General features: G+C 42.8%; 3 protein-coding genes and 1 long non-coding RNA gene across 7 annotated transcripts; all 4 read right to left on the bottom strand.

Annotated features, from left to right (window-relative positions):
- Positions 1-211: 211 nt before the first annotated feature.
- On the bottom strand, positions 212-6926 carry LOC109898310 (26S proteasome non-ATPase regulatory subunit 3-like). 2 transcript variants are annotated; one of them, XM_020493244.2, is made up of 12 exons: positions 6446-6926; positions 6174-6338; positions 5332-5522; positions 4989-5126; positions 4641-4777; positions 4285-4475; positions 3797-3900; positions 3135-3249; positions 2934-3053; positions 2688-2791; positions 1064-1270; positions 212-466 (listed from the first exon to the last, which is right to left on the bottom strand). In XM_020493244.2, the coding sequence occupies exons 2-12, from the start codon at positions 6331-6333 to the stop codon at positions 389-391; spliced, it is 1545 nt and encodes a 514-aa protein (XP_020348833.1). In that variant the 5' UTR covers positions 6334-6338; positions 6446-6926; the 3' UTR covers positions 212-388. The 2 variants fall into 2 exon arrangements, with proteins under 2 accessions (XP_020348833.1, XP_020348834.1); XM_020493245.2 differs by having other exon boundaries at positions 6174-6334; positions 6446-6550.
- A 15924-nt stretch (positions 6927-22850) lies between these two features.
- Positions 22851-28352, bottom strand: LOC109898311 (leucine-rich repeat-containing protein 3B-like). 3 transcript variants are annotated; one of them, XM_020493246.2, is made up of 3 exons: positions 28228-28352; positions 27893-28105; positions 22851-24087 (listed from the first exon to the last, which is right to left on the bottom strand). In XM_020493246.2, exon 3 carries the CDS (start codon positions 24038-24040, stop codon positions 23186-23188), a length of 855 nt encoding a protein of 284 aa, XP_020348835.1. In that variant the 5' UTR covers positions 24041-24087; positions 27893-28105; positions 28228-28352; the 3' UTR covers positions 22851-23185. The 3 variants fall into 3 exon arrangements, with proteins under 3 accessions (XP_020348835.1, XP_031689742.1, XP_031689741.1); XM_031833882.1 differs by having other exon boundaries at positions 27893-28086; positions 28228-28343; XM_031833881.1 differs by having other exon boundaries at positions 27893-28343.
- Positions 28353-42086: 13734 nt separating this feature from the next.
- Positions 42087-43766, bottom strand: LOC116375847 (uncharacterized). The gene is made up of 3 exons (XR_004211260.1): positions 43361-43766; positions 43055-43189; positions 42087-42800 (listed from the first exon to the last, which is right to left on the bottom strand). It is a non-coding gene; the product is annotated as an uncharacterized LOC116375847 (long non-coding RNA).
- Positions 43767-47345: 3579 nt separating this feature from the next.
- On the bottom strand, positions 47346-62731 carry LOC109898308 (uncharacterized). Its single transcript, XM_020493241.2, has 8 exons — positions 62484-62731; positions 53649-53678; positions 51664-51984; positions 51209-51523; positions 49081-49377; positions 48585-48905; positions 48236-48373; positions 47346-48032 (listed from the first exon to the last, which is right to left on the bottom strand). Exons 1-8 carry the CDS (start codon positions 62512-62514, stop codon positions 47698-47700), a joined length of 1788 nt encoding a protein of 595 aa, XP_020348830.1. The 5' UTR covers positions 62515-62731; the 3' UTR covers positions 47346-47697.
- Between the last annotated feature and the right edge of the window lie 59165 nt (positions 62732-121896).

Here is a 121896-nt window from a genome sequence, read left to right as displayed (position 1 = left end):
ACAGAAAAACTTACAAGCTGCTCTGTGCCAAAAGGCTCTTAGTTTGCTAGACATTCACTGTACAAGTAAGTGTTCCCCAAATTAGATTAAATTGACAAAGACTGAGGCCAGCACGCAAAACCAAACTCAATACATAACACACAAAATGCCTCTCCCAGCAAGTTGACAGTGACACGCAAAGCCTAAAAGCAGGGACAACGAGGACCAGTGGTAGGGTTGAAGAGGTGTTCTTATTGTATGTTACAATGCTAACATACATATGTTATAAATGGCCTTGTGCCTGCAGAGAAATAAACAAAACAACTATTACAAGAGGGAGGAGGAAGAAGAGGGGGGAGAGAAAGGGGAAAAACAATAAGGCATCCTTGTACTCGTTCCTCTCAGAGGATCATGGGAAACTGTCATCGTCATCTTCCGCCATCTCCTTGGCGAACTCCAGGTCCTGCTGCTCCCGCTCTCTGCGCTCCTGAAATGCAAACACACACACTAAAGCTGCAGTATGTAACTTTTTGGGAGACCTGACCAAATTCCCACAGAAATGTGTTATAGATCTGTCATTCTCATTGAAAGCAAGTCTAAGCAGTATATGTTCTATGTGCCCTATTTCTATGCCTCCCATTCTTAAGTTTTGTTTTTGCGTCTTTTAAATTTGGTTTTGTACACCAGCTTCAAACAGCTGAAAATATAATATTTTTGGTTAAGGAAAAGATATTTCAGTGGTTTGATGGTACAATGAATCTCACAAACTGAAATTAGGCAAACTATTAGACTTAGCAACCAGAAAATGGTGGAGTGATTTATGCATAGTGCATCTTTAAAACGATTAAGTTTGCAAATAACTAACATTTTAGAATGACAGCATTTAGTCTGAAATTCTAGTCCCAAATATAACATTACAAAGCTAGTTAACACTGCCACCTTGTGGTCATAACAGTAAAATATATCATACCGTTAGTTCAGCAGCACAGATAAAGAACCATTTCATATCATCTCCTACAAAAGAACCCTCAAGACAGTCAATTTCAGGGGCTAATACAAGGAGTAGTAAAAAGTTGGTACACACCTCTGCTGATTCTAGGTCCTTGTTGTAAGCCTTGGGTGGAAACCTCATGGCCTTGACAGACATGTTGTGTATGTCCAGGCAGAAGGAGATCCTCTGGTGGAAGGCCAGCTGGGGCTCCCTGGTACCGTAGATGTCCATGGTCTCTTTAGACTGAACATAGCCCTTCTCATGGTTGATGCTGGCTTCGATCACTCCATCACGGATAGCCTGGAAGAGAGGGATGAGGTTGGGAGAAAGAAAATCAGTAAGAGACAGAGGTAGTTTTCCCTTGCCACCGGTGGCTTAGGACAGTTGACTGCATTCCATATTTATCACACACAAGTGATGTGCTTCTCTATTAATGCTCTTTAGGAAATCCTTGTATGAGCTGATGTAGAGCAGGTGGTGGGGATAAATCATGAGCTTAAGGTACAATATATACATACACATACTGAACAAAAATGAAAAGGTCCCATGTTTCATGAGCACAAAAAGCTTATTTCACACAAATTTGTTTACATCCCTGTTATTGAGCATTTCTCCAGCCACATGGCAGGTGTGGCATAATCAAGAAGCTGATTAAACAGCATGATCATTGCACAGGTGCACAAAGCCACATGTGTCAAGTTAAGGGAGTGTACAATTGGCATGCTGACTACAGGAATTTCCACCAGAGCTGTAATGTTAATTTCTCTACCATAAGCCACCTCCGACATTTTAGACAATTTGGCAGTATGTCCAACCGGCCGCACAACCATGCCAGCCCAAGGACCTCCACATTCGGCTTCTTCACCTAGTCAATCGTCCGAGACCAGCCACCCGGACAGCTGATGAAACTGGGTTTTCACAACCAAAGAATCTCTACACAAACAGTCTCAGGGAAGCTCATCTGCATGCACGTCATCCTCACCAGGATCTTGACCTGCCTGACTGCAGATAAGCATCCTAACAGACTTCAGTGGATAATTGCTCATCTTCCATGGCCACTGGTACGCTGGAGAAGTGTGGTCTTGATGGACGAATCCAGGTTTCAACTAACGGGTAGATGGCGTGTATGGAGTCATGTGGGCGAGTGCCTTGCTGATGTCAACGTTGTGAACAGAGTGCCCCATGGGGCGGAGGGGTGTAGGCAGGCATAAGCTATGGACAACGAACACAATTGGATTTTATTAATGGCAATTTGAATGTAGAGAGATACCGTGACGAGATCCTGAGGCCCATTGTTATGCCATTCATGCGCCACCATCACCTCATGTTTCATCATGACAATGCCATGTCGCAAGAATCTGTACACAATTCCTGGAAGCTGAAAATGTCCCAGTTCTTCCTCGGGCTTCACACTCAGACACGTCACCCATTGAGCATGTTTGGGATGCTGTAGATCGACATGATTGACAGCGTGTTCCTGTTCCCGTGAAGATCCAGCAACTTCACACAGCCATTGAAGAGGAGTGGGAAAACATTCCACAATCAACAGCCTGATCAACCCTATGCGAAGGAGATCTGACACGCTGCACGAGGCAAATGGTGGTCACACCAGATACCGACTGGTTTTCTGATCCACGCACCCCTAGACCATATTGACTCCAATCTGGGCTCGGATCACGGTCCACCAACTGAGTATGGCTGTATTATATCATGTTACCTTGGCCACTATGAACTCAGCATCCTCTGGACTGTCCAGCTGGAGCTTCTGAGCGATGTCTGCCAGGGATATACGTGAGTATGACAGGCTGATCATACGCACACCTACAGGGAGAGATGGTGTTAAATATCAACAAGTCATTCACATGTTAAAAATGAAGAGCCATTACCAAAAACTGTTCAAAAGAAGAGGAAGCCATCTGAGAATGTGGAAGAAGAGCCCGAAGTGAAAGCCCTGGTCACTGACCTGTCTTGATGACATTGTGTCGCAGGCGGATGATCAAGGTATAGGTGCCGTCTGCCTGGAACTTCTCTCCAAACTGATCCAGGGCCTGGTTGAACTTGGCCAGGTTACCCGTCCTGACAGCTGTGTGGGAACAGAGACCAGGGTTCACATCTTACTCTCGCTTAAGACTCATTCTCATGACCCAGCTTGCCGGCAATTTACCCTGGGTGAGCAGGAAGTAGGGCGCTAGTGATCTCTTCAGAGGAGCCTGGCGGAACTGCAGCCTGTCTGGTATCTCCCCAAGCAACAACTCCACCACAATCAGCAACTTGTGAACCTGATAGGGATAGAGAGAAGATGTGAACAACCTGAATTTTGTGGCATACAGTGGGCTGCATCCCCTGAATTATTGAAATAGCATTAGCATGTGGGTCTTGGCAGATGAGATGTAGTCATTGTGTGCGTCTGTTGTTGTTCATGTATGACGAGGAGAAAGAAAAAAAACACATTTAAAACTAAATATTATTAAAAGAAATATGAAATGCATCATCCCTTGTAAGAAATGTGCTGTACAAATAAAGTTAGATTGACAATATATTGTCAGGCAACACACTATGGGAAATTTGAGTGACAACTTTAAAACAACAATAGTTTCTCCTTTTTAATAAGGTAGCCTAGTGGTTAAGAGCATTGGGCCAGTAACCAAAAGTTCTCTGGTTCAAATCCCTGTGACGACTAGGTGAAAAATCTCTCGATGTGCCCTTGAGCAAGGTTCTTCTAATTGCTCCTGTAAGTCGCTCTGGATAAGAGTGCTAAAAGACTAACGTAAAGGTATGCGCAAAATGTAATAATTGCACACAAAACTGCATGCTGGGTGTACTAACTGTCTGTTTGAAGCCCACAGCTGTGTGTTGGGGGGCCTTCCTCAGGGCGTTGGTCAGGGTCCTCCTGGCCTCTGTGTACTCCAGCTGGATGGCCTTGATACGACCTGGAGGGTTGAAGGAGAGAATGATCAGAGTGGAAAAGCAGCAAACTATGCCACAACTACAAATTCATTCATATTCTGAGGCAGTTTCTTATGGTCACTTGAAAACCTGTAGAGGTCCGATAAACATAATTCAATTGAATGTGATTAAACTAAACTTCTGATGGCTTAGGGCTCCTTCCCAGTCCCTCTCCTTCCCAGTCCCTCTCCTTCCCAGTCCCTCTCCTTCCCAGTCCCTCTCCTTCCCAGTCCCTCTCCTTCCCAGTCCCTCTCCTTCCCAGTCCCTCTCCTTCCCAGTCCCTCTCCTTCCCAGTCCCTCTCCTTCCCAGTCCCTCTCCTTCCCAGTCCCTCTCCTTCCCAGTCCCTCTCCTTCCCAGTCCCTCTCACCTGTGTAGTAGAGGTAGCGGGCCCACTCGTTGTTGTTGGCCAGCTCAGGGAAGACTGACTTGGACACCAGCTTCTCAGCCTGGTCGTACAGGTTGTACTGCAGGTAGTTCCTCAGCAGCAGGTTGAGCAGCGTGGCCTGGCCGTCGGCGTCGTGCCGCAAGGTGGCCGTCCTCAGGCGCGTGTGCAGGAAACTGAGAGAGAAGGGTTTTTAGTTTAAAATCGATCGAAGGCATTACATTTTAACCTGCATAGGTTCAAACTGGCCTACTGCCTTCTGAGACAACCTCCATCTTTCCCCACTATGTGTTTAAGTCAGAAAAAACTAAAACAGTCAGTGAAAGTGTTGGTGGGCTTACCTACGCACAGTGTCCAGCTGGTTGAGGAACTCGTAGACGCGGGAGTGGTAGTAGTAACACTTAGCGGCCACCAGGTCCAGAGCACGCCGGTTCTGAGGTCCGATCTTCTGCAAGAGCTCATCTGACACTTTCTGGGCCTACAGAGAGAAAAGTGAGAAGCTAACAACCAAGACAGGCAGTCGGGAATTAATCCAGACATTTCTTTCTAAGGACTACTGTGTGGTGAGCATTGTATATACCAAAGAGAATTCAGAGCTCAATCCAACATAAATGTGTACTGTGCATGCATGAGAGCGAGAGACAGAGGCATGCGATAGACAGAGAGAGTGTGAACTCCCGTCAGCCCACCTCTGTGTAGCGTTTGTTGTTGGTGAGATAAACCAGCAGGAGCAGCTGCAGGTAGGCCTCCGCCTCAGGGATCAGGGGGGTGGCAGCTGCCTTCCCTGTACGGGGCCTGAACTGGACATCTCCCTCAGTGTCCATGGGCTGGATGGATGCAAGAGATGGAGGGGAGAGGGTGTGGGTAGAGGAGGGAAAAGGAAAGACAGAAGCAGACAGAAAGGGACCAAAGGAGTCAAGTGGGTAAAAGGAGACAGAGATAAAGGCAATGAGTAATAGTTCATAGTCAAGGTTTCTCAGCAATAGAAGTAGTAATAGTAGTACCAGTCTTTTCTATCTGCACTCATCATACCTCCTCTAGGAAGCTGAGTAGGAACTCTTTGCCAGCGGCGTTGGAGGTGTAGAAGCCAGACACAGCCTTGTGCAGCACGTTGGGGTTGAGGCGGCGGCTGGTGGAGGGCAGGGCGCGCAGGGCCCTCAGCACAAAGCGAGGCTCCTTGCCCGACACAGCCTTCTCTATCTGCTTCACATGCTCCTTGATGTCTGCAACGGGAGTTGGAGGAGTAAGGTCATAAGGAGAGACTTATGGAAGAGTGATAAAAAACAAAACAATCTGACAGCTAATGTCAGTTCTTTCCCTCAATTCAAAACTGAAAAGATTTGTAAATACAATGTCCTGTCAAGCTAGGTAGCTACAATTGGATACACAAAACTATAAAAGTACTGCTTTGACAGGTTACGGCAGTAAAGTGATTTCCAACTGACACAAATTGAAGTAAACATTGCTAGCAAACTGATTAACTAGCTAGTTGGCTAGCTATGACTAGGGGATTTCGTTGTTAGGCACCCAGATAGCTAGCTAACGTTAGCTACCTAGCTTGTTACTAATATAGCGAGTGAATTAAAAGTCAGACCAACGTTAAACGCAGTTAGCCTGTTACTATATGTTTTGACTAACTAGGTCAGCTAACTACATTCTAACGATAGTTACACTTCAAAGTATTGCCAATTAAAACAGGCTAATTAGCTAGCTAGCTACATAGACTAACAGCAGCTTGCTAACTAACATTCGGTACAGTGACGTTAGCTAGGTAGCAAAAACCCGAAGTTGCAACATTCCGTATCTGACATTGGGTTTGAATGTATCCTTTCCAGTGTTTGTGTTAAACCGCAGCTAACCACCTAGCTAGCTACCTTCAAGTGTGAGGGTATCAAGTTCCTTGGGTTTCTTTTCTGCAGTGGCGGAGTCCTCCTCCGGCATCTCCACATCCTGCGGCTCAGGGCCCGCATCCTTCTGTTTCTCAGCCTTGGAGTCCTTGGGTTTCTCGCGTCTCTTGGCTGTTGTCTCTTTCATACTGTCTGAAATGAAATGTGCAAGTTAAAAATAAACTTAACTATCAATAAGCCAGGTCCAAATAAACCACCCAGAATTCGCAGTTAGTTATTTGACTCCATTCAACACTCACATTCGTCTCGTCGGCAGAATGACTGGCAACTATTGCGAGACGCAAAGGATTATGGAGACATACCATACTAGTTGACGCTGATAATATCGAGCAGTCAGAAGTAATAGATAGCTGAATAAAGTGATCATTTTCACTGTAACGCTACTTTTAGTACGAATTGTTGTTTGATGTAGCTTTAAAACAGGGTGATCTGGCAATAACAATACTTTTCTTAATCCAATTTAAAGAAATATTGAATTTGTTTCGGGCTCCACTCATCTACCTTAATAATCCAAACCATTTATGGCAAGTTTTGATCAAATAAAATATGTATTGTAGGCCTATTGTGCTTTGACAGAGTTGTAGCCTGTGTTGTCATTTATATGACGTCCATTTCTCGCATTGACACATATATACTGAACAAAAACATAAACGCAACATGCAACAATTTCAAATATTTTACAAAGTTACGGTTCATAGAAGGAAATCAGTCAATTGAAATAAATTCATTAGGCTCTAATCTATGGATATCAAGATTGGGCAAGCGCACAGCCATGGGTGGCCTGTGAAGGCATAGGCCCACCCACTTGGGAGCCAGGTCCAGCCAATCAGAATGATTATTTTCCCCCACAGAAGGGTTTTATTATAGACAGAAATACTCCTCAGCACCAGAGAGAAATAAGCATTTTGTGTGTATGGAATATTTCCGGTATCTTTTATTTCAGCTCATGAAAAATGGGACCAACACTTTACATGTTGCATTTATATTTTAGCTCAGTATACATCCTTAGTGGGATAATTTACTTTGTGAGCCAATCCACTTACAACATTTTTTGTAAAGATACCAAAACCAAAGGCAAGAGATGTGTCATAAAGTTATATATTATCACAACTCCCTTGACAGTCTTGAAAGAGAAAAGGGAAAGGATAGATCAGGGAATGTTTGCACAAGGAGGTAAACATGAATGAGCCATTACCATGGACATGGCGAAAGTGCTGGCATGTCAACAGAGTGATGAGAGACACATTAAAGGCTGGGAGGATGGTGGGGAAGGTAGTGGAGAGGGGATGCAGCGATCCCGTCCCATGCTGTGCCATCTCCGGCCACCATGGGGCTCTCTCTCTCTCTCCAATAAGAAGGGGACATGCGATCTCACACAGACGGTTAACAAACCAAAGCCTGTTCCACCCACACGAGCCCAGAGTGGCATTCGGGACAACATGAATGTTGTGGGTGGTGTATGTGAAGTATGTGTGTGTGTACCTAAACAGACTGCAGAAGGAGAGACCCACTTCCTGTTCAATAACATGAGCATGTCACTTATGGACTCTGCATTCTTTAATTGTTGGCATTGTTTTCCCTCGCGTGTCTTTCGGACGGTCTTTCATAATTTGTCCATTTGATAATAATTGTGAACCCTTGTAACGAATAACCATATATGTGCATTTGGAAAAATCAGATAGTATTAAATATTTCTATTGGGAATGTGTATACAACATCTAGTGCCATTAATGAAAGATAATGTCATCACACTTTTCAGTTTCAATTATACTTGCTAGTTTGATTGAATAATTTTTTCCATATTGTAGTAATGATTCATGAAGTCTCCTTTTTTTCAAAACACACATTGTTTTTGTCTGTATAATTAATGAGCCATCTTCTCCTCTAATAACACTGAACATTTGTTATTAAAGCAACATGTAAAGTGTTGGTCCCATGAGCTTAATGTTGCAGGGTGGCAGTAGATGGGCCATCGCAGGAGGGAGGTGGCCAACAAAAAAAGAAGAGTGAGATGTGACATCTGCTATTCAAGTCAATGACAACAACAACTGAGGCAGAGACAGATAATTAGAGACAAGGACAGAGAAAGGAGGATACCTAGTCATTTGTACAACTGAAATGTGGCTTTTGCATTTAACCCAACCGCTCTGAATCAGAGAGGTGTGGGGGGGCTGCCTTAATCAACATCCGCAGCACTCAGGGAGCAGTGGGTTAACTGCCTTGCTCAGAACAACAGATTTGTACCTTGTCAGCTCGGGGATTCTATCCAGCAACCTTTCAGTTACTGGCCCAACGCTCTAACCACTAGGCTACCTGCCACCCCAGACAGGGATAGAGAAACAGAGACAGGGATAGACAAAGATAGGACTGTTGATGGAGTTTCAAGCTATAAATTGTCTGCTTTTGTACACTTTGTGTCAATGCAGCTTAATAAATGTTCCTATTTTGTCACATGCATTCATTTTATACATCCATCAATGCACTGTACACAATGTTATTTTACATCAGTTGGGCTAAAGATGGTAATGCTTATTGCTAATAGCACACCTGCCTGATAATATGGGCCATGTATCGGCTATGGTAAAAGAGTAAGTGCTCTCTGTTTTAGATGGTGTCAACATAATTTTATTTTCACTAATTTTGGAGTAGAAGGTTCTTTGAAAAGTCACCAAAAATGACTCTCAATATCCTTCTACAAATGTTTTTTTCTCTCCATAATTCTTCAATATTCACCACCTAAACCCTAATCTTTGAGAACTAGCAATCACCTAAATAAAGGCTGGGCAGAGAGTGCAGCCCAATCTGAGCCATCCATCATCCGGACGTTCCAAAATAAGAATAGGTAGGTCAAATGTCTGCAGTACGTATCGACTACTCTTACTGCTTGACAGTAGTACAACATAAAGCACAGTAAAGACTGTAGGTTCCAAAACATACTGTAAGGGGAAACAATGTAACAAAATGTTTCATGTGTGTATGTATGAAATAAGGAGCTATACTTCTTTGTACATGTTTATCTTGTATACTGTAGTGTTTACTGTACTGTATGCTATTTTGTTTTTGTAGAACTGAAAGACGACCCCCACGTGGTGGTAGAACACATCTATTTACAGACATACAGGAGGCTGCCATTGTGCCAATGGTAGTTGAAAATAATGCCATGAGACTGAAAACCAACAACATATTATTGAAAACCCTGCCATCTTCCATAACATCAGAGTGAGCTTATCAACCATTGTCCGCATCCTTAAGAAACACCATCTTCGGACGAAACAGATCTACAGAGCCCCATTTGAAAGGAATAAACGGTACGAAGTGAAGGATAAACGGTACGAATATGTGCAAGTAATGTACTAGTATTACACTCTTGAAACATTAGACTCATTGATGTTGCCAGTGAACTTTACCATACAGCAATTATTGTATTTACTGTCATTTCAGAGAATAATGGAATTGAATGCAAGTCCCATCCCCCAGGAACTCATATTCATAGATGAGGCTGGATTGAATTTAGCGAATATGAGGAGAAGAGGAAGGAACATCATTGGTCAATGAGCCATTTAAAAATATATTTTAACTAGGTAGGCTAGCTGAGAACAAGTTCTCATTTACAACTGCGACCTGGCCAAGATAAAGCAAAGCAGTGCGACACAAACAACAACACAGAGTTACACATGGAATAAACAAACATACAGTCAATAACACAATAGAACAATTCTGTATACAGTGTGTGCAAATGAGGTAGGACAAGGGAGATAAGGCAATAAATAGGCCATAGTGGCGAAATAAATTACAACATAATAATTAAACACCGGAGTGATAGATGTGCAGAAGATAAGTGTGCAAGTAAAGATACTGGGGTGCAAAGGAGCAAAAATAAATAACAGTATGGGGATCAGTAGTTGGATGGGATATTTACAGATGGGCTATGTACAGGTGCAGTGATCTGTGAGCTGCTCTGACAACTGGTGCTTAAAGTTAGTGAGGGAGATATGAGTCTCCAGCTTCAGTGATTTTTGCAGTTCGTTCCAGTCATTGGTAGTAGAGAACTGGAAAGAAAGGCGGCCAAAGGATGAATTGGCTTTGTGGGTGACCAGTGAAATATACCTGCTGGAGCGCGTGCTATGGGTGGGTGCTGCTATGGTGACCAGTGAGCTGCGATAAGGCAGGGCTTTACCAAGCAAAGACTTGTAGATGACCTGGAGCCAGTGGGTTTGGCGACATACGTAGTGAGGGCCAGCCAATGAGAGCATACAGGTCACAGTGGTGTGTAGTATATAGGGCTTTGACAAAATGGATGGCACTGTGATAGACTACATCCAATTTGCTGAGTAGAGAGTTGGAGGCTATTTTGAAATCGCCGAAGTCGAGGATCAGTAGGATAGCCAGTTTTACTAAGATATGTTTGGCAGCATGAGTGAAGGATGCTTTGTTGCGAAATAGGAAGCCGATTCTATATTACATTTTGGATTGGAGATGCTTAATGTGAGTCTGGATGGAGAGTTTACAGTCTAACCAGACTTCTAGGTATTTGTAGTTGTCCACATATTCTAGACAGAACCGTCCAGAGTAGTGATGCTGGACGGGCGGGCAGGTGTGGGCAGCAATCGGTTGAAGAGCATGCATTTAGTTTTACTTGCATTTAAGAGCAGTTGGAGGCCACGGAAGGAGAGTTGTATGGCATTGAAGCTCGTCTGGAGGTTAGTTAGCACAGTGCACAAAGAAGGGCCAGAAGTATACAGAACGGTGTCGTCTGCATAGAGGTGGATCAGTGAATCACCAGCAGCAAGAGTGACATCATTGATGTATGCAGAGAAAAGAGTCGGCCCGAGAATTGAACCCTGTGGCACCCCCATAGAGACTGCCAGAGGTCAGGACAACGGGACCTCCAATTGTACTCACTGAATTCTTTCTGAGAAGTAGTTAGTGAACCAGGCAAGGCAGTCATTTGAGAAACCAAGAGTCTGAGTCTGCCGATAATAATGTGGTGATTGACGGTAGAGTAGATTCAAGACATAATGTACAGACAAAGCTTTGGTAGGATGTGAGTACATTGGAGGTAAACCTATGCATTGAGTGACGATGAGAGAGATATTGTCTCTAGAAACATCATTTAAACTAGTCGAGGTCACCACATGTGTGGGAGGTGGAATGAAAGGGTTAGTGAAATAAGGCAATAAACACTAAGCAAAATGGACAAGGCATATTGTCATTAAGGAGAGGCATGCATAGCCGAGGGATCATAGGGGTCTAGTGAGTAGCTCGGCGGGCTGGGGACACGGCAATTCAGACAGCTAGCGGGCCGGGGCTAGCAAGCTAGCAGAAGGGACTTAGAGGGACATCGTGACGGAAAAGAAGTCTGTTGGAGCCCCCTCGTGCTGTTACGTCGGCAGACCAGTCGTGATGGACCAGCAGGACTCCGTGTTGTAAAAGGGCCGTCATTGAGGTGCCTGGCCAGCGAAGGGGGAAATGCCACAATATGCGAGGCTATGAGCCACAATGGGGTCCTCCACCGCCATGCCACCCTTGGACCATACAACACTGCCCATCTCCTTAGTTTCCTGAACACCTTTACATGACAACCTTTTTTAGCCAGAGCAGAGAGTGCCAGGTGATCCAGAGCAGCAAATGTATGTTCTAATTTCGAACAATGTGATTTCCGATCGGGCTTCTCAGGTCTGCAACTGGCTCCATAACCTTCTCCCACAATATTAGGCCGTCATTCTGTATAAGGATTAGTTCTTAACTGACTTGCCTAGTTAAAAAATGATCAAATAAAATTTAAAATATTGCCCATTTCTCAACCCCATTGAGGAGTTGTTTTCAGCATGGCAGTGCAAGGTGTATGATCACAAACCCCACGAACGTATGGCCCGTCTCCAGGCAATGGCCCGTGGTGACTTTCCAGCAGAGTCCAGTCTGGGGTGGATGCGTCATGCCAGAAGATATTTCCCCCGCTGTCTGGTCATGGAGAATATATCGCCTGTGTCACATTAGTGTGATCTCGGTTGTCGCTAAGTTAGATTCATGTGCAGGGAGGACATGATTATGATTGCTGTGTTTCAATTTGCAAGATGTCTGCGGGGGTTGGAGAAATTGGCTAACTGTTTTGTGTTTAGAGTTTTGAGTACCTGAGATGAAGTTTCAGAAAACTTGTCTTAACAGTTGGGAAAAACGGTAATACAAGAAATATGATATTTTGATACTTAACCCATGTGCTGTAAAAAATGACCCGCCACTGTGTTTAACAGCAGAGAAAACTCCCTAAATGATTTTTTTTTCAACTTGAACTTTGATGGCTTTTCCTAGAGTGACCCCAACATTAGAAAGAGTGAAACATCACCTTAGGGTCATTTTTGACCCAGCAGTTATAAAATAATTTACACACCACAAAAACCACAAAGACACACACACACATACACAATGAGAAATTGAGATTATGTGTGCTACTGATTGAACTCAGCCAGCAGCCCCTGAAGTGGAAGATCACCATGGTTGGCACAGTTAGAAAGAACAAGCCTGAGCTCCCCCCTGCACTCCATTCAACAAGGGGGAGAGAGGCCTTCTCATCAAAGTTTGCATTCACCCCCACCAGCACTCTAGTTTCTTACCTCCCAAAGAGGAACAAGAATGTGGTCCTCCTGAGCACACTGCACAAAACGGCTGAGAACAGTGATCGCGAGGACAGGAAGCCAGCCATCATCCTGGACTACAACCACAACAAAGGAGGTGTGGACAACCTGGACAAGGTGATTGGAACTTACAGCTGCAGGAGGATAACTGCCCGCTGGCCCATATCACAATGGCTTTGTGATATGGAACAAGATCAACCCTACCTGGATGCCTGATAAGCGGAACAAGAGGAGGCTGTTCCTGGAGCAGCTGGGAAAGGCACTTGTAAACCCACACATTGAAAGAAGGGAGCACCTCCCACGCACAGCAGCCTCTGCAGCACTTGTGAAAGCTGTTCAGGGGGCTGAATCTTGTCCTGATCCACCTGAGACTTTAGCTGGGGCAGGCAAGAGTTGGAGATGCCAATTCTGCCCCCAAAGAAGGACTGTAAAACAAATACTATGTGCTGCACATGTGAGAAATATATCTGCAAAGTCCATGCACACACACTTGCGTACTGACCTACATGTACTAGTTAGAGTTGATTGATTTATGTTCTTCACGTTTTTGATTTGTATCAATGATGGAAAGACCTGTGTGTTGTCCTTGTTAATGCAGACGGAGAAGAACTCCAACTAAATTTTGTCCCGCACATGTATATAGTTGCAGAGAGTCCCTGTAATCCTAGATTCAGGTTATTCAGGTGAGAAAAAACATCACCCAGATAGGCCAGTCGTGTGAGAAACTCGTCATCATGCAAGGGGTCAGACAAGTGAAAATTATGGTCAGTAAAGAAAACTTTAAGTTTGTCTCTCAATTTAAAAAAAACACGTCAATACTTTGCCCCTTGATAACCAGCGCACTTCTGCATGTTGTAAAAGCGTTACATGATCGCTGCCCATATCATTGCATAGTGCAGAAAATACACGAGCGTTCAGGGGCCTTGCTTTAACAAAGTTAACCATTTACACTGTTGTGTCCAAAACGTCTTTCAAGCTGTCAGGCATTTTCTTGACAGCAAGAGCCTATTGGTGGATGCTGCAGTGTGCCTAAGTGGCGTCGGGAACAAATGCTTGCACGCGTGTTAGCACGCAATTATGTATCCCTGTCATTGCTTTTGCCCCATCAGTACAGATACCAACATGAGCAGCAGCTACGTTTGGCTACATACGGACCGTTAGTGGAATTCCTGCGAGCGAGTAATAGCTCATGTGATTGGATGTTAATTATTTGACTAGGCTACCTGTATTTGACATTGTGTTGTTATTTCGCTGAACACTAGATGGTTTAATTTTATTTTGGCAGTGAAACGAGGCTATTCAGGCAAGAAAAATACATACATTTTTTATTACGTTCATTTGTACAAACAATAGTACGCAAGTATAAACACCATGGGACCACACAGCCATCATACTACTCAGGAAAGAGACACGTTCTGTCTCCTAGAGATGAATGTACTTTGATGTGAAAAGTGCAGATCAATCCCAGAACAACAGCAAAGGATCTTGTGAAGATGCTGGAGGAAACAGGTATAAAAGTATCTATATCCACAGTGAAACGAGTCCTATATCGACATAACCTCAAAGGCCGCTCAGCAAGGAGCTGAGCTCCAAAACCTCCATAAAAAAGCCAGACTATGGTTTACAACTGCACATAGGGACAACGATTGTACTTTTTGGAGAAATGTCCTCTGGTCTGATGAAACAAAAATATAACCTTTTGGCCATAATAACCATCGTTATGATTGGAGGAAAAAGGGGGTGGCTTGCAAGCCGAAGAACACCATTCCAACCGTGAAGCATGGGGTTGCAGCATCATGTTGTGGGGGTGCTTGGCTGCAGGAGGGACTGGTGCACTTCACAAAATAGATGGCATCATGAGGATGGAAAATTATGTGGATAAATTGAAGCAACATCTCAAGACATCAGTCAGGAAGTTAAAGCTTAGTCGCAAATGGGTCTTCCAAATGGACAATGACCCCAAACATACTTCCAAAGTTGTGGCAAAGGACACCAAAGTCAAGGTATTGGAGTGGCCATCACAAAGCCCTGACCTCAATCCCATAGAACAATTGTGGGCAGAATGTGCAAGCAAGGAGGCCTACAAACCTGACTCAGTTACGCCAGATGTCAGGAGGAATGGGCCAAAATTCACCAAACTTATTGTGGGAAGCTTGTGGAAGGCTACCCAAAACATTTGACCCAAGTTAAACAATTTAAAGGCAATGCTACCAAATACTAATTGAGTGTATGTAAACTTCTGACCAACTGGGAGTGTGATGAAAGAAATAAAATATTAAATAAATCATTCTCTCTACTATTATTCTGATATTTCACATTCTTAAAATAAAGTGGTGACCCTAACTGACATAAAACAGGGAATTTTTACTAGGATTAAATGCCAGGAATTGTGAAAAATTGAGTTTAAATGTATTTCGCTAGGGTGCATGTAATCTTCCGACTTCAACTGTATACAGTGGAGCAAAAAAGTATTTAGTCAGCCACCAATTGTGCAAGTTCTCCCACTTAAAAAGATGAGAGAGGCCTGTAATTTTCATCATAGGTACACTTCAACTATGACAGACAAAATGAGAAAAAAAATCCAGAAAATCACATTGTAGGATTTTTAATGAATTTATTTGCAAATTATGGTGGAAAATAAGTACCTTCCGCCCCTAATAATGTGAAATGGAAACGTCTAAGAGCAACAACGGCTTAGCCGCGAAGTGGGTTTGGCAGATGCCAGGAGAACGCTACCTGCCCGAATGCATAGTGCTAACTGTAAAGTTTGGTGGAGGAGGAATAATGGTCTGGGGCTGTTTTTCATGGTTTGATTTAGGCCGCTTAGTTGACTGGCCTACACAGAACCCCGACCTTAAGCCCGTCGAACACCTTTGCGAGCCAGGCATAATCGCCCAACATCAGTGTCCAACCTCACCAATGTTCTTGTGGCTGAATGGAAGCAAGCCCCCGCAGCAATGTTCCAACATCTAGTGGAATGCCTTCCCAGAAGAGTGGAGGCTGTTATAGCAGCACAGGGGAGAACAACTCCATTTAATGCCCATGATTTTGGAATGAGATATTTGACAAGCAGGTGTCCACATACTTTTGGTCATGTAGTGTATGTATCCTGTGTGTTCAGAACAGCAATGTCACCGGAATGTGTAACGAACATGAAATGTACAACTGAAATACTCTTGTCTCAACAATGAGCTACAATATTCTTAATCAAGAAAAAGTTTGCTCAAGGAATATTAATGAGACTTGAAGGAAGAATATGTTATTTTTATGAATTTATTCATACTATTTCATCCTTCCACAAGATATCGTCCTGACTCAGAACTAGGGTTGCTAACTATGCTGGCTGATCGTTCAATCTATCGGTTTGATTGCCAGAGACGCGACCCAGTCATTCAGTCTTTTTGTTCTGTATCCATGGATGCGACCCAGTCGTTCAATGTTCCATTGCCATACTGGCTGGCAACGTTCTTATCCCTTGCTTGTTAGCTAGCCAACTACGGCTAACTTACAGTCACGTCAAAAAAAATGCAGCCAGAATAACAACGGTAGCTGCATTTGCATTTGTTTAAACTGTTTTCTAGTGAAATTTATTTGGATACATCCAAAGCAACGAGCTAATGAGGCGCGATTTCACCTGGCATTGAAAATGTGCTCTCGTCAGGACACTGTTGTTCAGTGGAGCTAGCCAACAACACTGCTAACACAATCACTTCAAACTGAAGCTGGAAAGACTGCATTTAGTTTCTTTTGACCTTTTTCAATTGATATTTCCTTGTATATATCCATTAAAATTATGCCAGCTGATTCATGACTTCTGCTGACTGAGAAACGCTGCCAGCCTGTCTGCCTCGTCCCGACACATAGTTCATTACTATGGGACAGCTGGAGAAAGAATTTGAATATTGAGACAATGTTGCAAATGTTGGAGAGACAAACAGCAAGGTTTATACAAATCTCAACTGTTGAAAATGTTAGTCTAAAAGAAATGTGAGATAATGTCTAGATGCTTTTTATAGTGGAGATTAAGTTTATAAATTGACTGGGCTGATGAGACAGTGGATTGTGCAGTCAGATGGAACAGAGTAAATAGGCATGTCATAGATTTAGCCGGTGGTCATTTGTGGATTATTAACTTGATGGTTCAAGCCCTTAATGCTGATTGGCTGACAGCCATGGTTTATCAGACTGTATACCACGGGTATGACAAACATTTATTTTTACTTCTCTAATTATGTTGGTAACCAGTTTATAATACCAATAAGACACCTTGGGGGTTTGTGGTATATGGCCAATATACCATGGCTAAGGGCTGTATCCAGGCACGCCGCATTGCTTAGTTCTTAAAGAACAGCCCTGAGCCCGTGGTATATTGGCCATATACCACACCCATTCGGGCCTTATTGCTTAAAAAAACACTGTCTGGACTGCGGTTTTAACCAATTAGCGTTCAGGATTAGACCCACCCGTTGTATAATAAAGCACAAACACGTGCACATACAGTTATCATTCAAGTCGTCATTCTACAAAGGCAGGACCACCTTGCAGCATCCCATCCTGACACCTGATATACGCCTGATCCTGAGCAGTCCAGAGGAGCAGAGAGTTGGTGGAGACAGAGCACGCTCCATTAGATTGGATGGATGTGTGACACCCTATCCGGAGTGGCCTGTGTCTCATTACCTGATGGGGTAACCAAAAATGCAGTTTTAAGAAGAAAAAAACAACAAAATTTGACAAAGGATTCAAGAGCAGGCTATATACAGGGGGTACCTGAACAGTGTCAATGTGCGGGGCACCGGTTAGTCGAGGTACGAGGTAATTGAGGTAATATGTACATGTAGGTAGTTATTAAAGTGACTATTAAAGTGACGAAAGTGTAACAGCAACGTAAAGGTGTGTGGGGGGGGGGGGGGGGGGGGTAATCCAAATAGTCTGGGTAGCCATTTGATTAGATGTTCAGGAGTCTTGTGGCTTGGGGGTAGAAGCTGTTTAGAAGCCTCTTGTACCTGGAGTCTTTTGAGTCTTTGACAATGTTTAGGGCCTTCTTCTGACACCGCCTGGTATAGAGGTCATGGATGGCGGGAAGCTTGTGATGTACTGGAATGTACGCACTATTATCTGTAGTGCCTTGTGGTCGGAGGCCGAGCAGTTTCTATACCAGGCAGTGATGCATCCAATCAGGATGCTCTCGATGGTGCAGCTGTAGAACCTTTTGAGGATCTGAGGACCCATGCCAAATCTGTTCAGTCTCCTGAGGGGGAATAGGTTTTGTTCACGAGTGTCTTGGTGTGCCTGGACCATGTTAGTTTGTTGGTGATGTGGACAACCTACTCCACCACAGCCCCGTCGATGAGAATGGGGGCGTGCTCGGTCCTCCTTTTCCTGTAGTTCACAATCATCTCCTTTAAGTAGATTTGCCCATTCAATTGTTGGGAGCATATAGAGTGTGCAACTTCCTTTCTATATATCTTATTGTTTTTTTACTGTTTACTCATGGTTAGTCAGCCCCTCCACAAACATTTTTGTGTGTGTGTGTCAGCTCATGCTTTTCACTAGGAAATTGCAGTGAGTGACATCCTTCGTACAATTCAATCCTTCCATTGCTATTACTAATTCTGCCACTTTCTTTTTATTATGATTTACTTTAGCCCATTTTTCTCCCCTATTTCCCTATTCCTATTTCCCCTATTTTGGCACCAATGTGTCGGAGGAAACACCGTACACCTGGCGACCTGGTCAGTGTGCGCTGCGCCCGGCCCGCCACAGGAGTCACTAGTGCGCGATGAGACAAGGATATCCCTGCCAGCCAAACTCTCCCTAACCCGGACGACGCTGAGCCAATCGTGCGTCGCCCCATGGACCTCTCGGTCACGGCCGGCTGTGACAGAGCCTGGGCTCGAACCCAGAATCTCTGGTGGCACAGCTAGCACTGCAATGAGACCACTGAGCCACCCGGGTGGCCCCATCCTGCACTTTCACAGAAAGCAAAATGCTGCAAGTACACCAATTATTATTTTTTAAGTATATGGAACCAAAATTAAATCCCCTGCCAATTTGAGGATATTCCACTGCCTCAGGTGAAATAAGAATTGAACTGCTAAGTGGCTGGCTAGCCCTACACTACACTGGCCATTCTGGTTCATTTAGCTATTTTACCTGTATATATCAAAGAGGATGGAACGCCACAGTCTAGAACAGCAGATACCACAGTGTGTGGGAAGTGTGGACCAAGCTCATTACTACACAGGCCTGTCATTATACCAGCACACACAAAACCTAGGAACTTTAGCCTTGAATCTGCAGTTCTACCATGCAGTAACTACAACGTTTTGTCTAAATGAAAGGCTGAGAGAGAGCGAGAGAGAGGGAGAGAGAGAGAGAGGTCAGAGTGCTCTTCCATTCAGTAAGTGTAGGTGGACAGAATAGATTATGGGAGGCCTCAGCCAAGGCTGGGTGTTAACCTTGATTCCGTTTTTCACAGACTCGCTCCTTCTTGGTTGGCTAGGCAACAATGTAAGTATAGCATCCATCTGGGTTAAAGCATGGCATTGGTGATGTGGGGACAAAGTGGACTCGCTTACCAGCTGGAGTGGGTTTTGTTCTGCAGGCGGCTGTAGCAGGACATGATTTGGCTCCTGATGTCGGCCAAGCTCCCAGTGGTGACTCTGCCCCAGGCAAGGTTACCCATTTAGATGGTGGGTATGCACACAGACACACGCACACACACACGCAAGCACGCGCACGCACACGCACACGCACACGCACGCACACACACACACACACACACACACACACACACACACACACACACACACACACACACACACACACACACACACACACACACACACACACACACACACACGTTAGCAGCCCCACTGACTGCACCACACTAGCTAGTCAGTGGGAGAATCAAACAAGGAGCTAGCCAATGAGATAACATCTGAATGCATCTGAAGAAATAGATATGTTGCATCAAGCATGGAGCCCCTTTACAACTCCCACAGAGACAGTTCCTTTCAGAGAATTATATATATATATATATATTTTTTTTTTTAAATCTTATCTTTGATGCACTATAATATCAGACACAGCTGGAGATTGAAATGGGAAGCAATTAGTGGACTTGATTGCAGAGGTGAAATCAAGCAAACACAAGACAATTTAGGAAATGAGGGAGACAGAGAACAACTGTTCTGAGATCTAATCAGGAGCCTGAAACCAAGCTTCATTCTCTCTGCTGCTATTCTCTACCTTTTGTAAACAATGGAGCGAGTGTTACATTGCAGAAGTAATCAGTGAAACTCCAAAGCTCATTCAGGGACATGGACTGAGAGGACTTGTTCCCTCCACCTGCAATTAACCAGCTGACACATGGGGAGGAGAGAGGGTTGGATATGAGCTCAGAAGAAGTGTGTGTGTTCCTATACCCATCTTCTACTTTCAGCAGTATGAGCTATTCGCCTAACACAACGCAAATGAGTCCTCAATTTGATTTCTGAGAGGACACGGCATTTAAAAATGAAGGGGAGAGATTTGCGTTTCCTTCTCCTGAGAGAAAGTCCAAGTACTTACTACAGAGTGTAACTGAGGAGCAGAGCAATGAGTCTGGTTTCAGAGTGACAGTGGTGTCTGAGAACAGGGATGTTCTCAGACACCTGGACACTGTTTGAATGACACCTATCAAGCCTGCCTTACATCCAGGACACTGTTTGAATGTTACCTATCAAGCCTGCCTTACATCCAGGACACTGTTTGAATGTCACCTATCAAGCCTGGCCTTACATCCAGGACACTGTTTGAATGACACCTATCAAGCCTGCCTTACATCCAGGACACTGTTTGAATGTCACCTATATCAAGCCTGCCTTACATCCAGGACACTGTTTGAATATCACCTATCAAGCCTGCCTTACATCCAGGACACTGTTTGAATGTCACCTATCAAGCCTGCCTTACATCCAGGACACTGTTTGAATATCACCTATCAAGCCTGCTTTACATCCAGGACACTGTTTGAATGTCACCTATCAAGCCTGCCTTACATCCAGGACACTGTTTGAATGTCACCTATCAAGCCTGGCCTTACATCCAGGACACTGTTTGAATGACACCTATCAAGCCTGCCTTACATCCAGGAGAGAGAGAGTGAGTGTGTTTAATGACGTTCAGCTAAGAGGAGACCTCAGACTAACAATATGATCGTTTTTAGCTGTAGGCTATACACTCTTTTATAAACTGGGTAGTCTGTTCCCTAAATGCTGATTGGCTGAAAGCGGTGGTATATTAGACCATATACGGGTGTGACAAAACATTTATTTTTACTGCTTTAATTACGTTTTAACCAGTTTATAACAGCAATAAGACACCTCAGGGTTCATGATATATGGCCAGTATACCACGGCTAAGGGCTGTGTCCGGGCACTCTGTGTTGCGTTGTGCATAAGAACAGCCCTTACCCGTGGGGTATTGGCCATATACCCCCCGTGGCTTATTGCTTACATAGCACTCATGTACAGACATTCTCCTACTGCAATGTGTATGGTAATGTGACTGAGTCCATTTGTCCATGCACATAAACACATGCTAATGAGGGCGATGTATCCGTGTCTGTAGGGCAATGTATCCGTGTCATGACTGACATTTTTAAGACCGAACAGGCTATACTGTATAATTATGTCAACTATATTTATTTGTGTGTGCATGTGCGTGTGCATGATTGACCCTCAGGGTTCAGTATCAGATTGGTGGTGTGTATGTCACCATGGCCATTAGAGCTCAGCTGCAATTTCCACAATGACAGATAAATGCAAGGGAGAGAGAGAGGAGAGAGAGAGAGGCTACCCCCATTTTCCCATCCTCCACAAATGAGCACTCAAGATAGACAGAAAGCGGACAGACTGTGGCTAGATACTGTACCACGGTCAAGGGGCAGGGTTTTAATAGTTCCAGTAGGACAGGAGAAACATCATTCTGTATTGATTCCCATCCTACGTCATGATGTGGGAGGCCAGGGGGGATCCCATCGGCAGGCCCAGTTTCCAAACGGTGAGCAAGGATCAAATCTATATCATTTTTATTTCAGCCTGAGTGTGTGGAGTTTTACCGTGTGCATTGTGGCTGTCGTGTGTGTGTGTGTGTATGTGAGACAGAAGTCATATTCAGTGCAGTCTGTCCCTAAAGAAGATTCATAGTTCTAAAAGACATACCCGTTAGTGAGATCAAAGGAATTCATGAGGCTTGGAGGAAATTGAAAGAAGACTTCAGACAGTGAACTCTTTTAAATGTTGTTTTTTTTCTTTCTTTTTTTACAATGACTTGTTGGACCCACTGATTCATATTTCTAAACTAGTTTTGCCATCGTGCACTACGGTCTGTCAAATATCATAATTCAATATAATGAACACATTGTTCACTTAAAATGAATGAAAAGGTGACATGTTCAGGCGGACTTTGTGAGAAATGAAATATTACATGCAATACAACTGGGGAAAAAATATGCTATTGTGGCCAAAATAAAAAAGGAAGGAGCATTTCAGGATTTTATTGTTTCTGGTAAAATGTTTGATGATTACATGGGGCTTCTCATCCAGAAAATAAAGATCCAACATTCAATGAGTGCAGATGCTGGTCGAATAATGCAGTCTCTGTTACACTGCCAAGCACAGTATTATCATTAATATGGGGACATTTGATGACATCGTGCATTCCTGATTAATAACGAAACGGTGCCCTCGGCAGTCCATTGTGAAATAGTTATGCATTTGACAACCTTTCAATACCTCGTTGGAATTCAATGATTTTCAAATACTTACATAAAGACACAGACTGATTTGCAAATACATTTAGAATATTCACAAACGTGTCAAATAATTCCTTCATTCGTATAACAAACAGCTATGTGGGGGAAAAATAAGAGTCTTCATTTCATGACGATTCATCAAAGAGTGTGAATTTGTCTGAATGAAATGTTACCTTGAGGTATTGCGTTTCCAATGGATTACTGGTGAAACCCTGTACAGTACAGTAGTATCCCGGTCTATTTCCAATGGATTACTGGTGAAACCCTGTACAGTACAGTAGTATCCCGGTCTATTTCCAAGTTTGTGCATTTCCTTTTATGATCCCTTTGAGGTGTTTGGCTGTTATTTCCTGTGTCTCTACCTGACCTAGGTAAATATATGTCAAATACTACAGGTGCGCTTGATTTAGCTTACCTACTACCTAAGAATCGTCCCAAAAGTGCAAACTCTACCCCCTTGCACAGCAATCAAGCTAAATCAAGCACTTCTCCAGAATTTGAAAGTACCTGACAAAATGCATTTTGACCCAGGTCTGGTAATTTACTCACACCACTGTGCTGAGTTTAGAGGACTCCTCTGGCCTGTCCAGTTTGCTGGGAAGGGACTTGAGGTACTCCAGGTGTCTCCGTGCATCCTCCTGGTTGTGCCTGACATAATACACCAGGTAGGAGATGACCATGGCGAACCAGCCGAACATGGTCACCAGCATGGCCACGTCCGTGGTCCTCTTGAGCCCTGCGCACAGGTCCAGGTCGGCCGCCACCATGATGAAGGGCACCCCTGTATCTATGCCAACGTCCTTGGGCTCCGAAGTGTGGCACACCACGCCAGCCAGTGAGGCCGGTTCCAGGTCCAGCCGGGGCATAGACACCTGGAGGCGGCAGTCACAGTGCCAGGGGTTGTGGGTGAGGTTGGCCTGGGCCCTCAGGCCACCCAGGACCTCGGGCTCCAGTGTGGTCAGTCTGTTAGAGGACAGGTCCAGGCTCCTGAGAGAGGGGACCAGACCCCGGAAGGCCCCCGGCTCCATCTGAGTTAGCTCATTGTGGGAGAGGTCCAGCTCGTTGAGTAAAGGAAGCCCTGCAAAGGCGTCGGCGGGGATGGTGGTAAGGAGGTTACCGTCCAGGTAAAGTCGGCGAGTGTCATTGGGCAGGTCATGCGGCACCTCCGCAAGGTGCATGTTGCTGCAGCGCACCACCCTCCCGCCGTCGGCCATCTCGGAGCAGTAGCAGCTCTCGGAGCAGCCGGTGTTTGCCCCGTGGAGGCCCGTGGTGGTGGCCCCGAGCGCCAGGCTGTGCAGCAACAGGCATGCCACCAAGGAGTGGCACAGCAGCCACTCTGCCAGCAGCGGCATGGTGGGATACAGGCATACCCTCCTGGAAGGACACAGCCCCTGGACCATCAGCCAAGACAACCCTGCATAGGTCACAGCTTCACCAACCAGCCGGCCTGAGAGACAATGAGGAAAAATGTCAGAGCGAAAATAATGAAGAAAAGGAACGGGGACAACAAGTGATTGCAAATAATATCAGTGTGGCAGAAGCAACACAGAACCATCTCGGTGTGAGTAATCCAAATTTCCATACAAGTGCCAGGTGTTATTTTTAAACCCACTTTGATCCTGACTGGGCTAATTGTAATGAATTGGCACTTGTGACATGACGAACAGAAAATGACAAAACACAGCTGTAGTGTAGAGGAGGAGTGGGATAGAAATCAGCGACGGCGTCATCCGTGCGTACAGATGACAGATAATGTGCTTCCTGCCAGTGCAGTGATGGAACTCTCGTTGATTGGCATGTTTTTTCCTCTCTCGTCCCACTTCAACATTGCCGTGGAGTGACTTTGCATTACCATAATCCTGCTCTGATCCAGTGTAACTAGGGAGACAGACGCTCAAAATATATATACGGTCATGGTTATTTTAGCATGCAAAGTACTGTCAGCCTCTAATGGATTCAGAGTGAATATCTCTGAAACTCAGTCTTAGGGTCTCTAGGAACCTACAGTACCTAACCTAACCCGGTTTGTAGGATGTAGGCTATGGGCTAGATTAAATCAGATTTGTCTTAACCTGCGATAACCGACAACTGCATAGCAGCATTATTGTTTTCTGCGATGTCAGACGTGGAACTACATCTGGAGCTGTCGAGTCAGCAAGCGACTTGGTGCAGCCAATGGACATTGCCATTGGCTGCACCAAGTTGCATTAGTAGAAATCCCATGCAGAATTTCTACAAGTTTCAACACTGTGTGTTGTAATCTACAACTCGATTTGGCTGATAATCAACCCTCATTTCATTTAATGATTTTAAACTTGAGTGTCTGTTCTATAGAGCCTACACTTTCTCGTTCTGAACTTTCTAACACAGGTGGGATTTAAGGACAGGTGTGTTTTCGTGACAATTTAAATTTAAATTTTATTTTACCTTTATTTAACTAGGCTAGTCAGTTAAGAACAAATTCTTATTCTCAATGACGGCCTAGGAACAGTGGGTTAACTGCCTGTTCAGGGGCAGAACGACAGATTTGTACCTTGTCAGTTCGGGGGTTTGAACTTGAAACCTTCCGGTTACTAGTCCAACGCTCTAACCACTAGGCTACCCTGCCGCCCCAAACAATGACGACAAGAGCAGCCGCTCACCGATTTGACTGCTTCCGAACACAGTTACACCTCCGAAGTCGCCTAAACAAAAGCAATAAAACTGCTATGCAGTCGGCGGTTGTTGCGGGTTAAGGGTTCTATTCAATCTGTATCGTTGAAGCGTTCCAGATTGTGTGGTAGAAAAGTGATGGGCATTTCCGTTTGAGCCGACATATGCACACCTATCGGGAATGCAGTCTCTGCTAACATTTCAATTTCAATCACGCTGTAATAGAGCCCTAATGCTGGAACTAATTGAATCTAGGGCTGAGTCTGTTTGGATGTAGCCTATGTCTGCAGCGGTAAGTAGGTCATCTTTGGGTCATTTAGTGTAAGTACATTTTGGGTCAATCAATGTAATGTTTCCGGGCCCATCGGTTCTGGAAACCCACTTTTCACTGAGACCCGACTCAGGTAACAGACTCTTGGGCAGCGCTGTCTGAGGCAGGCTGAGGCGCAGTAAATGCCACAGTCCAGTATCGTTTTACCAATCCTCTCTAAACCGCATAGAATATGTTTCCCCACTGACACAAAACCCCAGAGAAAGTGTTATGAGTTGGACGGGACGCTCAGCCGTTTCACCCCAACACAACTGTAGTCTAGAGCAGGGTTTCACAAACTCGGACACCCTGAAGGGAACGTTTTGGTTTTTGCCCTAGCACTTTCTACACAGCCAATTCAAATAATCACAGCCTGTTGAGTACAGTTACAGTACATGATGCCTGTATGCAACAGGTAGATGTGATGGGATGGGAGCCATGTTGGATATTAAGATACCAGGTAAGAAAACCCTGGCCTAAAAGGTCTAAGAACCTTAGGAGAGCTTTTTTGGTCTTAGGCTAGGTTGGTTTTATGGATTCATGCTCTTCATAATTGTAAATCTTGCACATAAAAACTGTAAACATATTCTTCCTAAAGTATTCACCAGTGTACAAAAATGTAAAAAAAATTATATATAATGAGAACTTCAAATAAATAAAACAGTAACTGGTATATTTACTTCCAACATGGCTCCCATCCCATCAGATCTGCCTGTTGCATACAGGCATAATGTACTGAAACTGTACTCTATCTGGCCGTTCGTTCAGCTTCTGGGAAATTAGCTCTATCCGACCAGACGGGCTCCACTTAGGCTGGTTTACAAATGACATAATCTAAGAGTGGCTCTTAAAGTCACATTACGAAAGGCAGCACGGCTCAATAAGAAGGACTGCGTCTCGCACACAGTCTCCTCAGAGCCAGGGTGAGGGATGGCCGAGTGTCTGGGAGGCCTGAGTGGACCATATAACAACCGCATTAGTGGTACATGTCACAGCATGTCAAAGTCTGGTTTATTGGGGTTCTGCTGAATGCGTGAGGAGGAGAGGGGTACAACCTAATAAAGAAAATGACGAGAGGCTAAACATAGCATCATTTAACTTGACAACCACTAATTCCAAACAATACAGAACCCCATGATCTAAGTGGAATGGATTGATATACTGTGTGACTGTACTATAGTGTGTGTACTACAGTGTGCAGCAGTGTGTGAGCGAGAGTAGGCTCAGTAGTTAATTTGCTCAGTTACATCAGTTTTTTTCCTAACGACTTAGCACTATATAGGCCAAGATAGTATTCGATATAAACTCTCTCAGTTACTTATTGTGTCCTGCAATAAGAAAAGCTGATGTATCACTGTATAAACTGTTAATGTATATTAAAAATACCACAGGGCCTGGTGTACAGTGTGCACTCGCTGTCTGACTACAAGAAGAACATTTGAATGCATTAGATTAGACTATCCTCCCAGTAAGTGATATGGGGGAACTTGCAATTATCACGCGAAGGAAGGCCTCATGCTGTTATCCTATCCTGATTCCTCCCTCCTCCTCCTCCTCAGTGCAGCGATGGATATTCTCTAGTCATTGGTTTGACGTTCACACGGTTTTAACCTTTGTGCGACGGAGCGTTCATGCAATAGAAGAAACTGTCTCGAGGCTTGCCACTGCGAGCAGAGTTTACACAGACAGAAAACCCTTTTCCACAGTGGACACAGGATAGAAGTGTTATTGCAGGAATACTGGGGAAAAACCTGTATTCAGATTGTTCCTAGTACATGATGTTTAGCAACTTTGGCTAAAGTAACTCTAAACATTTGTTTTGCATGTGAATTAGTTTCTCTGAATCGTTTCTTATATACAGTTCCTTTCAGCCGGACTGCCAGGCATCACACAAAAAACCTCTTGCAGACACAGTTCTAATACATTCAAACATTCAAAATGTGGGAACTTAATACATAAATTGATGCATTCTGCAAAGTGCAGGACGTCAACAATCCTCTGCAAGGAATTAACCTTTGGCACATACAGTAGGCTATTATGAATTCATTGGGCCACTGACCGAAATTGGAGGTGTTTTAGGGATAACCTACATAACTTATTAATGATGGAATATTGAGGTGTAGTTTACAAAAGCATATCATATCCCCCTGAGATATGCTTTTGGAAAATACACCTCAATATTCCAACATGACAATGAAAATGAAAAGGTACCCAACAATATAAAGGACATATGTATTAATTCTATAATCAGATGCAAATGCAAGGCTGGCAAACATAAGAGCTTTCTTACCACTTCAGCTTTTGTTGTCTGGGAGAAGAACATTTGTCAGCATGTTTCACAGAACAGCGTCCATATCTCAAATGCGTTTACAGTACCCGCTTGCAATTCAGCGCAGCCGGAGAATCCGCGTCACAACCCCATGGACTGGAGCCTGCTTACCAGCTTTCAATAACGACAGTTGTTGCCTCTCCGCTCCCCGCGATCTAGTTGAAATAAACACGACTGTAAATATAAAGAGGGACAAGAGGATCCGTTACCAAAACGTAACCTATTCTTGTCTTAAAATTGTAATATCAAGCCGTCATACGCAGGCACAGGAGCGTTGAAGCATAAAATCTCCTCACCACACATACACCACCTGCTACAGTAGATGGTTACTGCTGCGCTGTGCGCTCTGCTGTGCGCGTCAACCCACATCGTGACTTCTGAGAGGCTGGAAACCTTTCCATGATTAATGTCATGCGCAGCCTTCAAGGGACGTGTGTAAAGGCTGTGAATGCTGAAATGACCTGCGCAGAATTACGTTTTCTGAACAATTATCCGAGCAATACAATAGCCTATGGTCACATGGGAAGTAGGCTACTAATGACTAATTCGTACTTTCTAATGAGGGATTGTTAGAGATACAATCTCAGAGATAACAATAATCTACAAAATGCTGACTATCCAAATTATAGACCATCTCTGAGTGCTTCCAAGTAGAAAAACGGGGATATCTAGAACCTAAAAGGGTTATTCGGTTGTCCCATAGTTCTACATGGAACACAAAATAGTTCTACCTGGAATCAAAAATGGTTCTCCCATATCGACAGCCGAAAAACCATTTCTGAACCCATTTTTCTATGAGTGTAGGCCTACGTCTATATGCAATGAGTGCTTCTGACTCTTGACACTAACTCTAGTTCACTTGAACTACAGGATTAACTGAATGACAACAGAGACTAAATGCAATTGTAATGAATAGTTTGGGGTAGGCCTCATCTCCAAGGAATGCTTCTTGTGTGTTAAGCGGAGCGACACAAGGGAACCCAAGAGCAAACCAAGATGAGGAAACAGGGATGAATGAACCAACATATTTATTGTTACACAGAGAAATATGGAGTGCAGATCCAGGGCAGCTTGGATGAGTTGCAGAAAAACCAGACTGAGGTTGGAGTTGGCTGAGTAGAACAGGGTAAACAGGTCCTGAGGGGAATCCAAGGTAGTGGTGGTGAGTAAAATCCAGAGCAAGGTACTTGGGTGGTGTAATGTGGAAAAGGAGCCAGAGACTGCAATGAGAAAATAAACAGTGTCAGGCAGGGAAGCAGGCACAGCAGAGTAACAAGATCTTGCGTAATCGTAAATGGCTAGAATCATGAACTGACTGAGCAGAGATTACAATTTGGCAGAGTGGAGTTGTCAGGACTGAGTATTTGTAGAGGTCTTGATTATGGAACGAGTTGCAGCTGGTAGGGATCTGCTCTGACTTCAGCACATCTGTCTCCAACCACACAGAGAGGGAGAGAGAGAGTGTACAGGGGGAGGAACTGCAGGTCAAGAAGACACCGGATGAACACCAGAGGGCGTAGCAGGAGCAAATGTGACAAGATGCTGATGACAGGTTGCCCAATGCTGGGCTGCTGGCATCGAAACCACCGCTGGGAGAACGGAGTTCAGTTGACGGGGCCTTCCGTTGGTGGGGGTGGAAGGTCGTTGGAAGACTGCTGCTGCAAAAAAACAAGTGAGAGACACAAGGGTTGAGTTGACATAAATACTCCCCTAGATGTTTTCCCATTGGTTGGAAGAATGGAAAGTGATTATTGCACGAGTGAGCCAAGAGGTTGTCCAACAATTGTGGTGGAATTGCTTTAGTGTGCCATGCTCATAGGCTGAAGTTAATAGGTGAATGACATTTCACAGGCTTGCTAATAGTAATGGAGGGGGACAGTCGTGATGCTATGCTGACGAGGTGACATTATCCCCTCATTCTATATAATTTAAATAACTCTAAGATTATATTTGGAGAACAGCAAAAACAAGCAAAAATGACACCAGCCATTATCACAATGGTTCCTGTAGCTTCATTCACCTCAGTCGATCTACAAACACATAGTCTATTAGCTAAATAATTAGCCGCTATACATTAATGGGGATAGGCGGGGCAATTGTAAATCATGCAGCGCTGTGTGTCACGATCACAGATTTTAGAGAAACAACAAATGTCGGTACTTATATGGTTGAAGTCGGAAGTTTACATCCACTTAGGTTGGAGTCATTAAAACACATTTTTCAACCACTCCACAAATTTCTTATTAAAAACTATAGTTTTGGCAAGTTGGTTAGTACATCTACTTCGTGCATAACACAAGTAATTTTTCAAAAAATGAGGAATTCACCGTATCACAATTCCAGTGGGTCAGAAGTTTACATACACTATGTTGACTGTGCCTTTAAACAGCTTGGAAAATTCCAGAAAATTATGTCATGGCTTTAGAAGCTTAGGCTAATTGACATAATATAAGTCAATTGGATGTGTACCTGTGGATGTATTTCAAGGCCTACCTTCAAACTCAGTGCCTCTTTTCTTGACATCATGAGAAAATCAAAATAAATCAGCCAAGACCGCATAAAAAAGTTGTAGACCTCCACAAGTCTGGTTCATCCTTGGGAGCAATTTCCAAACACAGGAAGGTACCACGTTCATCTGTACAAACAACAGCACGCAAGTATAAACACCATGGGACCACGCAGCCGTCATACCGCTCAGGAAGGAGACGCGTTCTGTCTCCTAGAAATTAACGTACTTTGGTGAGAAAAGTGCAAATCAAATCAATGACAGAACAACAGCAAAGGACTTTGTGCAGATGCTGGAGGAAACGGATACAAAAGTATTTATATCCACAGTAAAAACGAGTCCTATATCGACATAACCTGAAAGGCCGCTCAGCAAGGAAGAAGCCACTGCTCCAAAACGGCCATACAAAAAGCCAGACTATGGTTTGCAACTGCACATGGGGACAAAGATCATACTTTTTGGATAAATGTCTGGTCTGATGGTCTGATGAAACAAAAATGGAACTGTTTGCCAATAATTATTACCATCGTTATGTTTGGAGGAAAAAGGGGGAGTTTTGCAAGCCAAAGAACACCATCCCAATCATGAAGCACTGGGGTTGCAGCATCATGTTGTGGGGGTGCTTTGCTGCAGGAGGGACTGGTGCACTTCACAAAATAGATGGCATCATGATGTAGGAAAATTATGTGGATATATTGAAGCAACATCTCAAGACTTCAGTTAAAGCTTGGTCGCAAATGTGTCTTCCAAATGGACAATGACCCCAAGCATACTTCCAAAGTTGGGCAAAATGTCTTAAGGATGACAAAGTCAAGGTATTACAGTGGCCATCACAAAGCCCTGACCTCAATCCTATAGAACATTTGTGGGCAGAACTGAAAAAGCGTGTGCGACCAAGGAGGCCTACACACCTGACTCAGTTACACCAGCTCTGTCAGGAGGAATGGGTCAAAATTCACCCAACTTATTGTGGGAAGCTTGTGGAAGGCTACCCGAAACGTTTGACCCGAGTTAAACAATTTAAAGGCAATGCTACCAAATACTAATTGAGTGTATGTAAACCTCTGACCCACTGGGAATGTGATGAAAGAAATAAAAGCTGAATTAAAACATTCTCTCTACTATTATTCTGACAATAAAGTGGTGATCCTAACTGGCCAAAAACAAACATTTTACTAGGATTAAATGTCAGGAATTGTGAAAAACTGAGTTTAAATGTATTTGGCTGAGGTGTATGTAAACTTCCGACTTCAACTGTAAGTGTTTCATATCAGCTGAAAGCTTAAATTCTTGTTAATATAACTGCACTGTCCAATTTACAGTAGATATTACTGCGAAAAAATGCCATGCTATTATTTGAGGAGAGCTCCTAACAACAAAAAACACTTTTTTCACCGCGATAGGTTTAATACATTCACCGCTGAAGGTGAAATGTGTACTTACATTCTGAAATCTTGCTCTGATTTATCATCCAAAGGGTCCCAGAGGTAACACAAAGTGTCGTTTTGTTAGATAAAATCATATCCTAAAATGGTCCATATAGCATGCACGATCGATTTTGTATGCACTCATTCAATTTGCAAAGAAAGGAATCTGTGAAAATCTAACCCTAAACGTTGTTTCAACCAGTCAAATCACGTTTGAATTTATTCCTCAGAGATCCTAGAAAGTAACCAGACTTCACTTGGGGCGGTAGGGTAGCCTAGTGGTTAGAGCGTTGGACTAGTAACCGGAAGGTTGCAAGTTCAAACCCCCAAGCTGACAAGGTACGAATCTGTTGTTCTGCCCCTGAACAGGCAGTTAACCCACTGTTCCTAGGTCGTCATTGAAAATAAGAAATTGTTCTTAACTGACTTGCCTAGTTAAATAAAGGTAAAATAAAATTTATTAGGAGTGTAGTATATCCTATAGGACACCAAATTTGGTCAGAGAGTGACGTCTTCAAGGCACGCCGATGACGCGGGCGGTCTTCACTTGATTGACTGTAACTTTGTCAAATAAGCACCAATCGAGGTCAAACAAAGCTAGATAGCCAAAGAGCTGGGAAATCTGTTGCTGCCAACATTTTCCTTTTGGACAAAAATTATAAGAATATGGAGAGTTATGAAGTTATGAAAACGGGGTGTTTTGCAAATGTTGAACTCATAATATGACTACTAATACTGGAAAAGCTAAATCAAAGTCCAAGTATACAGATTTGACAATATACTTGCAGAAAAATATAATGTGAATGCAAATGTCTCGTTCATGATTTGCCCAAATGTACCTGGATGACTTCACACTAAATGTAATGTAGTTTTCTCATACTTTAAGTTATCCGTCTGAACCTTTGCACATACACTGGTGCCATCTTCTGGACACCATCGGAATTACAACCAGAGTGATGGCTAGATGTGGGACCTTTCTGTTGCATTTCAAAGATGGTGGTGGAAGATTTTCTTCTACCAGATCTATTGTGTTATATTCTCCTACATTCAATTCACATTTCCACAAACTTCAAAGTGTTTCCTTTCAAATGGTACCAAGAATATGCATATCCTTGCTTCAGGGCCTGAGCTACAGGCAGTTAGATTTGGGTATGTCCTTTTAGGCGAAAATTGAAAAAAAGAAGAGGGAGGCCCTTTATCTACTTCTCCAGAGTCAGATGAACTTGTGGATACCATTTTTACGTCTGTGTCCAGTATGAAAGAAGTTAAAGGGAGTTTTGCAGCCAATGCTAACTGGCAGTAAGCATAATGACCCGAAGTCTACAGATATCTGCTAAAACCGGGGATTACAAATTATATTATAATGTAATACAGAGGGATCTGTTAGCGGGAAAAGTATTTTATTAGCACAAAGTAAACAAATAAATGTTTTTTCCTGCAATTCTACATATTTTGGCGCAACTTATGCAATGTTAATATGAAATCTGAGTGAGAGTGACTAGCAAAATCAATGGGGGCTCCCTGGAGACCAGGGCTCCTGGGCTCGTGCCCTGCGTGCCGGGTCGGTAATTCGGCCATGATTACTACAAGTTGAGATAGCTGGCTAGACTAACTAGACTAATTTACCAATCTTATACATGTTAACTGGCATGGGCTAATTGAGTGACTGTCAGTGAGTGACACACAGTATAACTAGAGGATAACCGATGATGTACAACAAAGTTTTGAAATTGCACCTTGTGTGTTCTACTATTCTTACTTAACAGTAATTTGAGGCCCAGACTGACAAAAATAATGAGAATAAGTCGACCTTCAGCTACACTGTCTGTCAGCCATTGTAAAATAGGCCTAAAGAGTCAAATTGTAAGCTATGAGACTATGTTCTCAAAGGCTATCATCTCTAGGAAAGAGCACCCTGCTTGATATCTGATATGGCTGAAATAGAAGGAGGAATCTCCTTGAAAATGTGTTTATGGAGGATATCCATTAAGTGTAGTGGAGAAGAGAGAGAGAGAGAGAGAGAGAGAGAGAGAAGACTCACTTTCACCTGTCTCATTAAACAGAAAAAAAGAAGGATGAGGATAAAAAACTATTGAATGCAGCTCTGCATACTTACTGATAAAAGAGATAGAAGCGTGACTAAAGGAAGGTTAAGGACAATATAATTACATAAGAAGGAGTGCACATGTACCGAGTAGCAAGACAATCATATATTTAAAGGGGTTGAAAATAACCTCAGAAGAGAGGGTGTGAAAGGCAGGGAAGGAGAGAGAGAGAGAGAGCGAGAGGGGGGAGGAAGGGAAAGAGGGCGAGAGAGAGGAGTGTGTTGAGGAAAATGGAGCACGGGAGAGGGGAATGGAGAGAGCTGTCAAATTCTTACTTGCTTCCTCAAGCCTTGTTTCCTCAATTCCTTACAAAGCTCGTTGGAGGAAGAGGCCTGGGAGAGAGACCTTAATTCCTCTTCTCTAGTGCAAGGATGTGCTGGCTAGTAACGTTTTGACACACAGACAGGGTTTGCAGCTGCAATGGGGAGCCGTAAGGGAGCTAAAGACTAACGAGTGTCACAGAGGTCGTCAGGATGGAAGTTTGCTTTGAGAGGACACCGATGCTCTGTCTCTCACCCCTCAAGAACACACTGTCGCAACGCTCCGATTGTCCTCACAACGCTCCGATTGTCCTCACAACGCTCCGATTGTCCTCGCAAAGCTCCGATTGTCCTCGCAACGCTCCGATTGTCCTCGCAACGCTCCGATTGTCCTCACAACGCTCTGATTGTCCTCACAACGCTCTGATTGTCCTCACAACGCTCCGATTGTCCTCGCAAAGCTCCGATTGTCCTCGCAACGCTCTGATTGTCCTCGCAACGCTCTGATTGTCCTCACAACGCTCTGATTGTCCTCACAATGCTCTGATTGTCCTCACAATGCTCTGATTGTCCTCACAATGCTCTGATTGTCCTCGCAAAGCTCTGATTGTCCTCACAACGCTCCGATTGTCCTCACAATGCTCTGATTGTCCTCGCAATGCTCTGATTGTCCTCGCAAAGCTCCGATTGTCCTCACAACGCTCCGATTGTCCTCACAACGCTCCGATTGTCCTCGCAAAGCTTCGATTGTCCTCACAGCGCTCTGATTGTCATTGCAACGCTCTGATTGTCCTCACAACGCTCTGATTGTCCTCGCAACGCTCTGATTGTCCTCACAACGCTCTGATTGTCCTCACAATGCTCTGATTGTCCTCACAACGCTCTGATTGTCCTCGCAACGCTCTGATTGTCCTCACAACGCTCTGATTGTCCTCACAATGCTCTGATTGTCCTCGCAAAGCTCCGATTGTCCTCGCAACGCTCCGATTGTCCTCGCAACGCTCTGATTGTCCTCACAACGCTCTGATTGTCCTCACAACGCTCTGATTGTCCTCACAATGCTCTGATTGTCCTCACAATGCCTTGATTGTCCTCACAACGCTCCGATTGTCCTCGCAAAGCTCCGATTGTCCTCGCAACGCTCTGATTGTCCTCGCAACGCTCTGATTGTCCTCACAACGCTCTGATTGTCCTCACAATGCTCTGATTGTCCTCACAATGCTCTGATTGTCCTCACAATGCTCTGATTGTCCTCGCAAAGCTCTGATTGTCCTCACAATGCTCTGATTGTCCTTGCAATGCTCTGATTGTCCTCGCAAAGCTCCGATTGTCCTCGCAACGCTCTGATTGTCCTCACAACGCTCTGATTGTCCTCACAATGCTCTGATTGTCCTCACAACGCTCTGATTGTCCTCACGACACTCCTCAAAAGCAATCCATTTCTTTCTGCCATTACGCTAGATCGCCCGCAAGTAATCTCTCTTGTAATCTACAGTTCATTGTGCTAGAGTGCCAGCATGGAATGCAGTACTCAATAATGTTACGTTTTTTTATGCTTGGGAAAGGAAAGTTCAAGGCAATAAGAGAACATTTTCTGAAGTGAAGTTCGTTATGTTTTGGCTGAGGCTTTGTGTGTACATGTCTGTCTATATACAGTAGACACCAGACCAGGCTGCAGTTTACATTTTCCATCTCTGCCCAACTTTCCCTGACTAGTGTGCGTCTAGCCAGTGTTCAGTATGCCTCGTCAGACCTCTGACTGCAGGAGGAGTGTGATGGTTTTATAAAGGAAGCTCATTAAAGCTGCACGGTGTCTCCACACCTGGTGTGTGTGTCTTCAGCCCTGATGCCTTGCCCCCTGTCCCTTGTCAGCCCTGGTTAGCTTCTAAGCCAGGCGCAGCTAGTTTTACTGGGTGCTGCTGGCTGACAGGTGCCCTCACACATAAAGGTTCCACACACCTGTTGCCAGGCTCACACATACACCCACTCAGGTATAATAAATGACACTCAGGAGAAGACACACACACACACACATTTGTTTTACTATCCTTGTGGGGACCAAACAATTGATTTCCAATCGAAATTGACACACACAGAAATATGTTTTATATATAAAAATGTAATAATGAAAAGGATGACATGACCGGCAGCCCACGGGCCTTAGAAAATGTATTTTTAAAAGACATTTATGCAATTTCTCTGTTATACTAATCTATAATGACCTTTTGGATGATCAGTGGACCAAGGTGGGCCGGGCCGGGTTTTCTCATTGGCTGAGGTCACGCAAATTTACATTCAAAGTCAAATTCTACATCAGCAAAGAGACCTGCTCCGACTCTGTCATCAGTTAGACAGATCATGGGCTGAAAACCCCCAGAAACGGTGCCTGTAAACGTCAGAAGAGCATATTCTACATGGTCACCTCACTCAAAACGTTCTATGTTTTGTGTGTCTAAAACCGGTATTTGGTCAAACAGTAAAGTGCATTATCGTCACGGTTCCTGTAAGTGTCCGCTCTCCCCATGTGCCTGTGCCCTCACTGGGGCCTGTTGCTGCAATGAGCGAGCCACTCTCCTCTCACCCCATGCGCTCGAGAGAGAATTTTTTAAAATTCTAAACATTCAACAAGATTCGTCCCCTTGTCGAAGAGAGGAGGGCCTCAGTTTTCGGTAGGTATAATTATGTATTTCTCAACTCTCAATATTCATCTCAGTAGCATCTATTTTACAACCAAGATATTTGAGATATGGAGGTCATGGGTAGTAGCCTACAACTGCAACGTCTATTTTAAGACATTTAATTTTATTTTGGATGAATACATGGCTACTAGCAGTGGGTACTATACTTAGAGACAGCAATTAAGCAACGTGTCTTCAGATGTTGAAACCCAAATGAATGTCTATGTTAGTAGTTAGTGCATATAATCTTATTTTATATTAAACCTTATATTAACAGGTAAGTTGACTGAGAACACTTGACTTTTTCCACATGTTGTTACTTTACAGCCTTATTCTAAAACGGACTAAATGCTTTTTTCCCTCATCAATCTACACACAATACCCCATAACGACAAAACAAAAACAGGTTTAAAAAACTGAAATATCACATTTAACTAAGATTTCAGACCCTTTACTCAGTACTTTGTTGAAGCATCTTTGGCAGCGATCTTTGTCCTGTTGGAAGTTGAACATCCGCCCCAGTCTGAGGTCCTGAGCACTCTGGAGCAGGTTTTTATCAAGGATCTGTCTGTACTTTGCTCCGTTCATCTTACCCTCGATCCTGACTAGTCTCCCTGCTGCTGAAAAACATTGCTGCAGCATGATGCTGCCACCATGTTTCACAGTAGGGATGGCGCCAGATTTCCTCCAGACGTGACTCTTGGCTTTCAGGCCAAAGAGTTCCATCTTGGTTTTATCAGACCAGAGAATATTGTTTCTCATGGTCTGAGAGTCATTTAGGTGCCTTTTGGCAAACTCCAAGCGGGCAGTCGTGCCTTTTACTGAAGAGTGGCTTCTGTCTGGCCACTCTACCATAAAGGCCTGATTGGTGGAGGGCTGCAAAGATTGTTGTCCTTCTGGAAGGTTCTCCCATCACCACAGAGAGTTCCTCTCTGGAACTCTGTCAGAGTGACCATCTTGGTAGGAAGGTTCTTGGTCACCTCCCTGACCTCACTTCTTCCATTTAAAAATTATTTTGAATAAATTTGCCCAAAATTCTAAAAGACTGTTTTCACTTTGTCATTATGGGGTACTGTGTGTAGATTGATGAGAAAAAAATGATAATTTCATTCATTTTAGAATAAGGCTGTTACCTAACAAAATGTGGAAAAAGTGAAGGGGTCGGAATACTTTCCGAATGCACTGTGCATATGTAATTGATCTCTATTGAACAAAAATAAAGCAGGAAATTCTGGAGACCTATTTTGACAGTAAAATATAGCAACTATAGTCTAATTGTGAACTCACAAATCATGGCAGTCACTGGGTTATGTTGCACATCAAAATATCTTGAAACTTGCATTCCTACTTGGACATGTTAGACGAAACCACTTATTTCATGAATACCTCAGTAGTCTATGAGTTACTATATAAGGGAATTCCTTGTGATTTGGGTCCGACCAAATCATGGGCTGGTGCCACCAACTGTAAAAGTAAGTTGCACCAGTGACATCAGTGGAAAATGGTAGTCTGGAGGCCTGTAATAGTAATTAACACTTAGGATAGGTGTTGATTCAGGTCAACACATGATATGCACTCATTTGCAATATAGCCTAAGGCCTAGATTCAATCAGATAAAGTCAACTGGCGATGGCCTCATAGCTGATGTTTTGTCTGTGTCGGAGGTGTAAATGCTGAAGCTGTCAAATCGGGGAGCGGCTGCTCTTGATTATTGTCACAGAGCCACACCCCTCCTACTCGCATTTGAAGTTCAGAACGAGAAAGTGTAGGCTACATTACAAAATATATACAAAAATACAAAAAAATATATACAAAAAAATACAAAATCATTCAGCAAAATAATGTATCAGCTTAATCAAGGTGTAGATTTACATCTCAGATTCCAGTGTTTGAAATTGTACACATGGGATTTCTCTAAATGCGACTCTGTGCAGCCAATGGCAATGTCCGCTTTAGGTATAATACCAGGAGACGCTTGTGGATTTGACAGCTCTAAAACAGTACCACCCCAACACCGCCAAAACAACCGCTATGAGGAGGTTGGCGAAAGCAGATCTGATTGAATAGAGCTCTAAATCATTACCTTGACTTCTATAAAGTACAGTATAAGGTTTAAGCAGACAGGCAGACAGTGAACAAGAAAAACCACAGAGGGACAGCAGACAAGATGCTGAGACAGACAGACGGCATAACAAGGAGGCAAACACAACGGCCAGTACAGAGGCACAGTTATTGTGGTGAGTTGTATCTCCAGTGGGGCTTTTACATATTGTATTTGTTTTAAATATGTTAAAAAAGAGGAGGATCATGTCTCGCCAGTCACTGGTACAGAAATGGTTGAGAAACACTGTACTGCACTGCCAATGTTATGTCTCAGAGTGGATGCTGAATATCAGACAGAAGGCTCAAGCCTGGTGAAGATGTAGGTTTGTGATTTTGTCAGGGCAGTGGCTGATAGGGTTTGGGCACCAAACCAGTAGTCGGGGCTGGTGTGGATAAAATGCCAAGGACGAACTGTCCCTGGCAAACAGTATGGAAGAGCAATATGGTTGTCTCTCCATAGTGGCTCCAGTTGGGATCCTTGTCTTTAGGCAGCCGTCTTTTCTTCTTGTCTGCTGTTCTCTCTCAACCTAGTAAAGCCGCTTGTGCTCCAGACCGTGTATGTCAGCCAGGCTGGAGAAGAAAAGCATCAATAAATTCATAAATGTTAACACCAGTCAAGAATGGGTTTCGCTCGGAGGCTTGTTCGCTGCTGCGTGTCGGCCACTGCACCGAGGACTTGGTTGCTAATTTGGAGGACCCCTGTGTGTGTGTGTGTGTGTGTGAGAGAGAGAGAGAGAGAGAGAGAGAGGGAGGGGGAGAGAGATTGCACAGTGTGTACAGTGTGTAGTGTGTTTGACATAATGAATGATGTGACAACATTTCTCCCTAGTGGATATAATAAGACCTGCATTAATCACGTCCTCTGCTTTATAGGTTTCTTCAAAATGAAAGTTGTCGGTCTGGGTCGGTTTTGGCCTCCTGCGTCCAGAGATCTATTTCTAAATGTTGACTATATAGTTGTACAGTATTTAAATCTCCACATACAGTGCCTTGCGAAAGTATTCGGCCCCCTTGAACTTTGGGACCTTTTGCCACATTTCAGGCTTCAAACATAAAGATATAAAACTGTATTTTTTTGTGAAGAATCAACAACAAGTGGGACACAATCATGAAGTGGAACGACATTTATTGGATATTTCAAACTTTTTTAACAAATCAAAAACTGAAAAATTGGGCGTGCAAAATTATTCAGCCCCCTTAAATTAATACTTTGTAGCGCCACCTTTTGCTGTCATTACAGCTGTAAGTCACTTGGGGTATGTCTCTATCAGTTTTGCACATCGAGAGACTGACATTTTTTCCCAATCCTCCTTGCAAAACAGCTCGAGCTCAGTGAGGTTGGATGGAGAGCATTTGTGAACAGCAGTTTTCAGTTCTTTCCACAGATTCTCGATTGGATTCAGGTCTGGACTTTGACTTGGCCATTCTAACACCTGGATATGTTTATTTTTGAACAATTCCATTGTAGATTTTGCTCTATGTTTTGGATCATTGTCTTGTTGGAAGACAAATCTCCATCCCAGTCTCAGGTCTTTTGCAGACTCCATCAGGTTCTTCTTCCAGAATGGTCCTGTATTTGGCTCCATCCATCTTCCCATCAATTTTAACCATCTTCCCTGTCCCTGCTGAAGAAAAGCAGGCCCAAACCATGATGCTGCCACCACCATGTTTGACAGTGGGGATGGTGTTCAGGGTGATGAGCTGTGTTGCTTTTAACGCCAAACATAACATTTTGCATTGTTGCCAAAAAGTTCAATTTTGGTTTCATCTGACCAGAGCACCTTCTTCCACATGTTTGGTGTGTCTCCCAGGTGGCTTGTGGCAAACTTTAAACGACACTTTTTATGGATATCTTTCAGAAATGGCTTTCTTCTTGCCACTCTTCCATAAAGGCCAGATTTGTGCAATATACGACTGATTGTTTTCCTATGGACAGAGTCTCCCACCTCAACTGTAGATCTCTGCAGTTCATCCAGAGTGATCATGGGCCTCTTGGCTGCATCTCTGATCAGTCTTCTCCTTGTATGAGCTGAAAGTTTAGAGGGACGGCCAGGTCTTGGTAGATTTGCAGTGGTCTGATACTCCTTCCATTTCAATATAATCGCTTGCACAGTGCTCCTTGGGATGTTTAAAGCTTGGGAAATCTTTTTGTATCCAAATCCGGCTTTAAACTTCTTCACAACAGTATCTCAGACCTGCCTGGTGTGTTCCTTGTTCTTCATGATGCTCTCTGCGCTTTTAACGGACCTCTGAGACTATCACAGTGCAGGTGCATTCATACGGAGACTTGATTACACACAGGTGGATTGTATTTATCATCATTAGTCATTTAGGTCAACATTGGATCATTCAGAGATCCTCACTGAACTTCTGGAGAGAGTTTGCTGCACTGAAAGTAAAGGGTCTGAATAATTTTGCACGCCCAATTTTTCCGTTTTTGATTTGTTAAAAAAGTTTGAAATATCCAATAAATGTCGTTCCACTTCATGATTGTGTCCCACTTGTTGTTGATTCTTCACAAAAAAATACAGTTTTATATCTTTATGTTTGAATCCTGAAATGTGGCAAAAGGTCGCAAAGTTCAAGGGGGCCGAATACTTTCGCAAGGCACTGTATATTCAAAACTATTTCCGTTCATCTTGTGAAGTCTCACATCAACAATAGAACTTTTAAGCTTGGATTTCATGTTCTTTAAAGCCACACACACAGTAATCTAAAATGTACACTGAAATCAAATTATTGATTTTATACATACAGTACAAATGTGTTTGCATTTTGCCAGAAAAAAAACCCATAGGAGAACCCTTTGAAGAACCCTTTTTGGTTCCAGATAGAACCCTTTACACAGATGATTCTATAAGGAACCCAAAAGCGTTCTACCTGGATTATTATTTGACAGCAGACAGAATATGATAGAAGAATTAGTCTAAAGCATTAATATTTTTATCATATTTTTATGTGGAACATTTTAAAAACGAACATTATGTTCAATGAGTTCAGCCAATGCATCAAGAAAATCACTCTTTAGAATCTCAAGTCAATAACATGTATTAAAACATGTAAATAGACGTGTTAGTCAAGTCAGAAAACTATTTTAATTACCTGGCAAGAATACAACTAGAAATCGGACACACAAAAAATGTATATTGAAATGGAAACAAAGCCTTTACTCTTATCGACCAACTGAAACGTTTTAATGAAAACGTATTTTTTTTAAGCCCTGATAATTCAACTCACAAAGCTAACCTTTCAAGCCTCTCCTGTTACCGATATCTCTGCATCAACATGCCTATTACAAGGCCTTCACTCTTAGTTTGCCTATATGTTGTCATCTTCTTCATAGTCATATTCTCCCCTCCGCCTTCACATGAAGCGAGCTGCTCCAGGTCAAAAGGGTCATTGTCTTCATCGTACATGTCTTCGGCATCATCCATCCCGTGTGAAGGTATCTGGATTTTCATAGACGTCCTCATCTTCCTCACCTGGTCCTTCACCTTGGTTGTTTCCACACTTGTTCGTGGCTCCTGGAGCATTCCCAAGGATGAATACAAACTTTTGAATTTACGTGCCTGGACTTCGAGTCAGGATCTTGGCACAGGTTATCCTTTCATAACTGCAGACATTATTTTGAATCATTATTTTCACACACATTCCTGCATGGCATCCTTTTTTTTCAAGTCTTCGTCTTTGCTCTTGTTGACAAAGGCTTCTGCGTTGACATCATCCTCTTCATCGTTTTCCTCACTCGCTGCACCCACGGTGTTCCCATGTGTGTTCATGTTAATGGCAGCTGAGGGATTTATCAGTTTAATTCATACAAATGACATCAGTGTATATATAAGCGCGAATCGATATCATAAACAGTACAAAATCATAACAAAATGAGGGTTGAAAAATGACGCTAATCAAAATGTCCAGGTTTTCAAGAAATCCTAGTTGGAGGATTTCAAATTTCTTGATGAATCCGTCCAGATTTTCCAGGTTCTTAAAAACCTGGGTATTTTACAAACCTTGCAAATTCTGATAAAAGGAGCTAGAACTTACTTTCTCTTGGGTTTATCGTAATAGTCTGCTCTCTGTTGCTTATCTTCCTCCAAGACTAAACATTAATGGGAATGAGCAGCAGCAGGAGCAATAGCCCAGCTATTGCGCCAGAGGCAATAATGGGGACTATGGATGCTATGGAGAGAAACAACACCGTACTCAACATCTACATTTCAGAATTCGTAAAGCTATCAAATTCTTCTGCAATGTAAAACATTGGTCTTTAAAAAATATTTCATGACTGAAAACGACTGATAATATCTGTTATTTTTCTCTTGAGAACCATGAAACTAAAACGTATTTTACCTTGAATGCTGACTGTCAGCAACTCTGTCGGTAGAATGGAATGACAGGGTGGAGACAATAACCTCATAAACAACTGTAGTTGCCCTCGTCTGTATACTCTGCAACAGGGAAGTAAAAGGAGGTAGAGTCGTTGACGGATGTCTCCATTCAGTCCTGTTGGACCCAGAGAAGTCCAGATAGAAGAGGCTTCCAGGATACTGTGGCTGAATGGAGCAGATGATGGAGAAGCTGTGGCCCCTGGTCACCTCTGGCCCCTGAAGTCCCCAGAACATCCCTCCATTTGGAGCACTGAGAGAGATGTTGGGCTGTAGCAAGACAACTAGGAAAATACAAGAGCAGGCTGTTAATGTGTGTTAACGTATGACCTGTGACTGCAGCATAACAATAATATTCCCTCTGTGGCAGAGGTTCCCCTGCCCTATCAAAAAAGAGTAGAAGGTTGGCGAAAACAGAAGCACGGGTTGCGATGAATGTACAGACATGGTCAGATGTATTGGCACCCTTGCCCAATTCACTACTTCTTCTAAAATAAATAAATAAAAAATTCAGTGCTCACAGTTAACACATGCCAGAAGTTGCACAGAGTTTTCACAACGTCCAAGTTTGAGCTCTGCAGACTTAAAATTTGTGTGGTGCCCCTCAAAAAATGAAAGGGACCATTGGCCATGAGGCTTTTTGTTTGTTTTTTAGTCTTTAGTTTGGCCATGCCTTTTGTATTTTTCATTTTTGTGCTTATTTCGATTTCGTCACCATCTGAACCAACAATAATCTGCTTGGACTGGCCGAATAAGAGGTCAAGAGAGACAGAGCTGGCCCTGGACCAAGGGAAGGTTGCTGTCTCCCTGGGCACATTCAACACCTAGGCCAGAGGAAGGCCACCCTGTTCCTGGAGAACCGCAGGGTATACAGGATTTTGCTTTAACTGACGTGGAAGACCAGGTTTGTTGAATTTCTATTTTTTTTCACCTTCATTTAAACAGGTAGGCCAGTTGAGAACAAGTTCTCATTTACAACTGCGACCTGGCCAAGATAAAGCAAAGCAGTGCGACACAAACAACACAAGAGTTACACATGGAATAAACAAGCGTACAGTCAATAACACAATATTCTAAGTCACATATTCAGAACCGTCCAGAGTAGTGATGCTAGTCGGGCAGGCGGGAGCGGGCAGCGATCGATGGAAAAGCATGCATTCAGTTTAACTAGCGTTTATGAGCAGTTGGAGGCCACGGAAGGAGTGTTGTAATGGCATTGAAGCTCATTTGGAGGTTTGTTAACACGGTGTCCAAAGAAGGGCCAGATGTATACGGAATGGTGTCGTCTGCGTAGAGGTGGATCAAAGAATCACCCGCAGCAAGAGCAACATTGTTGATATATACAGAGAAAAGAGTCTGCCAAGAAGTGAACCCTGTGGTACCCCCATAGAGACTGCCAGAGGTCCGGACAACAGGCCCTCAGATTTGACACACTGAACTCTATCTGAGAAGTAGTTGGTGAACCAGGCGAGGCAGTCATTTGAGAAGTCAAGGCTATTGAGTCTTCCGATAAGAGTGAGGTGATTGACAGAGTAGAAAGCCTTGGCCCGTTCAATGGACGGCTGCACAGTACTGTCCTTTATCGATGGCGGTTATGATATTGTTTAGTACCTTGAACGTGGCTGAGGTGCACCCGTGACCAGCTCGGAAACCAGATTGCACAGCGGAGAAGGTACGGTGGGATTCGAAATGGTCAGTGATCTGTTTGTTAACTTGGCTTTCGAAGACTTTAGAAAGGCAGGGCAGGATGGATATAGGTCTGTAACAGCTTGGGTCTAGAGTGTCACCCCCTTTGAAGAGGGGGATGACTGTGGCAGCTTTCCAATCTTTGGGAATCTCGGACGATATGAAAGAGAGGTTGAACAGATTAGTAATAGGGGTTGCAACAATGGTGTCAGATAATTTTGAATAGAGAGGGCCCAGATTGTCTAGCCCTAATATGTGTGAGATTGGGGGCATCTAGCTTAGATTTTAGGACTGCTGGGGTGTTAAGCATATCCCAGTTTAGGTCACCTAACAGAACGAACTCTGAAGATAGATGATGAAAAAAAAGCAATGAGTAAAACAAACTTAGGGAGGAGGCTTCTGAATTTAACCTGCATAAAACCAAGGCTTTTACGGTTACAGAAGTCAACAAATGAAAGCACCTGGTGACACACAGTGTCTGGATTAACCTCTACATCACCAGAGGAACAGAGGAGGAGTAGGATGAGGGCACGGCTAAAGGCTATCAAAACTGGTCGTTTAGTGCGTCGGGGACAGAGAATAAAAGGAGCAGATTTCTGGGCGTGGTAGGATAGATTCAGGGCATAATGGTAGGGTAGGGTATGGTAGGGTGCGGGTACAGTGGAGGTAAACCTAGGCATTGAGTGACGATAAGAGAGGTTGCATCTCTGGACGCACTAGTTATGCTGGGTGAGGTCACCGCATGTGTAGGAGGTGGGACAAAAGAGTTCTCTGAGGCATGTTGAGTGGGACTAGGGGCTCCACAGTAAACTAAAACAATGATAATTATCCTAAACAACAGTATACAAGACATATTGCTTCTACACCTGCATTGCTTGCTGTTTGGGGTTTTAGCTGGGTTTCTGTACAGCACTTTGAGATATCAGCTGATGTACGAAGGGCTATATAAATAAATTTGATTTGATTTGATATTGACTTTAGAGAGAGACATAAAGCGAGGCATAAAGCAATCACAGGTGTTGATTTGGAGAGCTAGCTAAGCCAACAACGGGTAAGACAACAACCGCTAATCAGCTAAGACAACCACAAGTTAAGTTTAGAGACTTACCATTGTAACATTTGGTGTTATTTGGGTCTATGGTTCATCATGAGAATACGTTTTTCAAAGGTTTTCCAAAATGTTCAAGGTTGATGAAAATCTATGGGTCCTTCAGAGAAAATGTGTTCAGCATGAGGAAAGACAACCAAATACAACGTTTCAAGTCTCTAGGTCAAATGGGGTGATGGATATTAAGGTTTAAGTGAGACTGCTTATAAAAGCGGCCCCATATGGCAATCGTTGCCATCGGTGCCATTCTTTTGGACCAAGTTATTCATAGCCTCTAGTTTCTGTGTGCAAAATTATTTTTAAAAAGTGACCAATCTGTGCTTCAGTTTTTTTACTGGATGGATTGGATGGATATTGTATTCTGAATTGAAATGTATTAAAAATGTGTTTGCATAAACAATCAATATTAAATGAATTGCCTTTATCAATTATCTGGCAGGAGTCAGTCTTTCCTTTTTGCTCAATGATATGATTGAGAAAATCCACCCCTTTACTGAACCATTGATAGGTAATTTGACTATTGACTAAGTTTTTAAACAGTGACATGAACATTTGATACACATTTCTCAACTGAATGTAGGATTCATCCCTGAGTACTTTAATCCAATAAGCAGCCGTTAAAAACATTAATTTCAAGCAAAGCAGTGTTCCCCCTTTGTTGACAGAAATGAAATTGAATTGCATGTTTTGCAAGTTAAACTCAGCCATTGTCAGATAAAAGAGACTTCTCACTATATTGGTCTTCATGTCAGAAATAATGGAAGGTATTTTCTCTGGTAGAACCGAACAAGCTTTCTGGTAAAACGTGTGATGACCAGTCTCTGTCGCAGACGGTCTGGCGAATGTAAGATTTTACTCTATACGAGGACGCATTTCCTGTGCACAGCTCCTCTGGCACTCTAGGGTAGATGGTTGTGTTCTCCGTAAAGCCCATGTGCCCTGTATGATTGTACATACAGGGCACATCTCAAGTGAGAGCTTGACCTACGGAAGTGGATTAGGAAGGCAAAGTCCCAAAACAGTGAGTCGAGAGTCACATCTTTCACTTCCCAATGCTCATCTTATTTTTTATGGTTGGACCTTTTCTCACTTGGTCGAACACCTTCTACTCCTCTTCAAAGAAGAAGTGGAGACATAAAAGTTCAACTCAAAAGCATGCAATGAGAGTCCTGTTTATTTTAGTGCAATCAACCAACAGTTTATACATAATGCTAGTTCCTCAACAACACCGGAACTGATCAAAGACACAGAAAGTGACACCCCACCGACGCATACAAAAAACGACAGTTCGGATTTGACCCAATGGATCAAATATGCTGAACATTTCGATTGGTTACACAAAGCGAACTAAAATAGATACCATACCATTATGTCATATGTCTCGTTTAAGTGTCAACCGTAGTTGCTATACTATTGCATCTGACTTATTGTCACTTAACTTTATTTACACATGAATGTGTTGATGCCAATGAGTTACTTTAGTGACACGCAGTCCACTGTTACTCCTCCTAATAGTTTTGATAAATGTCTTGGTTCACGTCATGCGCTACAACATTGTCATAGACAGAGACATTGCCATAATCTTCAGCGTCGTCTGCACTATTCACTTTCTCACGAGACCCACCACAAACAAGCTTTCTGTGAACGTTTCCTTCCCTTTCACCCCCCTCCTCGTTGAAACAGACATCCTCCTTGTTCCCGGAGCGGCGCCCTTTTTTCTTCCCATTCCTCTTTTCCCCCTTCCCGCTCTCCAGACTTCTCTCGTCACAGATGTTTTCAACATTCACGTAGTCCTCCTCTTCTACTTTGTCGTCCTCGCCTTTGTTGTGTCTGTTGTCAATACCTGTTGCGTAACAATTTGCTCGTTAATATTCGCAATAGGAAACGCTGGGGATTAAAAACGTTTTAAAAAACATCCGGACGAAATGATGTGGACAAAAGTCTTTGAAGTTAATTTTGAGATACTGCTTAACTCAACTTTTCAAGCTCAAGGTGTAAATTAAGTTCAGATTCAGCCTTTGTTTGCAGTACAGTCATAGCACTTACATTCTCTCTGGTCAGTCTCTGTAGATGGCTTGCTGCTCCTCCTGGTCCTCCTGTGGACTAGACAGATGACAAGCAGAAGCAGAAACAGGAATACTAGCCCACCAGTCCCTCCAGAGGCAATGATGGGGACCATAGAGGCTGAGGAAAAGGTAGATATTTCAAGGCTGAGACCTACAGTACAGATCAAGACTTGTCGATGGCCAATTCATATGACATAAAAACAAAAAGAAAGTGATGAAAAAGGATGATAAGTTACGTTACAACGTTGTGATTCTTCTCTCTTAGGGGTGAATATCATGTAAAAGCCATTTTTGAAAAACGTTTTATTTTAAAACACGTGTTAGTTTACCTCTAATGGTGACGGCTAGTTCACTATTAGCCGACCTGAATGACCAGGTGGAGATGTTGACTCCATAGCTGCAGCTGTATTTCCCCTGGTCTTTATACTCTGCAACAGGGAAGTGGAAGCAGGCAGAGTGGTTGACTGCTGGCGTAGTCTCTGTTCTGTTGGAACCAGAGAAGTCCAGATAGAAGAGGCCTCCGGGATACTGTGGCTGAATGGAGCAGATGATGGAGAAGCTGTGGCCCCTGGTCACCTCTGGCCCCTGAAGTCCCCAGAACATCCCTCCATTTGGAGGACTGAGAGAGATGTTGGGCTGAAGCAGGACCACTTGGAAGAAAGTAAACAGCAATATGACTGTAATGTGATTCCATATTCACACCTTGTAACTGAGAAATATGTGTGTGATGGACAAGGTAATCAGTCTCTCATCTCTATCAAGGTTATGAATCTTAAATATATAGATATAGATTCGGCAGCACTTGTTTCCCAACTACCACCTCACCTTTAGTAACGTTGCTGTAAGGGGAGCTGATGGCTTTGCCGTTGGAGTGGGTTCTGTAGAGACAGCTATAACTGCCCTGGTGTGAAGCGTCCGTCTTAAACTTTGTTAAAGTAGCCCTGGGCTGTGAGGATCCAACGGTCACGGTCATGATGGAGTCTCCATTCAGATAGAAGATGAACTCCACAGCATTACAGAGGATACGGGATGGAAGAGTGCAGGTGAGTTGGACCTCCTCTCCATGCAAGAAGGCAGAGTAGGACGGGTCTGTGGAGAGTGAAGGCTTCTGCAAGACAACCCCTGTTGGTCAAAGAGATGTAGTTTAGTCAGGCAACAGTAACCACAACCTGGGGTGCCTTCAGAAAGTATTTACACTCCTGGTCTTTTTCCACATTTTGTTGCGTTTTTGCCTGATTTTAAAATAGATTCAAATTGACATTTTGTGTCACTGGACTACAAACAATACCGTGTAATTATGTTTTCTGAGTAAAAAAAAACAAGTGACCATATAATGAAAAGCTGAAGTGTCTTGAGTCAATAAGTATCCAACCCCTTTGTTTTGGGAAGCCTAAATAAGTTCAGTAGTAAAAATGTGCTTAACAAGTCACATAAGTTGCATTCTGTGTGGAATAATTGTGTTCAACATGATCTTTGAATGACTACTTCATCTCTGTACCCTGCACATAAAACTATCTGTAAGGTCCCTTAGTCGAGCAGTGAACTTCATACACAGATTCAACCACAAATTCCAGGGAGGTTTTCCAACGCCTCGCAAAGAAGGGCACCTATTGTTAGATGGGTAAAAAAAACAAAGAAAGCAGGCACTGAATATCCATTTGAGCACGATGCAGTTATTAATTACACTTTGGATGGTGTATCAATACACCCAGTCACTAAAAAGATACAAGCGTCCTTCCTAACTCAGTTGCTGGAGCGGAAGGAAACCGCTCAACGATTTCACCACGAGACATTGAAACAGTTACATTGTTTAATGGCTGTAATAGGAGAAAACTGAGGATGGAACAACAACATTGTAATTACTCCACAATACTAACCTAAATGACAGAGTGAAAAGAATGAAGCCTGTATAGAATACAAATATTCTAAAACATTCATCTTGTTTGCAATAAGGCACTAAAGTAAAACTGCAAAAAATGTGGCAAATAAATTAACTTTATTTCTTGAATGCGAAGTGTTATGTTTGGGGCAAATCCAACACAACACATCACTGAGTACCACTGGGTGCCTCATGTTATGGCAGTGGAGGCTAATGAGGGGGGGACGGTTCATTACAATGGTTGGAACCGAGCGAATGGAATGGCATCAAATGCATTGAAACCATGTGTTTGATGTATTTGATACCATTCCACTAATTCCGCTCCAGCCATTACCATGAACCCGTCCTCCCCAATTAAGGTGCCACCAACCTCCAGTGTGTTATGGGTATGCTTGTCATCGGTAAGGACTAGGGAGTTTTTTAGGGAAGAATAATAAACGAAATAGTGCTAAGCACAGGGAAAATCTTAGAGGAAAACCTGGCTCAGTCTGCTTTCCAACAGGCACTGGGAGACAAATTCATCTTTCAACAGAACAATAACCTAAAACACAAAGCCAAATATACACAGGAGTTATTTACCAAGACGACATTGAATGTAATATGCAAAAATGGTACAATCCAGGTGTGCAAAGCTCTTCGAGATTTACCCAGAAAGACTTACAGCTGTTATCACTGCCAGGGGTGTAAATACTTAAGTAAATGAGATATTTCTGTATTTCATTTTCAATATATTTGAAACATTTCTAAAAACATGTTCCCCTTTGTCATTATGGGCTATTGTGTGTAGATGGGGGAGAGAAATAATCTATTTAAATAGATTAATAAATGTTTCTGCTCATCTTCATACTGTCTTAAACACATGCTCTGTTCTAGGCTGCCCTCATCTGGTCATATAGCACCAAATCAGGCCTGGGTTAAGATTCTTTGTGCAACGGTCAACTCTCCACTAGGTGGCAGAGCAGGCTACAATACTGCAGTAATATGCTTTTTAGGATTTTCTCTATAACGAGACCTTACTGCACAATTCAAACCATTCAAACCAAATGTCTAGACAAGGCAAAGAGACTCCCTTACCTGAGCAAATAACACCTGCGTCGTTACCATGATTACAGTTATGTGTTCCTTCTCCTGTGTGTGGGCACTGTGTGATGGAGCACTCTGTGCCAGAGCAGCCAATATCCTCCTGCCAGATGGGCCCACTTCCCTGACCAAAGTAGGCCCTCTCTGGGGCACTATCAGCTCTCCCACAGCCAAGCTGTCTGCAAACCACAGCAGCATCATTCAAGTCCCACACGTCGTCACACACGGTCCGCCAGTGACCAGTTTGATAGACCTCCACCCTCCCAGAGCAGAGGTCACTCCCATTGACCAGTCTGATATTAGGTTTAACTAGGCATGAAAGAACATTTGACAATAAAATGCATTTCAGTATCATTTTTATCAACTAAATCAATGCCAAGTTGACACAACAAAAATCAAGGTATTTCGACTTTTATCAACCACAATAGCAACAGAGGGACTTTTCTTACCTGAGCAGACAACTCTGGCATCTTGAGCCTGTAAACAGTCATGGTGTTTCAATCCTCCATGTGAGCATTCTGTGAGGGAGCTCTCAGTGCCTTTACACCCAACATCATCCAGCCAAGTAGGCCTGCCACCACTACCCTGACCTATGTGGGCACTACCTTGGGCACTCACAGCTCTCCCACAGCCCATTTGGCCACACACCACATTGGCATCGTTTACGTCCCACTTCTGGCCACACACTCGTCCCCACTGGCCCTTGTAAAGAATCTCTACTGTCCCCGAGCAGCGACTAGTGCCATCGACCAGCCTGATCTCTTCACCAGCTCACAAAGAGGAAAAGAGATGATTGGGGAAATTAATTAATGATCAATAAACAAATTAACACTGTCAGTATGGTGAAAGATGTTCTATTCAAAGTTTTGTTACAAACGTGCTATTCAATCTTTTTGGACTTATTTCATGTGTACTTTTAAATGTATTTAAATGATATTCAAACATGCTACTTAAACCTTTTGGGGACTTGTGTTCACATGTGCGCTGAACAAAAATGTCATGTTTTGGTCCCATGGTTCCTCCCAGAAATGTTCCATGTGCACAAAAAGCCTTTTCTTTCAAATTTCTGTACGCAAATTTGTTTACATCCTTCTGAGCATTTCTCCTTCACCAAGATAATCCATCCACATGACAGGTGTGTCATATTAAGAAGCTGATTAAACAGCATGATCATTACACAAGTGCCCCTTGTGCTGGAGACAGTACAAGGCCACTCTAAAATATGTAGTTTTGTCACAAAACACAATGCCACAGATGCCTCAAGTTTTGAGGGAGCGTGCAATTGTCATGCTGACTGCATGAATGTCCACCAGAGCTGTTGCCAGAGATTTAAATGTTAATTTCTCTGCCATAAACCGTCTCCAACTTCGTTTTAGAGAATTTGGCAGTACGGCCAACCGGCCTCACAACCGCAGACCACATGGAACCACACTGTCCAGGACCTTCACATCTGGCTTCTTCACCAGTGGGATCATCTGAGACCAGCCACCCAGACAGCTGATGAAAATAGCTTTGTCAGAAACCGTCACAGGGAAGCTTATCTGGGTGTCCGTCATCCTCCCCATGGTCTTGACCTGACTGCAGTTCGGTGTCGTAAACGTCTTCAGGGAGCAAATGCTCACCTTCCATGGCCGCTGGCACACGGGAGATGTGTGCTCTTCACGGATGAATCCCGGTTTCGACTGTACCAGGAAGATGGCAGACAGAGTTTATGGCATTGTGTGGGCGAGCGGTTTGCTGATGTCAACGTTTTGAACCGAGTGCCCCATGGTGGCGGTGGGGTTATGGTACGGGCAGGCATAAGCTACGGACAACGAACACAATATCATTTTATCGATGGCAATTTGAATGCACAGAGATACCGTGACGAGATCCTCATTGTTGTTCCATTCATCCGCCGCCATCAGCTCGTATTTCAGCATGATGATGCCCCATGTCACAAGGCTCTGTACACAATTCCTGGAAGCTGAAAATTTCACAGTTCTTCCATGGTCTGCATACTGACCAGACATGTCATCCATTGAGCATGTTTGGGATGCTCTGGATCTATGTGTACGGCAGCGTGTTCCAGTGCCTGCCAATATCCAGCAACTTTGCACATTCACTGAAGAGGAGTCGGACAATATTCCATAGGCCACAATCAACAGCCTGAACAACTCTATGCGAAAGAACTGTGTCGTGCTGCAATGAGGCAAGTGGTGTTCACACCAGATACTGACTGGTTTTCTGATCCACGCCCCTACCTTTTATTTTTAAGGTGTCTGTGACTAACAGATGCATATTTGTATTCCCAGTCATGTGAAACCCATATATTAGGGGCTAATGAATGCATTTCAATTGACTGATTTCCTTGTATGAACTGCAACTCAATAAAATCGTTGAAATTGTTGCATGTTGCGTTTTATATTTTCGTTCAGTGTAAATTAACACTTACCTGCCAATGAACACAACACCATTTGATGAGCTGTTGGGGAGAAACACAGACAACCAAAACATTACAATTGAATACCCATTTACTGAAGTTGCCATTTCTAAATGGATAACACCTGTCAGGTAAAAAAATGACAAGGTTTTTATGTTTTAACTCATGAACTGTTATTGTTACATTTGTAAATGTTAGAACGCTTTATGTAGATAGTTATTGACACATTCATAAACAGCTTTAAATGTAAACCAAGCAAACAGACAATGTTTCCATGTTGGTGGTATTTACACCATTTGTAGAGCCGGATGGTTATCCAGTGCATTCGGAAAGTATTCACAACCCTTCACTTATTCTAAAATGGATTAAATAATTTGTCTTCCTAATCAATCTACACACAATACCCCATAATGACAAAATCGAAAACAGGTTCAGACATTTTTGTTAATTTTTTCAAAATAAAAACAGACATACCTTATTTACAAAGGTTTTCAGACCCTTTCCTACGAGACTCGAAATTGAGCTCAGGTGAATCATGTTTCAATTGATCATCCTTGAGATGTTTCTACAACTTGATTGGAGTCCAGCTGTGGTAAACTAAATTCATTTGACATGATTTGGAAAGACACACAACTGTCTATATAAGGTCCCACAGTTGACAGTGCATGTCAGAGCAAAAACCAAGACATGAGGTTGAAGGAATTGTCCGTAGAGCTCAGAGACAGGATTCTGTCGATCTGGGAAAGGCTACCAAAAAATGTCTGCAGCATTGAAGGTCCCCAAGAACACAGTGGCCTCCATTATTCTTAAATTAAAGAAGTTTGAAACCACCAAGACTCTTCCTATAGCTGGCCACCTGGCCTAACTGAGCAAACGGGGGTGAAGGGCCTTGGTCAGGGAGGTGACCAAGAACCCGATGGTCACTCTGACAGAGTGTTCCTCTTCGGAGATGGGAGAACCTTCCAGAAGGACAACAATCGCTGCAGCAGTCCACCAATCAGGCCTTTATGGTATAGTGGCCATACGGAAGCTGCTCCTCAGTAAAGGCACATTACAGCCCGCTTGGAGTCTGCCAAAAGGCACCTAAAGGACTCTGAGACCATGAGAAACTAGATTCTCTGGTCTGATGAAACCAAGATTGAATTCTTTGGCCTGAATGCCAAGTGTCACTTGTGGAGGAAACCAGGCACTGATAATCACCTGGCCAATACAATCTCTACGGTGAAGCATGGTGGTGGCAGCATCACGCTGTGCGGATGTTTTTCTACGGCAGGGACTGGGAGACCAGTCAGGATCGAGGGAAAGATGAATGAAGCAAAGTACAGAGAGATCCTTGATGAAAACTGCTCCAGAGAGCTCAGGACCACAACCAAGACAATGCAGGAGCTGCTTCGGGACATTTCTCCGAATGTCCTTGAGTGGCCCAGCCAGAGCCCGGACTTGAGCATCTCTGGAGAGTCCATTTATCCTGACACAGCTTGAAACGATCTGGAGAGAAGAACGGGAGAAACTCCTCAAATACAGGTGTGCCAAGCTCGGAAAATGTGGAAAAGGTGAAGTGGTCTGAATACTTTCCGAATGCACTGTATGTCAAGCTCAATCATTTCCTTTGTGAAACTGACCTGTTAGAGATGTACTTCTCATGTAGAGGAGTTAACTTGTTGTGGTTAACATTTGCCATACTCTCACAGACCAACAGTTTGGTATACAAGTGAAAGTTACATTTTTAGAATCAGTTTCACACAATATGTGTCACGTCTTGATCTTAGTTCCTTTTTTATGTCTCTGTTTTAGTTTGGTCAGGGCGTGAGTTGGGGTGGGCATACTATGTTTTCTATTTATATGTGTTTGGCCTGGTATGGTTCCCAATCAGAGGCAGCTGGCAATCGTTGTCTCTGATTGAGAACCATTCTTAGGCAGCCTGTTTTCCCACTATGATTTGTGGGTAGTTGTTTTCTGTGTCTGCGTTTACCATACAGGACTGTTTAGGTTTTTATTTATTTCTGTTGTTCTTTTGTATTCAGTGTTCGGTTATATTTCATTAAAATATGGACACTTACCACGCTGCGCATTGGTCCGATCTTTCCTCCTCCTCCTTAGGAGAGGAGGAAAATCGTTACAATATGACACTCTTTGTTTAAAATTGGCTTAATCCTGCCTTCTGCAAAATGCTATTAAATGACTCTCAACTCTTTACTTTGCTAAAAAGTTTCTCCACTTGATGTTGACTAATGTTATTTCCTTATGTAATATGTCAGCAGTGTTGGGGAACTACTCTGAAAATATAGTTTACAAAGCTACCAATGTCACACTGGAGGACGAAGTTGAGTTACTGTGAAGCTGCCGTTGAGAGAAATATAGTTTGCGTAACTAAAGTTACTTTGAAAAAGTAATTCACTACAGAACAACGTCGTCCTGAAAAATTATCATATGTAAATCTGAAATGTCATATAATACAAAATGTTTTAAAAAAAACATGAATGGAAGAATACTTAATTCTAGAGTCATAGATCTAAATTCGAGTTATAGATTCTAGTTGGAGGACTTGGTGGAAAATATAAAAAATTATATACAGTGCCTTGCAAAAAAATTCACCCCCTTGTGTCACGACTTCCACCGAAGGTGGTTCCTCTCCCTGTTCAGGTGGTGCTCTGCGGTCGGCGTCGCCGGCCTACTAGCCATCACCGATCCATGTTTCCTTTTCCTTTTGTTTTGTCTTTGGTTCATTCACACCTGGTTTTCATTTGCTTTAATTTCTGTGTGCATATTTACCCCTGTTTCCCCGCTTAGGTTTGTGCAGGATTATTTTTCCTCCTCGGCTTTCCTCAGTGTATTTCGTGTGTGTTTATTATAGTAAGGTGCGTTGTGTTTTTGCGCCTTGGGTATTGTACTGTACCGTTTTTTGAGGACTTGCCCTTATTAAAATATAGATTTGGATTTCATGTAATGGAATAGTCAAAATTGGTGAAGTGAAATGAAAAAAAGTACTTGTTTCCAAAAAAATCTGCAAAATAAAAAACTGAAAAGTGGTGCGTGCATATGTATTCACCCCATTTGCTATGAAGCCCCTAAGTAAGATCTGGTGCAACCAATTACCTTCAGAAGTCACATAATTAGTTAAATAAAGTCCACCTTTGTGCAATCTAAGTGTCACATGATCTCAGTATATATATACACACCTGTTCTAAAAGGCCCCAGTGTCTGCAACACCACTAAGCAAGGGGCACCACCAAGCAAGCGGCACCACGAAGACCAAGGAGCTCAACAAACAGGTCAGGGACAAAGTTGTGGAGAAGTACAGCTCAGGGTTGGGTTATAAAAAAAAATATCCAAAACTTTGAACATCCCACGGAGCACCATTAAATCCATTAAATCCACTATTAAACAATTTAAAGAATATGGCACGCAACAAACCTGGCAAAAGAGGGCCGCCCACTAAAAATCACAAATCAGGCAAGGAGGGCATTAATCAGAGAGGCAACAAAGAGACCAAAGATAACCCTGAAGGAGCTACAAAGCTCCACAGCAAAGATTGGAGTATCTGTCCATAGGACAACATTAAGCCGTACACTCCACAGAGCTGGGCTTTATGGAAGAGTGGCCAGAAAAAAGCCATTGCTTAAAGAAAACAATAAGCAAACACTTTTGGTGTTCGCCAAAAGGCATGTGGGAGACTCCCCAAACATATGGAAGAAGGTACTCTGACTACAATTGAGCTTTTTGGCCATCAAGGAAAATGCTATTTCTGGCACAAACCTAACACCTGTCATCACCCTGAGAACACCATCCAAGCATGATGGTGGCAGCATCATGCTGTGGGGATGTTTTTCATCGTCAGGGACTGGGAAACTGGTCATAATTGAAGGAATGACGGATGGCACTAAATACAGGGAAATTCTTGAGGGAAACCTGTTTCAGTCTTCCAGAGATTTGAGACTGGAACGGAGGTTCATCTTCCAGCAGGACAATGACCCTAAGCATACTGCTCAAGTGGTTTAAGGGGAAACATTTAAATGTCTTGGAATGGCCTAGACAAAGCCCAGACCTCAATCCAATTGAGAATCTGTGGTATGACTGCAATCCCGTTAACGGGATCGATATGACAACAGCCAGTGAAAGTGCAGGGTCGCCAAATTTAAAAACAACAGAAATCTCATAATTAAAATTCCTCAAACATACATGTATTTTATACCGTTTTAAATGTAATCTTGTTGTTAATCCCACCACAGTGGGATTAACATATGATTATGTTAGGTCACCACCAAATCACAGAAAAACACAGCCATTTTTCCAGCCAAAGAGAAGAGTCACAAAAAGCACAAATTAATCACTAACCTTTGATGATCTTCATCAGATGACACTCATAGGACTTCATGTTACACAGTACATGTATGTTTTGTTTGATAAAGTTCATATTTATCTAAAAAAATCTGAGGTTACATTGGCACATTACGTTCACTAGTTCCAAAAACATCCAGTGATTTTGCATAGCCACATAAATTTTACAGAAATACTCATACTCATACATGTAGATGAAAATACAAGTGTTACACATGGAATTATAGATATACCTCTCCTTAATGCAACCGCTGTGTCAGATTTCAAAAAAACTTTAGGGAAAAATGCAAACCATGCTATAGTCTGAGAACGCCGCTCAGAATTGTTTTGTTTTTTGAGTTGGAGTCAACAGAAATCAGAAATAACATTATAAATATTCCCTTACCTTTGATGATCTTCATCAGAATGCACTCCCAGGAATCCTAGTTCCACAATAAATGTTGATTTGTTCGACAATGTCCATTATTTATGTCCAAGTAGCTACTTTTGTTAGCGTGTTAGGTACACAAATCCAAACGCTCGTGCAGGTCTAGCCGAACGTCAGACGAGAAGTTCAAAAAGTTATATTACAGGTGCATGTGAAATGCGCGTGACCAGGACCTGGCTCTCTGCCAGACCACTGACTCAAAGAGCTCTCATCCGGCCCCACATCACAGTAGAAGCCTCATTCAAGTTTCTAAAGACGGGTGACATCTAGTGGAAAGAGCAACATAACCAATATCCCACTGTGTATTCAATAGGGGCTGGGTTGAAAATCGACCAACCTCAGATTTCCCACTTCCTGTTTGGATTTCTTCTCAGGATTTTGCCTGCCATATGAGTTATGTTATAACTCACAGACTTCATTCAAATCGTTTTCTATCCAATACTAATAATAATATGCATATATTAGCAACTGGGACTGAGGACCAGGCCGTTTACTCTGGGCACCTTTTATCCAAGCTACTCGATACTGCCCCTGCAGCCATAAGAAGTTAAAGATTGCTGTACACCAGCAGGAACCCATCCAACTTGAAGGAGCTGGAGCAGTTTTGCCTTGAAGATGGGAAAAAATCCCAGTGGCTAGATGTGCCAAGTTTATAGAGACAAATCCCAAGAGACTTGCAGCTGTAATTGCTGCAAAAGATGGCTACAAAGTATTGACTTTGGGGGGGGTGAATAGTTATGCACGATCAAGTTTTCAGTTTTTTTGTCTTATTTCTCGTTTGTTTCACAATAAAAATATATTGCATCTTTGAAGTGGTAGGCATGTTGTGTAAATCAAATGATACAAACACCCCCAAAACTATTTGAATTCCAGGTTGTAAGGCAACAACATAGGAAAAATGCCAAGGGGGTGAATACTTTCGCAAGGCACTGTATATATACAGTACCAGTCAAAAGTTTGGACACACCTACTCATTCCAGAGTTTTTCTTTGTTTTTACTATTTTCTATATTGTAGAATAATAGTGAAGACATCAAAACTATGAAAAAACATATGGAATCATGTAGTAACCAAAAAAGTGTAAACCAATCAAAATATATTTTAAATTTGAGATTCTTCAAAGTAGCCATCCTTTGCCTTGATTACAGCTTTGCACATTCTTGGCATTTTCTCAACCAGCTTCAACTGGAATGCTTTTCCAACAGTCTTGAAGGAATTCCCACATACGCTTAGCACTTGATGACTGCTTTTCCTTCACTCTGCAGTCCAACTCCATCCCAAACCATCTCAATTGGGTTGAGGTTGGGTGACTGTGGAGGCCAGGTCATCTGATGCAGCACTCCGTCACTCTCCTTCTTGGTCAAATAGCATTATTTGTAGCATTACTTCTGTGGCGGAATTGTATATAATAGTTTAAGTTGAAAAGTACGGATTAATGCGTCAATTGTTGTTTTGTATTACAGTTCATGAACCCGATGCCATTGCATTGGGACAACTTCTTGAAATATCCCAACTTCTTGAAATATATGCGATTGAGAGATGTCAAACCTTTCGTTCTTAAGTCATTTTAAGACATTTGTGGTTTTTAATTGGAGGACAAAAATCTACTTCATTCATTTTTTCCCCCCCCATGGTGTTTACACTTGCGTACTATTGTTTGTACAGATGAACGTAGTACCTTTAGGCATTTGGAAATTGCTTCCAAGGATGAACCAGAGTAGTGGAGGTCTACAATTATTTTGCTGAGGTCTTGGATGATTTCTTTTGATTTTCCCATGATGTCAAGCAAAGACGCACTGAGTTTGAAGGTTGGCCTTGAAATACATCCACAGGTACACCTACAATTGACTCAAATTTATGTGAATTAGCCTATCAGAAGATTCTAAAGCCATGCCATCATTTTCTGGAATTTTCCAAGCCGTTTAAAGGCACAGTCAACATAGTGTATGTAGACTTCTGACCGACTGGAATTGTGATACAGTGAGTTATAAGTGAAATTATTTGTCTGCAAACAATTGTTGGAAAAATGACTTGTGTCATGCACAAAGTAGATGTCCTAACAAACTTGCCAAAACTATAGTTTGTTAACAAGAATTGTGTGGAGTGGTTGAAAAACGAGTTTTAATGACTCCAACCTAAGTGTATGTAAACTTCCGACTTCAACTGTATATACACAGCAAAACTAGTCCTATATCGACATAACCTGAAAGGCCGCTCAGCAAGGAAGAAGACACTGCTCCAAAACCACCATAACAAAGCCAGACTACGGTTTGAAACTGCACATGGGGACAAAGATCGTACTTTTCTGAGAAATGTCCTCTGGTCTGATGAAACAAAAATAGAACTGTTTGGCCATAATGACCATCATTATGTTTGGAGGAAAAAGGGGGTGGCTTGCAAGCCAAAGAACACCATCCCAACCGTGAAGCACGGGGGTGGCAGCATCATGTTGTGGGGGTGCTTTGCTTCAGGAGGGACTGGTGCACTTCACAAAATAGATGGCATCATGAGGTAGGAAAATTATGTGGATATTTTTAAGTAACATCTCAAGACATCAGTCAGGAAGTTAAAGCTTGTTCGCAAATGGGTCTTCCAAATGGACAATGACCCCAAGCATACTTCCAAAGTTGTGGCAAAATGGCTTAAGTACAACAAAGTCAAGGTATTGGAGTGGCCATCACACAGCCCTGACCTCAATCCTATAGAACATTTGTGGGCAGAACTGAAAAAGCGTATGCGAGCAAGGAGGCCTACAAACCTGACTCAGTTACAGCAGTTCTGTGAGGGGGAATTGGCCAAAACCCGAGTTAAACAATTTTAAAGGCAATGCTACCAAATACTAATTGAGTGTATGTAAACTTCTGACCCACTGAGAATGAGATGAAAGGGATAAAATATGAAATAAATCATTCTCTCTACTATTGTTCTGACATTTCACATTCTTAAAATAAAGTGGTGATCCTAACTGACCTAAAACAGGGGATGTTTACTTGGATTAAATGTCAGGAATTGTGAAGAGCTGGGTTCAAATGTACTTGGCTCAGGTGTATGTAAACTTCCGACTTCAACTCTATGTCACTTCCTTTGGTTCCTTCCTCAGGTGTTTCTGTGTCAGTTCTGTGGGTTGTTCGTGTTACTTATTTTTGTATTATGTTGTGTTCATTTATTTAAACACTCACTCACCAAACTTTGCTTCCCGACTCTCAGTACACAACGCTACATATACTTTTGTATTGATACTTCTCAATATGCGAATGTTAATTGCTTGTGTGAGAATTTTACCATCCTCATTCACAATCTGATTCGTAAACATGATACCTTTCTTGTACATTTTTTCCAATAAATTGTTTTCAGTACATTGGAGTTTAGCCATATTATTTTCTGTAATATTTGTTCTACCACTTCGTTTAAAAGGAGGATACTTTAAACAGGGTTCCATTGTAAATCCACCGAAAATGATTCGTTTTAATCTGTATAACAGCAAAAAGCCCCCTTTTGAACACTGGATGTGCCTCTTTTAGTAGCCTGCTGGAAAAACAGACTCCCCCATTCGGGAGAGCCATGAATAAATACGTAAACTACGATATCACTAGAGAATTATTCCGTGTAATTTTCCCGCAGACGGACAGGTGTCTCCCTCTCCACGGTTTCAAGATCCTGTCTCTTTTGATAGATTTTCTATCAAAGTTAATAATTGCAAGATTGCACAACCTTTCTGGGATGTGTACACCAAGCACATCAGCTTCTAACTTGTAAGTCACGGCTGTGTGAGACTAGAAATCGGAATGAGTCCTTTGTTCTAAGTTAGTTTTATTTTGTGACTCTCGTTAACAAGTCATTCGTTAGCAATGGATACCAGAATTCACTAATTTGCCTGTTAAAATTGCGTTGCAGATATTAATATCCAATATATACATCCCAGGCTATATAAAAAAGCAAACGCTAGACAGAGACAATATTATACTGTACTTGGATAAAGCAGAAGTCACAGATACCAATCTATATACAATATAGTATATTGTTGTTCATGTAAGGCACTTGAAATACCTTCCTTTATGAAAACTGAGTTACTGTAATACTCACCTAATGCCACAAAGAGTAGAGTTGTCACCATCTTTATCCTTGTAATGTCCTCCAATATCAGGTATGACTACCGCCAACACTTTGCAGTAAATTATTGCAATATTTACCCCAGATTCAACTGTTTGAAGTTAAAAATACAAATGATGAGCAAAACCAAAATTCTGATGAACCAAAATTCATCTCTCCGTGTACAAGAGATCAATGTGTCATCTTCTACAAGTTTCCTGTGTTAGAGTTACAATGACAATGAAGGGCATATACTGTCACAGCACAGGAAATCCTGGCCGACTAATGTGGTTATTCTCTGGTTTGGTCACCGATTCCACCCATCTTCCGCCTGCACACAACAAATCAAATCAAATCAAATGTATTTATATAGCCCTTTGTACATCATCTGATATCTCAAAGTGCTGTACAGAAACCCCGCCTAAAACCCCAAACAGCAAGCAATGCAGCTGAGCTCAACGGCAATAACCCCATTTGTTGGACTTTTTAAACCAAGAATATGAGATGTATAAAGCACGATGATTGATCTATATATATGCTTTGAACTAGACTGAGGGGCCAAAGAAATGTACGGAAACCCTTCCCCTAAAAAAATATTTTAATAAAACCCTTAAAATGTTGTCACCACCGATAAATCTACGATAATTGATCATTTCAATAAGCATTTTTCTACGGCTGGCCAAGCTTTCCACCTGGCTACATCTCAGCACCCACGGTCTCATTACCCCCTGTAGCAACTTGTCCAAGTTGGTTCCCAAAAAATCAGCCAGGCTAGACAATCTGGACCCTCTCTTTCTAAAATGATCTGCCTGAAATTGTTGCAACCCCTATTACTAGCCTATTCAACCTCTCGTATCATCTGAGATCCCCAAAGATTTGAAAGCTGCCGCGGTCATCCCCTCTTCAAAGGGGGTGTAACGGGATTCCTCCTGGGAAGGAGAGGCGGACCAAAATGCAGCGTGGTTGAAGTTCATGTTTTTTAATAAGAAAACTAAACATAATACAAAACAATAAACGTGGAAAACCCAAAACAGCCCTATCTGGTGCAACAAACACAAAGACAGGAAACAACCACCCACAAAACCCAACACAAAACAGGCTACCTAAATATGGTTCCCAATCAGAGACAGGTGTTAATCATTGTCTCTGATTGGGAGCCATATTTAGGTAGCCTGTTTTGTGTTGGGTTTTGTGGGTGGTTGTCTCCTGTGTCAGTGTTTGTACCACACGGGACTGTTTCGGGTTTTCATGTTCCTTGTTTTGTAGTTTATTCATGTATAGTTTCATTTTTAAAGAACCATGAATTATAACCACGCTGCATTTTGGCCCGCCTCTCCTTCCCAGGAGAGAGAGAATAGAGTAGATGTCACGGGTCAAAATTTTGATTGATGACCCTATGTGAACTCTATGTGAACCCTATGTAGTGATGACGTGTGCATGTCTTCTGGTCAGGCAAGCCTGGTTAGGTGGGGGCTATGGGGTGAGTAAGGGTCCATTTGACAGGCCGTTAATGATTGATGACCCAAGCCTGATAGACAAGCCTGGTTAGGTGGGGGCTATGGGGTGAGTAAGGGTCCCTTTGACAGGCCGTTAATGATTGATGACCCAAGCCTGATTTATGACCCTATGTAATGATTTATGACCCTATGTCATGTAGAAGGGTGCATGCCCTGGGTTGAGTAAGTGACCATGTGTCAGGTCAACCTGTTACTGTTTCTCACGGTTTGGGTTGGTTAAGGCCCCTTATAAAGCCGCTGAACAATACCTGTTTAAGACTGTACATGATAACCCCCCTGAATATTAAACAAAAATGACACCTATGCCAATTTTAGGGATGTTATGCTCGGCTTGTCATGAACCCAGTGACCAAAGCCTTGAAGAAGTTCTGTGTGAAGCTCCAGAATGTTTTAAAGGATTTTTGGGTACGAGTGAGGGCCACATGTCTTACATATTCCACCCGGAGGATTCTACGGTAAAGATATTCACAGACCGTGGACCCAAACCCCTTTATCCTGCAAAACCTGGGAGTTTTCCCCCGGCTCTGGGGATGAGAGAATGGCTAAACATCAGGCTGGCTCTTTGTAAAATTGAACAGGTCCTAAGTGTTACAAATGTGCCAGGATATGCGTTGGAAGAACAGGTCTGCGGCCGCAGTGATCTCAAGGCTCTAAGAATTGCTTCAATGGACTATAGCCCTGACAACAAAGTGACAATTTTAGCCTGTGACCTTTATGATAAGGCTAATGCTACAAAGTCTGTCAATTCTCCGGTAGCTTCCAGAGCCCGCAAACATGTAAACTTTTTTATTCCTGTGTTTAGTTTTAAATGGGTGGATTATCCAATTTTCATAACACTTATGAATAAGCTGGACATTCTCTTCCAAAATGGGGAACAGTTAAAGCGCTGGGCGAGGCTTTCCTTGAGACAGAGTCAAGACCAAAAGGCCCGACGGCGGATCTACCCCTGGAGTGAAAACTTACCATGTGTTGATGGACATAGCAAGAGAGCCTTGCCTTTTGAGGGTGAACTCGACACGGACAATTGCGGTTGGTTGCATAAGCTCCCAGGATCTGTAAGAAAGGCATCGTAAAATACCTTAAGAATGTAACGATATAAAATGTATGTACTAAATATTTTGAATGAAATAAATGGTTTTAAAATCAGAATCTCACCACGTTATGAACTCTCGCGTTTGTTCACTCTTAGCGCAGTCTGTCCCTGAGAAAAATCTTGCGGAAAAAGCCATGTGCGCGCGCATGTGCGTGAGGGAGTTTTCTGTAGTGGCTGTGTGTGTGTGTGTGTGTGTGTGTGTTTCAAAAACAGAAAAAGGGGGGCGGGTTGTTTGTTAAAAAAATACCCATGCATGCCTGGTGGGTCGTTTGAAACCAAGGTTTACACTAGCCTGCAAAACAGATGCCTACCCCCCAACAATAATATTGTGTCTTACGACTCCTAATCTTAAAGGCCTTTCATAAAACTATTTTTTTTTAGGTGGGCTAAAAAGTCATTCATCCCAGCGATGTCGAGAACAACACACCCCCATGCATCTAGGTGCTAGCACCCCGGAGATTTTAGAAGCTCCAAAAGGATCCTAATGTTTAGACACACCCAATACCATGTGTTTGAAATGTGTCAAATATACCATGGGCGGGGGTATAGCCCAAAAAAAACGACAAACCCCAAATGCTATGTAAAAAAATCATTCAGGGGTTTTTCTCTAGGTCGTAGGGTACAAAAGCGCTAGAAACCATGGGCAATGTTAGCAGCGTTTTAGTTCCGATGCAAACAGCACCTCCAGAAACTCCAAGAATCGTTATCGGACTGAAGCGTTAAAAAAGATAATCGGGGAAAACAGTCTAATGGATCTATCGCAAGGTGAGTTCTTGAAATAAATCTTTATTAGATTTGATTGTTGTGGGGAATTGTTTGAAAAGCGTGGGATGTTATAGAAATATTAAACAATCATTAGGATCAGTATGCTTACCGTATAACAAGGCAATATTAGCTAAAGTGATTATAGCTTTAATATTGTCGAATGTTTTATAGATTCTGAAGCATTCACGCAGATACTCCGAGGTATAACTGAGCTCGAACCATCCCATGGGGCTCCGAAACAAACGCCTGCCCTGAATTGTCAACGTAAGTAAGCTCCAAGAATTCCATACATAAAAATATTTATACCTTAAAAACAAAAAGTGTGGGCATCTTATATTAAAAGTTATTTTATATGTTTACAGAGGACCTAAAGCCTAGAAGGTTAAACGATGCCCTATGGAGCCTGAACGGTTTCTGCGAAGCATATGACTACGAGACAATTCTGCCCTACTCCCAGGATGTATTTACACAAAAGCAGCGAACAGAGACTTTAAACGGCAGGTCAACTCCCCTTGGCCAGGACAACGTTGTCCCCCATATTTCTAAACACCAAAGGATAATTAGTGCTCAGATCCACAGTTCCGCTTCACCCGAACAATTCTACTTGGCCGATATTCACGAGACGTCGTTCCAAGGACTAGGTATGAATCAATTATATATTATTATTTATATATATTATTATTTTAATATTTATATATTTTTTTTATGCCGGAATATGTTAAAACAAGGCCTAATGCTGTTTTTTTGTTTTTTTCAGGCTCCCCATCTACCGGACCTGCAGATGTTGTAATACAGGTTGAACAAAGACAAAAGCCCCTGGTTTCAGAGCTTCTTCAGAACAGCCCTCGTCAAAAAAGCCGAGGTATTTAATTAATGTATTGTTAATATATAGGCTTATATCTGAAATGTATTAGGCATTTTTAACATATTTTAGGGTTAATAACCTATTTGTGTATGTATTATTTTTATTTCAGACTCCTCACCGGCTTATGAACACAACGCACAAACATCGGAGGATGCCCAGACAAGCATCCCCGAGGAGGCTCCAAAGACACCAGCGAAACCTGATGATGTCAAAGATTTAAATGACATTTCTGAGGTAGACGATTTGATGTTCTGTGAAGCTGCCAACCTTCTTGAATCGGCCAATTCTGTGGGGGAAACAGCAGATTCTGAAATAGACCAAGAACGTTTTTTCAAAGCGTTTACCCTGGGTTTAAAATCACGAAAGGCTCTACTCCAGAGGCGCATGTGTATTCTACTCGAGCATCAATACAATCAGGATGTGTCATTCTGGCGTAGCGAGCTACCCCGTATGTTAAAAAACATTAGGGCTAAAACAAGCAAATACCGCCGTTAAAAAACACACATGTAAACACACACACACACACACACACATCCTTAATTAGACAGATGGCGCCCCCTATAGACCAAAGTGAGACAATTGAAACACTCTTAGCCAGGATCCCTACAGAGCTCCAAGATATAGTTAACCATATGAATGATTCGGGGGTAATTGACATAATGACAATAGATGAAAATCTATTATCCCAGATTCCCTCCGAACTCATAGACATTATTACACGTATGAATGAGTCAGGGCCTTCCGAGGAAAACATGTTAACACAGATTCCCGAAACCATCATATCTCTAATTACCCAGCTTAACGCGAGCCCTAGGTTTAATTCGGCCCCACAGACACCTCTAAGACAGCCTTTAACAACATTGTCCGAAGAGTCTGAAAGTCAATATGATGTTTTTGAACAGTTGGACAAATGTCTAGCAAATCTGGAGGGGGGCGGTCTTGAGATCAGTGTACAGAACGAGAGCGCTAGGTTTAATTCGGCACCCCAGACACCTATAAATCAGCCTTTAACACCAATGTCCGAAGAGTCTGAAACCCAATACGATGTTTTTGAACAGTTGGACAATTGCCTAGTAAATCTGGAGGGGGGAGGTCTTGATCGAAGTGTACATGTTTTGCGTCGAAATAAATTCAACAATATTGAGGTTCGCCAGTTTTTCAATTTCGCATGGGGGGGTCAGATTCGGGAATATGCTGTGTTTTACGTAATGCTTATGGACACTTTGAATGAACTGTTAGCGAGGATTAGAGATTATAGCGAACCTAGGGATCTCTTACAGTTGGAAATTTGTGGAGACAGTCTACAGAGCAAGGTATCGCTTATTTTACAGAATGGTGAAGCAGAGCTTGAACAATTTGTTAAACTGCTAGAACGCCTTGTACAGTCAAATTTAAACGTGCTAGCAGATAGGACCCTCGAACTTGTAGTACAATTAGTACGCCAACCACAAGGGGGCGGGGGTCAGAGACGAAAGCTCGAGAGTTTAATGCAGTCCGAAATCATAAGCAATAAAAGGGCCTATCTCATAAACGTTCACAATCCAGGTAATAAGCTATGTTTTGCCATAGGTTTGGCCCACTTACTCAGCCCAGGATGTACGGATCAATCCGCGTTACATAAAGCTCGAGAGCTACAAACTGCGGTGGGTCTCGGTATACAGGATGCTGTGGCTTTCTCAGACATAGTCAAATTTGAAAACTTTCTGAACATCAAGATTGTGGTTTTGTACCACAGTAGGGCTAATGACGCTCTCCTCAAGTTCCAAAATATACCCGAACCACATCCTAAGACTATGTACTTTTATGTGCAAAATGAGCATTACTATGCCGTAACTAACATCACAGCCTTTTTAGGCGCGCCATATGTCTGTCCAGCCTGTCATACCGGCTACACACGCATGGGGGGGCACTCGTGCCGTTACAACTGTTCAGTATGTCTGGATAAACATTGCCCTATGCAGCCGCTAAACTTGACCCCCTGTGCGGATTGTCACCGCACATGTCGTTCGGCCTACTGTTACGAAAAACACAAAACTGAAACATGGCATCCCAAGGCATGTAAATCTGTAAGCAGTTGTGACATTAACAAGAAATGTCCAAAATGTCATTGCAATTACAACCTTAAAATAGATAGCCCTAAACCTCATGTTTGTGGAATTATACACTGCCCAATCTGTAAAGGTCCTTTGAAAAGCAGAGACGCGGAAGCGGTTCAAGAAGTAACACATGAGTGTTACATTCAGCCCTTGGCTGAAGATGAACATACAGAGAAATATGTGTTTTATGATTTTGAGACAACTCAGCAATCAGGGGTTCATTTGCCTATTTTTGTGTCAACCATGACTTTCAAGGGTGAAAAATGGTCGGCCGAGGGACCCGATTGTGCCCGACTCTTTCTAAAACATTTTAGAAAAGCCCAGTACAGAAACTTCACGTTTATAGCTCACAATGCTAGGGCCTATGACTCCTATCTGCTTCTGAACCCTTTGATACAGCAAGGCGTGGCACCCAGTGTCATAGCTCAAGGGAGTAAAATATTATGCTTTGTTGACCCCGCCTTCAAACAGAGATACATTGACAGCTTAAGCTTCTTACCCATGAGATTGGCTCAAATGCCAGAGGCCTTGGGTTTTGAAAACTCTGTCAAAGGCTATTTCCCTCATTTCTTCACATCTGAGGAGAATCTACATTATATAGGATCTTATCCAGCCCCCGAAATGTACGGGTGTGATCAAATGTCTCCCAAAGAGCGTGAGAGATTCATGACATGGTACGAGACCGTAAGACATGGCACTTTTGATTTCCATAAAGAGATGGAATCATACTGTGACAATGACGTTGTTATACTTCGTGAAGGATGCCTCAGATTCAGAGAAGAGGTAATCAAAGATGCGGGCATTGACCCCTGGAGCTGTACAACTATTGCATCAGCGTGCATGAAAACCTATCGTACACACTATCTAACTCCTGAATCTATAGCTATCCCATCGCCAGACAACTACCGACGCCAATTCAAGGCCTACTCTAGTGGTTCCATTCAATGGTTGGAGTACTTGGCCCAGGATAAAGATATTTTTATCCAACATGCTTTGAATCGGGGGGAGAAGGCTTTTGGGCCTTACCATGTAGATGGATACACACAGATTGACGGGGTTGAGACAGTGTATGAGTACAACGGTTGTTTCTTCCACGGTTGTAAATTATGCTTTGTCCCCCACACCTTGTGTGTCCTAACCCAAAAGACTTTTGGGGAAATGTACCAAGAGTTTCAAGACAAACTGAATTCTTTAAAGGCTACTTACGGGTTAAAAGTTGTGGTTTTGTGGGAGCACGAATGGACAGCCCTCAAAAAGGTAGATCCTAGTGTTAAGGCCTTCCTTACCCATTATGACCCTCCAGAGCCCCTGGAACTGCGACAGGCCTTGTTTGGAGGCCGGACCAATGCTTTGACATTGCGTTATGTAGCTCAACCCGACGAGACAATAGGCTATGTAGATTTTACATCCCTATATCCTCATGTAATGAGTTCCTCATTCTATCCTATAGGGCATCCTGAAATTATTCACAGCGACTTTGACGAACCCCAAAATTATTTTGGTTTAATCAAAGCGACTGTCTACCCTCCTAGGGGGCTGTTTATACCTGTGTTGCCTTACAAGGGTCCTAAAGGAAAACTTTTCTTTCCCCTTTGTCGCACATGCTGTGAAAACCACAACCAGGAAAACCCCTGTGATCACACAGATCAAGAAAGAGCCCTGACCGGTGTATGGGTCACTGTAGAATTCTCTAAGGCTTTAGAGAAGGGGTATCGTGTGGCCAAAATCTTTGAAGTGTGGAACTTTTCCAGGAAATCAGACACACTTTTTAAAGAGTACATCAAAACCTTCTTGAGATGCAAGCAGATGGCTTCAGGCTATCCTGCATCGGTCACAGATCAAGAAAGTAAAGACCAGTACATTCAAGACTACCATGACAGAGAAGGCATACTTCTTGACCCTGACAGAATAGAGGTCAACAAAACCAAAAGAAATGTGTCGAAATTGTACTTGAACTCCCTTTGGGGGAAATTAGCGCAGAGATGCAATATGCTAACAACTTCGATCATTAAAGACCCCGAAGAATTTTTGGAATTTGTTTTTTCGGACCAATACGAAATTTCACATTTTTCCTTCTTGAGTCAAGACATTGCCTTGGTGCAATGGAGGCGCCACCAAAAGTGGGTTCTACCCCCGGGTAATGTAAATGTGTTTCTTGCAGCATTTACCACAGCCTATGGCCGCCTTGAACTGTACACCCTCATGGAACAGCTTCAGAGGCGGGTTCTTTACCACGACACAGACTCTGTGGTCTATGTAAGCAAACCGGGGGATTGGACCCCCCCACTTAGCAACTATCTTGGGGGTTTAACGAGTGAACTCGAAGAGGGTGACCATATTACAGAATGGTCCTCATGTGGTCCAAAAATTCTTCGGGGTCTTTAATGATCGAAGTTGTTAGCATATTGCATCTCTGCGCTAATTTCCCCCAAAGGGAGTTCAAGTACAATTTCGACACATTTCTTTTGGTTTTGTTGACCTCTATTCTGTCAGGGTCAAGAAGTATGCCTTCTCTGTCATGGTAGTCTTGAATGTACTGGTCTTTACTTTCTTGATCTGTGACCGATGCAGGATAGCCTGAAGCCATCTGCTTGCATCTCAAGAAGGTTTTGATGTACTCTTTAAAAAGTGTGTCTGATTTCCTGGAAAAGTTCCACACTTCAAAGATTTTGGCCACACGATACCCCTTCTCTAAAGCCTTAGAGAATTCTACAGTGACCCATACACCGGTCAGGGCTCTTTCTTGATCTGTGTGATCACAGGGGTTTTCCTGGTTGTGGTTTTCACAGCATGTGCGACAAAGGGGAAAGAAAAGTTTTCCTTTAGGACCCTTGTAAGGCAACACAGGTATAAACAGCCCCCTAGGAGGGTAGACAGTCGCTTTGATTAAACCAAAATAATTTTGGGGTTCGTCAAAGTCGCTGTGAATAATTTCAGGATGCCCTATAGGATAGAATGAGGAACTCATTACATGAGGATATAGGGATGTAAAATCTACATAGCCTATTGTCTCGTCGGGTTGAGCTACATAACGCAATGTCAAAGCATTGGTCCGGCCTCCAAACAAGGCCTGTCGCGGTTCCAGGGGCTCTGGAGGGTCATAATGGGTAAGGAAGGCCTTAACACTAGGATCTACCTTTTTGAGGGCTGTCCATTCGTGCTCCCACAAAACCACAACTTTTAACCCGTAAGTAGCCTTTAAAGAATTCAGTTTGTCTTGAAACTCTTGGTACATTTCCCCAAAAGTCTTTTGGGTTAGGACACACAAGGTGTGGGGGACAAAGCATAATTTACAACCGTGGAAGAAACAACCGTTGTACTCATACACTGTCTCAACCCCGTCAATCTGTGTGTATCCATCTACATGGTAAGGCCCAAAAGCCTTCTCCCCCCGATTCAAAGCATGTTGGATAAAAATATCTTTATCCTGGGCCAAGTACTCCAACCATTGAATGGAACCACTAGAGTAGGCCTTGAATTGGCGTCGGTAGTTGTCTGGCGATGGGATAGCTATAGATTCAGGAGTTAGATAGTGTGTACGATAGGTTTTCATGCACGCTGATGCAATAGTTGTACAGCTCCAGGGGTCAATGCCCGCATCTTTGATTACCTCTTCTCTGAATCTGAGGCATCCTTCACGAAGTATAACAACGTCATTGTCACAGTATGATTCCATCTCTTTATGGAAATCAAAAGTGCCATGTCTTACGGTCTCGTACCATGTCATGAATCTCTCACGCTCTTTGGGAGACATTTGATCACACCCGTACATTTCGGGGGCTGGATAAGATCCTATATAATGTAGATTCTCCTCAGATGTGAAGAAATGAGGGAAATAGCCTTTGACAGAGTTTTCAAAACCCAAGGCCTCTGGCATTTGAGCCAATCTCATGGGTAAGAAGCTTAAGCTGTCAATGTATCTCTGTTTGAAGGCGGGGTCAACAAAGCATAATATTTTACTCCCTTGAGCTATGACACTGGGTGCCACGCCTTGCTGTATCAAAGGGTTCAGAAGCAGATAGGAGTCATAGGCCCTAGCATTGTGAGCTATAAACGTGAAGTTTCTGTACTGGGCTTTTCTAAAATGTTTTAGAAAGAGTCGGGCACAATCGGGTCCCTCGGCCGACCATTTTTCACCCTTGAAAGTCATGGTTGACACAAAAATAGGCAAATGAACCCCTGATTGCTGAGTTGTCTCAAAATCATAAAACACATATTTCTCTGTATGTTCATCTTCAGCCAAGGGCTGAATGTAACACTCATGTGTTACTTCTTGAACCGCTTCCGCGTCTCTGCTTTTCAAAGGACCTTTACAGATTGGGCAGTGTATAATTCCACAAACATGAGGTTTAGGGCTATCTATTTTAAGGTTGTAATTGCAATGACATTTTGGACATTTCTTGTTAATGTCACAACTGCTTACAGATTTACATGCCTTGGGATGCCATGTTTCAGTTTTGTGTTTTTCGTAACAGTAGGCCGAACGACATGTGCGGTGACAATCCGCACAGGGGGTCAAGTTTAGCGGCTGCATAGGGCAATGTTTATCCAGACATACTGAACAGTTGTAACGGCACGAGTGCCCCCCCATGCGTGTGTAGCCGGTATGACAGGCTGGACAGACATATGGCGCGCCTAAAAAGGCTGTGATGTTAGTTACGGCATAGTAATGCTCATTTTGCACATAAAAGTACATAGTCTTAGGATGTGGTTCGGGTATATTTTGGAACTTGAGGAGAGCGTCATTAGCCCTACTGTGGTACAAAACCACAATCTTGATGTTCAGAAAGTTTTCAAATTTGACTATGTCTGAGAAAGCCACAGCATCCTGTATACCGAGACCCACCGCAGTTTGTAGCTCTCGAGCTTTATGTAACGCGGATTGATCCGTACATCCTGGGCTGAGTAAGTGGGCCAAACCTATGGCAAAACATAGCTTATTACCTGGATTGTGAACGTTTATGAGATAGGCCCTTTTATTGCTTATGATTTCGGACTGCATTAAACTCTCGAGCTTTCGTCTCTGACCCCCGCCCCCTTGTGGTTGGCGTACTAATTGTACTACAAGTTCGAGGGTCCTATCTGCTAGCACGTTTAAATTTGACTGTACAAGGCGTTCTAGCAGTTTAACAAATTGTTCAAGCTCTGCTTCACCATTCTGTAAAATAAGCGATACCTTGCTCTGTAGACTGTCTCCACAAATTTCCAACTGTAAGAGATCCCTAGGTTCGCTATAATCTCTAATCCTCGCTAACAGTTCATTCAAAGTGTCCATAAGCATTACGTAAAACACAGCATATTCCCGAATCTGACCCCCCCATGCGAAATTGAAAAACTGGCGAACCTCAATATTGTTGAATTTATTTCGACGCAAAACATGTACACTTCGATCAAGACCTCCCCCCTCCAGATTTACTAGGCAATTGTCCAACTGTTCAAAAACATCGTATTGGGTTTCAGACTCTTCGGACATTGGTGTTAAAGGCTGATTTATAGGTGTCTGGGGTGCCGAATTAAACCTAGCGCTCTCGTTCTGTACACTGATCTCAAGACCGCCCCCCTCCAGATTTGCTAGACATTTGTCCAACTGTTCAAAAACATCATATTGACTTTCAGACTCTTCGGACAATGTTGTTAAAGGCTGTCTTAGAGGTGTCTGTGGGGCCGAATTAAACCTAGGGCTCGCGTTAAGCTGGGTAATTAGAGATATGATGGTTTCGGGAATCTGTGTTAACATGTTTTCCTCGGAAGGCCCTGACTCATTCATACGTGTAATAATGTCTATGAGTTCGGAGGGAATCTGGGATAATAGATTTTCATCTATTGTCATTATGTCAATTACCCCCGAATCATTCATATGGTTAACTATATCTTGGAGCTCTGTAGGGATCCTGGCTAAGAGTGTTTCAATTGTCTCACTTTGGTCTATAGGGGGCGCCATCTGTCTAATTAAGGATGTGTGTGTGTGTGTGTGTGTTTACATGTGTGTTTTTTAACGGCGGTATTTGCTTGTTTTAGCCCTAATGTTTTTTAACATACGGGGTAGCTCGCTACGCCAGAATGACACATCCTGATTGTATTGATGCTCGAGTAGAATACACATGCGCCTCTGGAGTAGAGCCTTTCGTGATTTTAAACCCAGGGTAAACGCTTTGAAAAAACGTTCTTGGTCTATTTCAGAATCTGCTGTTTCCCCCACAGAATTGGCCGATTCAAGAAGGTTGGCAGCTTCACAGAACATCAAATCGTCTACCTCAGAAATGTCATTTAAATCTTTGACATCATCAGGTTTCGCTGGTGTCTTTGGAGCCTCCTCGGGGATGCTTGTCTGGGCATCCTCCGATGTTTGTGCGTTGTGTTCATAAGCCGGTGAGGAGTCTGAAATAAAAATAATACATACACAAATAGGTTATTAACCCTAAAATATGTTAAAAATGCCTAATACATTTCAGATATAAGCCTATATATTAACAATACATTAATTAAATACCTCGGCTTTTTTGACGAGGGCTGTTCTGAAGAAGCTCTGAAACCAGGGGCTTTTGTCTTTGTTCAACCTGTATTACAACATCTGCAGGTCCGGTAGATGGGGAGCCTGAAAAAAACAAAAAAACAGCATTAGGCCTTGTTTTAACATATTCCGGCATAAAAAAAATATATAAATATTAAAATAATAATATATATAAATAATAATATATAATTGATTCATACCTAGTCCTTGGAACGACGTCTCGTGAATATCGGCCAAGTAGAATTGTTCGGGTGAAGCGGAACTGTGGATCTGAGCACTAATTATCCTTTGGTGTTTAGAAATATGGGGGACAACGTTGTCCTGGCCAAGGGGAGTTGACCTGCCGTTTAAAGTCTCTGTTCGCTGCTTTTGTGTAAATACATCCTGGGAGTAGGGCAGAATTGTCTCGTAGTCATATGCTTCGCAGAAACCGTTCAGGCTCCATAGGGCATCGTTTAACCTTCTAGGCTTTAGGTCCTCTGTAAACATATAAAATAACTTTTAATATAAGATGCCCACACTTTTTGTTTTTAAGGTATAAATATTTTTATGTATGGAATTCTTGGAGCTTACTTACGTTGACAATTCAGGGCAGGCGTTTGTTTCGGAGCCCCATGGGATGGTTCGAGCTCAGTTATACCTCGGAGTATCTGCGTGAATGCTTCAGAATCTATAAAACATTCGACAATATTAAAGCTATAATCACTTTAGCTAATATTGCCTTGTTATACGGTAAGCATACTGATCCTAATGATTGTTTAATATTTCTATAACATCCCACGCTTTTCAAACAATTCCCCACAACAATCAAATCTAATAAAGATTTATTTCAAGAACTCACCTTGCGATAGATCCATTAGACTGTTTTCCCCGATTATCTTTTTTAACGCTTCAGTCCGATAACGATTCTTGGAGTTTCTGGAGGTGCTGTTTGCATCGGAACTAAAACGCTGCTAACATTGCCCATGGTTTCTAGCGCTTTTGTACCCTACGACCTAGAGAAAAACCCCTGAATGATTTTTTTACATAGCATTTGGGGTTTGTCGTTTTTTTCGGGCTATACCCCCGCCCATGGTATATTTGACACATTTCAAACACATGGTATTGGGTGTGTCTAAACATTAGGATCCTTTTGGAGCTTCTAAAATCTCCGGGGTGCTAGCACCTAGATGCATGGGGGTGTGTTGTTCTCGACATCGCTGGGATGAATGACTTTTTAGCCCACCTAAAAAAAATAGTTTTATGAAAGGCCTTTAAGATTAGGAGTCGTAAGACACAATATTATTGTTGGGGGGTAGGCATCTGTTTTGCAGGCTAGTGTAAACCTTGGTTTCAAACGACCCACCAGGCATGCATGGGTATTTTTTTAACAAACAACCCGCCCCCCTTTTTCTGTTTTTGAAACACACACACACACACACACACACACAGCCACTACAGAAAACTCCCTCACGCACATGCGCGCGCACATGGCTTTTTCCGCAAGATTTTTCTCAGGGACAGACTGCGCTAAGAGTGAACAAACGCGAGAGTTCATAACGTGGTGAGATTCTGATTTTAAAACCATTTATTTCATTCAAAATATTTAGTACATACATTTTATATCGTTACATTCTTAAGGTATTTTACGATGCCTTTCTTACAGATCCTGGGAGCTTATGCAACCAACCGCAATTGTCCGTGTCGAGTTCACCCTCAAAAGGCAAGGCTCTCTTGCTATGTCCATCAACACATGGTAAGTTTTCACTCCAGGGGTAGATCCGCCGTCGGGCCTTTTGGTCTTGACTCTGTCTCAAGGAAAGCCTCGCCCAGCGCTTTAACTGTTCCCCATTTTGGAAGAGAATGTCCAGCTTATTCATAAGTGTTATGAAAATTGGATAATCCACCCATTTAAAACTAAACACAGGAATAAAAAAGTTTACATGTTTGCGGGCTCTGGAAGCTACCGGAGAATTGACAGACTTTGTAGCATTAGCCTTATCATAAAGGTCACAGGCTAAAATTGTCACTTTGTTGTCAGGGCTATAGTCCATTGAAGCAATTCTTAGAGCCTTGAGATCACTGCGGCCGCAGACCTGTTCTTCCAACGCATATCCTGGCACATTTGTAACACTTAGGACCTGTTCAATTTTACAAAGAGCCAGCCTGATGTTTAGCCATTCTCTCATCCCCAGAGCCGGGGGAAAACTCCCAGGTTTTGCAGGATAAAGGGGTTTGGGTCCACGGTCTGTGAATATCTTTACCGTAGAATCCTCCGGGTGGAATATGTAAGACATGTGGCCCTCACTCGTACCCAAAAATCCTTTAAAACATTCTGGAGCTTCACACAGAACTTCTTCAAGGCTTTGGTCACTGGGTTCATGACAAGCCGAGCATAACATCCCTAAAATTGGCATAGGTGTCATTTTTGTTTAATATTCAGGGGGGTTATCATGTACAGTCTTAAACAGGTATTGTTCAGCGGCTTTATAAGGGGCCTTAACCAACCCAAACCGTGAGAAACAGTAACAGGTTGACCTGACACATGGTCACTTACTCAACCCAGGGCATGCACCCTTCTACATGACATAGGGTCATAAATCATTACATAGGGTCATAAATCAGGCTTGGGTCATCAATCATTAACGGCCTGTCAAAGGGACCCTTACTCACCCCATAGCCCCCACCTAACCAGGCTTGTCTATCAGTCTTGGGTCATCAATCATTAACGGCTGGTCAAATGGACCCTTACTCACCCCATAGCCCCCACCTAACCAGGCTTGCCTGACCAGAAGACATGCACACGTCATCACTACATAGGGTTCACATAGAGTTCACATAGGGTCATCAATCAAAATTTTGACCCGTGACATCTACTCTATTCTCTCTCAGGAGGAATCCCGTTACAGTGGGAGACACTCTAGACCCAAACTGTTATAGACCTACAGTATATCCGTCCTGCCCTATCTTTCTAAAATCTTCAAAAGTCAAGTTAACAAACAGATCACCGACCATTTCGAATCCCACCGTACCTTCTCCACTATACAATCTGGTTTCCAAGCTGGTCAAGGGTGCACCTCAGCCACGCACAAGGTCCTAAACAATATCAAAACTGCCATTGATAAAAGACAGTACTGTGCAGCCATCTTCATCGACCGGGACAAGGCTTTCGACTCTGTCAATCACCGCACTCTTATTGGTGACCCAATAGCCTTGGCTTCTCAAATGACTGCCTCACCAACCACGTCTCAGTTCAGTGTGTCAAATCAGAGGGCCTGCTGTCCGGACCTCTGGCAGTCTCTATGGAGGTGCCACAGGGTTAGGTTTTTGGGCCGACTCTTTTCTCTGTACATATCAATGATGTTGCTCTTTCTGCAGGTGATTCTCTGATCCACCTCTACGCAGACGACACCATTCTGTATACATCTGGCCCTTCTTTGGACACTGTGCTAACAAACCTCCAAACGAGCTTCAATGCCATACAACACTTCTTCCGAGACATCCAACTGCTTTTAAATGCAAGTAAAACTAAGTGCATGCTCTTCAACCGATTTCTGCCCACACCCTCCCGCCCGACTAGCATCACTACTCGGGGCGGTTCTGACTTAGAATATGTGGACTACAAATACCTAGGTGTCTGGTTAGACTGTAAACTCTCCTTCCAGACTCACATTAAGCATCTCCAATCCAAAATTAAATCTAGAATCGGCCTCCTGTTTCGCAACAAAGCCTCCTTCACTCATGCTGCCAAACATACCCTCGTAAACCTGACTATCCTACCAATCCTGGCCTTCGGCAATGTAATTTACAAAATAGCCTCCAACACTCTCCTCAGAAAATTGGATGTAGTCTATCACAGTGTCATCCATTTTGTCACCAAAGCCCCATATACTACCCACCACTGCTACCTGTACACTCTCGTTGGCTGGCCCTCACCATATATTCGTCGCCAAACCCACTGGCTCCAGGTCATCTATAAGTCTATGCTAGGTAATGCCCAGCCTTATTTCAGCTCACTTTTCACCATAGCAACACACACCCATAGCAAGCGCTCCAGCAGGTATATTTCACTGGTCATCCCCAAAACCAACACTTATTTTGGCCGCCTTTCCTTCCAGTTCTCTGCTGCAAATGACTCTAACAAATTGCACAAATCACTGAAGCTGGAGTCTTATATCTCCCTCTCTAACTTTAAGCATCAGCTGTCAGTGCTGCTTACCGATCACTGTACCTGTACATAGTCAATCTGTAAATAGCACACCCAACTACCGCACCCCTATATTGTTACTTACACTCTTGCTCTTTAGCACCCCAGTGTCTCAACTTGCACATCATCATCTGCACATCCATCACTCCAGTGTTAATGCTAAATTGTAATAATTTCGCCTCTATGGCCTATTTATTTCTTTACATCCCTACTCTTCTACATTTGCACACATTGTACATAGATGTTTTCTATTGTGTTATTGACCGTACGTTTGTTTATGTGTAACTCTGTGTTGTTTTTGTCGCACTGCTTTGCTTTATCTTGGCCAAGTCGCAGTTGTAAATGAGAACTTCTCAACTGGCCTACCTGGTTAAATAAAGGTGAAATAAAATTAAAACAAAATAAAAATTAAATTGTCTCTTAATAACAAAACAAATTTTATTTTATTTTATTCTGTGCTGTCCATGCCTGAGGGGTGGCAGTGGACCCCCGTCTAAGGGGAGGGTGCAGGAGGGCTGCTACGGGCTGAGCTGAGGGACAGGCTGCCTGGTGGGGCCCCTCCTCCGCTGGAATCGGCCCCCTGGCGCTCCAGACCCTCTGAGTTTTCCACCATCTCCTAGATGAGAGGAGGCATGGAGCCTGGGACCTCCATCTTCAGAGTGATCACTCGCTCTGCTCCTGAAGGGAGAAAGAGGGAGAGAGGATCAAGACAGGCCATTGGTTGTGTTCCAAAAGGTTCAGCCACTACAGCAAAATGTCGTATGTAAGACCCTAAATATTTATCTTCAAATCCATGAAATAGACATACAGTGCATTCGGACGCCTTGACTTTTTCAACATTTTGTTACATCACAGCCTTATTCTAAAATTGATCAAATAGTCCCCCCCCCCCTGACGGTCTACACACACACACACACACACACACACACACACACACACACACACACACACACACACACACACACACACACTCGCACAGTGGTTAGCAGCCCCACTGACTGCACCACACTGACTGGACGCAGGTGTTCACCCTGCTAGCTAGCTTGTAGGAAAATCATATGAGGAGCTAGCCATTGGTAAAACAAGGGGCTTTAGGAATGCATCTGAAGAAATAGATGATGCTGCATCAAGCATGGAGCCCCTTTACAACTCCCACAGTTCTTTTCGGAGAGAATAATTGTTTTTTCTCTTTTCTTAGATGAACTATAATATCATTCAAAGCTGGAGATTGAAATTGGAAGCAATCAGTGAACTTGATTACAGAGGTGAAATCAAACGGAACACAAGACAATTTAGGAAATGAGGGAGACATAGAAAAACACTTCTGAGGTCTTAGTTCCAGTGGTCTGACTCCTTAAGTTCCTGACCTTAGTTCCAGTGAAGGGAAATCTTAATGCTACAGCGTACAATGACATTCTAGACGATTCTGTGCTTCCAACTTTGTGGCACCAGTTTGGGGAGGGCCCTGTCCTGTTTCAGCATGACGATGCCCCCGTGCATAAAGCGAGGTCCATACAGAAATGGTTTGCTGAGATCGCTGGGGAAGAACTTGACTGACCTGCACAGAGACTTGACCTCAACCCCATCGAACACCTTGAGGATGAATTGGAACACCGACCGCAAGCCAGGCCTAACCGCCCAATATCAGTGCCCAACCTCATAAATGCTTTTGTCCCCACAGCAATATCGAGTGGAAAGCCTTCCCAGAAGAGTGGAGGCTGTTATGGCAGCAAAGGGGGGACCATCTCCATATTAATGCATAGGACTTTGGAATGAGATGTTTGACGTGCAGGTGTCCACATACTTTTGGTCATGTCGTGTCCCTTCAGGAAACACATGCAACATGTGGCAGAGATTTAGGAGGGATTATAATCTGTTGTAAAGAAGATCTTTCAAATTATACCATAGCAGAGAGAAAAATAAATACATACATACAAAGACAAAAAGGGAAATTGTCCACTCAGATCGAGACATTTAAGAGAGAATAAAGTAGATGTCACGGGTCAAAATTTAGATTGATGACCCTATGTGAACTCTATGTGAACCCTATGTAGTGATGACGTGTGCATGTCTTCTGGTCAGGCAAGCCTGGTTAGGTGGGGGCTATGGGGTGAGTAAGGGTCCATTTGACAGGCCGTTAATGATTGATGACCCAAGTCTGATAGACAAGCCTGGTTAGGTGGGGGCTATGGGGTGAGTAAGGGTCCCTTTGACAGGCCGTTAATGATTGATGACCCAAGCCTGATTTATGACCCTATGTAATGATTTATGACCCTATGTCATGTAGAAGGGTGCATGCCCTGGGTTGAGTAAGTGACCATGTGTCAGGTCAACCTGTTACTGTTTCTCACGGTTTGGGTTGGTTAAGGCCCCTTATAAAGCCGCTGAACAATACCTGTTTAAGAGTGCACAAGATCTTAAGAATAACCATGGAATTTGGGATCGGTACCAAAGCAGTGATGACTGTAACAACTGAAACAGGCCTTCGGGTTGCCCATAGATCAAGGGCAAAGTATCAACCAGCAATATATGATGCGCCAAAAAAACGTTTTTTAAATGTGTATAGAACCCAAATACCGCCAACAAATGCTCTGACAGATCAAGTGTTGATGTCTAATGGCCAGCAGTGGGGGTATCGGTTTGATTACCTGGCCTGTAGAGTGACCCTCTATACGGTAGATGAAGGAGAAGAATATACAGACCAGACTGTAGGCTTGGAATATGGTGTTGAAGACTGGTCGGTTTTTCGCAAGGTTGTGTGTCCTGAACTGAGCCTTATCACCAAGGGGTATAGTGTGTTCACGGGCCACGAGACCCGTTGGGAAGGTACCCCGGACTCCTCAGGACAAATATTTCACAGGGTGAAAATACAAAGAAAGAATGGCCGACCGTGCGGCAGCGTGGAGTTCTATATCGGCACCGAGGCAATCCGAAACCACAAACTTAGGGGTGGTGGCCTGACTGGGGATACCCGACTGCGTCTGCTTATTCCTTTTAACAGTTGGGATGTACTGGAATTGAAAATGTTGCAACCGTTGGATGCTCTCTTTGTACAGAGCCAACAGCGTCAGAGCCTTGTTCATTTAAAGAAGTGCATAATATATACGAATCGTAAAGATTACGATGCAAAAGAGCCTCAAGAAGATACAGCGTCAGAAGAAAACTAAGTAAGCGGATGCTTTAACCCCGCCCCCCCAGATACCCAAGGGCCTTGTTCTACAATAAAAAGAAAAAAAGCAGACAGTTCTTCATTTCAGCATACACCATGGATCTCCAGACCATCTACGAGGAAGCCACTACGTCATGGGGGCCCGACACTAAAGACTCTATGCCACGAAGCCCTACACTCTACGCACCCCTGGCAAGACCCGTGACACCCCCGACATTTACCCAGCCTGAGGATGTGTTTGATGGGGTGGCCAGTACTGTTTTTGTGGATACAATCAAGGCCTCTGTAGCTACACTTTTAAACGTGGTGATTGGCGAATATATACGAGAAAAATGCATCGGCTGTGAGATCAATCATCCCAGCCAGCGTCGTCATCCTTGCCTCTACGACCCTCCTAGATACTACTTTTTCAATCATTTTGAGGAGCTGGTGAAAAGACTGTGGTCCTGCCGTTTTATACCAGCGCTGGTCATCGCCCTGGAGTCTATGGGTATTGCGCCGTCTATCCCTAGAGTTTACGGGGTAACCGAAGCCTTCCTACATGAACTGAAGGAGGCCCTCTTCATCCATGAGAAACTCAAAGAAATCCGACACACCCTGGTGGACGACAACAAATACAGGGAAGCTGTGATGGCTGATGTGATGCTTTTCTGGCTCAATAAATCCCAAGAGACCGAGTGACATTTTGTTTATTTAGAGCTATGGGTAACTATGTGTCTACGATGTTTGAGCGAATAAATACATTTTTTCTTTTGAGAGACCTTACAAATGTTATGCATCAGATTATTGAAAATAAAGTGAACAATGTAAAGTTCTACACAACCCACAATACAGGGGTTATTGTAGAGCGTGTGTTAAAAATGGAGCAAATCATGAAACATGTCCGACATACGGGCGAGAGTTTACAATGGTCACATATGGTATCAAGGCTTGTTGAGGATTCTGAAGAACTAGAAATAACTTTGGCTAAGATTTTACATTATTTGTTTGAACCACCCTTTAATGTGAATGTGTATCATATTTGTTGTTTATATACTTATATATCAGACGTGTGTGTTTTAAAAATTCAGCGAAACAAACCTGTAAATCTAAACAATATATACAGGGTGTTGCATGCTGTGATTGTTGAGAAAACGGGGACTTGTATCTTGCAACAAATCCTGAATTGTCTGTATACGTAATAATTGTTGCATTCTTAAAATAAAAATTCACAAACTGAAATGTTGTCGTTATATGAAAGTGGCTCATTACAGTTATTGTACCTCAGAGAGGCAAGAAGGATGGCTGAGCAGCTGTTGAAAAACATATATTATAATCCCTCTAACCCCGGGTCTTATGGGGGTAAAGAGCGTTTACAGAGAGCTATAGTCGAAGAAACAGGTAGTCTGTTAAGCGATGCTAAAGTGAATGAATGGTTATCAGAGCAAGATGCCTACACTCTACATAAACCTGTAAGAAAACATTTTCCAAGAAATAGAGTTTTTTCTACGCATCCATTATCCCAATTTCAGGCGGATCTATGTGACATGCAGTCCCTTGCCGATAAAAATGATGGAAATCGCTACATGCTAACGGTTATAGATATTTTCTCTAAATTAGCCTATGTAAGGGTGTTAAAAAATAAGAGCGGGGCAGAGGTGACCAGGGCCTTTGAATCGATCTTGAAGGCAGGAGGCGCCCCCAAGAAAGTGCAGACGGATGGCGGAAAAGAATTTTTTAATCAAACATTTCAGAAGCTAATGAATAAGTATAATATAGTACATTTTGCTACAGGCTCTGATTTGAAAGCTTCGGTTGTGGAACGCTTTAATAGGACTTTGAAAGAGCGGATGTGGCGCTATTTTACAGCTCACAACACCAACCGATATACAGACATAGTTCAGGATTTAGTAAACGGTTACAACCACAGCTACCATAAGACTATACGTATGAAGCCCTCGGAGGTCTCTTCGGAAAACTCTTTTCAAGTCTTTAAAAATATGTATGGTTTGTTCCCACTTCGCCGTAAGAAAAAAATGACTTTTAAATTCCTAGTGGGTGACTTGGTGCGTATATCAAAGTTGAGGGGTGTTTTCGACAAAAAATACGAACAAGGCTTTAGCTCGGAGTTGTTTACCGTTACCGAATGTCTGCCACGCATTCCGCCGGTCTACAAATTAAAAGATTATGACGGGGATCTTATAGAGGGATCTTTTTATGAGAAGGAATTACAGAAGGTCCAGTTGGGTAAAGACAAAGTCTTTCACGTGGAGGAGATTCTAGATCAGAAGAGAGAAAAGGGTAAAAAATGGTTGCTGGTCCGCTGGAAAAACTGGCCTCAAAAGTTCAACAGTTGGGTATTGGAGCAGGATGTGGTGGAGGCAACGGGGGTTAATTTAAACCCCTAGTCATGATAACTAGCGCATCATTCGCGTGTACACAGTTGGGCATCATGGAACACAGCGGCTTCTACCTGACTCTCCCCAGTAATGCGTCGGCACAGATATATCGTAATAATCAGAGTTCGAAGTATACAACCAATTTTCCAAAGCCTATAGAGTTATCAGAGGCTTGGGAAGTAGGTCTCAGCGAGATTACATACCCCCATAGTTGGTATAATATCAAAGCTAAGGACCGTGATTTTTATTGCAAAAGGTTCTCGGAACCTGCGAAACTTATTAAGCTTAAAAAAGGTTTCTATAGAACCGTCGACAGGATCGTCTCAGAGTTGAATGAACACCTAACCCTGAACAAGATGGAAATATTCCTATTCTACAATCCAATCCATAAAAGGATACAAATCTCAGGGCCTGCTAACGGAGGTATAAAGACCAGCGGTAATTTATCCTACATGTTGGGGATGGGTCCCAATAAATGGACGTATGTGAACGATAAATTATTCCCATTCCCTGCGGATATACATGCAGGCTTTTACAACATATTTGTCTATACCGACATCATAACCTATCAAAGGGTCGGAGACAGCTGTGTCCCCCTCCTGCGAACAGTTCATATAGACGGCAAGGATGGGGACATCGTCACTGTCAATTATGACAAGCCGCACTACGTACATGTCAGCAAGAACTATATTGAAAACATTCTGGTTGAGCTTAAAACGGATCAGAACGAAAACATTGAATTTACTTATGGTAAAACGATTGTAAAACTCCACTTTAGACCCACCAAAACCTCTCTACATATATAATAGCTGTATTATATTTATAAACATAATACAAATAAAAGGGTTATGGAGCTCCATCAGCTCGACCCTAACCGTTATGTTTCATACTATGTGGATCAAGTGGGTAATGGACTACCAGGATATCATGGAGCGCCGACAATGTATGGTTCGGGGATAGGAGGTATATTCCGTAACCTCTTCAGGATGGTTTTACCGTTTATGAAGAGAGGCTTCAGCATAGCCAAACCACATTTAAAATCAGCGGCTAAAAATATAGTAAGTGAGGTTGTAGCCAATGCTATGACCCGAAGGGCGTCACCAGAGGTGGAGCATCAAGAAGGCTCGGGGCTTATGATATTGTCACGAAGGCCAAAAAAGAGACCTCCTGGTTTAAGGCGTAGACCTGCACCTAAAAAGCGGCGGTTAACTGTTAAAAGAACCTCAGTAAGTCAAAGACGGGGTAAAGTGAGGAGGTCTGTACCAAAACAGGCTAAAAGAATACTAGGAAGTATTTTCTAAAAGAATAAGTGACATGGCTCTTTTACATCGAATGTCCTCTGAAGCTATAAAGACAGAACTTGATCTTTTCACGGCACCGTTAACGCAGCATTCAATAGATAGATCCAGTTATGTGGAGATAGCCCCTCTCTCTGCTATTACCGATAACGGGCCTATCGAATTTTTCATACCAGGCCATGGTGACAACTATCTGGACCTCAACAACACCTTGGTGCATTTACGTCTAAAAGTGACCAAAAGAGATGGGTCTAATATTGCAGACGATGCCAAAGTGAGTCTCATTAATTACCCCTTGGCCACCATTTTCTCCCAAGTTGATGTGACTTTGGGTGAACGCCTAATCAGTCAAAGCAGCGCTACATACCCTTATAGAGCCATCATGGAGTGTTTACTAAACTACTCCGAAGACACTCTCAAAACCCAATTTAGCGCCGGGCTGTTTAGCAAGGATACTGCAGGAGCCTCTATGGAATCGACAGACCCTTCCACCGGTGCAAACAAAGGACTAGCGGCACGAGCTCGCTACTGCGCCGAATCTCGAGAGTTTCATTTGCTAGGCCCTATACACTCTGACATTTTCTTTCAAGAACGGTTACTCTTAAATTCGGTTGATTTAAGATTAAAATTAACCAGGGCCAAGGATGATTTTTGCCTGATGTCTCCCCAAGACGGGGATTTTAGTTTGAAAGTGTTGGGGGCAACCCTTTTTATTAAAAAAGTATCTGTATCTCCGGCCGTGCGCCTGGGTCACTCACATGCTTTGATGAAAGGAAATGCCCTTTACCCTCTCCAAAGAATTACCATGAAAACCTTTAGCATACCTGTGGGCAGTAGAATCTGCAGTCAAGAAAACCTATTTCTAGGCCCTTTACCTAGATATGTGGTTATAGGTCTGGTTGATCACGCCTCTAATACGGGCAGTTTAGATAAAAAACCCTTTAATTTTCAGCACTTCAATGCAGAGTATGTAGCGCTCTGTCAGGACGGACGTCAGGTTCCGGCGAAGGCTTTCCAACCACAATTTAATAACAACATATCTGTGCGAGAATTTTACAATCTATTCCTGGCTACAGGGCGACATCTAAAAGATCTCTCTTTACCTATTGACAGAAATGATTTTGCAGAGGGTTACACATTGTATGCTTTCAATTTATCACCTGATGATGACACCTCAGGAAATCTGTCTGTGGTGTCCCAAGGTAACCTCAGGCTGGAAATGCGTTTCCGTACACCTTTAACCTGTACAGTTAGCATGATTGTTTACGCATGCTCTGATTCAATCTTGGAAGTGAATGCCCGAAGACAGGTCTTAGTGGATTATTATTAAGGACCTTTGAACAAAGACATGAATACCCAAGAGTTGGACGGGCTCATGAGCCGCTTGATTGGAAAACAATTTTGTGGAGTGTTGGCTTGTGATGAATTACCTATGGAGATATGGTCTGAGAGGCCTGCAATGTTTATTGTCAATACCCATCCTAAACACATGCCTGGTGAACATTGGCTAGCTATGACATTAGAACAGGAAGGTGGACGAAAAATCTCAACTTTTTTTGATTCCTATGGCTTTCCCCCCGGTTTTTCACATTTCCCTAAATCTATTAAAGATTTTTTGACCCTAAACGGTACAAAGATCTACTACAACATCAAACAAGTGCAAGATAACCTTTCCACTACATGCGGTCACCACTGTGTATTTTACCTGTGCCAAAGAGCCCGGGGAGTTTCTTTTGAAGATGTTATGTCTCTTTATAAGGATGATTTAAGAAGTAATGATAACCTTGTATCTTGTTTTGTTAGAAAATATCAAAAGTGTTCAAATGTGTGTCCTTTAAGAACGCGTAATCAAGGCGTATGCTCACGTCATATGTTTCAAGAATGCCACAAATGTTAACTTGCTTATTTTTCAAATAAAAAATTTATTGAATTTAATCATAGTCATTCAAAAGTCATTTTCAAAAGTCTAACCACGCCGAGAGATCGGGTTTAGGAAAAGGTCCTGAGACGTTCATGGGAGTAAATGAGTTAGCATCATCGCTTTCATATGGGGCCGGTGTCGTTGGGGCATCTTTAGGGGTGCTGTATCTCGTTGAAGGCTTTTGTTTTAAAGCTTGAATCTGTTGACGAAGCTTATGGTTGGGTACACCGGAGAGGGGGATGTTGAGGATTGCCAGGGCCTTAAGAAACTGACGCCAGCCGGGAGGCCTTCGGTCATCAGCAACCTTGTGGGCAGCCGTGGTACTTTTAAGCAAGTCCTGCATATGGGACCCCCTAACCACAGAGCCCTGAAGGATAAACTCTCCAGAGTCGTTCCAAGCAGCTATCCCCTTTGAGTCTTTTATCTTGTTCATAATGTATTTAACATTCTTCCTGTTACGTAAAGGCACATGTGTCAGTAGGTCATGCATAACTTTATCTTCAAATGGCATTTGAGCTTCACCCGACATATTATCGCCACTAGGTAAGATCGACGGTACAGGCCTTACAGGGGCATGGCTATCGTTAGGTTCGACATCTGTTAAAGGGTCCGGTAGGGAAAGGGTTAAATGGTTAGTCTCTCTCTCCCCTTGCTTTACCCGAGTCAAATACCTTTGCATTAGGTTTGTGTATTTTTGAATCTTATCATAGGGGTTCAATCCTTTTCGGTTCAAAACATCCTTCATGGCCGTATCCAAATCATTTTCCGCTGTTTGTCTGATATCTTCAGGACCCTGCATTTGTTTTTTAAGTCTATCCAACTCTTGTTGAGGCACCAAGTACATTTTAGTGGCCATCACACCCACGTGTTCAACCACCACGTCTGGCCGCAATAAGGCTGGTGATGAAGGGCACGGCTATACTGAGTAAAGGTAGAAGAAAACCCCCAGACTGTTGTATACTATGTCTTTTCTTTTGAAGACTGGCCCTTTTATTGGCAAAGAGTTTGATCGCTGTCTTTTGTCTCCTTAATTTTTTCAATTGGTTCAGGGTGAGTGGAATGCGTCCTTTGAGAAGATTCAAAGCAATCTCACATAGGGCTAATATGAGATCTGAAGAACAGCGACCCAAGATGGCCTTCCGTTCTTTAGCTGTAGAACCTACTAGCCTTCTCAAGAGGGGGAGGTTTCTTTTTAAACGCAGAGACATAGCGTTTACTTTTTAGGAAGGTATGCAGCAGGCCTCTCCCCCGGAAACAGCCCTGTACGTAGCCTAAGGTGTTCTGGAGTATTTGCTTTTAAATCCACGATTAAATAAGAAAATGGCTCTTTGGTAGCGTCCTCATAGCTCTCCATAAAGTATGATTTCCGTCCAGGGTACATCTGCTGAGCTAGAGTGCTAATTTGCAGTTTGTCTCTAGGATTTTTAAACAATACCATGTAGTTGGCATTCAAGCTAATGGTCCGACTATTTTTACCTTGGTGAAACACATTCTGGACCAAGTAAAGCACGGACAGGTTTCTATGATGAGTATATTGGGTAAAAGCTCGTGCAATTTCAGGGTGTTCGCTACCAGCAAATAGCATATCGTCCAAAACCAGCAGATTATTTACATGTGGGGGGAGAAGTTCATCATCAGACAGAGAATCGGGTATTCCTTCAACAAACTTGATTTTTATTGTCTTCAATAATTCATCATACAGAGGTTGGTAACATGAATAACACCATACAATATTGTCAGGCTTTTGAGATAACACATGTTCAGAATTCTCTAAAATACTTTTTACAAAAAAAGTTTTGCCACTGTTTGAAGGGCCGGCAATTAATGCTGAAAAAGGCAATTGTAGCCGGGGGTCAAAACCCTCGACAGCAGTCATAATATCTTAAGCTTTAAGACACACTGGGGCTTGTAGCATAAGTCAGTAGCCAAAGGGCAATGTGGTACCGTCAGGCAATAGCTGTCTCTTGTCATAGACTACCCTGAATCTTTTAGTGAGTGGTGCGTTTCTTAGATGGAACCCCTTTTTATCCCTCACTATTTTGTTGTAGGAGCTCAAAATCTCCAAGTCACTATTCTTGTCCTTTACGAACCCCTCGACCAAGCGCGTGATTGATTCCAAGTTTACACGCGGTGCATTTTCATAGTTTTGAGTCACGCCTTTGGCTTTCAACACCACGTGATTGGCTTTAGTCCTAAAAGCATAGCTTTTTGGACCACATGAGGACCATTCTGTAATATGGTCACCCTCTTCGAGTTCACTCGTTAAACCCCCAAGATAGTTGCTAAGTGGGGGGGTCCAATCCCCCGGTTTGCTTACATAGACCACAGAGTCTGTGTCGTGGTAAAGAACCCGCCTCTGAAGCTGTTCCATGAGGGTGTACAGTTCAAGGCGGCCATAGGCTGTGGTAAATGCTGCAAGAAACACATTTACATTACCCGGGGGTAGAACCCACTTTTGGTGGCGCCTCCATTGCACCAAGGCAATGTCTTGACTCAAGAAGGAAAAATGTGAAATTTCGTATTGGTCCGAAAAAACAAATTCCAAAAATTCTTCGGGGTCTTTAATGATCGAAGTTGTTAGCATATTGCATCTCTGCGCTAATTTCCCCCAAAGGGAGTTCAAGTACAATTTCGACACATTTCTTTTGGTTTTGTTGACCTCTATTCTGTCAGGGTCAAGAAGTATGCCTTCTCTGTCATGGTAGTCTTGAATGTACTGGTCTTTACTTTCTTGATCTGTGACCGATGCAGGATAGCCTGAAGCCATCTGCTTGCATCTCAAGAAGGTTTTGATGTACTCTTTAAAAAGTGTGTCTGATTTCCTGGAAAAGTTCCACACTTCAAAGATTTTGGCCACACGATACCCCTTCTCTAAAGCCTTAGAGAATTCTACAGTGACCCATACACCGGTCAGGGCTCTTTCTTGATCTGTGTGATCACAGGGGTTTTCCTGGTTGTGGTTTTCACAGCATGTGCGACAAAGGGGAAAGAAAAGTTTTCCTTTAGGACCCTTGTAAGGCAACACAGGTATAAACAGCCCCCTAGGAGGGTAGACAGTCGCTTTGATTAAACCAAAATAATTTTGGGGTTCGTCAAAGTCGCTGTGAATAATTTCAGGATGCCCTATAGGATAGAATGAGGAACTCATTACATGAGGATATAGGGATGTAAAATCTACATAGCCTATTGTCTCGTCGGGTTGAGCTACATAACGCAATGTCAAAGCATTGGTCCGGCCTCCAAACAAGGCCTGTCGCGGTTCCAGGGGCTCTGGAGGGTCATAATGGGTAAGGAAGGCCTTAACACTAGGATCTGCCTTTTTGAGGGCTGTCCATTCGTGCTCCCACAAAACCACAACTTTTAACCCGTAAGTAGCCTTTAAAGAATTCAGTTTGTCTTGAAACTCTTGGTACATTTCCCCAAAAGTCTTTTGGGTTAGGACACACAAGGTGTGGGGGACAAAGCATAATTTACAACCGTGGAAGAAACAACCGTTGTACTCATACACTGTCTCAACCCCGTCAATCTGTGTGTATCCATCTACATGGTAAGGCCCAAAAGCCTTCTCCCCCCGATTCAAAGCATGTTGGATAAAAATATCTTTATCCTGGGCCAAGTACTCCAACCATTGAATGGAACCACTAGAGTAGGCCTTGAATTGGCGTCGGTAGTTGTCTGGCGATGGGATAGCTATAGATTCAGGAGTTAGATAGTGTGTACGATAGGTTTTCATGCACGCTGATGCAATAGTTGTACAGCTCCAGGGGTCAATGCCCGCATCTTTGATTACCTCTTCTCTGAATCTGAGGCATCCTTCACGAAGTATAACAACGTCATTGTCACAGTATGATTCCATCTCTTTATGGAAATCAAAAGTGCCATGTCTTACGGTCTCGTACCATGTCATGAATCTCTCACGCTCTTTGGGAGACATTTGATCACACCCGTACATTTCGGGGGCTGGATAAGATCCTATATAATGTAGATTCTCCTCAGATGTGAAGAAATGAGGGAAATAGCCTTTGACAGAGTTTTCAAAACCCAAGGCCTCTGGCATTTGAGCCAATCTCATGGGTAAGAAGCTTAAGCTGTCAATGTATCTCTGTTTGAAGGCGGGGTCAACAAAGCATAATATTTTACTCCCTTGAGCTATGACACTGGGTGCCACGCCTTGCTGTATCAAAGGGTTCAGAAGCAGATAGGAGTCATAGGCCCTAGCATTGTGAGCTATAAACGTGAAGTTTCTGTACTGGGCTTTTCTAAAATGTTTTAGAAAGAGTCGGGCACAATCGGGTCCCTCGGCCGACCATTTTTCACCCTTGAAAGTCATGGTTGACACAAAAATAGGCAAATGAACCCCTGATTGCTGAGTTGTCTCAAAATCATAAAACACATATTTCTCTGTATGTTCATCTTCAGCCAAGGGCTGAATGTAACACTCGTGTGTTACTTCTTGAACTGCTTCCGCGTCTCTGCTTTTCAAAGGACCTTTACAGATTGGGCAGTGTATAATTCCACAAACATGAGGTTTAGGGCTATCTATTTTAAGGTTGTAATTGCAATGACATTTTGGACATTTCTTGTTAATGTCACAACTGCTTACAGATTTACATGCCTTGGGATGCCATGTTTCAGTTTTGTGTTTTTCGTAACAGTAGGCCGAACGACATGTGCGGTGACAATCCGCACAGGGGGTCAAGTTTAGCGGCTGCATAGGGCAATGTTTATCCAGACATACTGAACAGTTGTAACGGCACGAGTGCCCCCCCATGCGTGTGTAGCCAGTATGACAGGCTGGACAGACATATGGCGCGCCTAAAAAGGCTGTGATGTTAGTTACGGCATAGTAATGCTCATTTTGCACATAAAAGTACATAGTCTTAGGATGTGGTTCGGGTATATTTTGGAACTTGAGGAGAGCGTCATTAGCCCTACTGTGGTACAAAACCACAATCTTGATGTTCAGAAAGTTTTCAAATTTGACTATGTCTGAGAAAGCCACAGCATCCTGTATACCGAGACCCACCGCAGTTTGTAGCTCGAGAGCTTTATGTAACGCGGCTTGATCCGTACATCCGGGGCTGAGTAAGTGGGCCAAACCTATGGCAAAACATAGCTTATTACCTGGATTGTGAACGTTTATGAGATAGGCCCTTTTATTGCTTATGATTTCGGACTGCATTAAACTCTCGAGCTTTCGTCTCTGACCCCCGCCCCCTTGTGGTTGTCGTACTAATTGTACTACAAGTTCGAGGGTCCTATCTGCTAGCACGTTTAAATTTGACTGTACAAGGCGTTCTAGCAGTTTAACAAATTGTTCAAGCTCTGCTTCACCATTCTGTAAAATAAGCGATACCTTGCTCTGTAGACTGTCTCCACAAATTTCCAACTGTAAGAGATCCCTAGGTTCGCTATAATCTCTGATCCTAGCTAACAGTTCATTCAAAGTGTCCATAAGCATTACGTAAAACACAGCATATTCCCGAATCTGACCCCCCCATGCGAAATTGAAAAACTGGCGAACCTCAATATTGTTGAATTTATTTCGACGCAAAACATGTACACTTCGATCAAGACCTCCCCCCTCCAGATTTACTAGGCAATTGTCCAACTGTTCAAAAACATCGTATTGGGTTTCAGACTCTTCGGACATTGGTGTTAAAGGCTGATTTATAGGTGTCTGGGGTGCCGAATTAAACCTAGCGCTCTCGTTCTGTACACTGATCTCAAGACCGCCCCCCTCCAGATTTGCTAGACATTTGTCCAACTGTTCAAAAACATCATATTGACTTTCAGACTCTTCGGACAATGTTGTTAAAGGCTGTCTTAGAGGTGTCTGTGGGGCCGAATTAAACCTAGGGCTCGCGTTAAGCTGGGTAATTAGAGATATGATGGTTTCGGGAATCTGTGTTAACATGTTTTCCTCGGAAGGCCCTGACTCATTCATACGTGTAATAATGTCTATGAGTTCGGAGGGAATCTGGGATAATAGATTTTCATCTATTGTCATTATGTCAATTACCCCCGAATCATTCATATGGTTAACTATATCTTGGAGCTCTGTAGGGATCCTGGCTAAGAGTGTTTCAATTGTCTCACTTTGGTCTATAGGGGGCGCCATCTGTCTAATTAAGGATGTGTGTGTGTGTGTGTGTGTGTTTACATGTGTGTTTTTTAACGGCGGTATTTGCTTGTTTTAGCCCTAATGTTTTTTAACATACGGGGTAGCTCGCTACGCCAGAATGACACATCCTGATTGTATTGATGCTCGAGTAGAATACACATGCGCCTCTGGAGTAGAGCCTTTCGTGATTTTAAACCCAGGGTAAACGCTTTGAAAAAACGTTCTTGGTCTATTTCAGAATCTGCTGTTTCCCCCACAGAATTGGCCGATTCAAGAAGGTTGGCAGCTTCACAGAACATCAAATCGTCTACCTCAGAAATGTCATTTAAATCTTTGACATCATCAGGTTTCGCTGGTGTCTTTGGAGCCTCCTCGGGGATGCTTGTCTGGGCATCCTCCGATGTTTGTGCGTTGTGTTCATAAGCCGGTGAGGAGTCTGAAATAAAAATAATACATACACAAATAGGTTATTAACCCTAAAATATGTTAAAAATGCCAAATACATTTCAGATATAAGCCTATATATTAACAATACATTAATTAAATACCTCGGCTTTTTTGACGAGGGCTGTTCTGAAGAAGCTCTGAAACCAGGGGCTGTTGTGTTTGTTCAACCTGTATTACAACATCTGCAGGTCCGGTAGATGGGGAGCCTGAAAAAACAAACAAAAAAACAGCATTAGGCCTTGTTTTAACATATTCCGGCATAAAAAAATATATATAAATATTAAAATAATAATATATATAAATAATAATATATAATTGATTCATACCTAGTCCTTGGAACGACGTCTCGTGAATATCGGCCAAGTAGAATTGTTCGGGTGAAGCGGAACTGTGGATCTGAGCACTAATTATCCTTTGGTGTTTAGAAATATGGGGGACAACGTTGTCCTGGCCAAGGGGAGTTGACCTGCCGTTTAAAGTCTCTGTTCGCTGCTTTTGGGTAAATACATCCTGGGAGTAGGGCAGAATTGTCTCGTAGTCATATGCTTCGCAGAAACCGTTCAGGCTCCATAGGGCATCGTTTAACCTTCTAGGCTTTAGGTCCTCTGTAAACATATAAAATAACTTTTAATATAAGATGCCCACACTTTTTGTTTTTAAGGTATAAATATTTTTATGTATGGAATTCTTGGAGCTTACTTACGTTGACAATTCAGGGCAGGCGTTTGTTTCGGAGCCCCATGGGATGATTCGAGCTCAGTTATACCTCGGAGTATCTGCGTGAATGCTTCAGAATCTATAAAACATTCGACAATATTAAAGCTATAATCACTTTAGCTAATATTGCCTTGTTATACGGTAAGCATACTGATCCTAATGATTGTTTAATATTTCTATAACATCCCACGCTTTTCAAACAATTCCCCACAACAATCAAATCTAATAAAGATTTATTTCAAGAACTCACCTTGCGATAGATCCATTAGACTGTTTTCCCCGATTATCTTTTTTAACGCTTCAGTCCGATAACGATTCTTGGAGTTTCTGGAGGTGCTGTTTGCATCGGAACTAAAACGCTGCTAACATTGCCCATGGTTTCTAGCGCTTTTGTACCCTACGACCTAGAGAAAAACCCCTGAATGATTTTTTTACATAGCATTTGGGGTTTGTCGTTTTTTTTGGGCTATACCCCCGCCCATGGTATATTTGACACATTTCAAACACATGGTATTGGGTGTGTCTAAACATTAGGATCCTTTTGGAGCTTCTAAAATCTCCGGGGTGCTAGCACCTAGATGCATGGGGGTGTGTTGTTCTCGACATCGCTGGGATGAATGACTTTTTAGCCCACCTAAAAAAAAATAGTTTTATGAAAGGCCTTTAAGATTAGGAGTCGTAAGACACAATATTATTGTTGGGGGGTAGGCATCTGTTTTGCAGGCTAGTGTAAACCTTGGTTTCAAACGACCCACCAGGCATGCATGGGTATTTTTTTAACAAACAACCCGCCCCCCTTTTTCTGTTTTTGAAACACACACACACACACACACACACACACACACAGCCACTACAGAAAACTCCCTCACGCACATGCGCGCGCACATGGCTTTTTCCGCAAGATTTTTCTCAGGGACAGACTGCGCTAAGAGTGAACAAACGCGAGAGTTCATAACGTGGTGAGATTCTGATTTTAAAACCATTTATTTCATTCAAAATATTTAGTACATACATTTTATATCGTTACATTCTTAAGGTATTTTACGATGCCTTTCTTACAGATCCTGGGAGCTTATGCAACCAACCGCAATTGTCCGTGTCGAGTTCACCCTCAAAAGGCAAGGCTCTCTTGCTATGTCCATCAACACATGGTAAGTTTTCACTCCAGGGGTAGATCCGCCGTCGGGCCTTTTGGTCTTGACTCTGTCTCAAGGAAAGCCTCGCCCAGCGCTTTAACTGTTCCCCATTTTGGAAGAGAATGTCCAGCTTATTCATAAGTGTTATGAAAATTGGATAATCCACCCATTTAAAACTAAACACAGGAATAAAAAAGTTTACATGTTTGCGGGCTCTGGAAGCTACCGGAGAATTGACAGACTTTGTAGCATTAGCCTTATCATAAAGGTCACAGGCTAAAATTGTCACTTTGTTGTCAGGGCTATAGTCCATTGAAGCAATTCTTAGAGCCTTGAGATCACTGCGGCCGCAGACCTGTTCTTCCAACGCATATCCTGGCACATTTGTAACACTTAGGACCTGTTCAATTTTACAAAGAGCCAGCCTGATGTTTAGCCATTCTCTCATCCCCAGAGCCGGGGGAAAACTCCCAGGTTTTGCAGGATAAAGGGGTTTGGGTCCACGGTCTGTGAATATCTTTACCGTAGAATCCTCCGGGTGGAATATGTAAGACATGTGGCCCTCACTCGTACCCAAAAATCCTTTAAAACATTCTGGAGCTTCACACAGAACTTCTTCAAGGCTTTGGTCACTGGGTTCATGACAAGCCGAGCATAACATCCCTAAAATTGGCATAGGTGTCATTTTTGTTTAATATTCAGGGGGGTTATCATGTACAGTCTTAAACAGGTATTGTTCAGCGGCTTTATAAGGGGCCTTAACCAACCCAAACCGTGAGAAACAGTAACAGGTTGACCTGACACATGGTCACTTACTCAACCCAGGGCATGCACCCTTCTACATGACATAGGGTCATAAATCATTACATAGGGTCATAAATCAGGCTTGGGTCATCAATCATTAACGGCCTGTCAAAGGGACCCTTACTCACCCCATAGCCCCCACCTAACCAGGCTTGTCTATCAGGCTTGGGTCATCAATCATTAACGGCCTGTCAAATGGACCCTTACTCACCCCATAGCCCCCACCTAACCAGGCTTGCCTGACCAGAAGACATGCACACGTCATCACTACATAGGGTTCACATAGAGTTCACATAGGGTCATCAATCAAAATTTTGACCCGTGACATCTACTCTATTCTCTCTCATTTAAATAAAAAAAATAAGAAAATAAAAACAAAAAGTGAAAATAAAGAAATAAAATACCTAAGGAAAAGAATGTTCAACTGCAAGAACACAACCCTGGCTCATTGCAACCAACAGGCAGAATATATGTAATGCCCTGTTGCAGTTTATCATTGGATTTCTTGTAACGCTTCTAACAGGACATTAGATGCACCTGCGGGCTAAACGATCTTTTATTTATTTTTAGTACAATATATTTATTGGCATTTATTTTCTTACAATTTAACAATCATCACAATATGACACAGATAAAGCTCCATTATTCCTTCCACCTACACAAAACACCATGCTACATGGGGGGCACATCATGCAAAACCCTTCCCTCCCCAACACAGGAACACCCCCCTCCCTCCCCTCTACCGGTATTAGCTTCACTCATGAACAACAACAAAAAGAAACAGAATGACCTTCACATTCCATGCTAGAAAATAAATGATTCAACACAAAAAACTAATAATAATATTATATTAATGAAGAAAGTAGTAATGAGGCAGCTAAGGTGACGACTCCAGAAACTACTGAAAGTCCCCCCAGACATCAGTAAATTCAAAGGGTTCATTACGTCAACTGTATGTTATTTTTTCAGATAGAATATAAGAAGTTAGTTCTTTTAGCCACCTCTGCTTGCCCTTCTGTTTGTTTACAAACTTCATTCCATTTATTTAAAGTGTTTTTAATGAACAGGTTGTTTATGAGACCTAGCAAAGCTTTAGGTGGGCTAATAGAAGGTATAGTTGCCAATGTAGCAGGGGCCAGACACTCCTCCTCTATCTGTCTCCAAGAGGGTGAACTTAATGTTGTATCTTGTCATACCCACACAGCCTTTAACTGAGATGCCCAGTAATACAACTGGAAGTCAGGTAGAGTAAGTCCTCCTCCTGAGTATGGTTTGCAATAAAGTTGTGTGTTTCACTCTGGGGGGTTTCCCTTTCCACAGAAATGAAGAAACCTTCCTATTAAGTTGTTTGAAAAAAAAACTTTGGGAATAGGAAAGGGCAAGGTTTGAAAAAGGTACAAGAATTTTGGTAATATATTCATCCTCTGTAAAACTTCAAACACGTCGTTCAATTCTACTGTGGTCAAAAGCCTTTTCCGCATCTAATGAAGCCGCCACTACAGGTTCTTAGTCATTCTCTACATAATGCATAATATTAAATAATCTTCTGATATTATTAGGAGATGAGCGGTTTCTTACAAAGCCTGTTTGGTCAACCAAGTCCGGAAGAACCTTATCCAGTCAAAGAGCTATGAGTTTCGCAAGAATCTTGTATGAAGTGTTCAAGAGATGTTGGTCTATACGACCCATAGAGCAGAGGATCTTTCCCACACTTGAACAAAACTGTAATCAGTGCCTGTTCAAGTGTGTCTGGGAGCTTTTCTGTCTCTATGGCATAATTAAACATACTGCAAAGAGGCTCAATTTGTTTGGGTAAAAAGGATCGATAGAATTCAATAGGGAATCCGTCTAACCCTGGTGATTTTCCCCAAGCAGTGTTGAAAATGGATTCCCTAATTTCCTCTGAGGTAATCTCTTTCTCCAGGTGCTCTCTATCCTCATCAGTTAAAGTTTCTAAATTGAGTTTGTACAAAAGCTCATGCATTGAGGCAGGGACATCCCCTTCAGACTTGTACAATGTTTTATAAAACTCCCTGAAGACTAGATTAATTTCCTCAGGACTGTGAACAACTGTGTTATTGGGTAGCTTAATAGAGCTAATAACTCTACTAGGATCCTCTCGTTTTATCTGCCAAGCAAGAAACTTTCCTGCTTCCTCTCCATGTTCGTAGTAGTTTTGTTTTGTTCTCCTAAGAGCATTTTCCACTTTATGGGTCATCAGGGTGTTATGTTCCTATCGCTTTGAGTCAAACTTTTGTAGAGTTGAGTCGTCAAATGTTACACTATGTCCATTTTCCAGATCACTAATTTCATTCTCCAACAAATCTACTTGAGCCTTATACATCTTACGAGCACCTGAACTAAAGGCTATGATTTGCCCCTCAGATACTGTATGCAAGGAGAGCTTCCCATAGAATTAGCGGGGGGGGGGGGCAGAGTTGTTATCGGTGCTAAATAAATATGTCTATATGAGTGTTCAGAAACGTTACAAATGTGGGATTATTTAGTAAGTATGTGCCAAACCTCCATCTTCTTGAGGGTGGTTGTGTTTTACTGAGTGGTACTGAAGCCAGCAGGGCAGAATGATCTGATATACATCTTGGTAAGTACTTACACCCAGTAGTTAAACTTTCCTTGGCTGCAGGAATAAGAAATACGTAAATTAAAGTAGCTGTTATGGACAGGGGAGGAAAAAATGAGTATTCTTTAACCTTTTAACCTTTCTACAAGTCCAAAATGTTTCATTTCTGCCTTTAACATTTTAGCTGCCTGTGTGAGGTTGTACTATTAGAGGAATATCTATCACTGGAAGGGTCCAGTAACAAGTTAAAACCCCTTGCCATTATGATCTCTGATGATGGGCACGTTAACTTCAAAAATATGTCTTGGTAACAATTTAGGATCATCATGTTTAGGCCCATACACATTCACAATTGTAATGGGCTCAGTGTTAATGAAACCTTGAATGATCACAAACCTTACACCCTTTGTCTTTAATCTGAGATTGTATCTGAAAGGGGCAATGCTTATTCATGAGTATGGCCACCCCTCTTGCCCGAGAGGTGAAAAATGAATAGTACACTTGACCCACCCACTCTCTCTTCAGTGTATCATGCTCAGAGTCAGTTAGGTGGGTCTCCTGAAGAAGAGCTATATCAACCTTATGCTGCATTAGATAATTCAGAATGTGTTTGCGTTTGACTTAATGTTAAGTGTCATAAATGTATAGATATTAGGTGCCGACATCTTTAAAGAAAATAAGACATAGGGAAAAAGAAAGAAACCAAATTGCGTTGAGTGTCTACAACTTGTACAAAATGAAATGATGAAAGCATAAAGTAGTAAACATCTTGTGAGCTAAAACCCTGACCCTACCACAAACCCATCCAACCCCCTCTCCAACTGAGGGAGTTAAAGAACCCATATCCTTAGACGCTAGACTTTAAGCTAGATGTACCTGCTATGCATAGCATCGCTCAAATTAGGTTAATTCTAAATTATATGTAGATGGAAATAGAAGTACATTGACTGTTCCTTGTAGCATGAAAATATTGTTTGTCAAGTAACAAAATACAATTTGATTACAACAATAAGGACCAGACTATTTAGCCCCACTTGAGCATGTCTCAACAACAACAACAAAAACCTCGGGGGCTTTCATAGTCACCAACAGAGCCTACCCAAATGTCAACCAATCGGCATTCCCCAATGCGCCCTGAAACCTGTGCTCCCCGGCGACAAAATTGATGACCACATACGCACCCCAGCAGGTCAGGAAAAAAGCTATGATGTATAAATGAAAACCTTTACGAAACGATAACTATCATCTCTCAAATATAAAATAGGGACAAGTAGTTAAACAATCACCATCCTCCTCAGTTCACCTCCCCCCCAAAAATATTATACACTGCTCAAAAAAATTATGGGAACACAACACAATAACTCTAAGTCAATCACACTTCTGTGAAATCAAACTGTCCACTTAGGAAGCAACACTGATTGACAATAAATTTCACATGCTGTTGTACAAATGGAATAGACAACAGGTGGAAATTATAGGCAATTAGCAAGACACCCCCAATAAAGGAGTGGTTCTGCAGGTGGTCGGAGAGGATAGGCAGCAGGAAACCTAGTGGTCTGACACATCACAGTGAACAGGTAACTGCTACCCTTTTTAGAACGAGGCAGAGGACCCACACAGTCAATAATCAGATACTCAAAAGGTTGGCTGAGTACAGGAATAGGAAACAATGGTACTGGTTTAATAGCTTGATTAGGCTTACCAGTTAATTGACAGGTGTGACAAGTTTTGATAAAATCAGAAATATCCCTCTTTAATCTAGGCCAAAAGAAACGATTGTAGGTTTTCCTCACCCCCATATGTCCAGCAACGTCGCTGTGAGAAGTTTCCAACACCAACTCACGAAGCTCAACTGGTACAACAACCTGACTAATTGCCTCCCCCAGAAAACAACTATCATGAGACACCCACTTTCTCATCAGGACATCCTCTTGGAGAAAATAGCCATGGGCGACCTCTCCCAACTGTTCTACAGGCACAATTTGATCACGCAACTCTTCCAACGTGGGGTCATCCCGTTGCGCATTGCTTAGATCTGACCGGGTTACAGATAACGGGATAACAGGGAAAACAGTGACATACTTTGTATTATTATCATCATTAGTCGGCGCAGTAACCAGTTCGCCACGGCTCATAGAACGTGTCACTGCACACGCAGAGAACACCTCTGGGGAACTCTGTACACTCTCATCAGGAATCCCAACAAATGACGGCTTAGTGGAAACCACTAGAGATGGAAACATGACTGGCCATACACGCTCACCAGCCAAGTTATTCCCAAGGATAACGTCGATACCCTCAATAGGCAACGAAGGACGCACCCCCACAACAACTTCACCCTTCACCAGCCCACAATCCAACATCAGTTTATGCAATGGAACTGACAGAGTGTTCAAACCTATTCCCCTAATTAGAACACTATTCCCCGAATCAGTCTCAGCAGAAAAGGGTAACACAGACGCCAACACAAATGATTCAGAGGCACCTGTGTCTCTCAGGATCTTCACTGGCACTAGGTCTTTACTTCCTAACATAGACACAAAACCTTCCGTAATGAAAGGTAAATAGTCTGCATCAATATGGACTTTCACATTCTCCTGGGCTTGAGGAAATGAGTCATGAGTGAACTAATGTTGAACAGGTGCAGCTAACGCGGTAGGCTTAGATTTAGCATAAGCACCCTTTGACCTGAGAAGTGGACATTCGTTTTTCCAATGACCTGAACCTCGACAGTAGTGACACTCCTGCCCAAAGTCAGCTTTACCATGGGAGTCAGGCTCAACCCTAGTTGAATAGAACTCTGCCCATGAACCAAAGGATCTCGGTGAGCGAAGCCCAAATCTATCCGAACGCCCCCACTCTTTCCGAATACGGGGCTCTGCAAAGACACTTTTGTGAGTCAACACATACTCGTCCGCCAAAACCGCAGCTTCAGCAACATTCTTTACTTTCTGTTCGTTAATATACGTGGCAATACGATCAGGAATTGTGTCCTTAAATTGCTCTAACATAATCAGATCACACAGCCCTTGGAAAGTCACAACTGCAGAGACGGAACACCAGCGATTAAACTGTAAAGATAACTGTCGCGCAAACTCAACATGAGTCTGCTTATCATCCCTTTTTAAAGTTCTAAATCGTTGGCGGTAAGCCTCAGGGACCAGTTCATAAATCTGTAACACAGCTGTTTTAACTTTATCATAACTGGTACTGTCTAGTGCACTAAGAGCTGAATATGCTTTCTGGGCTTTACCAGTCAGCACACACTGCAACATTAAAGTGCGGTCAGAATCAGGCCAACTCCTAGCGTCAGCAACCCGCTCAAAAAACGAAAAGAATGTCTCGGGGTCCTTTTCATTAAACTGAGGCAATACGCGTAAGTTCCCAACAATATCAAATGTCTCTGGGGCACGACCAAAAGCAGAACTACCCCTAGGTAAATCTGGGTCACCTTCCCAAAACAAACTCTCCCCTGAGATCTTTCCTTCCCTAACCAACTCTATACGTTCTTGTTGCAACTTGATTTTAGCACGCTCCATATCTTGTTTAAATGCCAATTCCTTTTCATATTTTACACGAACATGCTCTAGCTTCTCACGATCATGCTGCCGATCATGCTCTCTCTTCTCACGATCATGCTCCAGCTGTAACAAAAGCAGTTCTTTCTGCTGTTCAAAAAGAAGGCTACTAGGACTAACCGATGGAATGGCCATTGTAACGTTATGGGGAGACGACAAATCCTCAGCAGAGGCTGGACCAGTGGTAACTTCAAGAATACCACTCTCCATCAGATTGGCCTTCAATATCAACCTAATAGAATTCTTTAGACGTTTATCACTAATCTCAACCTTGTAGTGTTCCGCGACCTTCAACAGCTGTTCTTTAGTACCTAAATCTAACAATTCCTCTGATGGAGAGCGAATGAACTTATCTACATAAGACGCCATAATCACAAAAAAAAAATCGCGCTCTTCCCTTCTGCTGAGCACACCAGACCACAACCAGAGAATTGACTATCACCCTGAGCACCACAGAAGAGAGATGAGATACGGAGCTTCCCCAAAACCTACAATAACTCAACCCTAGTCTTCGTGCAGATTTGCGGTGGGAATTTACGCACTGTAGCCTGCTGGCAGGGAAAAACTACCCAGCATGCTGGCAAATTCCACCAAGCCACGGATGTGCCCCCGAGACAACTGCTCAGTCCACAGACACCACACAAAAATAACAAACATTAACCATGCCCAACATATTCCAAAAAATGAAACACGTCGCTAAACCTATCAGGGGAAAAAGGCTATAGCTCCGGGTAGCAAGTTCCACTACCCTACACAAATCTCCTACCGAGGTACACAGCCGATTTACTCACCTCCTCAGACTGACTTCCCAACAGAAAGTAGAACAAGATTTTCCAGGCTAGGCAGGGCCTGGAAACTAACCATTCTCTCTCCAATGCAGCACACAAACCAAACAACAAAGGCAACCAATACTGGGCCTATCAAACTCAATATGCAAACCAAACACGTACCTCCACGGTCTCCCAAACCAATAGTTCAAAGATCCCGGATGAGCCCCCACTTGTCACGAACCGGCTCAAAGCCCGTAACAAAGGGAGACAACGTGGAGATAAGGAGTAACAAAATATATATTTATTAACTAAAGCAACTAAGGAAAATATACAATGGTGTGTGTAATCAGTAATCAGTATGTGTTTTGCATGCATGAATGTGATAATGCAGGGTGTTGAAAGGTGCCAAAGCAAACAAACAAACAAAAGGCCACCAAGAACCACAACACAATCTACAAAGGTGTCTGCATGGAGAGAGTCTCCTCCATGAATGGGGAAGTGGTGTATTTATCCTGGGAGACACCGGGCCCAGGTGTTTCCCATGTAGCTGACGACCCTCCCAACTCCGCCCACCAGCATCCTAATAAGGAAATAACAGAGAGAGAATACGGCAGACAGAGTGGGAGGGTCGTCACATGACCACAGACCACTTCTCAGTTCCTATGCTTCCTGGCTGATGTTTTGGTCACTTTTGAATGCTGGCGGTGCTTTCACTCTAGTGGTAGCATGAGACGGAGTCTACAACCCACACAAGTGGCTCAGGTAGTGCAGCTCATCCAGGATGGCACATCAATGCGAGCTGTGGCAAGAAGGTTTGCTGTGTCTGTCAGCGTAGTGTCCGGAGCATGGAGACGCTACCAGGAGACAGGCCAGTACATCAGGAGATGTGGAGGAGGCCGTAGGAGGGCAACAACCCAGCAGCAGGACCGCTACCTCCGCCTTTGTGCAAGGAGGAGCAGGAGGAGCACTGCCAGAGAAATGAAAAATGACCTCCAGCAGGCCACAAATGTGCATGTGTCTGCTCAAACGGTCAGAAACACACTCCATGAGGGTGGTATGAGGGCCCAACGTCCACAGGTAGGGGTTGTGCTTACAGCCCAACACCGTGCAGGACATTTGGCATTTGCCAGAGAACACCATGATTGGCAAATTCGCCACAGGCGCCCTGTGCTCTTCACAGATGAAAGCAGGTTCACACTGAGCACATGTGACAGACGTGACAGAGTCTGGAGACACCGTGGAGAACGTTCTAGACCTCATGTGGCTGGAGTGTGTCAGCAGTTCCTGCAAGAGGAAGGCATTGATGCTATGGACTGGCCCGCCCGTTCCCCAGACCTGAATCCAATTGAGCACATCTGGGACATCATGTCTCGCTCCATCCACCAACGCCACATTGCACCACAGACTGTCCAGGAGTTGGCGCATGCTTTAGTCCAGGTCTGGGAGGAGATCCCTCAGGAGACCATCCGCCACCTCATCAAGAGCATGCCCAGGCGTTGTAGGGAGGTCATACAGGCACATGGAGGCCACACACACTACTGAGCCTCATTTTGACTTGTTTTAAGGACATTACATCAAAGTTGAATCAGCCTGTAGTGTGGTTTTCCACTTTAATTTTGAGTGTGACTCCAAATCCAGACCACCATGGGTTGATAAATTTGATTTCCATTGATAATTTTTGTGTGATTTTGTTGTCAGCACATGCAACTATGTAAAGAAACAAGTATTTAATAAGAATATTTCATTCATTCAGATCTACGATGTGTTTTCTTAGTGCTCCCTTTATTTTTTTGAGCAGTGTATATGCACACATGTACGCACATACACAAGTGTAAAGCTGTCAGCCAGTTGGCAATTAGGTGGCCAGCCAGTGTGCAGCTTATCCCTGCCTCGGTATCACTAACGCTAGCATACATCTCTAACAATAAACAAGCCAGCCAACGTAATAGTGCTAAAATTCCCTGAAGTAATATAAACAACAGTTAGGCTTGAAACCCAGTCAAAAGCCACATAACTATTTAACCAAACCCGACTCGGCCTCTCTGAGTAAAATAAAAGTATACAGCAAAAGTGTAACTACCTGGCATAGTGTGGCTGTATAGTAGCTATAGCTACACCCTTGTAAACCTAGCGAGCTGGCTAAATAGCACAGACAACATTAGCTATAATCCAACTTTACCTCGCCAGTCATTATCACGCTATCCATCCAGCCAGCCAGCCAGTCGATCATATGAGTAATTTTGTTGTTTCCTCATGTGCTAACAGTTCACTCTCTACTGTATCCAAGGTCAAAAGACAGTTCCTCGGGGTATAGTATACATGAACAAGTCAGGAAGTTCTTTCCTCATGTATGTTTCAGCCATCTTCACAGAGTCAAATGTGGATCGAAGCCACCATTCTTGGCTTCAATCCACAAAGTCGCTGGATAGAAAGACCAAGCCAGCCTGACACAGAAGTCTCTTCAGTGGGGAGAAAGCCATCCTCCTCTTGTGTAGTGTGGGAGAAAGAGCGGGAAAGATCATGATTCTGGCATCTCCGTACTTGAGCTCTCCCTTTGCTCGAGCAGCAGAGAGGATGCAAACAGTGTCCTGGTACTGGTGAAATGTAATGACAAATGCCCTGGGTGCAACCTGGCCAGGCAGCTGCCTCCGTAGGGTGCCATGGGCCGTCTCGATCTCCAGTGGGTGCGTGGGAGGGGGTAGATCCAGAATTTTGGGAATCCATTCCTATAGAAAGGAGATCGCGTCTCTTCCCTCCATGGCCTCTGGGAAACCTTGAAGTCTCAAATTCGAACACCTTTGGACATTTTCATAATAATAACATTTTTCCTCAAGTTTAGAGATGGCGGGGGAGCACGTGATGCCGCGGAGCTGAGCAGACGTTGACAAACCGAGCTCTTCAAAGTTATTATATTTTTACCTAAATAACAACGTTGAAACAATATTCTAACATCGGTTGATAAATTGTCAAGTACGTACCTTCCCAAAGAGCCATGGACCTCCGACCGAGAGGCAAGAAGGACGACCCAAACGTTGTTGATTCCCAAGATAACGATAACGCTACAGCTAGCAAGATTAGCATTAGCCCTCATAACTGAGACGACAGTTCCAGACTGTTGCTCTCAGCAGCCTCTTGCGAGCCTGACGAAATGCTGGCTACTCTCCTCCGGGAAATTCAGGATGCTAACAGAGGTCTTTCTATGTAAACTGATAAGAAATCGGCTGAACTCCTTTCTTCCATTGACGACCTGAAATCCTCCATGAATCATCTCCTTTTGAGAACGACTGAGGCAGAGTTGCGCATTAGCACAGTTGAAGATACCATCGCTCGACATGACCATGTCTTGATACAACTGCAAAAGGACAATGCCTACCTCAAAAACAACGTAGATCAGGTGGAGAACCAGAGTAGACGTAGTAATATCCATGTGGTGGGATTGAAAGAGGACAGCGAGGGCTGTGACCTGGTCCCTTTCTTCACTCAATGGATCCCGGAGGTCCTAGGCATAATCAACTTCACCAAGCCGCTGGAAATCGAACGCGCCCACAGAACATCAGCGCCGAAACCCCGGCCAGATGAGCCCCCACGAGCTGTCCTGATCAGGTTCCTCTGTTTCCAAGACAGAGAAGATACTGCAACTCGCAAGAGCCAAAGGGGACATCACCATCGATGGAAAGAGGGTCAGCCTTTTCCCAGATATGAGCGCGGATCTCGCCTGACCTGCCGCCAAAGCACTGAAGGAGAAGAACATCACCGGCTACCTCATCCACCCTGCGCGGATGAAAGTTCAGTACAAAGGCCAAAGCCATCTCTTCAACACACCGGGAGAAGTGCACACTTTTCTCAAAGAACTGAGCAACGTCTGAGCCAGGACGGTCTCTCTGGGGGATAAAATGCAGTTAGTTTGTTTTCTGAACCGCTGGTATCTCCCGGTCACTATAATTGATTTGGACATTTTCAACTAACCGTATCTTTCCGGGGTGAGTTCTATTACATTTACAGGAAAGTATATTTTGGTTTAGTCCATATCCACTGGGCGAAGCAATAAGTGGGCTTAGGCCCACTGCTTACTCCCTCATTTATGTTAATCTTTCGAAAAGAGACTCAAGCAGCCCTTACCGTGGGCAGTAAATATTCAGCCATAAATATCTATTCACAACGTTTGTTTTCAACTTAGAGAGCTCGCAGGTTTTAGTTTACACCAAGGTTTAGCTAGTAAGAGCAAGATGGAAAGCGAGCAGCAACGTATCTCTACAAGTGTATTCATGTTTGATTGTTGGGATTGTTGTTTTAGTCGGACAATCGGGGTGGGTGGGATTTTTATTTATTTGTTCTTCCTTTTTTCTATGTTTATTGTTTCCTTCCTAAAGAGACACACAGGTCACTTTTGTGCTCACACCAAAGTTGAAACATTTCCTAATTATCTGCATATGATAGATTCACATGATTCCATTCAGTTACATATTTGAAACCCAACCTATGCTTAATCCATTAAAATATGTCACATTCAACGTAAAAGGTCTTAACAGCCCGATTAAAAGGAAAAGAGTCTATACATACCTTAAGAAATTAAAGGCTGACTTTGTGTTTTTACAAGAAACACATCTTACAGCCAGTGAACACAAGAAATTGAAGAGGGAATGGGTAGGACAAGTTTTTGCGTCCTCTTTTAACTACAAAGCAAGAGGAACTGCAATTTTGATAAGTAGACACATCCCCTTCTGCGTTAACAACACCATCTCTGATCCCTCGGGCAGGTTTGTTTTGGTGCAGGGGAATATGTTTTCAGAGTCAACAACACCATCTCTGATCCCTCGGGCAGGTTTGTTTTGGTGCAGGGGAATATGTTTTCAGAGTCAACAACACCATCTCTGATCCCTCGGGCTGGTTTGTTTTGGTGCAGGGGCATATGTTTTCAGAGTCAACAACACCATCTCTGTTCCCTCGGGCTGGTTTGTTTTGGTGCAGGGGAATATGTTTTCAGAGTCTTGGACCCTATTGAATATTTATGCTCCTAACCTCGATGACCATACGTTTATTCAGAATGTCTTCCTTCAGGTCGCTCAAGCACCACCAGGATGGCTACTGGTTGGAGGAGATTTTATTTTTCGCTTAGATACAGTTCTTGATAGGTCTTGTGATAAACCCTCACTTCTTACCAAAGCCGGCAAGCTCAACATGTCATTCATGAAAGATCTCAATTTACTAGACATCTGGAGACAGTTGCACCCACAGGATAGGGACTACTTTTTTTTATTCACACCCACACAAGACACACACGCATAGATAACTTTTTACTTTCGACACAACCGTTTCATAGAGTGTTAGCTTTCGAGTATCTCCCCAGATTGCTTAGTGACCATTCTCCTCTGGTATTATCAATCTCCATTCCTACCAAGGTAAATGGAGCATATAGATGAAGACTAAATTCTACACTCCTAAAGCAACCTGAATTTTGTGCATTCATCAAAGAGCAGATCAATATTTTTACTTTGACAAACAAACCCTCCGCTCTTGACAGCTTCATTCTTTGTGACACATTGAAGGCCTATCTGAGGGGACAGATTATTTCCTATACCTAAGGGCTGAAGAGAAAACACGGTGTGGAACTGAGTGCCCTTGAAATCTCTGAGCTAGAGAAAACCTACCAAAGAGGCCTGACTAAAGATCTATACAGGCTTTTGGTAAATAAAAAACTTAAATATAATATTCTGAACACATATTAAGCTGAGAGGGCCATCACTAAATCAAAACAGCATTATTACGAGCTTAGAGAGAAAGCTCACAAAGTATTGGCATGGCAACTGAAAGCAGAGGAAAGTAAGAGGACAATTAATGCCATAGAAACTCTTACTAATGAGATATCTTTCGACCATACTGAAATTAGTCAGGAAGTTCTTTCCTCATGTATGTTTCAGCCATCTTCACAGAGTCAAATGTGGATCGAAGCCACCATTCTTGGCTTCAATCCACAAAGTCGCTGGATAGAAAGACCAAGCCAGCCTGACACAGAAGTCTCTTCAGTGGGGAGAAAGCCATCCTCCTCTTGTGTAGTGTGGGAGAAAGAGTGGGAAAGATCATGATTCTGGCATCTCCGTACTTGAGCTCTCCCTTTGCTCGAGCAGCAGAGAGGATGCAAACAGTGTCCTGGTACTGGTGAAATGTAATGACAAATGCCCTGGGTGCAACCTGGCCAGGCAGCTGCCTCCGTAGGGTGCCATGGGCCGTCTCGATCTCCAGTGGGTGCGTGGGAGGGGGTAGATCCAGAATTTTGGGAATCCATTCCTATAGAAAGGAGATCGCGTCTCTTCCCTCCATGGCCTCTGGGAAACCTTGAAGTCTGAAATTCGAACACCTTTGGACATTTTCATAATAATAACATTTCTCCTCAAGTTTAGAGATGGCGGGGGAGCACGTGATGCCGCGGAGCTGAGCAGACGTTGACAAACCGAGCTCTTCAAAGTTATTATATTTTTACCTAAATAACAACGTTGAAACAATATTCTAACATCGGTTGATAAATTGTCAAGTACGTACCTTCCCAAAGAGCCATGGACCTCCGACCGAGAGGCAAGAAGGACGACCCAAACGTTGTTGATTCCCAAGATAACGATAACGCTACAGCTAGCAAGTTTAGCATTAGCCCTCATAACTGAGACGACAGTTGGCTACTCTCCTCCGGGAAATTCAGGATGCTAACAGAGGTCTTTCTATGTAAACTGATAAGAAATCGGCTGAACTCCTTTCTTCCATTGACGACCTGAAATCCTCCATGAATCATCTCCTTTTGAGAACGACTGAGGCAGAGTTGCGCATTAGCACAGTTGAAGATACCATCGCTCGACATGACCATGTCTTGATACAACTGCAAAAGGACAATGCCTACCTCAAAAACAACGTAGATCAGGTGGAGAACCAGAGTAGACGTAGTAATATCCATGTGGTGGGATTGAAAGAGGACAGCGAGGGCTGTGACCTGGTCCCTTTCTTCACTCAATGGATCCCGGAGGTCCTAGGCATAATCAACTTCACCAAGCCGCTGGAAATCGAACGCGCCCACAGAACATCAGCGCCGAAACCCCGGCCAGATGAGCCCCCACGAGCTGTCCTGATCAGGTTCCTCTGTTTCCAAGACAGAGAAGATACTGCAACTCGCAAGAGCCAAAGGGGACATCACCATCGATGGAAAGAGGGTCAGCCTTTTCCCAGATATGAGCGCGGATCTCGCCTGACCTGCCGCCAAAGCACTGAAGGAGAAGAACATCACCGGCTACCTCATCCACCCTGCGCGGATGAAAGTTCAGTACAAAGGCCAAAGCCATCTCTTCAACACACCGGGAGAAGTGCACACTTTTCTCAAAGAACTGAGCAACGTCTGAGCCAGGACGGTCTCTCTGGGGGATAAAATGCAGTTAGTTTGTTTTCTGAACCGCTGGTATCTCCCGGTCACTATAATTGATTTGGACATTTTCAACTAACCGTATCTTTCCGGGGTGAGTTCTATTACATTTACAGGAAAGTATATTTTGGTTTAGTCCATATCCACTGGGCGAAGCAATAAGTGGGCTTAGGCCCACTGCTTACTCCCTCATTTATGTTAATCTTTTGAAAAGAGACTCAAGCAGCCCTTACCGTGGGCAGTAAATATTCAGCCATAAATATCTATTCACAACGTTTGTTTTCAACTTAGAGAGCTCGCAGGTTTTAGTTTACACCAAGGTTTAGCTAGTAAGAGCAAGATGGAAAGCGAACAGCAACGTATCTCTACAAGTGTATTCATGTTTGATTGTTGGGATTGTTGTTTTAGTCGGACAATCGGGGTGGGTGGGATTTTTATTTATTTGTTCTTCCTTTTTTCTATGTTTATTGTTTCCTTCCTAAAGAGACACACAGGTCACTTTTGTGCTCACACCAAAGTTGAAACATTTCCTAATTATCTGCATATGATAGATTCACATGATTCCATTCAGTTACATATTTGAAACCCAACCTATGCTTAATCCATTAAAATATGTCACATTCAACGTAAAAGGTCTTAACAGCCCGATTAAAAGGAAAAGAGTCTATACATACCTTAAGAAATTAAAGGCTGACTTTGTGTTTTTACAAGAAACACATCTTACAGCCAGTGAACACAAGAAATTGAAGAGGGAATGGGTAGGACAAGTTTTTGCGTCCTCTTTTAACTACAAAGCAAGAGGAACTGCAATTTTGATAAGTAGACACATCCCCTTCTGCGTTAACAACACCATCTCTGATCCCTCGGGCAGGTTTGTTTTGGTGCAGGGGAATATGTTTTCAGAGTCAACAACACCATCTCTGATCCCTCGGGCTGGTTTGTTTTGGTGCAGGGGCATATGTTTTCAGAGTCAACAACACCATCTCTGATCCCTCGGACAGGTTTGTTTTGGTGCAGGGGAATATGTTTTCAGAGTCAACAACACCATCTCTGTTCCCTCGGGCTGGTTTGTTTTGGTGCAGGGGAATATGTTTTCAGAGTCTTGGACCCTATTGAATATTTATGCTCCTAACCTCGATGACCATACGTTTATTCAGAATTTCTTCCTTCAGGTCGCTCAAGCACCACCAGGATGGCTACTGGTTGGAGGAGATTTTATTTTTTCGCTTAGATACAGTTCTTGATAAACCCTCACTTCTTACCAAAGCCGGCAAGCTCAACATGTCATTCATGAAAGATCTCAATTTACTAGACATCTGGAGACAGTTGCACCCACAGGATAGGGACTACTCTTTTTTATTCACACCCACACAAGACACACACGCATAGATAACTTTTTACTTTCGACACAACCGTTTCATAGAGTGTTAGCTGTCGAGTATCTCCCCAGATTGCTTAGTGACCATTCTCCTCTGGTATTATCAATCTCCATTCCTACCAAGGTAAATGGAGCATATAGATGAAGACTAAATTCTACACTCCTAAAGCAACCTGAATTTTGTGCATTCATCAAAGAGCAGATCAATATTTTTACTTTGACAAACAAACCCTCCGCTCTTGACAGCTTCATTCTTTGTGACACATTGAAGGCCTATCTGAGGGGACAGATTATTTCCTATACCTAAGGGCTGAAGAGAAAACACGATGTGGAACTGAGTGCCCTTGAAATCTCTGAGCTAGAGAAAACCTACCAAAGAGGCCTGACTAAAGATCTATACAGGCTTTTGGTAAATAAAAAACTTAAATATAATATTCTGAACACATATTAAGCTGAGAGGGCCATCACTAAATCAAAACAGCATTATTACGAGCTTAGAGAGAAAGCTCACAAAGTATTGGCATGGCAACTGAAAGCAGAGGAAAGTAAGAGGACAATTAATGCCATAGAAACTCTTACTAATGAGATATCTATCGACCATACTGAAATTAATAATACTTTTAAGAAATACTATGAAGACCTCTACACTTCCCAATCAAGTGATGATCTATCAGAGATCGACTCCTTTCTCTCCTCTCTCAACCTCCCATGCCTGTCAGGGGAAGACAGCGAGCGCCTGAGTGAACACTTCTCAGTTCCTGAATTGTTGGAGGCCATTAAATCCTTACCTTCTAATAAATCTCCTGGGGAGGATGGCTTCCCTCCAGAGTTCTATAAAGAATTTAGGGAGCTTTTGGTCCCCTACCTTATGGAGATCTTTAAAAAAGCCAGAGAAGACAACTGCTTTCCAGAGTCCTTCTCTCAAGCAGTCATTACTGTAATCCACAAGAAAGGGAAAAACCTGCTAAAGTGCACTTCCTATAGACCCATCTCTCTCCTTAACACAGATTGTAAACTTGTCACCAAGATGCTATCTAAGAGACTGGAGTCATGTCTTCCCCTGTTGGTCAACCCAGATCAGACTGGCTTCATAATTAATAGATTGTCCTCCAATAATCTCAGAAGGTTCTTTGATATAATTCACCTTGCTAACAAAAACTAAATACCTAGTGTCGCAGTCTCCCTCGACGCTGAAAAGGCCTTTGATAGAGTTGAATGGCAATACCTCTTTCGCGTTTTGGAAAAGTTTGGTTTAGGTACCGTGTTTGTAAATTTGATAAAATCACTCTACAAATCTCCTAAAGCCAGGATTGCTACCAATGGGATTACTTCCTCCCCTTTCCCTCTTTATAGGGGGAACAGACAAGGTTGCCCAATTAGCCCCCACCTCTTTGCCCTCGCCATCGAACCGTTGGCTGAGGCTATTAGAACCTGTCCTGACATACATGGCTTCGAGGTGGGCCCCCATACCCATAAATTATCACTCTTTGCGGACGACCTTATCTTATTTCTAACAAACCCAGAACACTCCCTCTCTCACTTGCAGATCCTACTACAGTGTTATAGTTCTTTCTCTGGATATAAGGTCAATTTTGATAAAAGCTAAATCTTACCGTTGTCTGTCTTTGATCATCATACCATCAAGCACAAGTTTCCTTTTAGATGGTCGCCTATGGGCTTCACATATTTGTGCATAATGGTGGATGGTAATCTGAACAACCTCTATAAACTCAATCTGGCCAGTTTGTTGCAAAAGGTGGAGGTTGACCTTTGTAAATGGATAAACTTACCTCTCACTCTACCTGGTAGAATCAATGTAATTACAATGAATGTCCTGCCCAGATTTCTATATCTGTTTCAATCTCTCCCTATTTCTGTTCCCGCAGCATTTTTTTCCTTTCTCGACAAGCTGACCAGACAGTTTATCTGGCACGCTAAAACCCCTAGGGTTGGCCTGGATGAACTGACCCTTGATCACAGTCAAGGGGGCTTAAACCTCCCCAATTTTAGAATGTACTACTGGGCTGCACAGTCTAGGTTTCTGGCTCAGAGGTTTGACAATGGTCCCTCTCCCTCATGGTTGAACATTGAAAAGCTTGAGGTAAATGATGACACTGGGGCAGAATTGTTTTACAAATGGGACAGAAAATCTATAAAAACCATCACAGACAACCCTTTAATCATACATTCTGTCCTGGCATGGTGCAAACTGCATGAGCTGTTTGGACGAGAGCGATTCCTTTCCCCTAAAACCCCTTTATGGAACAATAGATTGATCCCTATGTTTTTCCAGAATAGTAACTAAATTTCCTAATTTAGACCTCCATCAGCTCTATATCACCCCATCTAGACTGCACAAGTTCAACCCAGATATCTCCTCCCTATGTTTTAGATGTGGCTCAGATTCCACTTGGCAGTGTTCAAAACTACACGGTTTCTGGCAGGGGGTATGCGATACCATATCCTCAATTCACGGGGTTGCATTCCCTTTAGACCCGGAGGTCTGTCTACTGGGTAACTTTACTAACGCCAATCTTAGGCAAAGCCATACTATAAAGCTAACAGAAATATTGCTAGTGATTGCCAAGAAATGTATTGCCTTGAAATGGAAATTGGATTCCTCCCTGCCAGTTGCAATGTGGCTATCGGAAGTTAATAGTTGTATCCCTTTGGAGAAAATCCCTTACTGCTTGAGGAATAAGTTAAAGACATTTGACAGAATTTGGCAACCTTTTATTGACTATATGGAGAATCTCCCCACACATCTCATTGATTGAATCTATATATAATCCTCACATAATGTTTCACACGTAATGTATAATATGTAGCCTACGGCAGTTGATCCAATGTCTCGTTTTTTTCTTCTTCTTATTGTATGTTTGTATATATAATTATATATAAATAAATAAATTGTTATGCTCGTCTGTTACTGTCACTTTGTCCTATCGTTTTCTAATATCTTTTCACTTTTGTTTTGAATGTTCTTAATTGGAAAAGGCAAAAATAAAATATTCACAAAAAATAAAAAGTTTAAAGATGGCATCTTCCAACGTCTTGTATTTTTGGTCCACTTCCTCGTGGACATCCAGGATGGCAGCCTGGTGGTCAGCATGGTCTTTTTCTAACTTTGTCACTCGTCCCTTTGTGACTTTCTGGTCTTCGTGGAGTTTATTGACCAGTACATCAATTTTGCTGAGGCGTTCAGAAATTGTCTCTTGGATTCTTGTTATACCCTTGTCCATCTCCATTCTGAACCATTCTGGTGCTTCTTCCGAGCTAGCATCCGCCGGGCCGAAGAAGGGCTGTCAGAGAGGGGCATTTTTACAAGCCTCGTCTGAGGCTTTGACATATTGGGCATCCTTTGCTTTGGCGATACAATAGATGTTTTAACTTCCAACTCACTATTAACGAACAGGTTAACCGTGTCAAAATGCCTTAAAATTGTTTGAACGTTCGAGGACGCTACTCAGACGCGTCTTGTTAGAGCTTCGCCATTGCAGGAAGTTGGGCTAAACTATCTTGATTGCAATGAAAAAAACTAAAGGATAAAACAGAAGATCAGTTGATCACTCTTTGTTACCGTGTCAAGTGATTATGATACCAGACAGCTTCATTTTCATTTGATATCATACCATTTACTTTTAAAGACAGTTAAGTTATTTACATTCATCAGCCTTGGTTTCGGATGCTCCTGGTAGGTTGATATGTCATTGGGGCAGAAGTAGAGAATCTAGATCAGCTGGCGATAATTTTGTGGTCATGAGTGGTTGCAATTTGGCCTGTACCAACAGGCCCTAAGCCAATATAAGAAGTTATTATGAAGGAAAAACATCTCTCAAAATCAGAGATTTGGATATAATGACGAGATACCTACGTCTCCAACCTAACAATTGGATTCCTTTTCCACAGAGCGGAATGGACGGCTGTCGAGCTCCAGCCTATTTCTCTCTTTGGATTGGTGGGATACATCTCGTTATTTTAATACTTTTTTTGAATATTCATTGAGTGTTGTTGATGTCAAACGCCTGTATTCAATAGAGAGCTACTATGCTACTATCCTCATGTCATTAATATGCATAGCCATCTCAGGAACTCCGATCAAAGTTGCCGGGATGTCACGTGTCGTACATATATCAGTACACTTGTGACGACCTAAACGTTACCAAACTTCTATTCGATCAAATAAATCTTATGTACCAAATTAGCCATGACATTTTTTGGTTGTTCACCAAATCGACATGTTCATTGACCTTCATACAAAAACTCCTCGATTAGTGAGCAACAAAAACGAAACAACGCCACCTGCTGGAGAAGACACATTTTTTGGCCCAGTTATCGCTCTTCCTTCGTCTCTTCCTCTCTGTCTTAATGACTAATGACCTTGACATGTCCATCAAACATGCAAGACATTATGGAATTGCTGCTAGTTGACCATTCTAAGGGCAATTAATACATTTGATAGAGTTTAGGTTCTGGTTTTAAATTTAGGGGTGGTTTATCAGATTTTTTTTGTCCTCTTGTATGTGGCAATCAATCATTTTGGAAATAAAGGAGGAATATCTAGCACTGTTAAAGAGAAAGATCTCCCTATCAAAAAAGGGGAATCACCTGGAAAAAGCATTTTTAAAACCTCTATAAATTCCAAGACAAATTACTTAAAATCCACCACACGGAAATCAGTAATAGAACGATTAAAATAATTAGAAGTAACAGTAAGAGATTAACAAAACCAGCTGGACAATCCTATTACATTGTCTAAACTAAATGATGAAAGGCCCTTGAGTGGTAAAGCCTGTGGGCTAGACAGAATTCAAACAGAGATGCTGAAACACAGCAGCTATAAGCTGAGAGGCTATTCTCAAGCTGTTTAACCTACTGATGAGGGTAGGCTACTTTCCTGAGATCTGGAGCCAAGGCTTTATCACACCTATATAAAACAATGGTGACAAGTTTTGACCCTAATAACTATAGAGGCGTCTGTTAGTAATCATTTAGGAAGGGTTTTCTGAGGCATCACAAATGCCAGAATTCACGCCTTCTTAAGTGGACACAACATTTTCAGTAAATGTCCAATGGGGTTCTTCCCTAAACAGAAAATCATATACAGGTATATACCCTTAGCGAGGTCAGGCACTGATGTTGGGCGATTAGGCCTGGTTCGCAGACAGACAATTTTTACACACTGCGCGCTTCAGCACTCGGTGGTCCCTTTCTGTGAGCTTGTGCGGCCTACCACTTCGCGGCTGAGACGTTGTTGCTCCTAGATGTCTCCACTTCACAATAACAGAACTTACAGTTGACCGTGGCAGCTCTAGCAGGGCAGAATTTGACGAACTGACTTGTTGGTAGGTGGCATCCTATGACGGTGCCACGTTGAAAGTCACTGAACTCTTCAGTAAGTCTACTGCCAATGTTTGTCTACGGAGATTGCATGGCTGTGTACTCGATGTTATACACCTGTCAGCAACGGGTGTGGCTGAAATAGCTGAATCCACTAATTTGAAAGGGGGCCCACATCCTTTTGTATATATAGTGTATTTGCCTGTTTTATAGCCTTTACATCTTCATGCAATATGGAATCATTCTTAAAAATTCTAATTGGTATAGGAGGCAAGGTATATGATATTATTCATGGGATTTATAAGGACAACAAAAACAAAATAACACAATTCTTTAGTCAGGACAGAGGAGTAAGACAAGGTTTCAATATTAGTCCAACCTTATTCAATATTTATATAAATTAATTGGCTACCATATATTATAATCTACATCACTGCGACTCAATTTAGAAGACAAAGACATAAAGTTTATTTTATAAGCTGAGTAATCGTGTTACCAACAGAATAGGGGCTACAACAAAGCCTGTCCTTGCTAGAACAGTATTGTGAGGACTGGGCACTATCCATTTGAATATTAACCATACCAATGTAATGATCTCTCAGAATAAAATCCAGATCTCGGGAAAGGGTTCCAGTAGTTATACGAGTTCCAGTATGACAGTGGCTAGATACCACTGTCAAGGGTATCACGCCCTGTCCTGTCACGCCCTGGCCATAGAGAGGTTTTTATTCTCTATTTTGGTTAGGCCAGGGTGTGACTAGGGTGGGCAATCTAGTTTCTTTATTTCTATGTTTTCTATTTCTTTGTGTTTGGCCGGGTGTGGTTCTCAAGGCAGCTGTCTATCGTTGTCTCTGATTGAGAACCATACTTAGGCAGCTTTTTCCCACCTGTGTTTTGTGGGTAGTTATTTTCTGTTTTGTGTTTCTGCACTTGACAGAACTGTTAGTTTTGCGCTTTGTTATTTTGTTCAAGTGTTTTTGAAAATAAGTCGTGAACACTTACCACGCTGAGCTTTGGTCCACTCCTTATTCATCAGAAGAGCGTTACAATTCCCCTGACAAGGGTTCCAGTAGTTTTACTAGTTCCAGTACGACAGTGCTAGATACCACTGTCAAGGGGCAGAGATTTAGTAGTTCCAGAACGACTGTGGCTAGATACCACTGTCAAGGGGCAGGGATTTAGTAGTTCCAGAACGACTGTGGCTAGAGAGTACTGTCAAGGGTTCCAGTAGTTTTAGTTATTCCAGTACGACTGTGGCTAGATACTGCTGTCAAGGGGCAGTGTTTTAGTAGTTCCATTACGACAGGAAAATATCTTACTGTATTGATTCCCATCCAACGTCATGGGGAGACCAGGGGGGATCCCATTGGCAGGTCCAGTTTCCAAACGTTGAGCAAGGATCAAATCTATCATTTTTATTTTAGCCTGAGGGTGTGGAGTTTTACTGTGTGCTTTGTGACTGTCGTGTGTGTGTGTGTGTGTGTGTGTCAGAAGCCAAATTCAGTGCCGTCTGTTCCTAAAGCTTCATAATTCTAAAAAAGACATACCTGTTAGTGAGATCAAAGGAATTCATTTAAATTTCACCTGAGGCTTGGAGGACACTGAAATAAGACTTCATGAAGTGAACTTTATTAAACCATTATGTTTTTGGCAAAGAATTACTTGTTGCACCCACTGATTTAAGTTGAGTAATTAATATTTTTTGGTCTGTCAATATAATGAACACATTGTTAATTTAAAATAAATATCACGGTGATATATTCACGCAGACTTTGTGTCACATGAAATATTACCTGCAACACAACTGTACATAAATATGCGACCGACCACCTCGATTCAGTCTTATGTTGCAACATTGAACTTTTTTTCCCCTTTTTTTACATTGGATAAAAGTACAGACTCAGAGACACAAAATAGTATATCCCACACTAAAGTTGAGGAACAATGGGAAAGTCATTTTAAAGTTGATAAACTTGTAACCGCACGTTATAGAAAATGGACGTTGAATGACTGGCCACCGGAAGCACCAGGAGAATTCCAGGTGGGCTGGTCAACCTCTGGGCCGGAGGGCCGCCTGCCTTATACATTTTTTACTACTAATAAAAAATTTGGCAGAAGGTTGAGTGAGACGGGCCAACCCCCCCCCCCCCCCCCCCTTTCCCCTAGGCCCGTTGGTCTATTCCAAACGAACATCTATGCAACCCTTAGCTCCGTCCTCTTTGTCTCGCTCACTCTCACATAGACACTGACAGCTTGAAAACTAGCTACAATAGAAAATGGAAGAGCAGAGTAAAAAACCTAAGGGTGGGGTTGAAAAGTTAACAATAGAGTCAAAAGTCTTCACTCAAATGCAAGTAAATGTAAAACACTAACCGACTTATTCGGTAGTAGTACTAGTACCAGTGCAGCTGACATCGAGAGGAAGATGCCACAACCCGGTTCGCGGGTAAAAGAGTAGACGGAGAGGACTGCGAAGCCAAAGACAGTGCAGACGAATTGGTAGATATGTGCATAAATGTGTTACAAATATAACATATCAGAATTTATGAGTGAAAGGCAAATACTATTGGTCAGCTACTGCTGTGTAAATGTACCAGAAATAATGAATTGAGGTAAAGACGTACAGTAACTGGGTGTTCAAACCGGCTAGCAGAAAAACTCAAATTTGACGCCTAGCAAAGCTCTGAATGCCTAAATTAATTTTGTGTGGGAGATTATGGCTACAGTGATTTGCTAGCTCTCTAATCTCACTCCTCTCAAAAAATACTGTCAACAACATTCACACAATTTAGAGCATTATCCAAGAGTGAAATTGAGTAAGCTGGAATGTTCTCTCTCCAGATCGATACAACTCAGGACATAACTTCTCAAAACCAGTGCTCTGTCATTGTGAGATATGTGACAGACGTCGTACAAGAGAGGCATGTGGCTGTTGTGAAGTGGGAGGCATCCACTGGACAGTACTTGGTCCAGTTGTTGACAGATGTCGTGGATAAACAAAAATTAGACAGGAGCAAGTGCATTGGCAATGCTACAGATGGAGCATCCAATATGCAGGGCAAATATAAAGACTTCTCTCCTCTGTTATTCTCAAAGTTCCCCAGTCAAGTACATGTATGGTGTTATGCAAATTGTCCTTAAAATAAATGTTCTTAGGGATAGCCCACTTAAAAAAAAATATTAGCCTAAAATGACATACCCAAATCTAACTGCCTGTAGCTCAGGCCTTGAAGCAAGGATATGCATATTCCTGGTACCATTTGAAAGGGAACACTTTGAAGTTTGTGGAAATGTGAATTGAATGTAGGAGAATATAACACTATAGATCTGGTAG

The sequence above is a fragment of the Oncorhynchus kisutch genome, linkage group LG10 (genome assembly GCF_002021735.2).
Source record: "Oncorhynchus kisutch isolate 150728-3 linkage group LG10, Okis_V2, whole genome shotgun sequence".
Lineage (NCBI taxonomy): Eukaryota > Metazoa > Chordata > Actinopteri > Salmoniformes > Salmonidae > Oncorhynchus > Oncorhynchus kisutch.
This window is presented reverse-complemented; position numbering and strand designations above follow the sequence as displayed.

Excerpts from the sequence above, each read along its gene's own strand:
- LOC109898310 (XM_020493244.2), bottom strand. The coding sequence starts at position 6,333 with ATGAAAGAGACAACAGCCAAGAGACGCGAGAAACCCAAGGACTCCAAG. Across the intron at positions 3,901-4,284 it reads CCGCTACCTCTACTACACAG|GTCGTATCAAGGCCATCCAG; the intron begins GTGAGAGGGACT and ends TCAACCCTCCAG. Across the intron at positions 3,250-3,796 it reads CTGTGGGCTTCAAACAGACA|GTTCACAAGTTGCTGATTGT; the intron begins GTTAGTACACCC and ends TATCCCTATCAG.
- LOC109898311 (XM_020493246.2), bottom strand. The coding sequence starts at position 24,040 with ATGGTCCAGGGGCTGTGTCCTTCCAGGAGGGTATGCCTGTATCCCACC.
- LOC109898308 (XM_020493241.2), bottom strand. The coding sequence starts at position 62,514 with ATGGTGACAACTCTACTCTTTGTGGCATTAG. Across the intron at positions 51,524-51,663 it reads TGCCAGAGTTGTCTGCTCAG|TTAAACCTAATATCAGACTG; the intron begins GTAAGAAAAGTC and ends TTTCATGCCTAG. Across the intron at positions 48,906-49,080 it reads TTACAGCAACGTTACTAAAG|TGGTCCTGCTTCAGCCCAAC; the intron begins GTGAGGTGGTAG and ends CTTTCTTCCAAG.